Below are 144,179 nucleotides of genomic sequence, written 5' to 3'. Positions count from 1 at the left end.
CGACCTCATGAATCACAGCACGCCAGGCCTCCCTGTCCATCACCAACTCCCGGAGTTCATTCAAACTCATGTCCATTGAGCTGGTGATGCCATCCAGCTATCTCATTCTCTGCCATCCCCGTCTCCTCCCGCCCCCAATCCCTCCCAGCATCAGAGTCTTTTCCAGTGAGTCAACTCGTCGCATGAGGTGACCAAAGTATTGGAGTTTCAGCTTTAGCATCAGTCCTTTCAATGAACACCCAAGATTGATCTCCTCTAGAATGGACTGGTTGGATCTCCTTGCAGTCCAAGGGACTCTCAAGAGTCTTCTCTAGCACCACAGTTCAAAAGCATCAATTCTTTGGCGATCAGCTTTCTTCACAGTCCAACTCTCACATCCATACATGACCACAGGAAAAACCATAGCCTTGACTAGACGGACCTTTGTTGGCAAAGTAATGTCTCTGCTTTTTAATATACTATATAGGTTGGTCATAACTTTCCTTCCAAGGAGTAAGCGTCTTTTAATTTCATGGCTGCAATCAGCATCTGCAGTGATTTTGGAGCCCCAAAAAATAAAGTCTGACACTGCTTCCACTGTTTCCCCATCTATTTCCCATGAAGTGATGGGACCAGATGCCATGATCTTCGTTTTCTGAATGTTGAGCTTCAAGCCAACCTTTTCACTCTCCTCTTTCACTTTCATCAAGAGGCTTTTGAGTTCCTCTTCACTTTCTGCCATAAGGGTGGTGTCATCTGCATATCTGAGATTATTGATATTTCTCCCAGCAATCTTGATTCCAACTTGTGCTTCTTCCAGGCCAGTGTTCCTCATGATGTACTCTGCATAGAAGTTCACTAAGCAGGGTGACAATATACAACCTTGACTTTCATCTGTTTGCAAATCTTTTCTAAACATGCTCTCAGTAAAATTGCTCATGACTTGATTCCAGTGGACTTTTCATAATACTTGACTTCTATGGAACACTTGGCCTTTTCTTGAATTCACCTTCTTTACATTTAGATAAAACATGGTTTTTCTTTTTTCCTTTTCTACCTCATCTATTCCTTCTCATTGTTTTCTTATGGTGCTTTCTTCTCTGCTGATCACTGAAATACCAACATGAATGCCACTGGATGTCTTTGCTTAATCTCCTTTTCAAATCATATCCTCTGGAGATAATTTCACTGCTGCCTCTGTGCTGGTAATTGTAAAATCCATGTGTCCAACCCACATCTTTATTCTAAGCTTCAGATTCATGTATCCAGCTTCCTCTGAAATATCTTCAGTTAATATTCTTTGGCAATACATAATCAAATATACCGATTTCATTTATTACCTCCTCTCCAAATGCATTCATTTTGCCCAATTTTCTCAGTGAATAACATCACCATACATCTAAGCCAAAAAGCTAGGAACCATCTTGTTTCTCCTTGTCTGTTATCTTCATATGAAATGAATAACTGCATTAAAGATGCAAACTGGAAAGAAATGGAAAATTCTCATTTTTCTGATTGCTCATTGCCTTTTGATTTTCCATTTCAAATAGTCATGATACTGTAATTGTTGCTTTATGATAAAAATCAATCACAGATTTCAGTCTAAGGCACATGATAATACCTACTTCACACAGTTGTTGTAAACACTAAACTGAACAATACAAGTATGCATGAGAAGAATGTATGACACACATACATATCTAATAAATGTTGGCTATTATTAAAATTTATTATTCATATGCTGATGGTGTGATTTCCTTCACATTATTGCTAGAATCATCTCTCTGAAATAAAAAAGTAGGCCACCTTACTTCGTGCACTTTAAACAGCCTTCTACTTACAAAAGCACAGCAAAACAGTTAAGATATGGTACAAAATGTTCCTCATGGTTAGGCGTTTGTGTTTTATCCTGGCCTTATCCTTTGCAGCATTCTAGACATAAACACTTATTTTTATGCTAAGATTCAAACCTCTCAGCCTTTCTCACACCATCTATCTTTCTAGAATGATGCACCCTCTACATGCATGCACACACATATGCATGTTCACATGTGTGTGTGCCCCCCAGACACACACTCACCTATCACTGTTTGCCTAACAAACTTATTAAAACTTAGCTCACTCTAAGCCACTTTTTCAACACCACTCATATAAAATTGTGCCTTATATAAATTTCTGTTGTAACACTTGTAAAACATTCAACATTTTACAGCAATGGCCAATGACTCCCAGGAACAGTGCAATATAATGACTCTTGTGAGTTAATTCACACACTTATTTGTCTTCCTCTACTGGATGAGTGACATGCAATGGTAGGACACGTGCTTCATTCATTTCTGTGATATCCAAAAGTGAGCCCCATGAATAGCATATTTTTGGTCCTGAATAAATATTCATTGATTGAATGGATGGATGACAATTTCCTTCTTCCTGAAATTGTAGATCTCTGGTTAGAGCACTCATGTACCTCCTATGCCATGCACTTGAACAACAGGGAAAAAAAACAAGTATGGCTCAGAAAAGCCATTAACAACAACAGTCTTCATGTATGCCATATATGATCTTGGGTAATGAGTGATACTGCAGCAGTACTTTTTTGTATGAAAGTAAACATAGTGCAAATGTATCTTTAAATTCTTGTCTGTCTCATAAAAATACATTTTAAATTCACTGGAATATATTCATCTTTACTCTTTTAGCAAGTATTTTTATACATCTCCTGCATTCTCAAAGTGACTGTTTTGTGAAGGAGCTGTTAAACTACTGAGTAAATAACATGGCTTTTGAAATCATCATAATCACACATATGTATGTAACAGACCACAAGATCAAGGAATTGTTACCCTAATTATACAAAACTCATATATAGAGTTTCTATTTTCCCTATTCATGAATTATTTTTAATCTTCATGGTCTATATTCAGTAGAAAATAAACAACAATGTATTATCTCTCCTTGGAATTTTGATAAGAAGGAAATTGTGATCATGAGTAAAATAACACTTTAATCTTCCTACAACAAAATGTGCTTCTAAATAGCTCATCTATGGGATATTTAGTTTGTGACTTTTGTGGCCTTCAATTCTATATCCTGGCCTTATTTTTCTCTGGGTAACCAAATCAGTAACCAAACTGATCTTGTTATAACCATATGTGATTAGGATTGCATCTGCAGGTGTATGAAGAGATGGGGCCCCTTTCAAATGGTTAAACTGTGGGTGATGTATACTCAATCACCTTAACTATTTAAAAACCATGATTGAAAAACCTCTCTCTTTGCATGCTGTTCATTATGCTGCAATTCTGCAGGATCTCATCTGGCAACCATTGGGTTGCAAAGAGTCAGACATGACTGAGCTACTTTCACTTTCATCGGGCAATGATTTCTCTTTGTTTACATGCTGTGTGTATGTTCTCAGCCACTCAATCAAGTGCAACTCTTTGCCACCCCATGGACTGTAGCCCACCAACATGACTCTCCTCCTATTCTCAAGCTCAGACTATCCCAGTTGAGTTCAGTCACTCAGTTGTGTCCGACTCTTTGCGATCCCATGGACTGCAGCACGCCGGGGCTCCCTGTCCATCACCAATTCCTGGAGTTTACTCAATCTCATGTCCATTGAGTCAGTGATGCCATCCAACCATCTCATCCTCTGTCGTCCCCTTCTCCTCCCACCTTCAATCTTTCCCAGCATCAGAGTCTTTTCAAATGAGTCAGTTCTTTGCATCAGGTGGCCAAAGTATAGGAGTTTCAGCTTCAACATCAGTCCTTCCAATGAATATTCAGACTGTCCCAAGCAAGAGTCTATACCTTAGTGACTTTCAGATATATGACTGCTACCCTCTCATCCTAAACATTCAACACTCTTAAACATCCTAAACATTCAACACTTATGCACTTCAAATGCAGCATGCCTCAAACTAAACAGGACTAATTCCTCCCTAGATTTGTTTTCTCTTGTAATTGCTCCAATATTGTCTGTTATCTCCATCAGTCATCAAAGTGGCCACCTGAGCCCCTCAATACATCCTGGCTGGCTTAGCACTCTTCATTTCATCTCCACTCACTTGGTAGGCATTCTTATCATTTCTCACTAGACTATTACAAGAGCTTTCAAATTGGTCTTTTTCTCCATTCGTTTTTTTTTTTTTCCCCACCCAGCCAACTCTGCACACTTTCACTAGAATAACCTAATTGTGCAGCTGCTCAGAATCTTCCAATAGCTCTCCATAATCTTTTAGGATACAGTCCAAATTCCTGCATGTGGCCTTCAAGGCCATTAATGATCATCTCTATATTTACTGCTTTATTCACTTATCTCAACACTTCTTTTAGGAGCCAACATGGTTTAGAAAGCCTTTTTACACTCAGAACATGTTATATCTTTGCAAATTCTTTTCACATTGTTTGAGCTCTTCGTGCCCGTCTCTGCCCTGCCACCATGAGCTGAGGAATACTCATAGATTCCTTCAGGATCACCTTATCCATGAAGTCTTTCTAAATCTACAAATCAGATATAAGCGGTTTCTCTCCTTTTTTGCTTTTCATTTCCCTTTCAAACATTTAAACAATCTAATTTATCACAATGTAATTTAAATAAATATTTCTGACCTCTCCCATGAAAACATGCTTTAAGGGAAAGATAATGCTATGGATTTTACTATTTTCCATGACTTATAAAGTTTATGACCTACTATAGGTGAATAACAATATCTGTGAATGAATGAATGAAGTGAAAATCCATCAGAAAAACAATCCGAGTTAGAGCTCCAAATATAAAGGTGAAATTTCACAAGAGATAGAAAGAAAGTTTTCCGGGTAGAAAATTCTACCCAGTAATTAGAAATAAAGCAAATTTGCTTAAGCTATAAGAATATAGTACAGTGTACCTTAGAAGAAATACTGAATTTGTGACAGAAATCACGTGGCTTTATGTCTTGATGGTGGTCATAGTTGTTCAGAGTTAGACATACACTGAAATTCTCTTTTATCTTTCTGACCTTTCCTCCTGTGGTATCTTGGTAGATAACTTTCTGAATAAAGGGGAGTTGTATAGAAGAGTAAAAATATAAGAAAAACACTTATATACAATATACCGTATTAATGTCAAATATTAAAATGGAGTTAGAAAGAGCTGGAAACAATTAATAAGAAAGAAGATAAAGTATTTTCCTTTGAAAATTAGGAAAGGAAGAGTAACATTTTAAAATACTTCAGTATGATTTTAAATTAATCATTCTAACTGATTTAACCTCTTTGGTCTTATTAGGCACTTTTGAGAAGGAAATATTTCTTATATAAGCGAAAGCAATATGTTTTAATGGATGAAATTATTTAGTAACTGTATATTTAAGCATATATGCTAAAATATTGATATTTTAAATGTACAGTTTCAAGTACACTCTAGCGAGAATAGTTTTTAAAAAGATATTTGGAACCATGACCTTTTTATTATAGGTGCACCAAGAGAGAAAGGGCCCTGAAATAGACAGATCTCAAATTTTTCCTCTATGAATCCGTCCTGGGTATTGCCTAACTCAAGGATAAGTGCATTTATATTCTTCTTTTTAGCAATAGTAAGGCATATTTCAAAGATGACCTCTGTACCCAAATATTAAGATAACAGGCTCTCTTATACCGCTTTTCTATATAGAAATTGAACCAGAACATTTCAACCTTGAGAAAATATTACCCTTACAGTACTCTCAAGGCTGGTCTAAATTTGATGAGAAAATGGCAAACCTATGCCATCATTTCAACATTTGCTGAAGTGTTTTTTTTTTTTTCCTGGAATTTTCTTCAAAATCATCAGTTTAGTTTAGAGCCAAAGAACATCTCATTCCAAGGATGGACAATTAAGTATTCTTTCACAGGGAATGGATCATTGCTTTTTTTTTTTTTTTAACCAAAGTCATTTCTGAGTACAGTAGTTATCTTCTTCAATCAAACAGGTATATTTCTCTTGTTTTCTTCATTCTAGTTTATGAGGTATTTCTATTTAATAGTTCACAGAACTTCTGACATACAAAAAATGATTACTCATTACCTTCACTGTCTAAGAGTCCAAGTGTTTTCCATACTTAAATATGTCTGGATGTTACAGAGAAACCTAACTTTTATAAGTCCCTACTAACTCAAGTACACAAATTTCCCTAAGGGATCTTGCAGACTGACTATATAAGCATAAAACATAGCAACTAGAAAGAATCAAGACATCAGCCAAACCAATTCTCTCATATATAAATTGAAAGGCAGTGTTAAGTCTAAATCCTTAAAACTTTGTAAGAGAAGTGGAACATGGTTGTTAATTGAAATTAAAAGCCTTAATTATCTACAGAATCTACCAAACCTTGCCTGGGTTCAAATCTCTGATGAACCATCTATTCTAAACAATTCTAATTTTGTCAGATTCATGTCAGGTTGATTTAGTTTAAAAGTGAAAAATGAGAAACTGAGAGCCTCTCCTCAATGACGAAATATAAATATGAGGGAATAATCATGGTCACAGTTGAGAAGCAGCATGTTACAAATATTCTCAGTTAATAATGTAGATTAACATGTTCGGAAATGAGCTCAAGTAATACTGCATTAAGATTAACTGCAGACTTACTGGTATTTCTGAAAATTTTGCACAGTCTGTTTATATCACAGAGTAATTAAATTACAGTACTGGTGAATTCACAATTTTAAATTATAAGAATATTACATGTTTATTAACAAGAACATAAAAACACATCCAAAAACAGCACAAAAAAGCAATATTTTGATGATCCAAACCTATGTTTTTGTGTGTGTGTTTGTATATGCTTTTATTTTAAAGTTCCTACTCAATATTGTTTTAAAAAGTAACTATTTAAGGCTCAATACTGCCTATTAGAGACTGTGAAAATTGAAAAACTGAAAACATGATTCTTTGTTTGAGATGCTTACAATTGAGTTATGAGCAAAGATAAGTACAAAACCTACATAGTCACTTCAAGATATAATCTCCAGACTCAATTCTCTAGCAAACCTGTTGAACTAGTGCAGTTATACAGGGAGGCAGTTTCACTCATGTGGGTGTAAGGCTAAGAAACAGACAATGTATGGATGTCTTATTAGTAAGAGATACTATGATAAACAAAGGAGGCATGAGGAGGAAATAAATCTAGATATAAGTCCTAAGGAAATTATAAGAAGAAAAGGGTTTTAGGATTCAGCAGGGATAAGACCGAAAGAAAATATTGGGTATGAAAATATATAATTCTAGAGTAACTTAAAGGGAAAAAAATGGTATAATCAAAGCAGAGTGATCAGTAGAAAAGTCTGCCAACAGAACAGAAAATAGCTTGGAGTGGGAAGAGAAAAAGAGGCAAGAGACATGTTAAAAATTATTGCAATAAATCAAATGTAACAGAATGAAGCCTTAATGAGGGTGAATAAAAGATAAAGATGAAAGATACCACAAAGAAAAACAATAAAATTTTTATAATTTTTATTATTGAATGATAATGTAATACGATTAAGACTTTTGAAAACTAAGAATATACCTTTTTTTTTTTCTTTTTACTGGAGGCTTTTGGAAAGAGGACAGAAAAGAGATACAGGTAGGAAAGATGCATATCTGTACTTCCCCTTCCTTATGCTTTGGTCAAGAGGAAGAAGTATGTTCCATACATTGTGAGAAGCGGTAAGGACCTTTCTATCTCCATTTTGAACACTAAGAGAAAGTTGCTGTGCAAGGAAACTGTGGAAACACAAGAATCGATAACTCAGCTTATGAAGCAGGCTGACACGATTAGGCGCAGAGGTGACTCCGTTTGCCCTCCCACGCCTTCCTCAGTTTTTGTATGCCAGCCACTAAGCCCAAGGGTCTGGTAGTCTTACAGTGGAGAAATAGCCTGTACCTGGAGAAAGATGGAAGACAAGGTAGACAATTTTAGGGATGGGTTTACAGTAGCTAAATAAGCCAAGGATCTTAGTAAGACCTTAATCAATTGAGAGAATTTGGACTCTGAAGTTTACCAACTGTCAATTTCATTCATCCCATATGAGCAGAACACCCAGTACGTGGATTTGTGCCATTGATTCCCCCCAGAACCAGCTCAAAGAGAAGAGTTTAGTTTCCTGTCTTCGACACAGTGTTACAAGAGCCACTTCTCCATACTTCAGATGCTATTTTAGGGAGAAGTACAGGAGTCTCCAACAGAAAGCGATCTTCAAATTCGACTGAGTTAAAGCCAAAGAGACTGCTTGAATTACACAGATTAGAATGGGTTTAAATCAGATAATATCATAATTAGTTTACTTCAGACCCAGAAGGAATGGAAGTCAAAACAATTTCTGAGAATAAAGGACTCTATGTTACCCTACTCATTTATAAGCAAAGTGTCAATAATTTGAGACTCCATCACAAAACTGTAACTGTTTTCCTTTTATGGTTAAGGAATGCTGATATCCTGAATGAATGCTGGAAAGAGTCTACAGAAATTTTTTTTTTCTTTTATAAGGAGTCAGACAATTCATGTAAGTGGGGAAAGGTAGGCCCTTTGAGCCAAGTATAGTTCTACCTTTTTTTGTCAATAATACATTAGCTATCTATCCTGTAGCTGGTTACTGAATGGGAGCCATTCATTTAAAAAGAAGTTAGGTGGGAGCAGAGAAGAGGCTTTAACAAACAGATTTTCAAGTTGGCAAGACACAGTATTCATATCTTGTAAACCTACACTGAAGATAATGGAAAGAAAAGAGGAGCACAAACTAAGGATAAAAAGTACTTCAAGCAAACAAAACAACAAAACGACATGGTTTCCATTCTTCAGTGTTGAAGTGACCAAAGAATGTGCCTACAGTGTTAGGGTATCTATAGCATCTTTTCAGCTGTAACAATGAAAATATTACACTTATCCATGTCAGGGCTTCTGTGATAGCTCAGTTAGTAAAGAATCTGCCTGCAATGCAGGAGACCCCGCTTTGATTCCTGGGTCAGGAACATCCCCTGGAGAAAGGACAGGCTACCCACACTAGTATTCTTGGGCTTCCCTTGTGGCTCAGCTGGTAAAGAATCTGTCTGCAATGCAGGAGACCTGGGTTCGATCCCTGGGTTGGGAAGATCCCTTGGAGAAGGAAAAGGCTACCCACTCCAGTATTCTGGCCTGGAGAATGCCATGGACTGTATGGGGTCACACAGGTGGACATGACTGAGCAACTTTCACTTTCTTTCACTTTTCACTTTCCTTCCCTTTTGAGTATCTTTCCTATCTAAGTCTTCATCTCCACTCACCTAGAACACTATGAGAACTTAGTAACTGCGATACCAAGATAATGTCCACAAGGGATGACCATATTACACTTGTCATCTTAGCCCCTACAGTGTCTACAACAGAACAAGCAAGTGTGTGGCAGCTGCACCCATGATCCCCTTCATGAGGCACAACAGATGCTATTAATTGGTTCCAGTGTTCTTCTACTTCTTTCCTTTCTCACAAAGGAAAGAACAACACTGTAAGCCTCTACTGATTCAGGAGTTGGCACATAATGATAAAAAAAATCTACCATATTTGGACTGACACATGCTTGATGTTTTTGTTGCTCAGTCACGAAGTCATGTGCGACTCCTTTGTGACTCAATGTGCTCCTAAATCCATGGGATTTTCCAGGCAAGAATACTGGAGAGGGTTGCCATTTCCTTCTCCAGGGGATCTTTCTGACCAAGGGATCAAACCCACTTCTCCTGTATTGGCAGGCAGATTCTTTACCACTGAGCCACCAGATAAGCCTGTCCTAAATAAATGTTTCTTCAGTGAAGTACTGCACAGATCCAGAACTGGAATTTGGGGGTGTATGAAAAGGTACTCTTAAACATAGCTGGGAACCAGACTTAGAAATAGAACAAATATCTTATCATTTCCAACCTTGATGCCAACCCAAATATACCTCTAGCTAAATTATTTAGATTAACTTCATCTAAATAAAAGTAGATTCCTGGGATATAAACTAATGATTCCCGTGGGATTCACAAAGCAAACAAAGAGAGGAATTGAGATGACAAAGCATATTAGCATCATTTGCTTGTTTTTATGGATGATCTTTTGCTTCAGTGTAAAAATTCCTAAAAACGCAAAATGACAAAGTGTTGGTTTCAGCAGGGAAGAATTTTGTATCCTGCTCCATTTTAGGAATGGAGAAAAGGACTCGGGCAGGCATGTAGCTCAGCAGCAGGAAAAACAAATTAGCAAACAAAGACAGGCAGTGCCTTTTCTCAATGACTGGGATCCTGGCAGTCATGTCAGCCTCAGTGTCTGCTTCTGCACATCAGTCCACAGGTATGTGTAAGACCTAAGCTTAGCCAACCAGGCACTCCACTGGGAATTTAGAAGGAAAATAGAGCAGGTTTCTCTTGGTTAGAAGGTTCTACAGAGATTATTCATAAAACTCTGATATTGCACTGTCTAGAAATGCCCTTCTTCTGTCCATCCTTAGGACCTATGATGTACAACAAACAACTCTTGTGCCTGACACAATGTCCTTCTGTTATATTCGCTCACCTGTATTAAGATAGGAGGCCAAGCCAGGTTCTTTTTCTAGCAGTCCAAATACAAACACTACCAATGCAAAGGAGGACTTGCTTATGATGGAGACTTCACTAGGATTCCCTAATAGGAGTTCTCAAGCCCTGAAAAGTTTTAGTAGTTAAATTCTCAGTCTTCGTGTATCTCAAATCTTTACCACTTCATGATTTGACTTCTAACATTTTCAGTTGTTTAACAAAGTATATTTTATGAACTGACACTGATTTCTAATCATATCTGAGATAAATAATAATCTTCTTTATAAAATTCTAGGACTCTGAATTTTGGGGAAATATAATCAGAAAAGTAAAGGAAGACACAAGTAAAAGTCCTGATTAACATTAAGCTATTATTATCTTCAAGATTCAACATTTTTATTTTTTTCTCCATTAAAATCATTTATAGCTTGCTTTCCACTACCTTTAGAAATTATCAACTACTAATTTTCCAGAGTGTACCAAGTGTACAGCAAAAGTATTAGTAACCCTGAAGTGTTCGCATAATTTGTCATACTTCCTTGTGTCAATCTCATTCTCATCCCATATTAAATATGTTAAGAGGGCCAGACTTACGTGACCACTTGCTAGTTTTGGCTCATGATGTCTCAGGTTCGAGAAATAAACACGCAAAAACATGGCATGGGAAGACAGAAAGCAGGATCCAGGGGTATAATTACACACAAAAAAATCTGTAATTACCCAAGGTCAAGCAAGACAAGTGATATCCATCTGTGTCAGGTCCATTTTAGTGTCTCAGCCTCTGTTTCATTTGTAGTACAGCCAACTTCTCAAGTATCAGAAGAGGAGTGATAGAAGGTGTTAATTAGAGTGCTGATATCTGCTGCTTTGATGAAAATTATAAACATTCTAAGGCTCACAGAATAAAGATAAAATTATGGCTATTGAAGCAAAATATAATCCAGATAACAGTCTACTCAGTTTAGAAGGAAGCTACATCATTTCAGTGTTTTTAACAATTAAAAGTAGCATTTCAGGATGAAAAATATTTTTTTATTCTAACCATCTTGAGGAAACATGAGGATATAAAGACTATAAATGTATTTTATCTTACTAGGCATGAAAAGTACTTGTTCCAAAGATAACAGAAGAATTTGCAAATTTCAAGAGAACCCCATATATGGCAAAGCTTCTAGGCACAGGTCACATCGCATGTACTCCAAAAACACTTATTTCTGAATTATAAGAGAAATGAACTGACAAGGGACTGGATGGTCATGGGGTGATCTGTTCTTGAGCAAAGTTAAGAGCTATTATCACTAATAACATTCCATCCTTACTTGTAAATCTACACACTCCAAGTATTTACTTGATAGCAACACCAGTAATGGCTGCTGGGTCTCTTACTGTTAATGTTCAGGAAAAGAGAACAATTTTAACAGCTCCCCTTAGCATGGGAACAAAGGTTCAAAATAAAAATTAGTTACTGTAACAAAATATGTCTTGATATAATTATATGATAGAAGATTCAGTTCAGTTCAGTTCAGTTGCTCAGTTGTGTCCGACTCTCCGCGACCCCAAAGATACGTTTCTCTAAAAGAAATGTCAGGGAGATAGTTGTACAGGTGTGTGTCTGTGTGTATGCGGGGGCGGTTTCTGTAAGAAAGATGTGAAGAAAGCAAAGCATAGTGGGTGAATGTGTTTAGTGCCATTTATTGACTTTGTAACAATCTGAAGCTGAAGATAGCAAATGAATAAATTAGGACTGCTGCTGCTGCTGCGTCACTTCAGTCGTGTCCGACTCTGTGTGACCCCATAGACAGAAGCCCACCAGGGTCCCCCGTCCCCGGGATTCTCCAGGCAAGAACACTGGAGTGGGTTGCCATTTCCTTCTCCAATGTGTGAAAGTGAAAAGAGAAAGTGAAGTCGCTCAGTCGTGTCCGACCCCTAGCGACCCCACGGACTGCAGCCAACAAGGCTCCTCCATCCGTGGGATTTTCTAGGCAAGAGTACTGGAGTGGCTCGCCATTGCCTTCTCCCAAATTAGGACTAGCCACTGGAAATCATTTATAAAAGTATAAGTTGAGTTGGCCAAAAAGTCTGTTTGGGAAAACGAACTTTTTGGCCAACACAATATAAAGCTCAACTACGAAACAAGTGATTATCATATGTATACATCACTCTCTCATTTAATTTCTTTGTTTGGAAGAAATGAGCTCACTTTAAAACAACCTACACTTTAGATTGAGCTCCCAAATATTTAACATTTTTCTCTCATCATTAGGGCAGAAGAGACACAAAAGTTATTTTATTTCTGCTAAATGTACATTACATTATGTAGGTAGTAGATAATATCATCAGTAACAACATTTCAAAGCATTTCACTATGTACTTCAATTTCTTCATTACACTAAAATGCATAATTTCAAAGGCATCTGATATATATTTCCCAAATTAGAATATGCTTCCCTTACAACATGGACATCATTAAAGCAATTTCCTGAGCAGGCTAGGCAAAAAAAAAAAAAACCTGGGTGGTTGAATCTTAATACTTTTAACAGTGTCATAGAACGGGACTAAATGCATTTTCTGGGGAAGAAGGGGGATTAGGGAGGAAAAACTCTATTGCACAGAACAGAATAGCAGTCTTGAATCTACTTATTTTTATCCAGCTCTGACCTACCCTGACCTAGACCATTACAACAGAAACTTAAGCACTATATCCTTCAATCGTTCACAGTGCAGGCAGACTTACTGTTCTAAAGACCTAACTGACCATGCCACTCCTTCTGGTTAAAATCCTCTCTGGCTTCTCTCTGCCTATAGTATGCAGTCCAAACTCTTTTCAACAGCATAAAAATTCTTCACAACCTGGTTTCAACTTGCCCCTGCTTTCCCATCTTATTATCCTGCCCATTCACTGGATTCTCCAAATATCTGAACTTTTCATAATCTTTAAACAACATAAACACTTTAATTATTTCATGCTTTCATCTGTTATTCTCTGTGCCAGAAATGGCCTTCTTGCATCTCACCATACCAGGAAAAGTCTTTATTGGCATCTATAAACAACCTTAGATGAATGATCTTTCTTGTCCTCTTTGAAGAATCCCTAAGGAGTCTTTGTTTCCTGTGTTTCTACAACATGTTGGAGTATGACTCTACTTATCAAAATTTATCCTAATGGTTATGGCTATCTCTTTCTTTCAGCTGAAGAAATCAATTAGGCCTTCCAAATACCTAACAGAGCACCTGGTACAATAGAAGACTGGGTAAAGCCTACTGAATGAATAACATGTAGAAGAAAGTCTCACATAAAGATTCATTTTGGGTGCTACATGATGGGTGTACACAAAACAATTTGAGTTCTTAAAAAATTATATGACTGACTGGAGAGAAGGCTGTCACCACCAGTTTCATTATTTAATCTACATTGATAAAATAATTTTATGTGTATTAGGCTAATTTTAATAAAAATATTGTGTATTCTCATAGAGAAGCTATTAACAGAAATATATAATGTTTAAGAAAATCTCGTAACATGAAACTAGTGATTATAACAACGGTTAGAAAATTCTTCTCTATTACTACAATCTATACCTCATTAAATAAAAAGGCTTATAGACTTCAATTTTTATTGATTTTATGTCAAGTTGCTAAGAGGATTATATTTCACTAAATTGGACTTATGATTTCTTACTTCTACTACTATGTTAAACTTATACATCAGGCATTGTTAATACATATATGTATTATTATTATTATACATTAGGGATTGCTTACTACTTTACACAAATGATCAATGATCACTGCCTCATAACAACCCTAAAGGTTGCTCTATTATCACTTCAATTCTTTAAATGGGAAACTAAGTGTTAGTGTTAGCCGCTCAGTCGTGCCCGACTCTTTGCGACCCCGACTCTTTGCGACCCCATGGACTGCAGCCCACCAGGCTCCTCTGTCCATGAGATTTTCCAGGCAAGGATACTGGAGTGGGTTGCCATTTCCTTCTCCAGGGGATCTTCCCAACCCAGGGATCGAACCCGGGTCTCCTGCACTGCAGGCAGATTCTTTACCGACTGAGCTACAAGGGAAGCAAGTTTGGGGTAACTATTTCAAAGTCCTCAGTACATAGTGGTGAATCCAGGATTTAAAACTAAGTAGTCTGATTCCAACACCATGTGAGTGAAAGTGGATGAGGGAGAGAAAATTATATAAATTGTTGTTCCTAGTATCCCACAATCTTCATTATAAACATTGTTATTTGCATTCATCTTGATTCTAGCTAAGCCCTTCAGTTCAGTTCAGTCGCTCAGTCGTGTCCAACTCTCCGCGACCCCATGAATCACAACATGCCAGGCCTCCCTGTCCATCACCAATTCCCGGAGTTCACTCAAACTCATGTCCATCGAGTCGGTGATGCCATCCAGCCATCTCCTTCTCCGTCGTCCCCTTCTCCTCCCGCCCCCAACCTTTCCCAGCATCAGAGTCTTTTCCAGTGAGTCAACTCGTCGCATGAGGTGGCCAAAGTATTGCAGTTTCAGCTTTAGCATCAGTCCTTCCAATGAACACCCAGGATCGATCTCCCTTAGAATGGACTGGTTGGATCTCCTTGAAGTCCAAGGGACTCTCAAGAGTCTTCTTCAACACCACAGTTCAAAAGCATCAATTCTTCGGCGATCAGCTTTCTTCACAGTCCAACTCTCACATCCATACATGACCACGGGAAAAACCATAGCCTTGACTAGACGGACCTTGGTTGGCAAAGTAATGTCTCTGCTTTTTAATATTTTATCAAGGTTGGTCATAACTTTCCTTCCAAGGAGTAAGCATCTTTTAATTTCATGGCTGCAATCAGCATCCGCAGTGATTTTGGAGCCCCAAAAAATAAAGTCTGACACTGTTTCCACTGTTTCCCCATCTATTTCCCATGAAGTGATGGGACCAGATGCCATGATCTTTGTTTTCTGAATGTTGAGCTTCAAGCCAACCTTTTCACTCTCCTCTTTCACTTTCATCAAGAGGTTTTTGAGTTCCTCTTCACTTTCTGCCATAAGGGTAGTGTCATCTGCATATCTGAGGTTATTGATATTTCTCCCAGCAATCTTGATTCCAGCTTGTGCTTCTTCCAGGCCAGCGTTCCTCATGATGTACTCTGCATATAAGTTAAATAAGCAAGGTGACAATATACAGCCTTGACGCACTCCTTTTCCTATTTGGAACCAGTCTGTTGTTCCATGTACAGTTCTGACTGTTGCTTCCAGACCTGCATACAGGTTTCTCAAGAGGCAGGTCAGGTGGTCTGGTATTCCCAACTCTTTCAGAATTTTCCACAGTTTATTGTGATCCACACAGTCAAAGGCTTTGGCTAAGCCTTTAACTGATATGAAATAACCTGTTTGGTGGAACACTTCAATGATGAAAGTGTTCTAGCTTAACAATGAGAAATTGCCTATGTGTTTGCAATAGCAAATTGCTCTGATCCATTCACAAAACAAAAAGAAATATTTTTTCACTTAAACAACCAAGCCCACATCCAATTATGACCGAGAAGCTAACATTTGCCTCATTTCACCAAGACGTTAATACTTTGTTTCGAGTGTGTACTATGTCTTAATCTGAGTCAGGGATGTTTGGAAAATCTTACTTCATTTTTCCTACAAGTAGCATGAAACATATAAAGAAATATTTAACACTTCAGTGTTTTAAATATTTAAGCAAAAAGGAGCCTAGAAGAACTTGAAAATGAATTATGGAAGACTTCTACATCCAGAATGGCAATATGAGGAGTTGCATAGTCTCATTCCTCAGGAAACAACTAGAACTGATAAGAAATTATTCAAATACACACGCACACACAAAACAACTATGTAAATTGTCCTAAGGGCACAGAGCAAATTATCCTAAGAGAATATAGCAAATAAAAGAACATTTATGCAATAAACTCTACTAAACATCAGTAAGAGCAGGGACACTCTGTGATATTTGAATCATCATCTTTTCCCTCCTTCCCTCCACTTTTCACATCTCAGCAGGGTGACTAAAGTTCAAATATGGCCAAGTGTGGCCAAAAAAGTAGGGCTCCCTATCTCCCCAGTCCCGAGTCAAAGGCTATGGTATCTTCACAACAGGAGCAAGACATCAGCATTTCTCATCCGCTGAACCTCCGTGTTGCAGTGGCTAAATTCCTGATGAATGTAACTGAGAGAACAAGGGTTTCTCTTCCTGTTCTTGACTCCCACTCATAGGGCCAAGCTGAGAATACCAGAGCTGGGGCCAAACACCCTCACCACATCTCATTCATAGCGCAGAGGTAAGCTAAAATGACAGAGGCTACAGAACCTATCCAGCATGTTGCCTATAAAGCAGGTGTGCCAGTCAAAGACAATCAGCCTACTTCCCCTCTTCCCAGCTTGGAAGCAAAGATTTTGCCGAATGGAAGAGTCAATCAGTAAGAGAGACCCAGCACTCTCCATTAGAACAAACTTTATCTGAGAGTATGTGGGAGTTCAAGTCTAGGGGTACTCCTGAAATAAATGGAGAGTCTGGTGAGAGGCAATTAGGAAAAATTAGATAGACCATGTGATAGCTAGTTTACCAGACAGAATCAAGGAAAGAGACAGCTAAAAGCCCCTCTGAGATGAGGAATAATTAAAAGTGCATGCGTGCTCAGTCACTCAGTCGTGTCCAACTTTTTGTGACCCCACGGACTGTAACCAACCAGGTTCCTCTGTCCATGAAATTTTCCAGGAAAGAATGCTGGAGCAGGTTGCCATTTCCTACTCCAAGGCATCATCCCTACCCAGGGATCGAACCTGTGTCTCCTTCATTGGCAGGCAGATTCTTTACCACTGAGCAACCTGAGAAGCCCAATAATTCAAAGATATGCCTAAAAATTGTCTTGCACAGGAGCATGAGTATAATGGAATAAGACTGTGGAGTGATTTATACCCCCAGGTATCCTCCAAAACAATAGAGCAATCAGCAGACAATTAATGGAGTCTAAAAACTGGGTCTAACACCAACAAAGACAAACAGTGTAATAGATCAGGAGAAAAGAAAGGTGAACAGAGACTTCCTGAAACTTCTATGAATCCAGGGTGCCTATGTGCATGTCCGAAGCTGCACCCTTGAGAAGTGGTATCAAAAGCTTCATACTATGGGGGAAATATACTTCATTAAAACAGTTCAGCCAATCACAAAACAAATAAACAATAAAATAGCAACAAGGATCCCCAGAGTGTGTGTGTCTGTGTGTATATGTGAGAGTGTGGAGGCAATGTCACTATTCAGAGTTGCTACATTATCAAAAACGTCCAATTTTCAACAAGAAAATTACGAGACACGCAGAAAAGCAGAAAAATGTGTCCTATAAACAGAAAACAAAGCGGGCAACAGTAATTGCCTTTGGAAAGGAATAAATGTCAGATTTAACATAGTACTCAAAGCAGCCATTATAAATATGTTCAAAACAATAAAGGACAATATTGATATATTTTAGAACATAGAGGAAGCAATGATGACAATGTTGCATCAATTAAAGTTATCAATAAAGACAAATAATATAAACAGCCACATGAAAACTGTGGTTAAAAGCTTACAATAAATGAAATAAAAAATTTGCTAGAGTGAATCAATAGTAGATTTGAATGAGCAGAAGAAAGAATCAGTAAACTTTAAGTAGATCAACAGAGAGCATGCAATCAGAAGAACAGAGAGAAAACTGAATGAGAGGAAATTAATAACCTTAGAGGAAGTTGGGACACCAATAAGCACACAACATCTACATATAATGGAAGTATCAGAAGTAAAGAAAGGAGAAGAAAAAATATATTTGAATAAGCAGTAGCTGAAACTTCTCAAATTTGATTAAAAAAAAAAATCAATCCACACATCCAGGAAGCTCAACAAACTCCAAGTATGAAAAACACAGAGATCCACACCCAAACACATTACAACAAAAATGCTGAAAGACAAAGAGAAAATTGGAAACTAGCAAGAGGAAAATGACTCATCACTAACAAAGGAACTCCAATATATTAACAGTTCACATCTCAATAGAAACTATGAAGAGCAGAAGGCACTGGGAAAACATCCAAAGTGCTGGAAAAAGAAAGCATAAATAAAAAATCTTATATCCAGTAAAAATTATCTTTCAAAAATGATTAAATGTGCCTTTTTCCTTCTCTGTTGTTGAAGGTAGGGTAATGATTGTCCATGGAACTGGTTGAGTATATGCTTTCTCCATTCATTCATTTTTCTTTGGGTAGATTTCAATAATCAGTAGGGTAGGCTGTAGGAAGCCAGATTGTGGCAGGAGTTTCAACATTACAGGGAAATGAGCCTGTAAAGTAACCGGTGTTTACATAGTAAAAATTACCAATATCTGAAAACCTATCCCTAACTACCTACTTATATATACATTTTTAAAAAAATCACTAGATTTTAAAAACACAATTGGGACAAAATATCAAATTTGCAGGGAAATTACATTGTCTAAAATATGTACTGGGTTAAATTGACTGCATACAATTCTGGACTACGCATAGTTTGCCCTCTGGTCAGAAACTACCATTATATTGTCAAGAAGGTGCTCTATTACTGTGTCATACAGCATTACTTCTGATGGCTCAGATGGTAAAGAGTCTGCCTACAATGTGGGAAATCCAGGTTTGATCTCTGGGTCAGGAAGATCCCCTAGAGAAAGGAATGGCTACCAGTATTCTTACTTGGAGAATTCCATGGACAGAGGGGCCTGGCGGGCTACAGTCAATGGGGTTGAAAAGGGTCATACATGACTGAGTGACCAATACTTACTTAGGCATTTATAGTAGGAGGATAATTCCCAAGACCACTAGAGGATGCCTGAAACCAAGGAGAGTACTGAACCTTACAAATAATATTTTTTCCTTAAAAAAAGGCTAATTTAAGACACAGTAAGAGATTATCAACAATAATAATATAATTGAACAATTATAAGAATATACTCTAATGAAAGTTATGTGACTCTAGTCTCTCTTGCTTTCTCAAAATATCATACAAATTTAATGCCATTTCCATCTTAACTCACCAGTTATCATTTACTATGCAGTGATTGTAGTTTAAGGTAGTGACAGCAAAACTGGAATGGATTTTTTTTTCCTTCTTCACAATTTCACAGACAGAAGATTCATTCCATCTGTGTATCTTAGAAATCTCATCATGCGATTTGATTTTCTTTTCTGTATAAAGTCCAGAAGTTTCACTTCATGCCTTCTCTTTGGCATAACCAAACTGCCAGCATTACTACTCTCTCTTTGGGGGGTCATTATTAATTAAAAAAAGGGATACTTGAATGCAAGTGCTGCGATACCATGACAGTCCACCTGATAACCAAGGCAGTGCTGTTAAGTGACTAATGGGCAGGACACTCCAGACAAAAGCAAGATTGATGCCCTTGGCAGGATGGAGTGGTACAACATGAAATTTCATCACCCTACTCAGAACAGCACGATTTAAAAATTATGAATTATTTATTTGTGGAATTTTCCATTTAATATTTGTATGCCACAGTTGACCATGTATTACAGACACCACAAAAGGTGAAACCGCAGGTAAGAGAGGTACTGCCTGGTTCATTAGAACTACCAAAATCTGTCATTTTTTTTTTTCCTTTGGCCTTTCCACGTTAGCTTCTCTCTTCCTTCACAGATGCAGTATTCTAACTCATAGATCAAAATACAGTTGGGGGGGAAAAGTGGACAATTGATCATACAACATGCTCAGATTGGTACATATTTCCAGAAAAGCAGTGTATGTGGGTGTAGAGAGGAGAATCTAGAATAGCACATATTGGGGATCAATATTTACATGTAAAAAGCCTGTACAGAAAGTGCAAAATGTGGTAGAATGCTTGTAATTACCGGGATTTTCTTATGAGTATGAGCCTTCATTTGCTATTCTCTCTTTTATATATTTCAAAATTGCCATAAGAAAAGTTACGGTAGAATGTCTGGCGTGCTGCGGTTCATGGGGTTGCAGAGTCGGACACGACTGAGCGACTGAACTGAACTGAACTGAAAATGTCCCTAAATACAGAATGTTTCTTTCTAGTATGGTTAGAGGATATTGTAGTTTTATTTGGAGAAAACTCCACATGCATCCAAAAGCAGTACTGGGTAAAGACTGAATAGGCACCAGAAACTAGCTTAGACTGTGTACATCAATCCCCACTTATGAAGACAGAGAAGAGAAGAAAGTCAAATCATACAAGCTGCTACCAAACACTGGGCCTACATACTGGGTCTTCGTAGTTAAGGCTCAGGGAGCAGTACAAGAAATTGCCTATAGAAATTTTCCTAATTAATATTAACACACTCATCCTGAAGCTTAGAAAGTGAACAGGTGTTTCCACAGACACTAAAGAGAATTTTAGAAAACATCCTGATGCCATTCTTGAAATACATGGACATGACAAAAGAATCTGGAGTCAAAAAAATCATAATAAGAGGACAAAAATGAAGGAAAAAGTTAAGGGGAAGCTCACAGAAACAAAACAAAAAATGAACCTGATACAAGGGAAAATATAATAGGGTTGAAAAGAGAATTTATGCAACATACAATCGAATCAGCATGAATTTTTATTGTTTGAAATGTTATTGCTTTTACTATTTCTTCACATTAAGCACATCTCCAAGTACTGCTAATTATTACTTTAATAAAATGTCTCTACATATCTTGCTTTTGATTTACATTGCAATATTCATTTTCTCGAATCACACCATCTCATCACTGAATCATAGAAGCAGTCATTTACCTGGTCTGAGACAGTACTATTTAATGATATCTTATCTTGTAGCATTCTTTAAATGATTTATGTTTATCATTACACATAAATTTTCCAGAAGAAATTTCATTATAGCATTCTTCAGTGTTAAGAAAAATTATCCAACTTGGAAACAAGGCTTTTGCAGGAAACAGAATGCAAGCATGGCTATTCTGTGTTACTTTATAACACCACGCAGGAAATATTTATTTTCTAGGAGAATATACCTGTGTTTGACTTTGTACTTGTACTGTAGTAGTAAAAAATATTCAAATTACGTATAACCAATGAGATAAATTGAAGTTTCCTTGTACACTTGAAATTCAGTTCCATATCACTGCTTTCAGCCAACTCTAATGCAATACCATTCTCTTGTCTGAAAATATATTAATTGAAGAACTACATACAAGATATGTATGTATGTACATGTAAGAATTACATACAAAACATATACATTATAGACTATGGAATGGGAATAATTTTTTCCTTTTATCATATATCACTCATATTCAGAATTCCTATTATATCTCTAAACTTTTTTGAAACTGAAAAAGTTCTAGTACTTGGGTCCATAATGCTAAATTTTTGTGTACAGATTAATTTGATTAGGTTTATTTTTATTTTATGGTATAGAGTTTAGCTTTGAGTTTGAAATGACAACTGAAAAACAACCACAATACTACCAACAAAATACATTATGTGTCATATCCATTTTCTGAAGGCTAGCTTATAAATACAATTTAAAATACTTGAAATTATACAGTTTCTTCATTGGCAGAAGTATATACAGCTTAACAACCTTCACTATATGACTTGTAATTGCAAGGAAATCCATTCACTCATAACTTTAATGTGGTATATCATCACACCCTGCATCTGTTCAGTTTAAAACAAGCATGCTCATTAGACCAGGTGCTATGATTTCCAAATTGATTAGTAAAAGCACTTTATAGTTTGGCACAGTGTTTTATAGTTTGTAAAGCACTTTCAGAATTATTGCTCAATGGTTCAGTTGGTATTAAATAAACATTTATCTATTGTGTTTGTTAAATACTGTATTTTTATTGCTAGAATATAGTACTTAACACAATCAATAAAGTACTGCATTAATGAATAAAATTAAAAGCATGGATTACCTTTCTTCAGACACTAATTCAAACCTATATGTATTTAAAAGGAACCGGCCTAGTAAAACTTTTCATATATACAATATAAGGACTTGACATTCTTGAAAGTGTTTGTCACTCAGTCATGTCGGACTCTTTGTGACTCCATGCACTGTAGCCCGCCAGGCTCCTCTATCCATGGAATTCTCCAGGCAAGAATACTGGAGTGGGTTGCCATTTCCTTCTCCAGGGGATCTTCCCAAGCCAGAGATAGAACACAGTTCTCCTGCACTGCAGGCAGACTCTTTACCCACTGAGCCACCAGGGAAGCCCAAAGAGTGTGTTGGTTCTGCATCACGGAATTGAACCCCAGTCTCCTGCATGACAGGCGGGGATACTCACCACTATACTAACGAGGACAGCGGCTGACATACTTAACTCCCATTATAAAACTATGGAACACACTCTGAAATAAGCCAGTCTTTTAAATTTCATCTTAAGTGAAAATAACCTTATATAACAGCTGTCTATTAAAAATAGTTAATTTTATAAGTTGTTGCTGTTTAGTTGCTAAGTTGTGTCTGACTCTGTGAGCCCATGGACTGTAGCCTACCAGGCACCTCTGTCCATGGGATTTCCCAGGCAAGAATACTGGAATGGGTTGCCATTTCCTTCTCCAGGGGATCTTCTCGGCTGAGGGATAGAACTTGCATCTCTTGCATAGGCAGGTAGGTTCTTTACCACTGAGCCTGCAGGGAAGCCCTAATTTGATAAGTAAGCACTACCAAACATTATAACATTAATATACACTGCATATTTAATTGATGTATACTGATAAAATGAGGAGAATGCCAATAAAGCCTACAGTGGCTCACTGTATGGAAGACACAGATGAAGGTTGTGACTACAATATACATTGACGTTATGTTTCATGGCTGTATGGTTTTTCTGTGCCATTATTCAGCTTTGTGGGTATAGGCCTGGACAAGTAAATAAATCTCTTTGATTTGGGTTTACACAGATAGGTTCATGTGATGGGAATAAAGGGGCAACATTTTAGAAAATGTGTTCTGCAGTAGTTGTCCAAATGACAAATAAAATATAGTAAAAACAAAGCTTTAAGGAATGAAGGCTACCACTAGGAGGTTAGGAAACCACAGCAACTAGGAAGAGAAGAAATGTGAAGAAATTCAAAGTAGAATGGGCTACTTCACACTGGTGGGAAAGAAACCAAAAGGACAGTGAATAAACCACAGCTCCCAGGCCATTTGAGGACAAGAAAGAATAATACATGTGCCATTATAAAACCGTCTCAGAAGGCAAGTACCATAAACAACCACTGTTTCATCAGTTGAATACTGTTAAGTATTCCCTACTTATAAAAAATCGACTTCTCCTTTTCATACATCACCATCTTGTTACTCATGCTGTCGGGTCCAAAGAATTAATCATGTGTTACTTCTTTAAGCAAGTTTGGCAAAGTAATTTTAATTAATTTTATTAAGGGACAAAACTTCATACAGAATTTCCTAAGCTTAGACTTGATAAAAGTCTTTTATTTTTTCCTTAATATAAAATTATACATCTAATTCTATTTTAGCTTGTCTAAATTTATCCTATAGTATGTTTCCAAATTTTAACTATGTTGCTATATAACAATATCAGTTTGTAAATTTACTTTAAATTTGGAATATTACATTATATCTAGGAGTAGGTATTTTTAAAAAGATATCTCCACATGAAGGAAAAGGACAGTTTCTATAGAGACTAGTCAAGATATTTAAAAATATATTTATGTCACTTTCATCTTCCCTTGCCTAATTACTGTACAGTAATAATACAGATACTAGAATCCCCAGATTGACAAAAATAAAGTATTATTAAATAAAACTCTTACTTAAGTTTTTGTATTGTATTTTACTTTAAAAAACCAATTTTAATATAATTTTTTCATAATCTTAGATCCAAAACTTCAAATTTAGTACTTTCAAAATATGTTTAAACAGTTTTGTTGGTTGTCTTGGCATTATACATGACATTAAAAAATTCAGAATGGTTGTAACAACAGCCTTGCAGACATTTACCATTTATACTCAAAAATAGGCAATTTATCTATAATCACATTTATAAAGAAAATGTACACAGCAGGTAAAGCTGATCAAATTATTAAAGACATGATTTTATAATGTCGGTCCAACTACTTCCAACAAAATTATAAATATGAAAAGACAATTATTTTGGTCAAATACATTGATCATAACTTTGAATGCATCGTGCCAGTGATATGATTAGATTTCATACTGAAATTTGTGATAAATGTTTATAAGTGAGTCATTCATTCAATGCATACAGTTACTGATTCAAAACTACATGGTTTTTATTGACAGGCTAAAGTATAACTGCCTGTGAATTTACATAAACCCACCTCTGAAATAATAGTCCTTCAAAAGGAACCAATTTGACAAACACATATAATAACCTCCCCTTTGTCAAAGGAACTTTACTTAGTACTGGGGACAACACTGTCCAAATCTGCGCTTATTTCACTGTCTAGGAGAGAAAACAGAAAGACGTAAAGGCAAACAGTGTACCAAAAGACAGGCAAAAAAGCTGAAAATGCATAGAGAAGGGTACAGACAATTCTGACTTGAGGAGCTGGGGCATTTAAACTGAAAAGACACTGTATGTTTTAATAGAGAAGGAAAAGGGAAAAAAAGGAAAGAGAGACATTTTCTCAAGCATACAATGAACAAGTGTGATATAGGCTTGCAATGAGGACAAAAGTTATTTAAAAATGAGCATTGCAAACTTTCTCCCATTTCCCTGACTTTGACAGAGAAGAGCTTTGCTTATCGAATCATCTTATTAAGCTTTTCTTTTTATTGTAAAAAAACAAACCAACCAACCAAACAAACAAACAAAAAAAACTGAGTAATGAGTGAAGAAGATAAAATACAAAAGAAAACAAACAGGCTAAATTTATTTACAACTAAAATGCTGAGGCAGGTGGAATAGAAAAATAAAGCAATGACTGCTGAGTTTCGGAAAGTGGGAAGAATTGTTGTGGAAGAGAGAATAAGAGACTGGCCTTCCAATCATGATCGGACACTGGGGAGACACAAATGGTAGACAAGAATATTCAAGATGTTAACTGTGAACTAGAAATAGCTCCCCCCAACACTTTGGTGTTTCATTGTGAGATAGATGAAATAATATTGAAATTACTTACTCTTTGGATGTCAGACTGCTTCCTTGAACTAGAAACCATTCAAAGACTGGGCTTCCTAAAGTCTGGTGATTATATGGGTTACATAGATTGGAAAGGCTACGAAGAGGAGTGACAGAGAAAATGATGAACATGTATGTGTGGGACAGACTATACAATTTTGAATGCCTTTTTAAGAAGCTTATATTCTCTCAGTTCAGTTGCTCAGTCATATCCAACTCTGAGACCCTATGAACCTCAGCACGCCAGGCCTCCCTGTCCATCACCAACTCCCGGAGTCCACCCAAACCCTTGTCAATTGAGTCAGTGATGCCATCAAACCATCTCATCCTCTGTTGTCCCCTTCTCCTCCTGCCCTCAATCTTTCCCAGCATCAGGGTCTTTTCCAGTGAGTCAACTCTTCGCATGAGGTGGCCAAAGCATTGGAGTTTCAGCTTCAACATCAGTCCTACCAATGAACACTCAGGACTGATCTCCTTTAGGATGGACTGGTTGGATCTCCTTGCAGTCTAAGGGACTCTCAAGAGTCTTTTCCAACACCACAGTTCAAAAACATCAATTCTTCGGTGCTCAGTTTTCTTTATAGTCCAACTCTCACATCCACACATGACCACTGGAAAAACCATAGCCTTGACTAGACAGACCTTTGTTGACAAAGTAATGTCTCTGCTTTTTAATATGCTGTCTAGGTTGGTTATAACTTTCCTTAATGGGAAATCATGAAAATTTTTCAAGCATTAGTAATCATATGAACAGATATGTGTTTTAAGAAGAAAAATCAAGCAGCAGTGTATAAGGTACTATAGAAATAAGAAAGAGAATGGAGGGTAAGGGAGGGAAATATTAGAAATAAAAGTAATAGATATTCTAGATACATTTTTGAAATATAAGCAAGTGGTTAGAGCAATAGGTGAGATATAGTTGATGAGGGAGAGAGGGAAATAAGATACACATATTTCAGTCCCTCTAAGAGTGGAATCTTTCGTTTAATAATAATAATTAAATAGAAAATTTAATTTCCATTAATAATATCTCAGGTATAGAAAAGAAAATTATAGATCAAAACTTTAAATCTGAACATATATTTCAATATATTCATTTCACCATTTAAAGTAGAAATAATATCAGCATGTAAGTTATCTATATGCCCCAACTCATGTTCAGAATTTCTAATACTCAAGAGGTAAAGACCAAGTTTATATCAATCACAAAAGTTTCTTTGGTACTGCCAGCTAGAAATTTCCTTCCTTTACTCTATATTAATCAATATTTACTTTGCATTCTTCCAAGCATTGATTTGCTTATTAATTCTGTAGACACTTAACTGCTAATATCTGACACCACTGTGGAATGTTACTCATGAAGAAGTCATGGCAATAGAAAGACAAGTGAATAAATGAAATTAATTATGTGAACAAATTAACAGATGGAATCATAAGATTTGGTGCCCAACTGAGGAGGTCAATGGTCGGGAAAATAAGAGAGACTGAGGGTAAAGACAGTATTAAAATATTCCCAGGATTATTGAGGTTGAGTACTTTTTAAGTGTATGGGTCATGTTTTAATACATCCATGTTGTGATAGATGACATTATTTTGTTCTTTTTTATGTCTGAGTAATAAATGGCAACCCACTCCAGTGTTCTTGCCTGGAGAATCCCAGGGATGGGGAAGCCTGGTGGGCTTCCATCTATGGGGTCATGCAGAGTCAGACACGACTGAAGTGACTTAGCAGCAGCAGCAGCAATATTCCATTGTACGTATGTACCAATCTTTATCCCAGAATGACTTACTTGTGATGGTTATACTTATTGAAAATAGGTGTGTATATTCCTACCTGAATATGGCATCACAAACTCAAAGAATTATAGCTATAATAAAATGTACAGTGGCTCTTAACAACTCAAATGGCCAATTGCTTATTCATTTGCACCTCCTATCAAGTCTGTACCTACATTATTTCATCTGCCTCTTCCTTCTTCCCTTTCAACAACAGACATTAGCTTGAATGTATAGATCTGTATGGGAAATTGAAGTCATCTAATGTTTTTGCCTTTCAGATAAAATATCATCAAGTAATATTTAGACCACTTCTAGGTTTCCACAAACAAGGAAAGTTGCTACCAAAAGAGCCATTTGAAACTCAAGGGTATAACATACTAAAATCAAGAGTCAAACACTTTTGTTTTCCCTGTTACTTTTAAAGACTATACATGCTATTGGTGATAGGAAATGTTCATATAACCCTCCCAAATCCATGCACAGGTACACTGAGGTTTCATTTGGATCATGAATGGCATGGAAACTAGTGTCTTTTGATTTTGGTAGATATTCTGATTAAAGACAGAAGCTCAATACTAAAATTTTACCAAATTATGTAAAAATATCCCAACATCTTTCTTTCAACAAGATAATCAAGTTTCTAGATGTTTGAAATTTCAGTTGCAATCCTAAATGTTTGAGTTCAAAACTTTTATCATCATTCACCAAAAACGTTTGTTCAGCAAGCTTCAGGAGGTAATACTCTTACTATTTCTTCAAAGATGTTTTGCTTTATCTTTTTACATTAAGATCCACAAAAAACTGCATTTTTAGATATGAATGAATCAGGTTGCCATTTATAGAAATGAAAGTTTCTTGTATTCTGAATCTGTTTTCTCCCATTTTATTTATTCTACATGGTTTCATTACAGTGAAAATATTGCAGCTAACAGTTTGGCTATTGCAGAGATTCTAAAATGCACAGAAAAATTCTGTTGGCTCTAGAGTTAATGTAAAATTGTTGTTCTGCCTTTCCATCATATAATATAATAACACAAGTATGCTAACCTGAAAAGATATTTTCCAATATAAAATCTGCAGACTGTAAACTAACCATAGAAAAGAGAAAAGGCAACCCAACCCTCATTAACATAAACCACAAAAGATGGTAGCCTTTCATCACAATGAAAACTTCTCTGGAGCAATTTTTTCATAAGCAAAGTTTCTGCCCTATACTTGCTCTTCAAATAGCTCTTTAGCATCATTACTGATGTATAAATATTTCACCCATCAAAACATTCATGGACAGTGTCTTTCATTCTACAGTTATCAGATTCAGGATTTGCCACCAGTAATATCCCAAGCCCTAAGAGAATTGGCAAATCAAAATAATAAAGGAGCTATCAACTATCTTTTTGACAGGGACACAAACTACGAGTCAAAGGGAGTCACGTTCTGCCTAGAAAGTGGAACAGCTGCAGGAGACATATGGAGCTGCTGTGGAGAGAAGCTGCCTGGATCGTGGAGTGAGACCCTAATCAAAGTGATTGATACTGGATAAGATGCAGAAATTCAACAGATTCTCTTCTGAGGATAGTCGTTCTGCAAATAAGTACACAATGTTCTAATGAATGGGACAGGCTGTAGTACTTAGAATGCCCTAGGATAAATGTTAATTTTACTTGAATGTTAAATTAGGCACAAATCACTTTCTCCTAGTACTAAACATGAAACACAAAGGAAAAAAAAATTTTTTTCTAAGGTTGCCATATTTGGAAATGCATACACAGAATTGCAGTTCATAATGCTTTCATCCAGATAAACATTTCAATTACAGATGTGATATTTTACCTAGGAATGGTGTGAGTGTAAATTTCATATCTTTAGCATTGCTAGATCTGCCATTTTTCATGGACAGAACATGCTTACTAGCCAGTCACATTCAGGAAGACGATAATAAATATAACTCACAAGTCCTGGCCATATACACAGTCATCCTGATTAACTAACAGGCAATTGTATCAAAGTTAAATAGCAAATAGAGTTTTGATAATTATCAATTAACACCAAATGTTGATTCACAGTGTTTATTTTAAATATTTATTGGACTTTTACTCCTCTTCCTAGAAACTGTCTCTTTTGATACTCTCCAACTCTCTATTCGAATCTCAGCCACTCTGAACTACCCATCCAGCAAGAATCTGCTTAATAAATGTGAACCAGTCATAAAATTACACTAAACAAACTTGATCTGCTTCAAACTATCATAATCCATTCCCAAGACTCTGGGTTAACCATATCATTAGATTATAGTCCTACCCTTGCAGTACATTAGTATAGATTATCAAAGACTAAAAAACTACATAAGCCCAGGAGACTTGACTAAACTGCATTAGGTAAAAATAAGTTATAAATCAAAAGAGAAATGGATAAATGTGCTATGTGAATAACATGATGAGATCATTATTTTTATTTTAATCACTGGATCCTGAACAAACCTCAATAATGTGCCATCAATATCCTTAGACATAATAACAAAGAAATAAAATGAGACTCCTTTGGCACTTTAATTGTCCTAATATGCACACAGCTGCCAGGATAGAAATTACCCCCTGGGTATAATTTTTGGAACTTCAGTTAACATCTTCAGATAGGTAGGGTAACAATTCCTATACTAACATGAACATTTAGGTAAATGAATACTACTTGCCTGAAAGAGTTAATGTGATAATTTCATCTAATTTATTTTTCAAATGCAAAAATAAAACTTCCTACTCATGCGTTTGGAATTTTGAAAATACCTTTCCAGCTTAACAAGTAGTGAGTTATTTTTAAGCTTCAAAATGCTTAAACTGTCGTGACGATTAACGTTTCCCCATGTCTTATAATGGATAACAGGCCACAAATGAAGAAAAGAAGAATTATTTAGTGGAAACAATGTGCATTCTATTAACAGGTGATATAAAGTTACTCTTCTCTTAATATAGGTGCCCAGCATTACATAAAGGAACGTACTATGAACACCTATATTAGAAATTTAAACCTAATCAGCACTAGGATCTTACTGATCTAAAGGGTTGCAGTAACTGCAAGCTATAGAAAAATGCACATGACAATGCACAAATTTATCTTGTTAATATTCTAAACAACTATGGATAACTATATATATATATAGTGATATATAACACACGTATTACTGACAAGATGTCTCCCTCTCTGTCAGTCTGTGACTGAGTGTAAATTGGCCCAAATTTAGAATAATATTAATTATTCTCAGCTGTGAGCCTGAAAAATATATATGAAAGCAAGTATTCTAACTAGGGACTGACCAAAATTTCATTTCTAATGAACTCATGTCAATATTGAAGCATCAGTTTCTACAGACACTAATACAGTACTCAATATAATAAGGACAATACACTGAACATTAAAGAATGAAATATAGCTTATCAACAGATTTTCTTCTAGAATGAAAAAAAAAAAAGTTCTAGGTCAAATAGCAATACAGAACAGTAAAGGATTCCTTGAGACAAGGTTCTTATTTATGTGATCTAAATTAACTCCCTGAAACACCTAAATTAATTACTCAAGTGAGTTTATTCTAATTTGCCCAAGGTAAATCATTTTATGATTAAATCTATCCTAAAATAGACATGGGAGTCATACACATGCATCTAAATTAGAACACCAATTTCCAGTAAGTTAAAAATTCAATCTAATAGCACAATCATTTCTAAACTACATATTGGGTGCACACAAAAATGAGTCTTTAAGCTTAAAATATGTATCATTATCAGCTTTATTATTTTTCTAATTTTAGTCATGGATACAACTTTAAAAAATCATCCTCTTACAAATTTCAGTTGCTTTGAGAAAAGTGAAAAAACATGGAAAATATATTTTGCTACTCAAAATAGTCTAAGGCATATCTTCTTTTTTTTCATTCATCTAGGCCATGTTATTTTTTTTTCTCCTATTGAATGAAATTACTATTTTTAGCACAGCACAGTCAATACTACATTGTGAAAGAATGTTAGTATCAATCCAATACCATTAAATGTTTTTGCAAATTCTATTGATATGCATTTGACAATGATGATTGAAGCAAGTAATGAGAACACAGCTAACAGTTTCAGTTCTAAATCTGCATGACACCCATGATAATGAACCATAGTCTTTGACAAAGAAAAACACATTTTGGAAGATACTGAATTATATAGACAGTATTATAGGCCCTGATCTAGACTAGTTAGACTTTATAAATAAAAATACTTTCAAAATTGTAGTAAAATAAAACTGCACTGAAGAGAAAGTTCCAGAAGAAAAAAAAAAAGGGCCTGTTAGATCTGGAGAAAAAACAAAATTGACAAATAGTAAAATTTCCATGTAGTTTCTCAAATGCCATATAAGTTAAAATAATTGACATCATTCCTTCTCATAGCAGTAAATATTTATAGTTTTGGAATATGAAATACATTAGAACACCAGATTTGAATATGTGTAAGTATAAGCCATGCTCTATATACCACTGAAAGTTGATCTATACATGTACTTGGCCTAGTAAAATTTAATGACAGTGTGTCTTTATTTTTTTTTTCATTTTACACAACAATATTTATTATAGACTTCAAAATTTCTAAGAGACACGATCTTAATTGTTCTCATCACAAAAAAGAAAGAAGTAATTATATGACGTGAAATAGGTGTTAGCTGTGATTCATGGGGTCGCAAAGAGTCGGACACAACTGAGCGACTGAAATGAACTAAACTGAACTGAATGCTACAAGAATGATCATGGAGCAATACAGAAATGTATACATTTATACACTTATAAACCTTAAATCTATACAATGTTATATGTCAAATTATATCTCAATTAAAGAAATAAAGAAAGGAAGGAAGGAAGGAAAGAACGAAAGGCGGGTAGAAGGAAGGGAAGGATGGAAGGGAGGGAGGGAGAAAAGAAAGAAAGAAGAGAGGAGGAGGCTGAAATATTAGAAGAGTACTGTTCAATTGCTAAGTGGCTAAGATTCTTTGCAACCCCATGGACTGCAGCTTCCTAGGCACCTCTGTCCTCCACTATCTCCCGGAGTTTGCTCAAATCATGTCCATTGAGTCAGTGATAATTGCATCCTCTGCCACCCACTTCTCCTTTTGCCCTCAATCTTTCCCAGCATCTGAGTCTTTTCCAATGAGACAGCTCTTCACATCAGGTAGCCAAAGAATTAGAGCTTCAGTTTCAGCATCAGTCTTTCCAATGAATATTCAGGGTTAATTTCCTGTGTGTTTTTAAACTCTATTCATTCAATTAGTAATTACTGATCTCCTATATGTGCCATTCAACACTTCGGTGATAAGGCAAACAAACAGATGCCTTTCTGCTCTCATGGAGCTTATATTCTAATGGGGAGGGGCAGAATATAATATAATATGTTGCTGCTGCTGCTAAGTCACTTCAGTCGTGTCCGACTCTGTGTGACCCCATAGAGGGAAGCCCACCAGGCTCCCCCGTCCCTGGGATTCTCCAGGCAAGAACACTGGAGTGGGTTGCCATTTCCTTCTCCAATGTGTGAAAGTGAAAAGTGAAAGTAAAGTCGCTCAGTCGTGTCTGACCCTTAGCGACCCCACGGACTGCAGCCTACCAGGCTCCTCCATCCATGGGATTTTCTAGGCAAGAGTACTGGAGTGGGGTGCCATTGAGGAGTAAATGATACACAATCAAAGTATGTGAGGAGTGAGTTGGAAGCTGTGGCCTTGGTTTGAGGTAATCAAGAAGGGCCTCTCTGATGAGTGAATCAGCAACACAGGCCATGAAGAAAGTTAAGGGAGCAAACCTTGAGGATGGCTACCTTGGAGAGCAGCATTTTGGAAAAGGAAAACAGTGACTCCCAAAGCTCTGAGTGGGAGAGTTATGGTGTGCTCAAACACGGCAAAGTGGGTGGTGTGGATGGTGTGGAGAAAAGAAAGAGCAGAATTGATGTTGTCGGGTGGATAAAGGGAGATAGATTTTCTATGTATGGCATGGAATTTGAATTTTGATCTGAGGGAGATGTTGAGAGAGATGACTTAACATACATTTTAAAAAATTCACTGAGGCTACTTTCAGAGAACAACAGAACAGTTAGGCAAAGCTGGACTCAGGCTACGGAGAAAGTTCTTAAAATAATTCAAGAAAGAGAAGATGCTGGCTTGGACCGGAATGCTAGTAACAGAGATGTGAGAAGTGATAGGATTCTGGACATATTGATACTTTGAAGATAAAGCTAGCAGGATTTGCTGATTTGGACATGCTGTATGAGAGAGAGAGGAGTCAAGAATAACTCTGAGGTTTTTGCTCTGAGTAACTAAGGAAATGGAACAGCCTTCTGCGACACAGCCGACTGGAGGAGAAACAGGTTTCGCAGAGAGAAATAAGGAATTTCGGTTGATTTTACACAGTAGAAAAATAAACAGGCTTGATGTGATATAGCGCATCGAGAACACAGAATGAAAGCCTCGTGAAAGTTTAATAAAAGGACTAGAATCCCATTTAAATTTGGACATATATTTCCTTCCTTTTCATATGACGGGAACACAGGGCAGGTAGCTACAGAGTCTCACTCACTTACCGACATGGAATCTCAGTATAATTTTATACACATGCAATGAGAAAACTAGGCCAACAAATAATATTTTCCACTGTTTGGCACTACTGAGAGAAACCTAAAAATATGAGCTGCTGGACAAGTGTTAGCTAATCACAGCCATAGGCATTACAGCCCCAGATGCAACATCACATGACACCGAGAAGGTGGCACTTTTGAAAAATCTGAATCAAGCTACTTCCTGATCCTTCTTCCAAAGTATATATTTTTTAACACTTCTAGCAGGGAGTCTGACTTCCACATCTTTGAATGATGACAGAGGTTTGTGATTACAACCAGGTAACCTAACATTAGAAAAATCTCAAGATTTTAGAATTGGAAAGCACACACACACAAAAAAAAACCCTCACCAAATCCATATCCCACCCAATGAGGACATCTGCTGTGTGATCCTTGACCAACCTACTTTTGATTTCCAATGTGGGCATTTTCTTGTGGTTTATGAAGTTTGCCCTTCAATACTTTAGCTCAAGACCATCAATAGTCTCCTCAGAGAGGCTATTCCCTTTGCTACATCTGAAAAATACTTTTCCAACCATTATAGCCTTTTAGCAGAAAATTCGGTACTAACTGCAACATGTGATCTAGGGCATAGCACCAAGGAAACTGCCCTGCCCACAGCAGGGACTCAATCTCTGTGAGATTAGAAACAAACATAGCTAATTTAAATTGGTAACACCATTTTGGAGTAATTTCTCATATTTTCCTCAGTAAATGAACACATCTCATAGCTATTTTATTTTCCCTCAAGTCTTAAATTCAAAGAAAGGCATTTGCACTTTTATACACATGCTAACCTACAAGACCTTTTCCAGTTTGAGAGGAAGGGATTTCCATTTAATGTTACTGGCATAGAAATTCTGGTATTGCTAAATGCTAGAGGATGAGCTTCCAAAGAACATGCATAAGCATATGTACAGACACAGTCTGCTCAACTCACATTTTTGGAATTTTCTCCAATGTTACTTATTTTTTTTCCTACAGCCTAACTCTGAGAGCTCTCTAGAAATTTTAAAAGTTCATTTGGAAAGTGGCCTTATCTTTTTCATCAATTCCCAAACTTGTGGGGACTATTAGAGCAGCCCTGTTTTCCTCTTCTGCATAGGGATTGCTTTGCAGAATTCAGAGATTTTTCTCCCTAAAAATAAGGGACACAGAGTGCCAGTGCATTTCCTTCAAGAAGTGAGATAAAAAAAAACCTATGAGATAAAAAACCAAAACCTATGATTTCATATCCCCTCCAGGTTCACAGAATTGTGTTTATGCAACTAAAAAAACAGAGCCGACTTCATTAAAAAAAAATCATTGCTATGCTAACAGAGAACATGGTCTAGAAACTTAATAAACTCAAATACTGTGGTGAGCAGCACCATGTTAAGCACAATTATTATTACTGTTTCACAGATAATCCGTGATTAACAGTAATCTGAAGCCAACAAATATTAGAGAGACAATAAGAAGGACACAATGATTCTGCTTTATAAATCCTGACTCAATATAACCTAGTATTTATGAGTTCAGGGTTTATAAAAATACTTTCTGTGTTCAAACCCAGGGCCTCAAATTACTCAACTGTTCTCTGTCCCAGTTGCCTCATCTGTAAAATAGAATCATAAAAGCATCATCTTACAGGTTGAAAAAGTGAATGAGTTACCCATAATCCCAGTTTAATCACAGAAAGAACAACAGGCCAACCCAAATTGAGGGACATTCTATAAAATAGCCAATGACTACTCATTAAGAGAGTCACAGTCATGCCAACCAAGGAAAGACTGAGAAATTGTCACTGATCAGAGGAGCTTAAAGAGACATAATGACTAAATTCATCATGGTGTCATGGAATGGAATTTAGAACAGATAAATGACAAAAGTGAATAAACTTGTGAAAGCCAAATGCAGTCTAGAATTTAGTTAATAGTAATGTATCAACATTCATTTATCAATCTCAACAAATGTACCACAGTTGTGTAAGATGTTAACATCTGGAGGAAATGGATGAAGAGTATATGAGAATTCCCTGTACTACATTTCCAACTTTGCAGTAAAGCTAAATTTATATGAAAATATAAAGGCTATTTAAAGTAAATCAGTTGATTAATATATATTAACTATATTCAATATCTTATAATAACCTATAACAGAAAAGAATCTGAAAAGGAATATATATATTCATATATTTATGTGCATAACTGAATATATATATGTATAATTGAATCACTTTTCTGTATAGTAGGAGCATTGTAAATGAAGTATATTCTATATATCAGTAAATGCATGAATATATATCTTGTATATGTATATAATCAGAATATATATATATATATATATATACATAGTACTGCCAGGCACATAAAAATCGTTAAATATATATGATTTGGTCATAGTAGTAGTAGTGATGGCAGTGGTGGTAATGGTAGTATGTATTACCCACTGCATTCATAGCAGAAATGAAGATAAATATGGGGGACAAAGCTGAGAAGAAAGTAATGATGAAGGATCGCAGGAGTATGCTCAGTCAGTTTGCTCTCCTGCAGTTGAAGGACTGAAGGTCAATTATGTGTAGAATAGACAACAGCAAGCCCAAGTCCCCTCATCTTTACCATCCTATTCCAACACCCTTCTTACTTCACCTATTATTATAATTGTACGCTGAAATTTGTACTCATATTCTTTGACTACCATTACAACTTAGAAGGTATATAAGGAATATGTTTTGTTGGTAGCTAATTGAAAGTCATTATACTAATGCTGGTGAATGATTTTAATGTTTAAAAATATTTAACTTTCTGTGTAGAGAAAACTGTTTGAGTTAGCCTGCCATAGGACAGGCCAATGAATGGCATGAAAAGTGCCTGAAGAAAAGATTTGAAAGCTTAGTGGGATAGATGTTACTTTCTGGAGAGCTGCGGCAACACATGATTTAAGTTTGTATGTAAGAAAATGAAAGAGTGAACAGACCTGAACACATTCAGAAATTAGAGTTGCAGTGGCAGGTGTTGCAAAGTATAGTAGGCTTTAAACACTTTCCTAGAAGAGTATGTGTCATGAACAGTCAATGTATTTCCACCCTTCAAAAAAGGTTATCAATAATGAAAATATAGATCACTTGAATACACACTATATAACTAATTACTGACAAATACCACATTTCATCTAAGAACCAGACCTTTAATCCATTTTAATATCTCTAAAATCAAAATATAGCTTAAAATAACCCACATTGTTTAATTTAGCAACAGTTTTTTCTTCCTCCATGGTTCATAAAATAGTGATGTGTTTTGAAACTGATGGCATATTACATTTGAAAAAAACTGGTGACCAATTCTTTGTTTTTCATATGCAAGTTGGTACTATTATATTTAGCACTAATATTGAACCACACAGTAGAAAACAACTGATGCAAATTATACTCGTGAATGACTTCTACTTTGGTTTTACATGTGGGATTGGCATCCTTCCCTAATTTTCCTCTCTACCTGAATGTCAATAGAGCAGCCAAGTAGGAATTGTTAAGATAATACGTAGAATATTCAAGAAATGCTATAAACACTCTATTTCCTTAACCAATCAGCTAAGTGACTTGATAATAAATAAAAGGTCTGTGTGCTGAAATTGGAATCACATTGAGAAGCATATGTAAAATCCTGGGAAAAGCTCCCCAAGCACCAGGACACTAATATTCAACATCTGATAACTACACTTGGAGATTCTTGGTAATTATTTTTGAAATAAATCATTGATGAGTGGAAGTTTTGGCATGAGATGCTAACAAAACATTTGGCTAGAAATTCTACCACCTTTATGCAAAAAAAACCCACACATTTTAGCAGGATGTTGGTTTTGATTCAAACTGAAAAATTTAGGGTGGGATGGCCTACTTTATATCATTCATTTAATTCACTCCCCATTAATTCATTTCTTCATTGATATAATGAGACACTAATAGAGGACAGATCCATTAATATAACAGTAATAAGGGCTAGAGGCTGATGACACACACACACAATTTGCATGAGCCTTTCTCTCACAGAAAATGCAATTTTCTTGAGGAAGAGGGTAAAGAATGGACAGAGGAGTAAATAGGGAATTATGATACATAAATAGTTCCCATACAAGAGAAGAATATGACAAATCTGTACAAAGATGCAGGGCACACTCTGTAAGAGATAAGAGGAGGAAAAATAAAACGGGATGTTCAATTAAGTGAAGGGAGGAAATTTTAGAACAAAGGTTGGATTTATATTGAAAAAGGTTAAACGTAAAAGAGGGCATCTTCATTAAACATGATTCAGGCTCAATGGTCGCAAGTAATATCAGATGTTCCTTATTCAACACTCTCCCTAGTTCCACAAGTTAGGTTACCTAAAGTAAGGTTACCTAACTTTAACCTTAATCCCAAATTCCTCCTTCCCATCAGAGACTGTTAGCAACAAATATCCTTGCCGTTTGGAAAATGCCAGTGATAAATGCATCTGTAATTCTCAAGTGGTTCGTCCTAACAGGTCGAGAGCAAATGAGAGGTTTATAGCCATGGCAGCATTTGACAATGTGCTATCTGTGTTGCAACACTGCTCTAGATCGTTAGTGAGCGTTTTTAGTCATAAGTACAAGGCATGTCAGTGAATATCTAAGAACCTCCAAAGTCAATTAATTAGGAGTAGTGGCAGTTGTGTGATATCGTATTGTCATTCTTCAAACAGCTGGAGTTTGGCTTGAAAAACCTTCACTTAAAGGGTTTCGTTTTATTTTTCCCCGCCATTCTTTATTAACATATTATGTAGAGATGTGCTTTTATGTAGAATGTCTTGTTTGATGGATTAAGAATGTATCTGAAATGAAGGATATTCTGGAACATATCCAACCGGTTTTTACTTTCTATTCAAAGGTATTATCAGCTAGGCAACAACTACAAGAAGTTCAGGCCATGTAGAAGGGTGGGGATTACACTGCAGTGAGCATCAAGGCATGTGGATTCCATTTCAGACTCTGTCACACAAAAGTACTGTGTGCTTGAGTATAACCCGTGATATCCCTTAACTTCACTGGGTTTTATAAACTGTAAAGGAATAGGTACTTCCCACCCCCCTCCCTTATTTCTAAATGGCAACAATTCAGAGGACAGGATGATGCCTGTGACCATTTAACTCATTCAAGTCTGTGAATGAATATAAGTCTTCTGTCCACCACCAGCAGGCATCCTTCTATCTTATGACAATCAAAATCTAGGATGCGATAACTGCCTTGCTCCAAAGTGGTGGTGAGGTAGAGAATCTGGCAACACCAGCTTCCATATCTGACAGTACTGAGCAAAGCTGAGGCCAATCCCTAGTTCTGGAACTGGAGGTAGAGGACAGGGTCATGAGGTAATCTGACTCAATCATCAGAGCACACAAATTCACATCTCAGTTCTGTTGTTATGTGATCCTGGTAAGTTACTTAACTTCTTAAAGACTTGGTTTTGTCATCTGTATAAAGGCACAATTCACGGGATTCTTGTTGTGAGAATCAAAGTACTAAGAACTTGGTCTGACATATAAACAGCATTTAGCAAATATGTACACTCTGCTACTGCTTTTTACCCCTGTTCATGTCTCTTTCCATCAATATATTACTTCAAAGATAATATAGCAAATCAAGCAGCATGCCACTTGGGAACAAGTTTTTAAAACTACCAGAGAAGTAATTGGATTTTAGGAACATGATAGACCAATATGTAATAAGTAGCAAGTTGAAAGCTAGCTTTAAAAAAATAAAGGAAAAAAATTGTTTTTTCATATGTGCATGTAAAAAGAATGCAACAAAGAAAAATATTTTTACTTGGCTATCATACACTCTGCTAACAAAAGAACTCATATCAGTTGGCAATATTTTCATTTATCCATTCAGTTAGCATATTTTGAGAGCTTACAGTGAACTAAAAACTACAGTGAATTCTGAACTAGATGGCAGGCCTAGACACCCTGGCTGCTGAAGTATCCAAGTTAAAACAAAACCTGAGCTTCTGCTGTTATCATTAACCACTGTATGTGACTATAGCAAGGGCTTTGAGCTCTACCTGTCCCATTGTGATCTAGTCCACTGTGAGACCTGGAGTCTAATGAGGTGGTGCCTTTGAACCATTCAAATTGCCCTGCCAAAGATTGACCTACCATCTTTCGATCCTTAACACTGAATGATAGTTTCTGCCTCTTCCACTGAGCTGCCTCTAGAGGGCAAAATAGTCCCAATGTATCAAATACCTGCGTATTTTATTCATCACGTAGACACATCCATACACATAGTCTGAGGCAAACTGGAAAACCACCATGTGTCAAATACAGCATAGGCAATTTTGTCATTATGAAAAGTAAAAGAGTAAGAGCTCTTCTAGTAACATTAGTTAATTTCCACTGCTAAACTTCCACTTTCAGTGTTAATAAGTTGCTAGACTTATTTTGTTTCCTGTGCCCCATTTTTAAAAACGCTATTACATGTGGATAATGCCAAACACTGCATACCTAGCCCCTTAGCATTCATTATGAAGATTAATAAGACAATGCTAGGCAGCATTTTCTATTACTCTGAAGAAATAAGATCTGCAAATACAAAAGAATGGTATTAATTTGCATATACCATAGTTTGGCTGAAAGATTCTGTTATTGGCCACATATTAATGTTAAAAGATCTGAGTTTTTCTACTTGAAATAGGAAAAGTCACTATTAACATCTTTTAAATTACTTCTGTAACAAAACCTAACATCTAAATCTTCAGGAAAAATTAAAAAACAACAACACAAGAAAGTGCTTTTAAAGTTCCATCCAGTTATTATTTTAATAAAAAGCTTTGCCTAATTCAGCTTATGCAATTATCTGAACAGCGTTGCATTGCTAGGGGAGCTGTCTGTCAGCAGACACATCCCAAGCTCCAGAAAGATAACACTTAAAACATGATACCCTCTGAGCTCCCCCGAGATGAGCATCCAGTTTGACAGTTTACAAGACGTTTGGGTTTGCTTCCTCTGCAAACCCTGTCACAAAAACCAAGGGAAGCCTGGAATTAAATAAATAAAAGCCCTATTAAGACTAAAGCACATCACTTTGAAAGAGGAGGTTTTAAGATCCCATTGGGTATCTTTACATTCATTTTCAATTCGCTATTTTTACTTTAATGAATTTCAGGAGAATTCAGATTCATAGATTAGCCAGGCTGATGAAGGTTATTGGCGTTCTGGCACAGTCATGTTTTCATGAGGGAGAGAACACTAGGGGTGAGTTTGTGATTTATGCCCAAATGGAGAGATGCCATGTGGAGGGCATATTTAAAAATAGTGGTGAGCTTTGGCATCACTGGGATGAACTCTGGATAGGTAAGCTTTGGATGGATTATTAAGCAAGTGGAAAGTTCCAAAAGAACAGGTGGACTAGGAAAAAATAATAAGTGGCAACATGATATATTGTCCTTTCAAGACATTATTTGCTGGGTTTAAGGACCTGAAAGAAAAGAGTGTATCTGGCTACACACTTGATAACAGACATACATTACCCTGAACAGATAAAAGAATGGATGGAGTTTGAAGACAAAATCCAGGAAATAGATTTTCAGAAGCGGGCAAAGGAAATTGATTTTATAGAGAAAGAGGTTACAAGGGTAAAAAGATCCAAAGTCGATATGAAGTACCATGCCAGCCAATGAGAAGAGTAAGTACTTTATGCATCATCATCAACAGGGCTGTAGTTCCCTAAAACAAGGATTTTATATGTAGTTGGTAACCATCTCTACTTTCTTTTAATATCATGCCTCTGACTGACTTGCTTTAGGGACAAGGACAGGCATGTGACAGCCACTGAAATATTTGTATCAATTTGCCTACTTCTACCAGGTAAGAAGTGTATCCAAAGGCAATTTTTAGCTTCAAATTATTTCTAAGAGGTTTTTTTTTGTTTTCTTTTTTTTGTTTTGCTTTGCTTTTGCTTGGAACCAAAACACCGATTAAGGTATATTATTCTCTAAGTTTTCACAGAAAGCTCAAGTAGTTATGAATTTTCTAATTTATTAACTTTTATAGCTAACAGTAAGATAATCTGCAGAGAAATATCTATTTTTACGTGTCTCCTATAGTGAAGGATAAAGGTCTTATGTCTCTTCTGTTGTTCTCCATGTCAGTAAAATTTTCCCTATAATAAAACAATAATGCCATAATTACAAAGGGCTGAAAATGCACTGCTCTATTTACTAGGCACTATGTGTACACGACTGAGCGACTGAACTGAACTGAACTGATGTGTACATGAGCTCATTAAATCCCGAAGCAGTTCTATTCCTATGTTATAAATGAGAATCTGAGAAAACAGTTTAGGGATCTTGCCTAAAGTTACAAAATCACTGAACACATTTGTGTTGGCCACAGTCAATATGACAAGAGTCATTCTTACAATGGAAGTTCCAGTGGAAATTAGAGGACAGAGCCTAGTCATGGTTCAAAATATTATGCACATTAACTACTAGTTGTCTTCTGGTAGCATCCTGTGGAAGGAATGTTTCAGAGGCAGTGTTGTGACACCAAGTTGTATATGGCCTTAGACCCCAAGCCTGCTGGGTTTTTATGGAATAAGAACAAGCAGAAACATTTAAATAGCATAGTGTGTGTGTGTGTGTGTGTGTGTGTGTGTGTGTGTAATATATATATATATTGCTCATAGCGGAAATGGCCATGTGGGTCTGTGTTTCAGTTCCAGCTATTATTGGTTAACTGGTAAAAGGAAGACTGATATCTGTTGTGTATGTGTGTGAGCGGGGCGTGAATCTGATATTCTTTCAGAGAAACGGCAAGTTGGGTTTCACTTTTTTAAATCAATTTTTATTGGAGTATGGTTGATTGACAATTTTGTGTTAGTTGAGCTGGGTTTCACTTTTGAGACTGAGAAAGTCATTTTAAGCGCCATCTCATAGTTTTCCCCATCTCTGTCCTCCTTACTTCTCAGAGGTTATTTTATAGACAGAAAACCAGAAACCACTTTTCAGCTCACTGCCTTTGGACAGGGAGGAAAATATTATCTGTTCTTACAAATGAGGGAAGAGAATCTCAGTGTTTGCAGAAAACTCTTACTTACTGAGACAATATTTTGATACTGTATCTGGAACATACCATTGTCATAAAATTATGATCTTTTTGGTTAAACCTGGTATGTGTTCAGTAAACGGTGGTGGAAGAAAGGAAGCACGGATTCAGGGTGTGGGTTATTAGAATTCCCAGCACCTCTATTGCAGGACAGTTCATCTCCTCCTTCAGAACACTTTCTTACTTGCTAACCTATACTGCTTCTTTCTTCTCTTTTTCTCCCCCAAAATGTGCATGAAAACAGAAGTGACAATCAGTCTTGAAAGTATTTTAAAATCTAAACATATTGTCATCTTTTTACTTGATAATTTTCTGCTCAGCTTCTTGTGTAAATTGAGACCAAATGAATGGCAAGCCCCTTAGGGGCAGGGTTGAAAGCTTAGGACTTTAAGGCTATATCCATGGGCAGAGCACACTGCTTAGCATGGGTAGAGTCCCGGCAAATATTGATAAATGAAGGCTGGCATCTACATGCTAACGAAGAAGAGCAGATAGAAGCAATAAAGATGAGAGCAATTTCTCCCCAGTGAATATTTCCCATGGCATCTCAGGGAAAGTAGATTAGGATTTTAGAAAGGTTTACAATTTTCAATGCAATACAGGCCTTTTTATATGTGAAAAAAGAAAGACAGTTTTTCCTTAATACTCAAGGGTGCAGACATTCACTGGGCTGCATGAAGACAAACACAGTGACAACATTCACTAAAATATTTATGCTCTTTGAGGAAACATGGGAACACAGTTATCTCTAAGAAGGATTCATACACTCAGCATTAGAATTCAGTCCAAAAATTCACACTTCACTATAAAAGAAAAAAAAATTCCTATCATCCTAGAAATGCTGCCCCAATGATAATACATCGAAAGGAAGGCAAACCTCCCCATGATGTACGTCATTTTTGTACAGTCATTACTGATCAATCATCTACAACATCTACAATTAATAAACAACCCTGAAGAAAAACAAGGCATTTAGTGACTTGAGCCTGGAGGGCAGATGTATTGGAGGTGACTAGCTCTATTAGGAATGGAACTGATCTGATCTCCTTGATTACACAGAGTTGACTCAGTTCCTTGTATTCACAAGCAAAAAGCTGACATCATGAATGTTCTAGCATGAATATATCCCATACTTTGTCTCTCCATGTAAGGTGATTAAAGGTTTGTATTTCTTTTCTTCTCCTTTTATTTCTTATAGAAAGAATGCATGCTGTTGCTGCTGCTGCTAAGTCGCTTCAGTCGTGTCCGAATCTGTGCTACCCCATAGACGTTAGCCCAACAGGCTCCTCCGTCCCTGGGATTTTCCAGGCAAGAACACAGGAGTGGGTTGCCATTTCCTTTTCCAATGCATGAAAGTAAAAAGTGAAAGTGAAGTTGCTCAGTCATGTCTGACTCTTAGCGACCCCATGGACTGCATGGATGGTAGAAAATAATTTTTAGCAGGTGTAAATGGAAAACAAATACCAGAGAACACAGACCTATTTTTGAATGCCAAGAATATGCAGCTGTTGAAAACTGGTGGATTAATGTTGTTTAAACCCTGGCTTAAACTGGCTACGCAGTGTGATCCCTGGACCGGTAGCAGCACCACCAAGGATTTCATCAGAAATGCAAGATCCAGGCCCCATCTCAGACCTACTGAAACAGCACTTAGATTTAACAACTTCCTCCACCCACTCCAGGAGATCCTTAGGCACATTAGTATTTTGAGAAGTAGGTGATTTAAGCAAGAGCCTTCCTTTGGATTCACAGGGAATAGCAAAGAACCTTGGAGGACAGGCTGTCTGCCTGGTACCTATTTACTGAGCCAACCTCTTTTTTTTTTCCAGACAGATTTACATCAGAAGGTGTGTTTTTCAGTTTCTGCAATGACTTCATTTGTCGTCGTAGAAGCAATTCCAAACTAAAAGGCACATCCATATGTAAGAAGGAAAACATTTATCATTTAGAAACTCACTTTTCCAAAAATACAACTATGTTTCATCTATTTATTCCAGCGACTTTTCAAACTTGGCTGAAGATTATACTCCCCTGCAATGTTTTAAAAACTAATTCCTTCATCTGGGCCCCTGCTCTGGAATATTCCAATTTGGCGATTGTGAGAGATGACCCAGGTTTCTGTATTTTCAAACCTCAACAGTTCATCTTGATGCACAATTCAGATGAAGATTTATGGTTTTATTCTTTAGCTGTTCATATGTGGGGTGCTGCAAAGGGGTGCCTCCTGAGGGATGCCAAACCTGGCAACTTCAATCTCTTGATTAGGTCTTGGGGCAGTGTCTGTTGGACTGCACCCAATAATTTTTTTCTATAAGGTTCATGAATTTGGGAGTGCCCTCTAAAGTTGATGCTCACAATTCATCCTGCTTAAGTTGAGCAGCAGCTTCTGAAAACATTCTGTGATAGATGGAGCAAATTACAGTGTTGAAAAACTAGGGAGGAAAAGAGGTAAAAGCAGAGAAATAAGGTTGAATGGAGCCTCTTCCCTGCTCTTGCCTGGGCCATGCCAGGCTCATAAATTCATGGATAATCAAGAAGTGACCTTCCTCCTTAGTAAATAAGACACATCAGGGGACTAAAAATATCAACCGATTCCACTTTTATAGGAAGAGTTAATCAACTCATTCAGGAAAATGACAGTATACTTGACCACTGAACAATGCAGGAGTTAGAGGTACTGACCCTCTGGGCAGTTCAAAATCCGAGTATAACTTATAGCCCTCCCTACCCATGGTGCCCCTATACCCACAAATTCAGTCAAATTCAGATCCTGTTATACCGTAATTTTTGCTACTGAAAAATATCTGCATGTAAGTGGATCTACACAGTTCAAACCTGTGTTGTTCAAGAGTCAACTGTATTCAACAGATAGTATTGACTGATTTAAAAACTGTATTTAACAGATGGTATTGACCTCAATCAAGGAAGCAGGTGAATAGAAATGTAGAGCAAAGGCCCAGGAACTAGGAAGGATTTATAAACTATTGAAAGGAGGTTTTGAGATCAAAAAATATTTTTATAATCGACTTTTTGTATCACAGGGTGTTTCTGTTCCCTCAACACACTGTATGCTTCCTAGACCAGAGACTTGTCTACTTAAAAACAGTTTACTTTGTGTTTGTCCTAGAAATATGTGTGCTAGTTTGCTACATAATGTAATTATACAATTACAAATTATGCAAAGGGATGAAATGTGAGTGCAAACAAAAAAGACTGTTTCTATGAAAACCAACTTGAAACTTTTTGAAAGGCTAAATCGAAGAGAGTCTCTACATATAAGTGAAATCATACAGTATTTGTCATTTTTGTCATTCCGTGTCTGGCTTATTTCACTTAGCATAATGTACTGCATGTCCATCCATGCTGTTGTAAATAGCAGAATTTTCTTCTTTTTAAGGTGGTGTAACAATCCATGGCGGAGAAGGCAATGGCACCCCACTCCAGTACTCTTGCCTAGAAAATCCCATGGATGGAGCAGCCTGGTGGGCTGCAGTCCGTGGGGTCACTAAGGGTCGGACACGACTGAGCAACTTCACTTCACTTTTCACTTTCACACATTGGAGAAGGAAATGGCAACCCACTCCAGTGTTCTTGCCTGGAGAGTCCCAGGGACGGGGGAGCCTGGTGGGCTTCCGTCTAGGGGGTCACACAGAGTCGGACACGACTGAAGTGACGCAGCAGCAGCAACAATCCATGGACGGAGAAGGCAATGGCAAGCCACTCCAGTACTATTGCCTAGAAAATCCCATGGATGGAGGAGCCTGGTAAGCTGCAGTCCGTGGGGTCTCTAAGGGTCGGACACGACTGAGCGACTTCACTTTCACTTTTCACTTTCCACTTTCACACATTGGAGAAGGAAATGGCAACCCACTCCAGTGTTCTTGCCTGGAGAATCCCAGGGACGGGGGAGCCTGGTGGGCTTCCGTCTATGGGGTCACACAGAGTTGGACACGACTGAAGTGACTTAGCAGCAGCAGCAGCAGCAACAATCCATGGAATGTACGTACCACATTTTCTTTATCCATTCATCTGTCAATGGACATTTAGGTTTTTTCCATGTCTGGGCTATTGTGAATACTTTGGCAAGGAACATGAGAGTACAGGTTATCTGTTCAAGACTCTTATTAAAATTTTGGTTAAATACCCACAAGTAGGATTGCTGGATCACATTACTAAAAGGGTACATCTCATGTTAAGTGTTTTTACCACACACAGAACGATGATGAAGGCAGAAGGAAACTTCAAGAGGCTTGGCCTTGGATGGTAGTGATGGTCTCACCGGCGTGTATATAACTCCAAAATCAAATATATATATATATATATATATATATATATATATATATATGTTAATTATTTATATCTTTTAACATACCAGGCATGCCTCCATAAAAAAAGGCTTTAAATAATTAAAAGTGCCCCTCGTAATCTGACCACAAAAAACCAAAAGGTCACTAAAACCAACTCCTGTTAAATTAGGTGTGGATGAGTCAGCTCAAAGATGGGGGCAAATAAAGATACAGGATTTTCTAGTCATGTTGTTTCACAATTACATTTATGTTTTATTCCATTTTAAAGAATTGAAATTGGAAATTGTAGATGATACATTAAGAATAGAGTTTTTGCCAAAGACTCAAATTTCAATAAGGAAATTGATATTTAAGGGAGAGGTCTTGGCCCGACATGAAAAGATTATAAATGAATGTACTTGCATTTTTATATTAAAAATGTTTATTTCAAGTATATAATCTATTTGTATTTCTTGCTTTAGCCTAAATACCATCTGTCTTGATTATGCCAGATAAGTCAACTCCACTCAGAAAAAGCTTCAACATGTTCTCAACCTTCACAACTCCCCTAAACAAAAAGATTGGAGCGAATGGCCCTCATTCCAGAAGCCCAGTGTATAGAGAGAGTATCACGATGGGAAATGTACTGGGTCATGAGTACTGTGTTCAGGAATGAAACAATATTGAGAATCATTAAAAACAAATACATGCTTATTTCATGCATGCATTTTGTAATGTTCCATTACTATTTGTAGCAAATTTAAATAGCTTTATATGAAGTTTACCACTTAATTATGATGTGCATACAGAACATATTTTCTAATTACAGCTATTTAACTATAATTATGAGGACACACTCAGCAAGTTACAAAATCTATGAGGAGTATATATAAAAGCTGCTGCTGCTAAGTCACTTCAGTCGTGTCCAACTCTGTGTGACCCCATAGACGGCAGCGCACCAGGCTCCCCTGTCCCTGGGATTCTCCAGGCAAGAACACTGGAGTGGGTTGCCAGTTCCTTCTCCAATGCATGAAAGTGAAAAGTGAAAGTGAAGTCGCTCAGTCGTGTCCGGCTCTTAGCGACCTCATGGACTGCAGCCTACCAGGCTCCTCCGTCCATGGGATTTTCCAGGCAAGAGTACTGGAGTGGGGTGCCATTGCCTTCTCCGATATATAAAAGCAAACAGGTTTAAATCTATACTTGGTCCCATGCTCTCACAAATGCAGAGCTCTAGATTAAAACGTTACTTTCCATAAATTGTCAGAAAACCTCTCCTCTGTATTACTTTAAATTTGTCTACCGGACAGGCCATGAAGTCTCCAAGTATCTAAAATATTGCCCCTCTGAGGAAAAAAAAGGCACCATGTGAAAATCGTTTTTTGCAGAGCAGCTCTGCCTGGATCCCTGGTAGCTCAGATGATAAAGAATCTGTCTGCCATGTGGGAGACCTGGGTTCCATCCCTGGGTTGAGAAGATCCCCTGGGGAAGGAAATGGCAACTCACTCCAGTATTCTGCCTGGAGAATCCCATGGACAGAGGAGCCTGGCGGGTTACAGTCCATGGGGTCACAAAGAGTCAGACATGACAGAATGACTAAACACAAGCACAAGATATGCCTGGATCTTATGGAATGTGAAAGGAGAGAAGCTAAACTAGGGGTTGCTCCTCCACTGACTGAACCTGGTCTGAACTTGCACACAAGCCAAAGGGCAGTCAGGATACTAGGAGGCCAACTGCCTTTCTAAGACACCTTGACTTGAAACCCCATTTAACAGAAATATTCCATATTGGATCACAGAATAGCAATCCAAGCATGTCTTCTTAATGAGAAATGCAGGAAATAGATGAACAATGAGAGGAGTGGTCACTTGGGCTCATGTTATGTCCCAATAAGACAGAGCTGTAATTTCCAGTTCACCCTGATAACTGATGTACATTCTTGTCTTGGAAAGACTATGTCTTTCCACTCACAATTCTCAAAGTATAACATCTCAAAGTTAACATGTACACTCCTCTTCCTTACAGTCAATGTGCCAAAGTACTGTAACACAAATTTATCCTTCATTTTGAACACATGTAAGATTTAATTTAAAAAAACATAGTGACTTCTATGAAGTAATTACTCTCTGATTCAAAGGTAAACCGATTCCCAAAATACAGAAAGGGAATTATATTATATAAATTTTATATGATTATATTTTAGTGCAGGAAAACTCAGAAAAACAGTTTGTAAAAAATTAGAAACAAGTTAAGGAATAGAAAACTCCCGTGTTAATCCTTGTCTAGGGACTAGCCACTCCCATACCAAATTTTAAAAGTGGCAATAATCAAAATATATTAATATGAAAATATTGAAAGGCATTCATACTTGACTTATTGACCATATGTTCAATGGTTAAAAGGAGGAAAAACCAGTGAGCTGTCTTTTAATTTAAATAATCAAACTTGAAATAATCTCTCTTTTGTGTGTGTGAAATACTCTTTTGTATGAATGAAATTGCTTGATCTGGTCATATTTATTTGTGTATATACATTAAACACAATCTAAGCCACAGAATAGATGAAATAGAACAGATTTCTAGTTATAAAGCCATTCAGCATGGGTTCTTCAAGGGAATGTCCTCAATAAATATCATTTAGATGAATTAACATTCAAAAAACAAAGATCATGACATCTGGTCCCATCACTTCATGGGAAATAGATGGAAAAACAGTGGAAACAGTGTCAGACTTTATTTTTTTGGGCTCCAAAATCACTGCGGATGTGGATTGTAGCCATGAAATTAAAAGACGCTTACTCCTTGGAAGAAAAGTTATGACCAACCTAGATAGTATATTAAAAAGCAGAGACATTACTTTGCCAACCAAGGTCCATCTAGTCAAGGCTATGGTTTTTCCAGTGGTCATGTATGGATGTGAGAGTTGGACTGTGAAGAAAGCTGATCGCCGAAGAATTGATGCTTTTGAACTGTGGTGTTGGAGAAGACGCTTAAGAGTCCCTTGGACTGCAAGGAGATCCAACCAGTCCATCCTAAAGGAGATCAGTCCTGGGTGTTCATTGGAAGGACTGATTCTGAAGCTGAAACTCTAATACTTTGGCCACCTGATGGAAGAACTGACTCATTTGAAAAGACTCTGATGCTGGAAAAGATTGAAGGCAGGAGAAGGGGATGACAGAGAATGAGATGGCTGGATGGCATCACCGACTTGATGGACATGAATTTGAGTGAACTCCGGGAGTTGGTGATGGAGAGGGAGGCCTGGCGTGCTGTGATTCATGGGGTCGCAAAGAGTCGGTCACGACTGAGCGACTGAACTGAACTGAACTGAAATGAGATGAATTAATAGCAACAGCTATTGTAACATGATATACAGTTTTTCTTACTGGATATTCTATATGGCTCTGCAGTAGCAATTTCCAAATTATATACTATTTAGTGCAACTTTCTCAAAAGATATCAATATATACTGTGTGCAAAAAGAATTCTGTGTTCAAATATACTGGATTCTATGAAAGTTCCTTAGGGCGTCAAAATACATTTTAGCAAATTAAAAGTTCTGAGCAATCCTGCAGGCATTTATTAAATATTGCTACCAGTTTTTTCCCAAGTTGTTCAACCATAAAATTATTTATCAACGAATACTTATTAATATCTCATAGAAAATTGACACACTATGATACAATTGGCTCCACTGCTTTACATATGTCTTGAACCAAACTCTGGTGAAACAGGCAAGAGAATTCACATTTTTTTTTTTTTTTTGCAGGTAAGAAAACTAGGGGAATCATTGATTCCAAATACATACTCAGAGATTAAAAAATAAATGACTGTTATCTATATGGATACCAAAATTTAATATGCTAAGATATGATTAAAAGGACCTTGACAATATTTTCTAGCAATAATGAAGAGACTTAAGAAAATCTAGAAGAACAAATTGTTTTAAATAACTATCATCTTTAAACACAAGATAATTACAACATTTTGCATTCCATTTGTGTACTGATGACTGGAAATGGCTTCAACTGCTCTGTTTTGGGGAATTAAATATTATTGGCTACAGATTCATAAATATTTTGTTATTTTAGAAAAATCAGTGCTTTTTCTCTCTAAATTTCTACAGGATTTCTTCTTCAAATTACAAAGGGAAATAGTATCAGAAGTTAATAATCATTTTTATGTTTGTGAAAAACACTGTGAAACTATGTAGAAACAGGAAAGGGAAAGTGTACACATTCTTTAAACATGATTTTCTTCAAATATAACTGGACAAGATTATGTCTTTTGACTAAATTGTGATCATCTTTCACAGCCACTTAGATGCCAAAGATGAAGTGTTGACAGCTTCTGTCTCAAGTCTTCTTGAAGCTAATAAGAGAGTTGATGCCAACTTGGCAGCATCAATGCCCTGTTGGATAGGCGATGCGAGTCCCTGAGTCTGGGTGAGAAATTTGGCCTGGCAGTTGGGGGAATTTCTACAAAGAGCAATCAGAGGCAGATAAAAAAATGCTGCATTCTGAATCGTTAAAACAAACAAAAATCCTATCACCTAAATATGACAAGTATATTTCAATAGTGTTTAGAATTTTCACCATGGACTGTTGGCATTCTTGGATTTAATATTAGTAGTTCAAATATTTAATAACAACCCTTAAAGGTTATGATTTAGTTAAATCCATTTGCCTTTTTCTAGTATGGCTTTCCTCCTTTGCTGCTGCTGCTGCTGCTAAGTCACTTCAGTCGTGTCCGACTCTGTGTGACCCCATAGACGGAAGCCCACCAGGCTCCCCCGTCCCTGGGATTCTCCAGGCAAGAACACTGGAGTGGGTTGCCATTTCCTTCTCCAATGTGTGAAAGTGAAAAGTGAAAGTGAAGTCGCTCAGTCGTGTCCGACCCTTAGCGACCCCACAGACTGCAGCCTACCAGGCTCCTCCATCCATGGGATTTTCTAGGCAATAGTACTGGAGTGGCTTGCCATTGCCTTCTCCGTTTCCTCCTTTACGGTTATATTATTAAAAGCATTTTCCACCCCAGAGTCACATTAATAGTCATCTAAAATTTTCTCAGTAGTTTTAATGTTTCAATTTTATATTTATATTTTTAATACACCTAATGTTAATTTTAGTGTATACTCCACAGTAAGCATCCAATTTCTTTGTTTTAAAATGATGATACTTCACCAAATGTCATTTGAAAAACATTTCTGCCATTATTTCAAATAAATATTTTAAAGTGCTGTATTTGTATTTAAACTTTTTAATTTGTATATTCTGTTCCAAAGTTGTATCTAATGTATCTGTCTATCCCTACAATAATAGTACCTTTACAAAAATTATTGGAACTATAATATGCACTTTAATATTAGAATGTAAAATTGATCATTTTATTGAAAAATTTGAACATTTTGCATGGACTTATTCTAGGATATTTTTAAACTACATCATGGAGTTGGAAGCACTGGTAAAGAAGCTTCTCTAATAAAGTTCCAAGCTTCAATAATTTTACCAGTAAACACTGGGAAATTTTCCAAAATCAAAAGATTCCAAAGCCAATGAAATCAATCTTAGTGTTAGCCACTCAGTCGTGCCCGACTCTTTGCGACCCCATGGACTACAGCCCACCAGGCTCCTCTGTCCATGAGATTTTCCAGGCAAGGATACTGGAGTGGGTTGCCATTTCCTTCGCCAGGGGATCTTCCCAACCCAGGGATCGAACCCGGGTCTCCTGCACTGCAGGCAGATTCTTTACCGACTGAGCTACAAGGGAAGCCCCGTCATACAAAGCACTAAAACGATGAATTCTCAACTGGAGAAACTTATGGACAGTATGGAAAGGCAAAAAAATGTGATGCTGGAAGATGAGCCCCCCGCCCCCCGCAGGTGAGAAGGTGTCCAATATGCTACTGGGGAAGAGTGGAGGGCAATTACAAATAGTTACAGAAAGAATGGAGTAACTGGGCCAAAGCGGGGACAATGCTCAGTTGTGGGTGTGTCTGCTGGTGAAAGTGAAGTCCAGTAAAGAACCTGCATGGGAACCTGGAAATTTAGGTCCATGAATCAAGGTAAATTGAATGTTGTTAAGCAGGATTTGGCAAGGGTGAACATTGACATCTCAGTGAACTAAAATGGATGGAAATGGGTGAATTTAATTCAAATGACCATTATGTCTACAATTTTGAACTCATAGAAACAGAAACTAGAATGGTGGTTATCAGGGACTTAACAGTGGAAAGATGTTGGTCAAAGAGCACATACTTCCAAGTAAAAAATGAGTAATTTCTGGGATCTAATGTACAGCACAGTGACTATAGCTAATAATACTCCATTATATTCCAGAATGTTCCAAAGAGAGTACTCTTTGAACATACTTACTACCATAAAACAAAAAATAAATGGTAAGAAAAGTGTTAGCTAAAGCTATGATGGTAATCACTTTGCTGTATGAAATGAACACTTCGTACTACTTAAAATTACACAGTGTTATATGTCAATTATATCACAAAAAGTCCTGTTTAATAATAAAACAATAAGTTGAGAAAAAGTAGCCAGATATTATGGCTACTATTTAATATTACTTTAGAAGTTCTATCTAATGACAGGAGTCAAGAAAAATAAGAAACATAAATCTTGGAAAGAGGATGGCCTGAAAAAATAGGAAATACTATCTGAAAAGTAATAGGACTAATTAGAGAATTCAGTTACAAAATAAAAATATTAAAATAAATCAATAAATTTCCTTTCTATCAACAGAAGTAAACAAAATAGAAAAATCCACAAATACCTAAAAATCTATGCACAAATAAAACAAAATACTTTGAGACACAAAAGATGACATGCATCAATAGGAAAACCAGTAAAATTTTCTACTGAAAAGAGTCAATATTTTGATGTGTGTTCATTTTTGCCAAAACGTGTTCTAGAGAACAATATAAAGGGTTGCTGTACTTTCCAACATAGCCTTGCTTGATTTATTCAGAATAAATTTACATTCTTTTTGCAGATATTTTCATTTCTTTTTGTGTTATATAGCCATTAGTTAATTCAGTTATCTCTTGAGTATGTGTGTGTAGCCTCCCCCTACCTTTCTTTCCTTTTTTCCCTCTATTCTCACTGGCATTGCCCTAGTTCATCACATAAATTTTCCACGAGACTTTACCAGTAGGGACTTTGACACATCTATGTTCTGAGTTTGAAAGGACAGTTTTGCACCTCCATGCTCAACATCTATTGCACAATCTTGCTAATATTCTGAATAACTGCATAAAAACTCTTACACCATGAAAATATTCTACACACTGCTAATGTAACTTTTCTAAGATACAGATAAGCTGATGCAACAAAAATCTTTCAGTTCAGTTCAGTCACTCAGTCACATCTGACTCTGCGACCCCATGGACTGCAGCATGCCAGGCCTCCCTATCCATCACCAACTGCCGGAGTCTACCTAAACCCATGTCCATTGAGTCGGTGATGCCATCCAACCATCTTATCCCCTGCCGTCCCCTTCTCCTCCTGCCCTCAATCTTTCCCAAAATCAGGATCTTTTCAAACGAGTCAGCTCTTCGCATCAGGTGGCCAAAGTATTGGAGTTTCTTTCAACTTCAACATCAGTCCTTCCAATGAACACCCAGGACTGATCTCCTTTAGGATGGACTGGTTGGATCTCCTTGCAGACCAAGGGACTCTCAAGACTGTTCTCCAACACCACAGTTCAAAATCATCGATTCTTCAGCACTCAGCTTTCTTTATAGTCCAACTCTCAAATCCATACATGACCACTGGAAAAACCATAGCCTTGACTAGATTGAGCTTTGTTGGCAAAATTAATGTCTCTGCTTTTTAATATGCTGTCCATGTTGGTCATAACTTTCCTTCCAAGGAGCAAGAGTCTTTTAATTTCATGGCTGCAATCACCATCTACAGTGATGTCAGAGCCCCCAAAAATAAAGTCAGCCACTGTTTCCACTGTTTCCCCATCTATTTGCCATGAAGTGATGGGACTAGATGCCATGATCTTTGTTTTCTGAATGTTGAGCTTTAAGCAAACTTTTTCACTCTCCTCTTTCAATTTCATCAATAGGCTCTTTAGTTCTTCTTCATTTTCCACCATAAGTGTGGTGTCATCTGCATATCTGAGGCTATTGATATTTATCCCAGCAATCTTGATTCAAGCTTGTACTTCATCCAGCTCAGCGTTTCTCATGATGTACTCTACATATAAGTTAAATAAACAGGGTGACAATATACAGCCTTGACATACTCCTTTCCCAATTTGGAACCAGTCTGTTGTTCCATGTCCAGTTCTAACTGTTGCTTCCTGACCTGCAAACAGGTTTCTCAAGAGGCAGGTCAGGTGGTCTGGTATTCCCATCTCTTTCAGAATTTTCCAGTTTCTTGTGATCCACACATTCAAAGACTTTGGCATAGTCAATAAAGCAGAAATAGATGTTTTTCTGAAACTTTCTTGCTTTTTTGATGATCCAGCAGATGTTGGCAATTTGATATCTGGTTCCTCTGCCTTTTCTAAAACCAGCTTGAACATCTGGAAGTTCACGGTTCATATATTGCTGAAGCCTGGCTTGGAGAATTTTGAACATTACTTTACTAGTGTGTGAGATGAGTGCAATTGTGTGGTAGCTTGAGCATTCTTTGGCATTTCCTTTCTTTCAGATTGGAATGAAAACTGACCTTTTCCAGTCCTCTGGCCACTGCTGAGTTTTCCAAATTTGCTGACATACTGAGTGTAACACTTTCACAGCATAATCTTTTAGGATTTGAAATAGCTCAACTGGAATTCCATCACCTCCACTAGCTTTTCCATAGCGATGTTTCCTAAGGCCCACTTGACTTCACATTCTAGGATGTCTGGCTCTAGGTGACTGTGAGTGATCACGAAAATCTTTACTATTTCTCAACTGCCTAGAACATGTCATTTGAAGCCTTTAGATTGCCATTTGAGACCTCTAAGATCAAGATTCAGACCCCCTCTTAGCCATATCCCCTTAAGCTCTCTATTCTGTATCTTTTATCCAGTAAAACTAGGCTTCCCATTCCCCAGAATTATATTTTCACCATTTGAGAAGTCCCAGACTAAATACTACCAACCTCCTTTGTGAAATGTCACCACATCCCCATCTGAAATTAAAATTCTTTCCCCTTTCTGTCTGATAAAAATTTGTTTGCAAATCCACACTAGCATTTATTCTATCATTCTACTATAAAATATTTATTATTTGTGTACTGCATAAATGGTAAGGTCCTTCAGGGCAGAGTTCATGAAATATTTATACTTATGTTCCCTACCACACCACAGGCGCAGTATCTTGTATTTAGTAAGTAATCAATAAATGTTTGATTAATTTATTAAAATTAGTAAATTTATGGAATATAAGGGGGGTACATATTACTGTCTCCAATTTAATTATAGCTATCATTTTCAGATGTTCAGCATGTTCCACATAATATGCTAAGTAACTTTCATTTTATTCTCACACAGCTTGATGAAATGGGTATTATTAGCCTCATTTGTTGAGGCTTCCCTGGTGGCTCAGACGGTAAAGCGTCTGCCTGCAATGTGGGAGAGCTGGGTTTGATCCCCATGTCAGGAAGATCCCCTTGGAGAGGAAATTGGCAACCCACTTCAATACTCTTGCTTGGAAAATTCCATGGATGGAGGAGCCCAGGCATAGACCATGGGATCACAGAGAGTCGCACATGACTGAGTAACTTCAACATGATATACTAAGCACCTTACATTCCATTCACATTTATTCTCATACAACTCTATGAACTATGTATTTAGTAGCCTCATTTTTCAGGTAACCAAGAGAGTGCATCTTGACTAAAAGTGGCAGACCCAATTTAAAACCTAATCTGACTCTAAGTCTGTGGGTGTATGTGTGTGTGTGCCCATGTGCCCATGACAGCTAGTAGAAGTAAAGATAGATATCAAGCTCTAAGAATAAAGGAATGTGATGAAAATTCCAGAAGAAACATGTACAAGAAAATATGCACAAACATTTGCTACTTTGAAGCCAGGAAGATTCACAAAGAAAGAAAAGGTTGGGGACATTTTTTTCCCTCTAACAAAGGGCACTAAACCAGGGATTCAAGAGAGCAATGACTCAGGGGGATTAAGAAAGACTTGGGCAAAATAGATGAATTGTACAGTTTCTGCATTATATCACAATACAACTATTGAAATAATTATTTGAGGATCCATTTAAAATAAAGATCTACCTTCCCAGGTGGCTCTAGTGGTAAAAAACCTACCTGCCAATGCAGGAGATGTAAGAGATGTGGGTTTGATCCCTGAGTTGGAAAGATACTCTGGAGAAGAAAATGGCAACCCATTCTAGTATTCTTACCTAGAGAATTTCAAGGACAGAGGAGTCTAGCAGACTATATATAGTCCATTGGGCCGCAAAGAGTCGAAGACAACTGAGCAACTAATGCTATGTGTTCTGCATCTAGGAATTCTGCTTATGTAGATTTGGAGAGGGACACACCAATCTACATTTTTAGAAATCACTTCTGGCTAATTCTGATGCAAGAGTTTAACTTTTTACATTTTCAGAATCACTAGCATAGAGTAAAAAATGCAGAGTCATTATACTCAGTTTTTCAGGTTACACAGCTTCATTCATGATGCCATTCATATTATATGTTCAAAGACTGTCACTCTATGAAGTTGTACAGTACACAACCTGGACAGATGTTAATGACATTTCCTTAAAAGTACGTGGTATGATGGGAGAAGAGAGGACTAACATTTCCTTGGTAACTACAATCTGCCACTTGCAATGCTACAGAAGACAGACAGACAGATATAGCTTATAGAAGTTATATATCAATCTTAAAAACATTTTTAAAGTTAGGTATTATCATCTCTGTTATATCTATGAAGAAATTTACATTCGGGGAATTTAAATGGCATTCTTCAAGTTACACAATTAGAAATTATTCTTTCATCAGTTAAATATATAAACAGCAATTAACATTTGCTATAAGCCTGGCAGAAGATATTAAGAAGAGGTGTCAAGAATACACAGAAGAATTATACAAAATGATCATGAGTCAGATAACCATGATGGTGTGATTACTCATGTGAAATGCTGGGCTGTATCAAGCACAAGCTGGAATCAAGATTACTGCGAGAAATATCAATAACCTCACATATGCAGATGACACTACCCTTCTGGCAGAAAGCGAAGAAGAACTAAAGAGCCTCTTGATGAAAGTGAAAGAGGAGAGTGAAAAAGTTGGCTTAAAACTCAACATTCAGAAAACTAGGATCATGACATCTGGTCCCATCACTTCATGGTAAATAGATGGGGAAACAATGGAAACAGTGAGAGACTTCATTTTTGGGGGCTCCAACATCACTGCAGATGGTGACTGCAGCCATAAAATTAAAAGATGCTTGCTCCTTGGAAGAAAAGCTACGACCAACCTGGACAGTATATTAAAAAGTAGAGACATTACTTTGCCAACAAAGGTTCATCTAGTCAAAGCTATGGTTTTTCCAGTAGTCATCTATGGATGCGAGACTTGAACTATAAAGAATGCTGAGCGCTGAAGAATTGATGCTTTTGAACTGTGGTGTTGGAGAAGACTCTTGAGAGTCCCTTGGACTGCAAGAAGATCCAACCAGTCAATCCTAAAGGAATTCTACCCTGAATATTCATTGGAAGGACTGATGTTAAAGCTGAAACTCCAATACTTTGGCCACCTGATGTGAAGAACTGACTCCTTGGAAAAGACCCTGATGCTGGGAAAGATTGAAGACAGGAGGAGAAGGGGACAATAGAGGATGAACTGGTTGGATGGCATCACTGACACGATAGACATGAGTTTGAGTAGGCTCCAGGAGTTAGTGATGGACAGGGAAGCCTGGCGTGCTGCAGTCCATGGGGTAGCAAAGAGTTAGACACGGCTGAGCAACTGAACTGAACTGATAAGCCTGGCATCAAGAGAACTACAACCAAACAATTGAAGAAAAGTTTATTAAAAGAGCAGTACCACTAAAATAATTCCAATGTGGTACTGTATATGACAGTGGGAACTGTACAAGGAATACAGACTGAACTAGCCACCTGGGATCAGGAGGTATGCTGTATTGACATTGGAATCAGGAATATCATAAAATGATCCATATGTATGTATCCATAATATATTACAGTATGCTCTCACTGGATATATCATCCTCTTGCAGCAATGACCAAGAAAGTCATTAAATAAGCATTTCAATTTTTTAAACCCACAAATTTTCAGAGTACATTGCTCTGTCAAATCCTTGATAAGGATAACAAGAAAGTGCTCTGTACATTTGATGCAACCTCAGAGGACCCTACTTGAAAATCAGGACAGTGTTCAATTGGTTTCATTAAAAATCACAAGGCAGTTAAAATGTTCATTTCTCCTAATAATCTAAGTGATCCACAGTAGCCACTCTTCTTTTCTATCTTCCTGGGAGAAGATATTGCCTTCTCCTCCATTCATTCTTTATGTAACTAAGTGAAAATAATACCCGAAAAAGAAAATTATCTTCTAAAGACACACATTGCCAAGGGATTATTTTGGTATGTTTTAAGGATACTCAAAAGATTTCTTGATTTGGAATAAAATTGGCAATGATTGTGCTGAACCACTTCTCTAAAATGGTTAGTAAAATTGGCAAGGGAAAATGACTAATTGATTTCTTATATCCAGGAGCCAGTATCAAAAGAAAAAAAATTAGTTCTGCTTTAGCTTCACAAGCTTCATAGTGTTTTCTGATTTTCATAAGAATATGCTATTACCTTCCTTCAAAATTTGTTGTTTTTGCTTAGTCGCTAAGTCGTGTCTGACTCTTGTGGTCCCATGGGCTGTAGCCTTCCAGGCTTCTCTGTCCATGGGATTTCCCAGGCAAGAATATTAGAGTGGGTTGCTATTTCCTTCTCCAGGGGATCATCCCAACCTAGGGATCAAATCCATGTCTCCAACATTGGCAGGTGGATTCTTTACTGCTAAGCCACCAAGGAAGCCCTTCACTAAAAGTAAGCCATTAATAACCAGGATATTAAAAAGTACATGTAAATACTCTGTGAGCTCAAAGTAGAATACCAGGAAGTGTTATTCTTGCAAAACCAAAGTAAATTAATTACCAGCTTTATACATATCATTTAAAAAGCTAGCACTAAGCTAAAAAAGTTTTACAAGATGATGAAAAGTGGAGACAATATGATGGCACAACTGAGAAATAATTTAAGACAGTCTATCAGCCAGAAGGACCCAAGTATCAATTTCAATTTCATAGTTATTTTAAATAATATCAAAGTTATTTTTGGCTTTCGCACAAACTTTATTCTTCTTCTGAACACCCAATAGGACATTTTTATTCTTCAGATATGATTATTTCAAGATCTTAATGGCATTACCATTACACTCAATCTGCTATCTTTTACCACAGCTGTTTACTACCAAATTACCACATGCAGCTTTTACATTCAACGTTTTTTCTAGCCACTTCGGAATTGGAAATTCAAAATATCAGTGTTCTATTTGGCATTCTGCCCCATTTTTGCCAAAAAAAATCACAAAGGCAAAAATTACAAAATATTTTAACACATTACTATATAAAAAGTCAAACATATACAAAAGCAGAGAAAAAAGTATAATGAATAACCATGTATCTATCTATGTATCTATTACAGAGCTTAAAAAACTAGCCTACATAAAAGCTTGCTTTCTTTCCATTCTCATTCACTTTTCCATCATATTATTTTTATACATGCTCCATATAAACATCTTTAATCCACAAATTATTTCATTTTATATTTCTAAAAATTAAGGTCATTTTGTGCTGCTGCTGCTAAGTCGCTTCAGTCGTGTCCGACTCTGTGTGACCCCATAGACGGAAGCCCACCAGGCTCCCCTTTCCCTGGGATTCTCCAGGCAAGAACACTGGAGTGGGTTGCCATTTCCTTCTCCGATGTGTGAAAGTGAAAAGTGAAAGTGAAGTCGCTCAGTCGTGTCCAACCCTTAGCGACCCCATGGACTGCAGCCTACCAGGCTCCTCCTTCCATGGGATTTTCTAGGCAAGAGTACTGGAGTGGCTTGCCATTGCCTTCTCTGCATTTTGTGCTAGTACCATACTATTTTCATTTCTGTAGCTTTGTAGTATAGCCTGAAGTCAAGGAGGGTGACAACTACAGTTCTGATCTTCCTGCTCAAGAATAATTTGGCTATTTGAGGTCTTCTTTGTTTCCATACAAATTTTGAAATTATTTGTTCTGCTTGTGTGAAAAACACCATTGATGCTAATATTTTGATTGGGATTGGACTGAATCTATATAATGCCTTGGGTAGTACCACCACTTTAACAATATCAACTCTTCCAATCTAAGAACACAGTATATCTTTCCATCTGTTTGTTTTGTCTTCAATTTCTTTCATTAGTGTTTTAAAGTTTACTTGGGTCTTTTACCTCTTTGGTAGCTTTATCTCTAGGCATTTTATTCTTTTGGATGTGATCATGAGATGGTTTCCTTAGTTTCTCTTTCTGATAGGTTGTTGTTAGCATATAGAAATGCAACATATTTCTGTGTACTAATATTGTATCCTGAAATTTTACCAAATTCATTGATAAGCTCTAGTAGTTTTCTGGTGTCACTTTTATGATTTTTCTATGTATAGTATCATGTCATTTACAAACAGTAACAGTTTTACTTCTTCCCTTCCAATTTGGATTTTTTAAATTTATTTTTCTTTTACTGTTGTGTTGAAAAAAAAGTGATAACAGTGGACATCCCTGTCTTGTTCCTAATCTTAAGAGGAAATGCCTTCAACTTTTCACTATTGAGTATGATATTAGCTGTGGGTTTGTCAAGTACGGCCTTTATTATGGTAAGGTATATTCTCTCTATGCTCATTATCTGGAGAAAATGAGCAAAAATTCATTTTTTATCATTAATGGATGTGGAACTTTATCAAAAGATGATCTAATCTATTGAGATAATCATATGATTTTTAGTCTTCAATTCATTAATGTGGTATATCAAACAAACATAAAGATCATGGAACAGAATAGAAAGCAGAGAAATAAACCCACACATTTGAGGTCACCTTATGACAAAGGAGGCAAGGATATGCAATGGAGAAAAGACAACCTCTTCAATAAAGTGGTGCTGGGAAAACTGGACAGGTGGTCATGTATGGATGTGAGAGTTGGACTGTGAAGAAAGCTGATCGCCGAAGAATTGATGCTTTTGAACTGTGGTGCTGGAGAAGACTCTTGAGAGTCCCTTGGATTGCAGGAGATCCAACCAGTCCATTCTAGAGGAGATCAATCCTGGGTGTTCATTGGAAGGACTTATGCTAAAGCTGAAACTCCAATACTTTGGCCACCTCATGTGAAGAGTTGACTCACTGGAAAAAACTCTGATGCTGGGAAGGATTGGGGGCGGGAGGAGAAGGGGATGACCGAGAATGAGATGGCTGAATGGCATCACCGACTCTGTGGACATGAGTTTGAGTGAACTCCGGGAGTTGGTGATGGACAGGGAGGCCTGGCGTGCTGTGATTCATGGGGTCGCGGAGAGTCGGACACGACTGAGCGACTGAACTGAACTGAACTGAACACATAAAAGAATGAAATTAGAACATTCTCCAATACCATATATGAAAATAAAATGGAGTAAAGACCTAAATGTAAGGCCAGATACTATAAACCTCCTAGAGGAAAACATAGAACATTCTTTGAAATAAATCATAGCAATAAATTTTGGACCCATATCCTAGAGTAATGGAAATAAAAACAAAAGAAAACAAATGGGATCTAATTAAACTTAAAAGCTCTTGAACAGTAGAGATCGCTGATGAAATGTAAAGATGACCTACTCAATGAAAGAAGATATTTGCATTGAAAAGACTGATAGGGGGTTAGTAACCAATGAACTATAAAAACACTTCATGCAGCTCAACATCAAAAAAACCAAACAAGCCAATGAAAAAATGAGTAGAAGATTTGAATAGATATTTTTCCAAAGAGGAAATGCAGATGGCCAATAGGCACATGACTGGAGAAGACTCTTGAGAGTCCCTTGGACTGCAAGGAGATCCAACCAGTCCATTCTAAAGATGATCAGTCCTGGGTGTTCATTGGAAGGACTGATGCTAAAGCTGAAACTCCAATACTTTGGCTACCTCATGCGATGAGTTGACTCACTGGAAAAGACTCTGATGCTGGGAAGGATTGGGGGCGGGAGGAGAAGGGGACAACAGAGAATGAGATGGCTGGATGGCATCACCGACTCGATGGACATGAGTTTGAGTGAACTCCGGGAGTTGGTGATGGACAGGGAGGCCTGGCGTGCTGTGATTCATGGGGTTGCAAAGAGTCGGACACGATTGAACGACTGAACTGAACTGAATAGGCACATGAAAAGATGTTCAACGATGCTAATCATCATCATGGAAATGCAAATCAAGGCCACATGAGCAGCCTGATGCTTTGTGACTACCTAGAGGAGTGGGATGAGAGGGAGGGAAGTTCATAAGGGAGGAGATATATATATATATATAATTATGGCTGATTTGCATTATATGGCAGAAAGAAACACAACACTATAAAACAATTATCCTCCAAATAAAAAATAAATTAGAAAACACAATGAAATATGACCTCATGCCCTCATACACTGCTGGTGGGAATATAAATTGGTACAGCAGCTGTAGAAAACAGTATGGAGATTTCTCAAAAACTAAAAACAGAAATACCATATGACTCAACAATTCCACTCCTGGGTATGTATTTTAAAGAAATATGAAAACCTAATTTGGAAAGATGCATCAAAGCAGCATTATTGACAATTGCCAAGATATGGAGACAACCTAAGTATCTATCAGCAGAAGACCATATAAAGAAGATATGGTCCATATAAACATTGGACTACTACTCAGCCATAAAAAATAATGAAATTTTGCCATGTACAGCAATATTGTGGATTTGGAAGACATTATGCTAAGTAAAATAAGTCAAAGAAAGACAAACACTGTATTATATCACTTATATATGGAATGAAAAAATACAGCAAACTAATGAATAACACAAAAAAAGAAAGGGATTCATAGATACAGAAAACAAACTAGTGGTTACCAGTGGGAAGTGGGTGAGGGGAGGGGCAGTAGGATTACTATAAGATTATAAGAAATCATGTGTGTGAAACATCTGAATATTACAAAGTGTTATAAAATGCAAAAAACATTTCAATCAAGAAAAAAAACAAATTATAAAAAGGCCATTTTAAATATAACTGTTATCACACCTAAAAATACATCATGAATATAATCAGATATCCATATATGATCATATAACTCAGATAAAATAAAAGCTATATGATGAGATTTGTAAGCTCTAATTACATATACACAAATAAAAACACACTGCTGTACTCTAATTGTCAATAAGATTTGAAAAATAAGTCTTACTAAAGATTAATGACTTTTACAATTTGACAGAGAAAAAGTTTGTCATGTTTTCTGATAATCAAATGATTTCAATAATCACACTACCTATCATTTGATTCAGTTTATTTAAAGTACTAGAGGTATGAACTGAACTGAATAAGATGAGGGGATGAAAAAGTAATCAGGAATCTAAGGTGCAAATATGATCATAGAGCTTGCTAAGCCTTCATTTACCCACTTCATACATTTCTCTCCATTAATAAAGATAAAAATTAAAAATTAGTTTGCTAATATTCCAGTGGTTTTCAATTAAGTTTGGAGTTAAATTCAACAGACTTTTAGCAGTTTCACGAGTGTTGTACTTTTGGTTATCTATTGAGTCTCTACACTTAACTACATAGTATAGAAATGAGTAATTTGCCATGCCTTTCAAAAGGATGTGGAAACGTCATAGAAAACAAACATCTCTATATGAAATGATGCAAACATGATACATTATTATTATTCCATGAATCAAAATAACTTACCAACAATTTAACTTAGAAAGTCATGTAATGTCTTTTCATATTTATCTTTACTCCTAGGCACCATGGTGTAGTAAAAAATACATCATGGTGCCTAGAAGCAAAGATAGTAACATGTTCTTTTTATTATAAAAGCACCTATAGAATCTGAAGGCCATAAGGATTGGGAGAAGGGACCTATGTCTCAGAAGATTTATCATAGAAGATAATGTTTCAGTGGAATTTTGAAAAACATGCAGGTGTTAGCAAACTGAAGGTAAAAAAAAGGGCACAGGTATATGCTAGAATGAAGACAGTCAATGACAAAATAGTAAAATGTCCATGCAAAATTAGTATATAATTTAAAGATCCATCTAGTAGAATGTGCTCTACACTAAAGCAGAGATCTTTGTCTTAGTTGTTCATAGTTTATTTCCAAAACAACAGAAGAGCCACTGGAGGCAATAGATGTGAGATTATCGTGATCACATTTGAAATTCATAAAGATCATCTTGGCAATAGTGCAAAAACACTCACAAATGAACTAGGCCAGAAGGTGGAAGACCAAGTAGGTCACAATGGTTCTCACAAGATATAATCAGGCTGTTGATACGATTTCACTCATAGGTACATACCCAAGAAAAATGAAAATGTGTTCATGCTCATATGTGAATGTTCAAAGCAGCATTACCCATAATAGCCAAAAACTGGAAATAACCCAAATGAATGTAACTGATGAAGAGATAAATAAAATTTGGTATAGTCACACAATGCAATACTTTTCAGTAAGAAAAGGAATCAACTACAGACACATGCTACACATGAAAAAACTTTGAAACATTATGCTAGGTACAAGAATTCAGGCACAAAAGACTTCATGTCACACAATCCCATTTAATGGAAATGTCCAGGGAGTGGAGGGAGGGGAATGCAGTGTGACTCCTAGTGAGTACAGTATCTCATTTGTGTGTGTTCAGTAACTCAGCCATGTCCAACTCTTTGTGACCCCACGGACTGTAGCTCACCAGACTCCTCTGTCCATGGAATTTTCCAGGCAAAATGTTGGAGTGGGTTGCCACTTCCTACTCCAAGGGATATTCCCGACCCAGGGATCGAAACTGCATCTCTTATGTTTCCTGCATTGGCAGGTGGATTCATTACCACTGTGCCACCTGGGAAGCCCAAAGTGTCTCTTTTAGGAAGAATCAAACTGTTCTAAGATTAGATAGCGGTGGTGCACAACCTGTGAACATATTAAAACCACTGAGTTGTAGCCTGTAAATAGGTGAACTAGATGCTATTTGATTTATGTTGCAACCAAAGCTGTAGAGAGAGAGAGAGAGAAAAAGAGAATGAATGGGAATGAATCAAGGTAGGAATGGGTAGAAAATGTGTACAGTAAGTACTGATATTAAGGACACTTCAGAGTTAAGTGAAATACATATTCTCATTCATGTTAAGAAACACATGAGCTGGAGACACTGCTTCTTAAAATTGTAAGCCACAGCTGCTGTTCACTAAGCAGTTACTATTTTGCAGGCCTTGTTTCAATTGCTATACATCTATCATCACATTTAATATTCACAATAACCCAATATAACTATGCCTATTTTGCAAGTCATTAAGCTGATGCACAGAACACTTCAGTAACAATGCCTACAGTCACCCATCCTCAAAACATCACTGCCGTAATTTGAACCCAGGCATTTGGCGCTCAGAATCTGTGCTGTTAATCACTATGTGATTCAGCCTATCATATTCAGTATGAAAGAATAGCCTGCTGCTGCTGCTGCTGCTAAGTTGCTTCAGTCGTGTCTGACTCTGTGCGACCCCATAGACTGCAGTCAACCAGGCTCCCCTGTCCCTGGGATTCTTCAGGCAAAAACACTGGAGTGGGTTTCCATTTCCTTCTCCGAAGAATAGCCTATCATAATTCTAAGAAGTAAATATAGGATTTCATGAAAGCAGATAACTCATGTCTAAAGTGCTTTAATGACTTAGGCATAGCATATCTGACATCTTTCAAAGTAAAATCTAAGAATATTTTCCTTGAGCAAATGCTCTGAGAAGCAGTACAACCCACTCCATAACAGTTGAGATTTTCAAGCCAGGCATATTTGAGTTCAAATTCATAGTTTATGACTTACTAAGCTGAGTGGTCCTAAGGAGGGCATTTAATTTATCAGTATGATAATACATATCTTATAGTGTTCCTCAGCAGATTACATGAGATAACACACAGTATCTGACACAGATGAAAGTTAAAGTCGCTCAGTCATGTACAACTCTTTGCAACCCCATGGACTATACAGTCCATGGTAATTCTCCAGGCCAGAAAACTGGAGTGGGTAGCCTTTGCCTTCTCAAGGGTATCCTTGCAACCCAGGGATTGAACCCAGGTCTCCCACATTGCAGGTGGGTTGTATATAAACCCAATAAATAGCGTTTTATTATTCTTCATTATATTGGGGCAATCAGCCAATGTTATCTCCTGGAGTTTAACTATTTTCATGGTTATGCTTCTCATTTGCTAATTCTTTGAAGGTAACTTACTGATTTGCTATTGATAGATAAACAGGATACATTGCTAATATATTGGTTTTAACTAGAAATCCTACAAAGGAGAAATATCATGCCACTGGATTTTATAGGAAAATCTGATGGACAGAAAACATTATCATATACTACATTCATTTAATATTCACGTAATTAATTTAGATAACTGATAGATTCTCCATTGGAAGGTATCAAGACATAAGTGGCAATTTAAGTCAAATAATAGGAGCTTTAAATGCAATTCCATTTCATTTCCACTGTAAGTAATATCCCTCTTTTGCATAACACATCAGCAATAGCATCTAAAATTAAAATAACTATTTAAAGTGTCTAAAGAAAGCTTTTTGAGATCCAAGTTTTTATTTTTCTAGGAAAAAAACACAGTTGAATGTTCTGTTATTTTCTATTTGCAGATGCATAAAGCAATCACTTCAGAAAATGAACACTTTGTTAAATTTATAGCTGGTGAGTTCTCATTTAGACTAATCTATGCTGGCTCAGCTTAACTACTGCATTGTCAGTGTCTGTCTTACTAAGCACACCCAGCAAATTTCACAGTGGCCAACATCGTAATAATGCATTATATATATTTTCCAAACATTACAATGTAACTGCACATTTTATGGAAACTGAACAATAGGATAAAATTAAAAAGGAAGAAAGATGCAGTAAGATGAATTTCCATTAACAGCCAGGCATCCAAACACTGACATGGTTACTTATTTCCTCACTTGTAGATTAATGACAGTGTTTACCCCGTGATATTGACAAGGACATAATATATCTTGACAAACGATTAAGGAGGCCACAGTGGAGTTTATTTCTTGGTAGTGTCAACTGCCCTTCCTTTGGCATAATGTGAAAAGCTTACATCAGCTGTAATTTTTAGTAACACCCTTCTGTGGGGTTTTCTTACGACTTTGTAAAACAAGTGTGATAAATTGATTATGCTAACAAGTGTGGATTGCAGTGAATGGTTTATTGGAGATTCCATCTGCTTTTTAAATCAGAAGAATGATGACAATGTGACACATTAAAATCAACAGTAGTTTGCTATTCCTATAAAGCCTAAAGGTTTGTGATAAAGGGTTAAATATAATCTACTCTGTCTTATAATACTTGTTTAAACAAGATTGTGCCTTACATTACTGCTCAATCAGGAAACAAATAATCAAATGAGGTCCAGTTTTGGGTTTTAGGTGAGAAGAATAATGGCAGGTTTAAGCAAAAGCTTTTCGAGGAAGAAATTTGGATTTTTGTTTTTTAATTTCAATATGGGATTTCTAGACTAATCACCACTATTATGGCTCTGATCACTCAAAATGCACAATGATAAACACTTAATATCATTGTGGCTGATGTGCATGTCCAAACCATTTTGGGCAATGTTTGCAATGACATAAGAGAATTTCAAAAGAATTTTTATTTTCTCAGTGTTCATTTTTTTTAACAAAACCATTTTTTAAATTTATTGGGGTATATTTGCTTTACAATGTTGTGTTAGCTTCTGCTGTACAACAAAGTGAGTAAGTCATATGTACACATATATCCCCTCCATCTTGGATCTCCTTCCCACCCAACCCCAACCCACCCATCTAGGTCACCATAGAGCATCAAGCTGAGGCTTTTCTATATCCTGATCAATTAAATTCTGTATTTGAAATGATATTTTCTTGCTTCGTATTATGACATGTGTTGAGGCTACCTCTCTACTGAGCAAGAAATCTACTTATCTATCAAACACAGCTTGAAACATATCAAATTTAAAGTTACAGTAGGAAAGGTAAGTATTCAGGTCAAAGTCAGAGCAGACAGGGTCTAGAAGGAGGCAAAGATTAGAGAGTGATCTACATTGCAAAACTGGTGACACAGAGGGGGTGATAAGTGTCTTGAGCAAGGTGGGAGTGAACAGGGATGAAGACCAGCACAAAAAGCAGCTGTGTTGTTTACACAAACACTGGCAGTGAAGAATGAAAAGGATCACTGAAGGAGCCGGTGGATGTGACAATGGAATGCAAACAAAGAATCAGGACATCACGCAGGGAAGAAATTCCAGAAAGGAGGCCAAGAAGTGGAAAAAGGAGTGATTAACCATCTCTACTTCTGCCTGAATTTCAGGCACAATGATCTATCAAATGCCACTAGACATTATCAAATAAAAGGATTTTTGCATTTCAAAAGCACAGTTTAATGAACAGTTGTGGGCAATGGGTGAAGGAGTCAGTATACAGGTATTGGGAAAAAAATAGGAACAATAGATCCTCATTCTAGAATTCTCCATTCTTAAAGTAAAACGAAATGTTTAAATAAAACTTGTTGGTGTTGTTCTACAAAACAGAAAGACAACCCCCTGCTTTCAGTCACAAGCAAGGAGAAACACTGAATAAAACTGGTTTACAGTTTGAATGATAGAGAGAAAAAAAAAGGGATCCAGGGAAGAATCAAGGAAGAAGAAAGTACGAAATAGGAAAGGGAAAGGGCATAGCTCTCAATGACAGACATGCTGGTATTGATAGAAATATGTGCTTCAACAGTGCATAATGAAATGTTTTTAAATATTAATATGTGTAGCTTATATAACAAATACCTGTGGAATTTTTATCTCTATGATATAAAGCAGAGATTTACCAAGAAAATCGAATGGGGTGAATAAAACAGAGCATCACAGAATTACTAAGAATGGAAATGTCATCAACTTCTGACATGTCTCTTACAGATATGACACCACTAAAGTCCCGGGTTTTATCAGTCAATTCTACAAAAAAAAAAAAAAATAATAAATACTGATACGTGAATTTAACCTCCAAGTACATGGTTAAATAGAATACATAGATGGATGACATTTTGAATGGATGGCTCCTTAAAGACCTCTACATTACATTAATTAAGAAAAGAAATGATCAGAAACTTGGTGGCAGTCTAATTCTGGTATCACAGAAGAGTTAAAAATTGGTTAAATATGATTCCTGAATAGTATCACAGGAATTCTTATTTATGAGAATTACTTGATATTGAAAAAGTTGTATTAAAACTTCTTTCAGAACCCTCCTAAATTCTCAATTCCTCTCTCCTTTACCACCCACATTTCCTAGGAGTATAGTCAACACCCATTGTCTTCCCCTCCTCCCCGCTATGTTTTAGTCATCCCTGAAATTCAGCTTTACTAAGGTCACCTAATCCCTCCCTAATCATCAAATCCAATGGATATGCTTCAGTTTTATCCTACTGAACTTATCTCTTAATTACAAAATACTTGATCATTCTATCACTCCTAAAATTCTTTCATTAGTTTCCTGGAAATTGCACTCATTTCCTTATTTATTCATTTAGTAAATAAATAATAATTTTAAAACAAGATCTTCTAAGTGTTTTTCCTCCAGTTGGTTTTCATTCTCTATGTGAGCATTTTTGTACTACACTTCCTTTTCTGACCATTAAATGTTCTCCTCACTTGACATAAAACTCTAGGCACTGGTACCTAACCTCATGGTTTTGACCATCATTGACATCAATAACTTCCAATGAGGGACATGGGAAGCATAGCCAGAAATTCCCTATGGAACACATCTCTGACAGGCTGCTGCTAAGTCACTTCAGTCGTGTCCGACTCTGTGTGACCCCATAGACGGAAGCCCACCAGGCTCCCCCTTCCCTGGGATTCTCCAGGCAAGAACACTGGAGTGGGTTGCCATTTCCTTCTCCAATGTGTGAAAGTGAAAAGTGAAAGTTAAGTCGCTCAGTTGTGTCTGACCCTTAGCGACCCCACGGACTGCAGCCTACCAGGTTCCTCCATCCATGGGATTTTCTAGGCAAGAGAACTGGAGTGGCTTGCCATTGCCTTCTCCGCTCTGACAGGCAGACCTGTTTAAACTATAATTCTCCACATGGTAGATTCTAATATAGTCTATTTCTGAAATGGAAATCACTGTCATGCCAAGAGGGATGCATGAAATTCTGTTGCACTTCTGGAATATATGGAAGCAGAAAAATTGGGGGAGCCACTGAAACCCTAGGATAAGTGTTACCAAATTTATATCTATGGAGTAGACCAACCACCATTTTAGGTACAAGAGAATGCTAAACAGGCCTCAAACTCTCTACATCTGAAATCAATATCACCTACCCCCAATTTCATTACCACTCCCATCCAATAATGTCCCCTTGTCTGGAAGCCTGTATTATATTGGTATCACAAGCATCAACCTGGTCACCAAAACAAGAAACTTGTAAGTCTTCTTATGTATTTCCATCTCTCTCCATTTTTCAGTCACCATTAAGGGCTTTTTTAATGCCAGCTCTTTTGAGATATAAATCACACACCATAAAATTCACTCCTGTGAAGTGTACAATCACTGCTCTTTAGTATATTCACAATTTGTAATATATTCACAATTCATCAAATTCCAGAATATTTTCATTACCACACAAAGAAACCCTGCACCAATTAGCAGTCAACCCCCATTCCACACTCTCCCTAGCACCTGGCAATCTACTTTCTGAATCACGGATCTGGGGCAACATATGGTCTTTTGTAATTGATCTAGTTCTGTTTTCACATAATAATTCCTAGAGTCCAAATACTTATGGCCATCCCTGTTTCTCTGGACTAGTCCATGTATCCTTGTGACATAGAGCCAGTAGATTCAACTAAAATAGAAATCTGACCAGATCACTCTCCTGCTTAAAACTCCTCAGTGGTAAACAATCACCCGCAGGTGAAGTCCAAGTTCTTGAACATGATTTAAAAGTCATTCCATGATTTGACCCTTGCCTAACTCTAAGTCTCCCTTGACATCAAATGCCTCATACTTTAAAATGTGCCACCACTAAATTTTTAATAGTTCCCTGCAAGCACGATGCTGCTCTTCCCCCACTGTGTCTGCTCAAGGAACTTCATCTCAGAATGTTCTTCTTACTTGGCCAACACTCGCTTGTCTTTTAAGAGTCAGCTTTTGCTTACTCATGAAGCTTCTCCTAACACCCCAGGATAAGATACTCTTTCCCAATGTTTCCATAACATTCCATGAAGAAGCGTATTACTGCATCAATCACATTATAATTACCTGCTTAAGTATCTTTTCTCCTCTCTACACTTTGCAATCTTTGGGATGACAAGACCAAATATTCATTTCTATTTCTCAAGTTCTTTATAGAATTCTTTGAATATGGTAGGCTTTCCAAATGTATTTGTGAATGGATGAATAAACAGTGCATCACTAGATTAATATGTAAGTCCACTGAGTAGTGATTAATTGAATGAACTTAAACATTAGTAGACATCATATACAAAAGTGGTTTGATCCATAAAGCAACAAAACAGAAGACACAGATCAGCTGCTACAGAAAAGAGAGAGACAATCAGAGTTGAAATTTGGAAATTAGCACAGTGTGAATTTCCTTTAAGCAGAAAATTTCAATGCAAGGGTTAATAATCATGAATTGGAGATGGTGAAAGGGGAAAATTATACTGAGAACTGAGTCAAATTTAATGATTTCCATGATCATACAAATGAATATTTCATTATTTTATTACAAAACAATAATAAATAATATGTCCATATAGATATAGAAAATTTTGCATTGAGAAAATGGAATGCAATGATGTCAAGGAAAATTAGTGACTTGGATGATCAATAGGATCATAATTTGCAGAAAGGAGATTCAATATATTTTTAAAGCATATCAACTGTTTTGAAAATAAGCTACATACCTACCATCACTGATGATATGATAGGTGTAGATCTAAATAATATTATGTCACAGAAAACTGAAACCCTCTATAAATATTATATTCTGGAAACATCCAAAACTGTCCATTATATGCATGTGGTGATGGTCATCCTCAATGAACAGAGATTCTATTTAAAGTCTGGCTTATTTTTTTTCTCTTGCATGGACTTAAGGTTCCTTCACTTTCACATCCACCATGACTGTGCTGAAGCTCTAGAAAATCCAAACAAAGCCTTTAGGACTCCTTCTGTAAACCTCTGTTGCAATGGAAAATAGAGCAGAGGTATTAAAATCTTATAGACTAAAGTCCCTTGTTTCTATAGTAATGTCTAGTTCCTAAAGCATCAAAGAAATAACTCTTTGATTCACCCGGATCCTATTTTTGCATCGGTGATACTCATATGATTCAAGGTTTTTGAGAGAGAAACATTTACTGTAAGCAAGTAGAGACTTGACTGTCATTTTTAGTCTATAGAACGAGTCTGTGGACACACAAATCCACCTTCAATTAATTCATGGAGGAAATATGCAACGTGTGGGAGTGATTCACCACTCATTCAGAAAGTGTCTTCCATGTTTTCTTTTCTCTTAAAATGTCCTAGTACATTTAAGAGAAATTCTATACCTTTTTTCATTATTCAATTCGCTTCTAACATTTTCACAGTGAATTATATGTGGTCAAAGTTTATAGGAAAGAGTTATATCCATTCAATACAAATGTTCAAAGTGAAGAAATAAAGTGAAGCGTTGATTTACTATTAAATATAATCCAAAGCCTCAAGTTTTAAAAATAATAAAACATTTTTTCTTACTTGCAATTCACCGTCAGTTCTTGTGAAATAACATATGACTCTAGGATATATAACTTTCAGGCATCTATTGGAAATATATATATATAATATATGTATGTTCATATATGTTTATATATTATTCTGTATAAAAAGATTTTTCAAATATCGCAGTTAAGTCCATACAACTGGCTTCAAGCTTGAAATGCATTACAGCTACTATACTGATGTTATATAACACATATACATACAACGTTTGAATACTTGGTATGTAAAAACCTCAACAAAATGATACATTGGCACACTTAAAAGGGAGGAGGGAGGTGGGAGGGGGGTTCAGGAGGGGGAACTTATGTAAACCTGGGGCGAATTCATGTCAATGTATGGCAAAACCAACCAATATAATATTGTAAAATAATTTGCCTCCAATAAAAAATAAATTAATTACCAAAAAAAAAAACAAAAAAAAGACAATCACTGAAATGTACATTCTGCTTCTCTTCTGTATGGACATAAATATAAAGCCTCTTACTTGTATAGAAGTTCAACCTATGATGACATTTTCACTTGTAATTATTTTGAACAGTATCTAAACGCTGTTCTAGATTTCTAAATGTTTACAAACTTCAAGATGAAATATATTAAATTTATATATGGTGTTTTTACCCATTTGATCCTATTGGGCTAAATATCTCTACAGGTTTCTTTGAAAGAGCAACAATATTGGGAAAAGGTGGCACACTTTGAATTACTCCCTCTGTTGCACTCCATTTAGCAAACACACCCTATACAACAGCGAATGCCTCTAGAAAGAAGTTCCGTAAGAACACCTGTTCCCTAAGAGACCAGGATACTAATGCTGTATGCCTACATTCCCTGTGAACCATCTAGTATCGATTTTTCCTTCTATACTGGTGTGCTTATCTTCCACATTACACTGTGAGCTCTTTGAGACCAAGAATCACACCTTAGGCATTTTGATCTTCCCAGCAATGGAGCCGGACTATAAATAGTTAGTGAATTAATAAATGGTAATAAATGCATAGCACTTATTGTAATCTACTGTGTATGATTAGCAGTTATATACATGTCTAATGACCACTTCCTCTATCCAATGAAAAATAAAATGATCAAGAAATGCAGGTCTGTTCTATATCTATAAATATTTGGATACCTTTTCCTCTGGCACACTACTTAGATGTGTAATAAATATTAAAATTTAATTAGAGATGTGCAAAGTTTAGGAGTAATAAAAGAATACATCACAAAATTTAGTATCATTGTTTAAATGGATTTTTGGCAGTAACAGTTATTCCCTTTTCTGCATTTTCTTCTGAGTTACACTGGAAAAATTTTGCCCTCCATAGGCATAAGACTTCTGATATATAAGGCTCTAGTTTCCAAGATGAGCTTCTTTCTGAAGATAATATTTCTTGTCCTGTCTTTGGGTGATGGATTTGAGAGGCCTTACAGAAACAATGGATACTGCTCTATCCTGAAACCTCAGGAATATTCCCCAAAGAGACTACAAGTCCACTGGTATTAGTAGAGATTTAAATCTAATATAAGGTCTTTCTTAGTACTTATCTTTAATTATCCTGTTGAGAAATTTTCTTTTAATAATACACCTTATAACTGAACTATCTTGACATCTACCACCAGTAGAATACTTCTATAATATAGTTCAAATTTTAAACAATTTCTTACAGTTCACTGTGATATTTAGAAAATGCGTTAAAATAGAGTAATATGACTACTACGAAATTTCACAGGCAAAGCTGCAATGTCATACTGACCTTTGAAACTTAGGAAGTTTATTTATAAAAGAACATTATTACCATCATAAAGTTAAAATAGCAACCATTAAATTATTTGAGAATTCATACTTGATTACCAATATGTAATTCCTAAGAATAATAAAGACATTATATATTCAGACACCAATCTGATATTGTTAGCTATGGTTTAGAATCAAAGAAAGCATTTTATTTCTAGTTCAAAACTCACAAAGCCTTGTGAACAGGTCAAGCAGACTCTAATATACTACATCTGCTCCTGTGGTTGCTTCACATTTTTAGATAAAATGTCATTCAAATAGTGTTTTCCATATTCCCACATGAGTTCTCAGACTATTCAGAAAACTCATGGGGAGAAAGATTACTTATTCATGAAAGCAGGGTTTCTTTGGTCATCCTAGATTTGATTGGCATTAGCAGCAACTATGTCTGACTCCAAAGATTTAAATATTCATTACAGCATAATCATAGCATTTAAATATCTAAGCATTAGAAGTTTCAAAGTAATTCTCATTTCAGAATAAATGGAGTCTATTTTACATAGATGACCTAAAATAATGACAAAGTATTACATTCCTGATAATTTTAGAATTTGGCAGACTGAAATATGGAATATTCAGAATTCTGTTAAAATACCCTACCAAATTTTGCTTATTATTAACCTATTTTACCCAAAAACCGGCAAATAAAAAAATAAATGGCTCCTTATCATAACTGTATGCACATACCTCCCTTTGAATGAATAAAGTCTCCTTATAATATACACATAAATTAAAATTTTATGACTCAATCACTGTATGTAAAATTAATCATTCTAGGATAATATTTTCAATAACCTTCTCCCATCTCTAAAGAACTGCAGTGTAGATATGCATGTGGGATTGAAGCTGCACCGAAACAGATATTGCCATGAACCGAACTTGCTGAAATCCATACCTAACAGACAAACACACTCAACTGAAATACCGTAATATAAAATATCACTTTTGCTAGTTTATAATTTATTACTTTGCATAAATAATCTTGTGCATAATGCAGGACATCTTTTTACAATGACCCTAAACTGAAGTTTAAATTTTAGAGATAAAATTCTAATTGAGCCCACTATTAAAAACCAGCAAAAAAACAACTCAACAAAATGTTAAATTTTTATATCCATTTAGTTTATGGAAGAAATATATTTTTTAAAACAGATTTTTTAAGCTATAATTACCATACAAATATAAAGGCTGTTCATATTGAATGAGTAGAACTTGATATGCTTCCATCTAGTCAAGGCTACGGTTTTTCCAGTAGTCATGTATGGATTTGAGAATTTGACTATAAAGAAAGTTGAGCACCAAAGAATTGATACTTTTGAACTGTGGTGTTGGAGAAGACTCTTGAGAGCCCCTTGGACTGTAGGAGATCCAACCAGTCCATCCTAAAGGAAATCAGTCCTGAGTGTTCATTGGAAGGACTGATGCTGAAGCTGAAACTCCAATACTTTGGCCACCTGATGCAAAGAGCTGACTCATTTGAAAAGACCCTGATGCTGGGAAAGATTGAAGGTGGGAGGAGAAGGGGACGACAGAAGATGAGATGGTTGGATGGCATTACCAACTCAATGGACATGAGTTTGAGCAAACTCTGGGAGTTGGTGATGGACAGGAAGGCCTGGCGTGCTGCAGTCCATGGGGTCGCAAAGAGTCAGACACTACTGAGCAACTGAACTGAACTGAAGTCTATGTATACACCCAGGAAACCATCAGCACAATAAAAATAATGAACATATATATCACATCCAAAAGTTTCCTCAAGCTCCTTAGTAATATCTCCCTTTCCATCCTATTTCCACTGTCTTTAAATAACCATTTGTCTGCAGTTATTCACTATAAATTAGTTTGCATTTTAGAAAATGTCACAGAAATTGAATCACACCACCTGTACTCTTTTTCTGTATGGCTTCTTTCACTCAACAAGATCATTTTGAGGTTCACCCATGTATTTAAATGTATCTATAATTCATTTCTTTTTATTACTGACTTGGATTCCACATATGGAATAACCACCATTTGAAAAACTCTACTCACCTGTTCATTAACATCAGGTCTGTTTCCAGTTTTTTGCTACTACAAAATAAAGCTGCTTTGTTCATTCATGGACAATTCTGCATGGACATATGCTTTCATTTCTCACAAGTAAACACCCAGGAGTAGAAAGGCTAGGTTATATAAGAGATGTACTTTTTAACTTTTTCAGAAGTTAAACCTTTTTCTTTTTCTAACATGGCCATATTATTTAACATCCCTGTGGTCAGTTGGTTCCTATAGGCTCTGTGTTCATGTACTCGTTAACAGCACAAGGACTATACATACATTTACTGGACAGAAGCATCCCTTCTATATTTAATGGGTACTATATATGATGAAGTCCATTTATTGGCACTGACACGTAAGTTGACTATACTAAATAATTATAAAACTGGATTTTTCCTCCCTTCTCACAAGTAAGAGATTGTGGTGAAGTACATAAGTAAGAACAGCTAACATTTACTCAATGCTTATCATGTTCATGTCTCGAAGTGGTTAATATATATCGTATACATACCTATAATAACCCTATGAGGAAAGGTACTAAAATTGAATCCATCTTACAGATGAGAAAACTGAAGAGATAAATAAGTTGCCCATGATCACAGAACCAAGTGGCAGAGTCAGGCTTTGAGCCTGGCCTCCTGAGCCCAGAGATATAGCTCTTCATCACGATATGAAACTGCTTCCCCTCATCTATATGTTTCTAAACAATTTTAAATTATACTTCAAAGCTATGAACGACCCCTAAGATGACTACATGACTTTGGTCAATTTGCAAAGTGCTAAATTGATACTGTCCAGCCTTATTATTCATTTTGGGGGGAAAGAGTTCACGGATCTTCATATCTGACCAATAGCCAAAACTGTTGTCTCTAAAAATGCATTTCTGAACAGACACTTAGCTTTTATTAATAATTATATTTCTTCAGTTAGCACTTTCACAATTTACATGTTTGTCCTACTAGAAATGCTAATAGAAATGTCCTACTGGAAATGTTTGCCAGTGTTAAAGAGTGTACAACTCAAAAATGCTGATATTTACCTAAATGTATTCTACAAGTAGACTGTAATTCTTTAGTAAAGCTCATACCCATTCCCACACACAAATTCCAAACTTTGAAATAACCTACACATAACATTTTAAAAATCAGTAAAATGAATGATTTTCCTTTAAAACCACTCAACTACTTGATATGTATTTTATTATGATTAAAAATGAATGGATGTAGACATTTTATGAATACATTAATAATATAAATTTAAAATCTCAATGTATTTGGAATTAAGCCCCACTGTCACTGCAAGATTTTCAGTACCAATTAGAAGTAGATTCCAGACATTTTCCTGTTTCTAGGAAACAAACAGCATCACTGAACCAAGAAATCTAAGGAGATTTTAATTTTTAAAAACAGTATTGTCGTTATTGTCAAAACAAAGCAAAGGTAGGGAACAGACATCAGAACCACGTTATGGAGGATGAGTTGAGAAGAGAGGGCTTTCTGACAGGAGCTGTGACCATCGAACTGACCACCAGTTCACTTCAAAAACTACCTTGCAGAAAGAGAATCAGAAAAACAAATATACTGCACTCAACATTCTCCCTCTCAAGGAACTCTTTCTGGTGTTCTTCACTGACCACATCTACCTGAAAGAGACAGGACAGAGAAGCCCTGACACATTCCTTATTAGGTATTAATCCAAAGGTGCACATAATAGTGGGGATGACTAGAGATGGATTTTGGGGAAAATAAATAGAGATATTCAAGATATTACCTCTGACTTTATAGCTGAAACCCAACTTCCATCTCTTTCTTAACATAGAAATATTTATATGTGTGTATACATATATATATATATATATATTTGTTAAATCACAGTCCATTTACAAGATTTTATTTTAGTAAGCTAGATTTTCCCAAATGCTAACATCAAGACATATAATTCAGTGTTTATACGTTTCAACCTTGTTGTAAATATGTACATTTACAATGACAAGAGGAATTACGATGATGATGAAGCATACTAAAGCATTTGGTCATTTATTGGGGCTTTCACATATTTATCTTCGTTGTATATTTAAAACATTTCAATTAATATATGTCTTTGCTCACAAACATGGACAAATCCAAATAGAGGAAAATGCAGACCATCTTCCCCTGAGACTTTGGTTTCAAAAGTAATAATTGCTAAAATAATGTTCAAACATCTTTCTTGCTGCAACAAGAATGAACTGATTTTTACCACTCTGTATTCATAATGAAAACTCTGGAGCTATATAATTGCTTTCTGCAACTGCTTTCATGGAATTCTCAGTATGCAAAGTTTACTCTTTTTAAAAGAAAAGATAAAATATGACACAAAAATCTCATTTTATAAGACCTTAAAGGAACATATACTTAGTTTCACCAGTATTAGTGTGCTAAATTTTCAAATGGGAGAAAAAAACACCTAATTCCAATCTCATACGTTGTGTAGTAATATATACAGCACACATTTAGCATCACTTCAAAAAAAATTCTAGTTGATTTACAAGGTTGTGTTACTTGCAGGTATATGGCAAAGTGATTCAGTTGTATACATATCTTCTTTTCAGACTCTTTTCCACATAAGTCATTACACAATACTGAATAGAGTTCCTTGTGCTATACAGTAAGTCCCTATTGTTTGTCTGTTTTATATATAGCAGTGTGTATCTGTTAGTTCCCAGCTTCCAACTTTTCATTTCCCAACCCTTTCCCCTTTGGTAACCATAAGTTTGTTTTCTATATCTGTGAATCTGTTTCTATTTTGCAAATAAGCTAATTTTTCTAATTTTCCTAGATTACACAAATAGGTGATATCATATGATATTTGTTTATTTGTCTCTAACCTCCTTGATCAGGATTATTCTTAAATAGTTTTTTTCATGTGATTTTTTAAAGGTGATTTTTTTTCCTTTCTCTTTCTGATATTTCATTGTTAGGGTAAAGAAATTAAAGAGATTTCTTTTTGTTAATCTTGTATTCTGCTACCTCGCAGAATCTGTTAATCAGTTCTAATAGTTCTAATAGTTTTTGTGTAGCATTTTGGGGGTTTTCTATACATAGTATCATGTTTTATGCATAAAATAATAACTTTCAATTCAGTTCAGTCACTCAGTTATGTCCAGCTGTTTGCAATCCCATGGACTGCAACACGCCAGGCCTCCCTGTCCATCACCAACCCCCGGAGCTCGTTCAAACTCATGTCCATCGAGTCGGTGATGCCATCCAATCATCTCATCCTCTGTCATCCCCTTCTCCTCCTACTGGTAAAATAATAGCTTTACTTCTTAATATTTACCTTTTATTTCTTTTTCTTGTCTTACTTCTATGGCTAAGACTTCCAAATCTGAGTTCAACAGAAGGATGAGGGTGGAATTAAAATAAGCATTATTTTGTCCCAGAAGTCAGTGGGAAGGCTTTAAACTTTTCACTGTGGAATATTATGTTGGTTGTAGGTTTGTTATAAATATCTTTTATTGTGTTGAGACATGTTCTTTCTTCTATACAAAATTTGGAGAGAGTATATGTGATGAATGAATATTGAATTTTATCAAATGCTTTTCTTCATCTATTGAGATGATCATGTTGTTTTTGTCTTTTTTTGATATGGTGTAGCACATTGATTGATTGATATGGTGTAGCACTCCAGTACTCTTGCCTAGAAAATCCCATGGATGGAGGAGCCTGGTAGGCTGCAGTCTGTGGGGTCGCTAGGGGTCGGACACGACTGAGCGACTTCACTTTCACTTTTCACTTTCACACATTGGATAAGGAGATGGCGGCCCACTCCAGTGTTCTTGCCTGGAGAATCCCAGGGACGGGGGAGCCTGGTGGGCTTCCGTCTATGGGGTCACACAGAGTCGGACACGACTGAAGTGACTTAGCAGCAGCAGCAGCAGCACATTGATTTACATATTGTGAACCATGCTTTTGATCCTAGGATGAATCCAACTTAATCATGGCTTATGATCCTTTTTATGTGCTGTTGGATTCGGTTCATTAATATTTTCTTGAGACTTTTTGCATCTATGTTCATCAAAGATATTATTGTTGTTGTTCAGTATCCAAGTCATACCCAACTTTTTGCAACCCCATGGACTGCAGCACGTCAGGTTTCCCTGTCCTTCACCATCTCCCTGAGTTTGCTCAAATTCATACCTATTGAATCGATGATGCCATTCAACCATCTCAGCCTCTGTCATCCTCTTCTCCTTCTGCCTTCAATCTTTCCCAGAATCAGGATCTTTTTCAATGAGTCAGTTGTTTGCATCAGATGGCCAAAATATTGGAGCTTCAGCTTCAGTATCAGTCCTTCCAAAGAGTATACAGGGTTGATTTCCTTTAGGATTGACTGGTTTGATCTCCTCGCCATTCAAGGGACTCAAGAGTCCTCTCCAGCATTACAGTTCAAAAGCATCAATTCTTCAGCACTCTACTTCTTTATCATCAAAGATATTGGCCTAGAAATTTTTTTGGTAGTCTCTTTGGTTTTGGTAACAGGGTGAAGGTGGCTTCACAGAATGATTTTGGAGACTCTTCAACCTTTGGAAGAGTTTGAGAAGAATGGGTATAAGTTCTTCTTTGCATGTTTGGTAGAATTCCCCAGCAAAGACATAGAGCCATCGACTTTTTTTTTTTTTTTTAAACAGATTCTATTTCACTTCTAGTGACTGGTCTGTTCAGATATCTATTTCTTGTGAATTTCTTGGTCCAGGAAAGATGATCTACTAAGAGTATCATAATGTGTCAGTAGGAACTTCCCTGGTCATCCGGTGGTTAGGACTCCACACTTTCACTGCAAGGGGAAAGGGTATGACTCCTATGTCAGATCTGTGCTCTGTTCTGTACAAACCAATACCTGCAGTCCAGACCACACACCAGGCCCTTCAGGCTGTCTCCATGCAGTCAAACCAAGTTCTTTTCCAGAGTCTGTCCACTAAAGGCAGAGTTTCAGCACCCAGGCACCACACACACCAGCAGGCAGGTATCTGGGGCTGGTAAGTGCAGCAAGTGGCAAGGACCATCTGTCCTGCCCGCTCCAAGTCAGCTGGTGCACCCTTCTCCAAGCTTCTGAAGCTCCCTCTCTGTCCCAGATGAGATCCTAGCTGGTGAAGGAATTTCCCAGGGTGAGGGAACCTTTCCTCTTTTACAGGTCCCTCCCAGGGGCACAAGTTCCATCCCAATTAACTTTTTTTTTTTCTTTTATCCTACCCTGTTACATGGTGATACAGCTTTGTTTGTATTAGATCTTCAGACAGGGTTCAGTGGGTATTCTGTGAGAATTGTTCTAGACATAGATGTATTTTTGATATATTTGTGGGAGGGGGTGAGCTCCATGCCCTTTTATTCCACCATCTTGATTTCCATACCCTAGCTGTACTTTAAGAAACACAGTGTGTCTGTGTATATATATATATAAAATACTCATGTGTATATGCAGATACACACACAACACATTATAACTTTAGTGCAATGTGAGGGAATTTTTTACTACAGTGCTTTAAGAAAAAAAGCCTTATAAAACAGCAACAGTAAGCACTGCTAAATAGATCCTTTGAGTAAATGCTTCATTTTTGCATAATTAGTTCTAAGGTAGTTTAGTCCTCCAAATTTCTTAAGTCTATGCTATTCAAAATCTTTAAGTTGCTTTTCTCCATTCTAATAGATAAAGTTCAAAAACTCAATTGACTTCAGATGGATCATATTAATTCACAGTTCAACACACTATTAATAGCTTTATTTGCTATATCTCTAAACAAGTTCAAAGTGTCAGATGGAACCCATTAAACAACATGATTTGGCTCACTTAAATGTTTTAAAAGGTCAGCAAAACTCTGTACTTATTGCAACCACAAGGAGTAGCCACAGTTGGAGCTGACTAGAATTTTTTCTCTTTATGTTGGGTATAGACCTTATGAGATTTGCAACAATTTTTCCAAAGATTATCACTAAAATTGAATCTGTGTTTGTTAGTAATGCTTCATGGATTATTTTATCCCTTTATGAAGATAATTTATTTTCTATTAATCTTCTCTTTGGTAAGATAGATCTCATTCCTTATGTGTTCACTGCCTAAGAAAAGTAGTTTTCTCCAGATAAATTTATTGTAAGATATTGGGTATATTTTATACATCAAGTCCTTTACCTACTCTGGATAATTATCAGCATTTGCAAAATAGCCCAAATCAGTTTTTTCTGTTTTATTAGGGCTTCCCTTGTAGCTCAGGTGGTAAAGAATCTGCCTGCAGTGCAGGAGACCCGGGTTTGATCCCTGGATTGGGAAGATCCCCTGGAGAAGGAAATGGCAACCCAATCCAATATCCTTGCCTGGAAAATCTCATGGACAGAGGAGCCTGGCGGGCTGCAGTCCATGGGGTTGCAAAGAGTCAGGCACGACTGAGCAACTAACACTTACTTACTTACTAGAGTACATACATAAAACTAATATATTTTCTATAAAGACTTTGATTTCAAACATCTGCTATCATATAAAAAATCTGTTAAAATATGTAATGAACATATCCATCTTTGTTTTCAAAGATGATAATATACATTAATCATATGCATTTATTAAACCAATTATACCTTACATATATAACAGGGATTTCTTTCACAATACACAGTTTTGATTTTCCTCATTTCCCCATTTAACAGGTATTATAAGATTTCTGATCTACCATGCTATAAAATTAGCATATGTCTCATCAGCTTACTGTCAAATATATTTTCATTTTCAAGTAACTGAACTAAATAACATGTACTGAGATTGTAGAAAGAACTGAATAAAATTGCTTCAGTCACAATGCATATTGGACCTCATTCAAACTTACTGAGTAAAATTTTAGAAGAACCTAAATCCCTTTAAAAGCATTTCCCCATTATGTCTGTGACATACTGTGTAGCAGTTCCTGGAAAATAAAACTTCAGAATTCACCCACAGTGGCTTCCCAATATTCATACTTCCTATCAAAATACGAGTTCCACCAAGTTTATGGTAGAAATGTTTTTCAGATGTACCCTGATCACTGTAACCATATAAACCTTCCTTTGCTAACATTCTTTTTAAAAAGTCTTTCAAAACCAATACAATAATGTAAAGTAATTAGCCTCCAATTAAAATAAATAAATTATTTTTTAAAAAAAGTCTTTCTGCTTTCAGGTACTTATCACTTTGAAAAACCTCCCCTGATTCAAATCTCTGAGGATCTACAAGTTCCTGATTAAATACACACTGAACTCATCAATATATCAGGCTTCATGACACAATCCCCACCTCTCTATAAATTCACCCTCACATCTCCACTTGGTACTTTGTGGAAGTCTCTGCTTTCACCTCCAAAGTTTGTTACACAGAGTACTTTATGCTGGGAGTGCATTTCCTCATTGCTTTATTTGCCTGAAAGTTTTAGGCACCCAAAATCTTATATAAGCAGTCTCAAAGGAGGGGCCTTCACTTCTCCCCCAAGGTCCCATAACAGCATTTAATTTAATATTTTCTCTTAGGAAGGGTCCATTTTTCCCCTTTGGCCTCCTCTGCCTAAAACATTTCTTTTGACATTATATACACAAAACCATCATTACAGTTAATGCTACACTTTATGAAACTGTAAATTTCTTAAGCTTCAATTAATTATTTTATGTTGTGCAAGGGCATGTTAAATTGGCAATTTTTTTTAATGGTGCTGTCATCAGAAAAAAAAAAAAAACTATCATCTAGTTTTGAACAATTTTCCAACCTCAAAAGTCGTTTTTTACCAAGACAATTTTCAACTGAAGAAAGAAATAGGACTCTTTTTAAAACTCTTAAATTAAAATTATAATACATAAAAAGCCAATGGTATTAATAATCTTCCTGATTTTTTAAAATTTGTATTAAATAAAAACATAGATACAAAAAAGTACATACATCACAAGTTTAATGAATTATCACAGCATGAACATGCCTGTGTAACTACCAACCAGGTCAGGAAACAGAATATTACCAGAACTCAAAAGCCCCTGCTGAACACCTTCCAATCACTATGACTTCCCTCTTTTCAGTAATAACTACTATCTTAATTTCTAAGCTGATAGATTGAAATTTATATCTTCATATAAATAGAATCACATAGTAAGTACTCCTCTGAGTCTCATTTCTTTTGATTATGTTTGTAAGCATCCTCCATGCTATAGCACATAGTTGAAGGCCTATAATTTCCAAATCCTTCTCCATTGTATAAATTTACCACAATGTCTTAACCATTCTACTGTTCAAGTACATTCCAATTGAAATTGTTTCAATTTTATAATATGAAAAATAATGGTGATAAATGTATTATCTTAATATTTGATGATCTCAGAAAAAAATTGCATTTAATGTTAATTTGAATAAGTTTGCTCATTTTCCATAAATTCATTTAAGTTTTTTTGCCTTTTAGATTAACTTTTAAAGGTTTTTAAAACATGTGTATTTAAATATATTTCCCTTATCATTTGTGAAATGAATCGCCAGTCCAGGTTCAATGCATGATACAGGATGCTTGCTTGTGGCTGGGGCACTGGGATGAACCAGAGGGATGGTGGGGAGGGAGGTGGGAGGGGGGTTCAAGATGCGGAACACATGATTCATATCAATGTATGGCAAAACCAATACGATATTGTAAAGTTAAAAAAATTAAAATTTCAAATCTACTAGGATCACATTTAAATGTACGTACCACCAAGTATTCATTCATTTAACCTGTAAAGATGCCACCATCTTTGTTTTTGTGGAATCCACACAATTAAAGATAAGATCAATGTGAATAAAGCCATGAGTCACCATCATTGATATGTGGCCTTATAATTATGCCAGAAGACTTGGGCTATATAGTCACTCGGACACTGATGACTTGTGTGAACATAGAGCAACTTCTTACCTTCTCTGTACCTTAATTATATACCAAGCAGTCTCCCTAAGGCTCTTTCCAGATGTTATAGTCAAATAACCTATTTATTTCCTTATTATTAATAAGTGAGGGCATCTTGGGTAGCAGGGAGAAATGAAAACTTACTATTTTAATAGGATTTTCAAAAAAATACTTTTGGTTTACAGTGAAATTTATGGAACTGTTCCCATATGTGTTATGCCTTATTTTCCAGATCAGGTAATACCTACTATGTCATATGTGACATTGTCCTTAAGGAGAAGGCTTTCTAGGATAAATAAATGTCTCACCTGAGAAATGTATCAATAGAAAGATGGAGGTGGTGAAAGGGTGCAGGAGGCTAAGAGACTATGACACAAATCCAGTGACAAACTAAACACAATCTGAAGAGAGGACGGAAAAAGCATGAAAAGACCACATGGAGATCAACCTGTACAAAAATGAATCAATCAACAACTATCAAACACATTGCGAAGTCCTAAGAATACTGAGAAATTGTCTCCTTTTTGGAAAAAAACAAACAATCACAGTCCACTGGAAGACATATTTGTAAGAAGGGATGCAGCACAAAATGGGATAATTACTTTCCATAAGAAAGATAATCAATGTCTTTAAAATTAGTTCAAAAGAAAAAATTAGGAATACCTGAGCAGCTATGTTCATCTACATTTTCTGGTCTGATGGAAGAGCATGCTGAATTGTGAATGGTATGATACTGGTTAAGGGAAATCAGGATAGAAAATCTTTTTGTAGAATAAATGGAAATCATCCAAGTCAAATATATAGACTAGTTTTTCAAAAATGACAATTCTGTTCAGCAAACAGTTATTGAACACCTGTTGTGTATAAAGCTCAGAGATAACTGTAGGCACAGAAAGGTGAATGAGACATAGGGTCTGTATTCAAGGGCCTTGGAATTGAGTAGAAGAGAATTAGCAATCAATAAAAAAGCAAGATGGTGTCATATTATTGCCATCCACCTGTTGGGCTTCTGGGGTGGGAATGAGAGAGAAAGAATTGTCATGTTCTGGCTGAAAACATGGGATGCAAGTGAAAATCCCTATTAACTTCATCACACTGTTCCTTTCTCTCATGGTGATGCCTAATCCTTCTTCTAGTCAAAAGAACACTACAAACTGGGACAGACACTAAGCAGCATCTGAAACAAGCACTGGTTCAGTTCAGTTCAGTTCAGTTCAGTCGCTCAGTCATGTCCGACTCTTTGCGACCCCATGAATCACAGCACGCCAGGCCTCCCTCTCCATCACCAACTCCCGGAGTTCACTCAAACTCATTTCCATTGAGTCGGTGATGCCATCCAACCATCTCATTCTCTGTCGTCCCCGTCTCCTCCCACCCCTAATCCCTCCCAGCATCAGACTCTTTTCCAGTGAGTCAACTCGTTGCATGAGGTGGCCAAAGTATTGGAGTTTCAGCTTTAGCATCAGTCCTTCCAATGAACACCCAGGATTGATCTCCTTTAGAATGGACTGGTTGGATCTCCTTGCAGTCCAAGGGACTCTCAAGAGTCTTCTCCAGCACCACAGTTCAAAAGCATCAATTCTTCGGCGATCAGCTATCTTCACAGTCCAACTCTCACATCCATACATGACCACGGGAAAAACCATAGCCTTGACTAGACGGACCTTGGTTGGCAAAGTAATGTCTCTGCTTTTTAATATGCTATCTAGGTTGGTCATAACTTTCCTTCCAAGGAGTAAGCGTCTTTTAATTTCCTGGCTACAATCAGCATCTGCAGTGATTTTGGAGCCTCCAAAAAACAAAGTCTGACACTGTTTCCACTGTTTCCCCATCTATTTCCCATGAAGTGATGGGACCAGATGCCATGATCTTTGTTTTCTGAATGTTGAGCTTCAAGCCAACCTTTTCACTCTCCTCTTTCACTTTCATCAAGAGGCCTTTGAGTTCCTCTTCACTTTCTGCCATAAGGGTGGTGTCATCTACATATCTGAGGTTATTGATATTTCTACAAGGACTGGTAGGGGATGGAAATTAATATTCCCCCACTTCTTGATCATATCATAGGGAAAATTGGGAAATGTTCTCTTTCTTTGGTCAACACAAGGTTTATAGCACCAGGATAAACCAGAAGACTAATCTCTGAAATCTTCTTCTACCAAGTGATACATTTAAATTTTTCAATGGGTTATAAGGAATATAGTTTCCAAGGGTTCTCTGGAGGAACTGGGTAATCAGTGGAATTGCTGGAAATTTACAGTCAGTGCTTCTTCATGTTGCAAAGTGACCCGGTTTGAATCATATTTGATAAGCCATCATCACTACCAACTCTATAGACAGCAGAGTAATTACCACTAGAAAGAATTAAAATGAGCTAGAAGTTGTCTTTTCTTTAAAGAGTCTAAGACGAGTTGACTCACTGGAAAAGAGTCTGATGCTAGGAGGGATTGGGGGTGGGAGGAGACGGGGACGACAGAGAATGAGATGGCTGGATGGCATCACCGACTCGATGCACATGAGTTTGAGTGAACTCCGGGAGTTGGTGATGCACAGGGAGGCCTGGCGTGCTGTGATTCATGGAGTCGCAAAGAGTCGGGCATGACTGAGCAACTGAACTGAACTGAACTTAAGACATGATTGATGTTACAGAGTAAAACCCTTGCATGCAGTTAAGCAGAATGGATTTTCACCTCCACAAAAAATGTAAAGAATATGATTACTATATGAGGCTGGCCTGAGGAAGATGATGAAAGAGCATGCATTGTAAATTGCATATTGATGGAAGTGGTAAATGTGAGAAAGACATAACCCTACTAGAGAGGACAAGGAGAGAGGAAATATACAAATCCTGACATGGAGTCAGAAGAGTGTCAAGAAAAGAAACAACTGGGGTTAAAACAAAGGACACAGGAGAAGAGGCTACAGGACCCCAGATAGGGAGAGTGTTTGGAGCATAAAATAATTAAGGGGTTAGAATAACTCCAACATGAGGGGCAGGTAGGATATAACAGAGGAAAAATAATCTGAAAGATATTTTTGTCAAATCAGTAGGTTTGACTGACTGACTTCACATGAAGGCAAACAAGAGGCAAGATTAAGATGACTTAAGCTTTGATGGGAATAATCAAAAAGCAGAGAAGCATTTATGTGTGTGTGTATGTATTGTGGGGGGCAGAAAGGTGGGAGAAGAAACAAGAGAGGGTGTCAAAAATGTTTTAAGGCATATTTATGTAATGAGCAGGGATGATATTTCTTCTTTTGTCCTCTTTCAAAGAACAAAGAGCTCATAATCACGAACGTGTCATGGTGTGCACCTCTAACAGCCTGTTTTCTTCTACGTGGCTGAAGAGTCAAGTTCATTATGTCTGTAGGGACTTGGAAAGCTCACAAATAGCAGTGGTCATTAATCATGCTGGCTAAATTCCTGAGCTAGAGACTGGAAGGTGTAGAAAAGTGTGAAATTCAAGGATTTCCCTCACGTTCTTTTAACTTACTTTTTGACCAGATAAGTTCCAGCCCAAGTTTACACTCTGTTGTGAAAGAAGGCTTGGAATAACACCTGCTTTGTTTTCCATACCATAAATCTCAACAGCATAGAACACTACATTTTCACACACAACAGAAAAGAAACATCATACTCATTAACCTTCGTTTTAGTTGCTGATAAAGTCAAATAGATCCATTCTTTACAGGAACACTTATTATTCTATTCTGATAAATATTCCTTTAGCTGCAATAAAATCTGTTATTTTACATATATCGATTCACTCCAAAATCATTTTTTGCAAACATATTGAACGTCAATTTAAAATCCATAGGCTGTGGATGCAATAATAACATTTTTAAAGGCAAAAGAACAACAGCTATTTACATTTAAACTTATCACATAAACAGAGTAAAAGTTCTCTTTCTCTCCTCCCCTCACCCCCTCCCTCCCTCTCTCCCTCTTTCTCTCTCATCACAAACATGAAAGAACTAAATGCAGGATTCTCATTAGTATGTTGAAGAAGATTTAAGATGACATCTTTGAGAAGGAGAATTGTAGCTGTCAAATGACCAAAGCTAGCAGAAATAATTCTCCTTTGCAATCCTTTTGAATCTAGGAATTGTGTTGAAGTTCACTTTCTCTTTTGGAAGAATGCCATTTTTTTTTTTTCCTGAATAGTCTCAGTTGTTATTTCTGATGCCAGACAGAAAAAGACTGCGAAGAGGCAAAACTTGAGGGGAAAAGGCAATTAAGCCATACTGAGCTGGAGAAGGAAATGGCAACCCACTCCAGTGTTCTTGCCTGGAGAATCCCAGGGACAGGGGATCCTGGTGGGCTTCCGTCTATGGGGTCACACAGAGTCGGACACGACTGAAGTGACTTAGCAGCAGCAGAGCTGAAAAAAAAAAAATTAACACTAGCTCATTTGTGTTTTTCTGTGAACTTGGTTCAACAAAACTGGTTTACCTTCTCGACGTACAACAGACTTGCAAACGCCACACATAGACGGAACACTAGCCTGGGAAAGGCTTTCCTTGGACAAGCCCAGCTGCACTGAAGGAAAAGGGGATTTTTCTGCCATGAAAACTTTTTCACTGCAGAGACCAGCTGCTTTAACCAAAGTAATCGTAAACTTTATAGAATGGTCTGCACACCATCTGGCGCCTTTCAATATCTTGGAGACTCCTTCAAAACTGGCTTAAAAGTGAATATTTTCCCTTGCATACCAGGTGTATTTACTATTGCCTGGAAGAAATCTGATTGGGGCGGGAGGATAGGGGATGGGAAGAGCCTTAGGATCTTGGAAGGCAATCAACTTTTTCAGAAGCAGACTAAGAAACTGTAAATAGGATAACCAAGATCTTGGCTTTGTCATCAATTCCTTTTCAGTTTAATAACTGTACATGTCTGTAGTTACCTTGTGGTGGTTCATTCACTAAGTTGTGTCCAACTCTTGTGACCCCATGGACTGTAGCTGCCAGGCCCCTCTGTCCATGAGATTTTCCAGGCAAGAATACTAGAGTGGGTTACCATTTCCTTCTCCAGGGGATCTTCCCAACCCAAGAATCGAACCCAGGTCTCCTGCATTGCCGGCAGATTCTTTACCGACTGAGCTATGAGGGAAGCCCTTTGCAAATAAAATGAACTCTGACACTCTCTCACTTGACTCAGTCCTGCATTATCACATAATGCGTACACTGTATAAATTATATAAGACAATATGCTAATAAGATGATTTCCTCCTTCTGAAATCATACCAAAATAAATGATGAACCTAAAAGGGGGCAAAATGTCCATCAGCTATCCTAAGTCTCATTTTGAACCACATTCCATCCCAATGGTGGAAACACAAAGTTCCATTCAGGTCTCGAAAATATAGGCCAAATGTCATCAGCACATCAACTGTTAGAGACATCTTGCTAATGAGTACACTTATGTGAAGAAATCTGGAATAATGTCTTTTTATCTAATACTTTCCTCAAGAATTTATTTCAAGAAAAATCCTCTTCAAAGCACTTTCTTGTTGTTTATAACAAAACAAATTCATATCGTGTAATCTGCTCTTACATCACAAATGCTCATGTCTTTCAACATATTTCTTCACATGTTTTTTCAGAGATGGACGTTCTCAGAGATAAGGCTGTGAAAAGTTTGCCTTATGGACAATTTCTTCCACACTATCTCAGACATAGAGTCACCCAACCTAAATGTTCTGAGGTCATAAAGATGTCATACATCCATACTAGGTAAGCCCAGGGTCACTGGCAAATACATTTAAAGTAACAGCATTGGGTGATTACTTTTTCTCATTTAACACATTCATAGTTAAACTAATAGTGAGTCTTTTCACTTTTACAACTCAACAAATGAAAAGATAAATAACTCGATTTTAAAATTTACAACAGGTTTTAATACACATTTCTCCAAGTAAGAAGAAAAATGGCCGATGAAAGAATGTTCAAAATCATTCCCAAAGAAATAAAAATCAAAAGCACAATGAGATAACACCTAATATCCCCTATGACATCGGTGATTAAATAATGAAACAATTCAGAAGCTACCCTGGTGGTCCAGTGTTTAAGAATCCACCTTGCAATACAGGGGACACCAGTTCAATCCCCGGTGCAGGAAGATCCCACATGTCACAGGGCAATTAACCCCACAAGCCACAACTAGAGAGTAGCCCCCACTGAGAAAGCACGCACAAAGCAACAAATACAAAGCACGGCCCAAAAAAGTATATAAAATAAATAAATTAAAATCATGTTAAAAGAGCTCAGGAGCCAACTTGAAAAGATGACATAATTTGAAGATCAAATGCAATAGACTGATCAGATAAAAAATGTTTAAATCCATAAACTCATAACAATATTGAATAAAAATTATTGTTCATCTTTGATTTTTTTATATTATTATTATTTTAATTTATTTAATGGGAGGCTAATTACTTTACAATATTGTATTGGTTTTGCCATACATTGACATGAATCTTCCTTGGGTGTACATGTGTTCCCCATCTTGAAACCCCCTCCCCTCTCCCTCCCGATCCCATCCCTCTGGGTCACCTCAGTACAGCAGCCCCGAGCATCCTGTATCATGCATCAAACCTGGACTGGCGATTCATTTCACATATGATAATATACATGTTTCAATGCCATTCTCCCAAATCATCCCACCCTCGCCCTCTCCCACAGAGTCCAAAAGACTGTTCTATACTTTGTAAGATTCTAAGAAACCAGCTCATAATTTTTAAAACTGGTAAATAAGGGGAAAGAATCAAGCATTTTCTCCCATACAAACTGCCTTTGAAGGTTACCAGTTGATGAGACATTTTACAGACAGTACTCCACCTACTCTATGAAAAAGGAATAATAGAATTTAAATATCATTTTGCAACCTCTAATGAATTAATGAATCTAGACAATAATCCTCACTGGTGGGTAACGTTAGACCTAACTAACAATTTCCAGGTACATTAAGAGGACAGATAGTTGCAGAATAATTTGCTTGGCCTTGAGATGTTCTATAAGGACAGCCTCAAATCCATCAATTGTCAAAGACTGGGAGTGGTGGAACAGTTTATTTAGAAGTTTGCCTCTCTTTCTGAATCCCTCTACTAATAACTAGGAACTCAAAAAACATTGGCAATGATAATACAAATATTAGTTCAAGGATTATAAGTGAAAACCTCAGAGAAGAAGCCTTCATCATTTGTTCAGTGTCAGTCCCTACTTCAGAGAAGTAATTCCTCTGAATTTCCCTCCTTTTTGCCTACCTTTTCTTTCCACTTCTCTGGAGGTCCAGTGGTTAAGAGTTCACCTCCCAGTGAGACAATTTTTGGTTGGTAGATGTTCCTAAGTGTGTGGGAACACACACTATATCAACACAAAGGAAGCTTTGGGGGGATGCATCTGCTGTATTGATATTTCCCAAATTAGCTTTCTGTCTCTCTCCTCTGCCACTACACACTTTCCCTACTATTGACCTGAGAAAAGAAGATATTTTAATTGTTTTAATTCTCAAACTATTTAATATAAATACCAAACAGCTGGTGTGATTGCCTCCATGCATTTGACAGGGAAACAGAGGGCACCCAATGGCTTCACAGCTATGTCAGGTCATACTCACATGCAGAATTTAGTTCTTATATTCCATTTACAGTATTTAGTAAACAATCCCAATCAAAGGCTTCAAAGATAACCCAAGTTAGCATGGCATGGCTCCATGTACTTCCTTTCTCTATCCCATAATAACATGAAGTAGATAGAAGTGATCTTATTATGTTTAGTCTTCCATATTCTGTAAAAATAAGTGCTGCTGAAAACACACAATTTACTTTAAGAAAGAAGAAGAGCTCCCTACTATGATCTTTCTCCTATAAGAGAATATTCTCTTATAGGAGAAAGATCATAGTTTAAATTTACCACATGCTTAAGACCCATTCTTTTAATAATAGTCATGTAATTAAGCTGTGATAGATCTTCCAAATTCTTTATTGAAATAAAATCATTCTGAACCAAATTCTCATAAGAATTGAGGAAATCAGTCCTCAATGCATTTAAACCTAAGAAGACCTTCTTCTTATACATTACATTCTTGGCAAAACATCATAAACAAAACTACTTAAAATATAAGTGCAGTGATATTTGCTACCCAGAGATCCTGTCTCTTCACTTATCTCTGATTTCTTACATCTTATTGTCCACTGAGATCTCCACTTGGAAGTCTAATGGGCGTATCAAACTTATCAGCTCCAAAGTAACTTTCTAACCACACCCACAATTCAGACCAACCCTTCCTGTCATCTTCTGCATACCAAAAGGTGGCAATGCCATCTGTTCAGTTGTTCAGGTCAATCATTTAAGGTCATCTTTGAAATTTCTCTTCCATCTACAGCCTATGTCCAACCCATCAGCAAATACTAGTAGCTCTACTTTCAAAATATATCTAGAATCCAGCAAATTCTCACTATCCTCCAGGAATAGCATCCAAGTTTAGGTAATCTTTTCTCTTACTTAAATTACTAAAATAGTCTCGCAACTAATTGTTCTCTGCATCAGTCTATGGCCCACTCTGATCTAGAATGTTACTTTTAAGGCACCAAATCATATCACCTTGTGCTCAAAGCTTTCCACCTCATGCAGAATAAAAAGCAAAGTCCTCACAGTGATGCATAAAATGCCCTCTATACCTGCCTGTTCCCACATTTATCTAACCTCTTAACGACTGCACATAGCTCACACTGCCCACCACAGATGGGACTTTGCATTTAACCTTTCTTCTGTCTGGAAAGCTCTTTCAACAGTTAACCTCAGAATGTGCGAGCTTGCTCAGCCGCTCAGTCATGTCTGACTCTTTGCGATCCTATGGACTGTAGCCCATCAGGCTTCTCTGTCCACGGGATTCTCTAGACAAGAATACTGGAGTGAGTTGTTACTTCCTCTTCCAAGGGATCTTCCCAACCCAGGGATCAAACTCACATCTCCTGTGTCTCCTGCATTGGCAGGAGGATACTTTACCACGAAGCCACCGGGTAATCCACCTCAGAGCCCCCTCCCTCAATCTACAAGATTTCATATCAATCTTATTTTAAAATAAAATCCATTCCAGACTCCAATCTCTTCTTCTCCTCACTTGACCAATTCTTCTCTGCTTTCTGTCTCTATACCATATGACTTAAGAATCATTCTGCTTAAGTCCAGAGTATTTATTTTACCCATAGACCATACGTTTAAGTTATTTCTCTTAAATTGTTTGGGTCACCTCTACTAGAATATATTAGAATGCAAAGTCCATCAGGGCAGAAATTTTGGTCTGTTTTGTTCACTGGTGTATCCCCAGTGATCAGAGCAGCACCTGGTACAAGCAGTCACTTCACGAATTTTTGTTGAATTAATTGATAAATTACACACAAATATAAAAATTCAGAAGAGCTATTTAAGAATATAAATTAGTATCATTAATTATTCTCTTTAATATAATTAAGTTTCATGTTTCAAAAATGCACTCAGTTAAAAATCTCAGGATAACTATGAGACTACCCAAGTGAGTTAATTTATTTATGGTCAATATGGCATCCATCAAGCTAAATTTGTCACTAAAGCTACCAATCACAAATACTCATAAAAGCATTGTGAATTGTCTGTTTAGAATTAATAATTTACTTATAAAATTAACCATGTCAACCTCCTACTTCAGTCTTTGCATTCTCAGTAACTACTATTGGCATAAATCCAATGACTCAGGCCTGAAACTTAAGTCATACTTGATCTATTACTGTCACTATCTCACACAACCAATCCATCTGCAAGCCTTGTCAGTTTGAACTTCAAGGTTTTCTGTTATGAATTTGCTCACAGTTCTTACCACAACCACCATCATGCCTGACCTTGACACCACCATTTCTCTTCTGGACAATGCTAAAAGTCCCTCTGTTGGTCATTCCAGGAACATTACTTCTCTCTTCCAAACCATTTTCCACACCATAGCATGAATATTTTTCCTAAAACACAGACTAGATCCCAGCACTCCATTGCTTCCACTGTTTAAAATCCTTCACTTTGCCTTTACAGTTCCTCTAGTTACAATTTTAGACTTTCATTTGCAAATATTTTCAGACTTACAGATAAGTTTCAAATATAGGACAAAGAGTAAGGTCCCCCAAATTTAAGGTCTTACTTAATCAAAGTATAATTTTCAAGTCAAGGACATTAACAAGAATATGATATTCAACTAATCAGATGCACAGGCTGCTAGTCCAGTAATGACCCTTTGATAGCTACTGTTCTAGTCATATTTGACTTTTCTCAGGTCCTTGAAACGTCAAACTCATTCCAATCTCTGGTTTCTGCATTAGTTTTTCTCTTCTTTTTTTTTCCCCCTCTGTCTCAAACATTTTTGCCCACATATTGGCATTTTAGTCATTTGGGTCCATTTGGGAAAACTTCCTGATGATCTAGTCTAAAATAGTTTACCTGATTTATTTTCACCATAGTACTTCTCACAACTTGATATTTTGCCATGTATATCTTTATATTGTCTACATTTCCACACTAGAATTTGAGCAAAGTGGGATCTGTTTTTATATTTCTGACAATATCCCCAAGATTTCAAGCTATGCTTGCCAAATGGTATTTAATAAATATTTGATTATACAAATGAAGTTCCAAGAAATATTAAACCAAATTGAATAACAATTATGTTATTTCTATAAAACTTTGCAATTTTCATTCACTCCTATACACTTATTATCTAATCTAGAAAAATGGAAAATTTATTAACTTAAGGATGAGATAAGCTTGATCTCGTTTCCCAGCTCCATTACTGACCACCAAGTTTTAAACTCTATTTAAAACTTAATCTTCTTTAAAAGTATTCAAATTCAAAATCCTCCAGTCAGTAAACATTAAAGACATAATTCAACCTATGTTTTCTGAAAGAGCAAGAATAAGATACAAATCTACTGTCATGGGATTTTTATATTTTATTTATCACGAAATCAAAGGTTAAGTTTTAATAAAGTATGAGGTCAGAAGAACAAAAACCCTGTCACACTATGTATTTTTCTTTGATACAATTTTAAACTATCTTAATAGGATACAAAAACATTTTTATAATACCATTTCATATTTTATCTGATATGCAGAGAGTTCTCAAAACTTTTGAAGCTCTTGATAGTAATGTTGCAGTGTTTATAGTTTTAACATTTTCTGAGGAAGCTGGGTAAAAAGTAAGAGTATTTCGTGCATGCTGTCACAGATAAATACATGCACACACACACAACAGAATCTATCTAGTTTTTATTTTGGCTGTATTTCATCTCTTTAAAAGACTCCCATAATGATAAGGGATTAAGAAATACAAAATACTATGTATAAAACAGATAAGCAACAAAGATATATAGAGTATAATCTATCAAAATACTGAATCGCTATATTGTACTTTTGAAACTAATGTAATATTGAAAATCAACTATACTTCAATAAAAATAGTAAAAAAATAAGACTCCCATAACAAATTAAAAAGGAGACCTAAGAGTTACATTTAGAATGGAATTAGAGTCAAATGTAGGTTGATATAACACCAAACAAACTATGTATTTCTGATTTCTAAGAGGGAGCATTCATTAACAAAACATTTGTATGTGAGGGTGTATATGTCCATACATGCTTGTTTAGCCATTTATTTTTCAAATTAGAGTTCGTAAGAGAAGTTAGAATTATGAGTTTCATACCTGATTGACATTTAGGTGTTTGGAATCACAGAAGAAAAATCCCTATTTCAAAAGCCCCCACAGATTTGATAGGAAAATAGTCCAAAATAAAATCATCATACATATACACATCATTATTATTGGGTGACTCACACAATAGTGCTCAAATCTGATATTTCAATTCTTTACTTGGAGACGTCCAAAGGTCTGTCTCAGTCTTCTATATCTTTGTAGTTGATGGACTTTGCATATGGAATGCTCTGCTATGTGTGTGCATGTGTTTATCTGTGAAAGCATGCACAAAAGACTCTTACTTTTTAACTAGCTTCCTCAGAAAATGTTAAAACTACAAACTCTAAAATGTGAGCTTTATCAAGAGCTTCAAAAGTTTGAGAACTCTGTTCACTGGCAGGGCAGCTGGCCTCCGATCCCACGTATATCTTGTTTCTCCTCTAGCAACTTCATGGCATATATCTTTAGCCTCACTCTTACACAGAAGTCAAAAGTGAGCAAGAGAGTGGGGGAAAACTAGGAAACTTAAGCTTGAGATAAGGGTCAGAAAAGAAAGAGCGAATACGTGTCTATTTCCCAGATACAGAGAACTATTTAGTATATCAAAGGATTTTAGATTAATTCACGTTTGATGCAGATATCTCCTCTCCAGACCTATGAAACTTTACTGACCAATGATATGATCTTTGATTTAGCTTTAAGAAACTTTTGTGATCTAATACAATGTAAGCTTATTCCAGATATGATCTCAAAGGGAAGCTGGAGGATTTGGCTCAGAAAAGGGACAGACTGAAACAAAGACTAATGAAGTTTCAATATGTTGCCCAAAGCAGATTAAGGATATGTCCATTCAAGAATGAAACAGATCAAGTGGAGAATAGCAGGACCAACTTGGTGGCTGCTGATCCATTCAAGTTTTTATTTGTGTTTGACTTTGTAAAACAACTCTCTGAGATTTTTACCTTTGTTTGGTTCCTCTAATGCAGGTTTCAGTCAGTCAGTCAGTTCAGACGCTCAGTCGTGTCGCTCTTTGCGACCCCAACAACACATTATAATTCAGAACATAAGGAACATTATCAGAGAAGACATGCTTGCTAAAGTACAAAAATTTACCAAATCAGTCTTAAATATTTTGCATACTTGACTTATTTTGCCTGACAGTCATTGCTTTGTGTCATGATTGTTTAACATAACTACCTAGAAATAATTTTTCTGCCATAAACAATATTAAAGTTCAGCAATATGCTCATGATATTTTATGAAAATTCCAGTTTTTACAAGCATATATTTTTTCCCAAAATATTGACTACACAAAGAAATGATGGAAATTTCAAGAATGAATAAACAGTCACTATTCTATATTTTCTGTTCACATGGAGATTATGATTAAATTACCTAAGAACAGAAATGATATTAGTTGTGTTTGCAACTTTGTCTTATAGACATTTAGAATCTTATAATTGTTTGATACAAAATTGAAATGTCATAGTAAATATCCTACAGCAGAAATCTCATTGACTCTTGTACATGTATTAGTATATCACTACGGGCATAAGTCTTTTACAAAGACTATTAACTTATCTTAATGTGGCATCTTCAATGCAAATTAACACCTGAGCTGGCTTCTTGAATTTGCAATTATTGCTTTTCAAAGTGTTAAGGTAGTTGTTCTTACATTAATAATCAAATTACATTTTCAAATTTACTTTTTTCCATTTGTGGTCTTAACAGAACAACAAAAGAATGAAACCTTTAGGTAATTTAAGAGAGCAATGAATATGAAATGGACAGAAGAGAAAGTGAAAAGCAAATGGCTTTCATTATAGCTGATAAGAGATGTAGTGAGACGGAGCCATAGAAACAGTTCACAAAAGCCTGGCCTTGAGACCAGCAATTGCACTGGCCAGAATCCTATGAACAGTTGTGATGGCTCTATCCCAGCACATCTCTCTTTCAGCTGTAGAAGTCAGTGATAAAGCTAAGACAATGGTGAAACATATTTTTATAAGAATTATCTCACTGCTTGAATAAAACCCAGAAGTTAAACATCAAACCTAAAGCCGACAAAGAGAAGAGACAGTGCTTCAGTGGGGTGAAAACAATAACAAAATACTCTCAGACTTCCTGAACAATCATTTCCCTGTGTATACATTTTTAATAGCTTGTGAAATTTTCTTTATCTTATATCTGTTATATTGTGAAGTGATATTTACATATGTTGCCCAAATGAAAGATAGCACTCACTGATAAATTTCAAACCCTATAATAACTTTTGCTGTAAGAGTAATAATAATCTCTCTTTGAATTTTTAAAAGCATTTGTCATAGAATTTTTACACACTAATGCTCCAAGATGAACCTGTGAAGAAGAGAGATCTGGCTTTCTCAACCTCCATTCTTCAAATGCAGATTAGTTAAATACACAGCTAACCACAGGTATTCTGGGTCTTCCTCCCAGGTCTCCAGATCCCAGTACACAAGCAGCTCTTTCTACTCAACATATAGCAATGACAGATATATAGGTTGTAGGTGAGAAATCCATCCTGAAGTGGCTGCAACTTTATGTATACTCCTATGTCCCCAAGCTGTGAAATTCTCCAGTCTGCTTGCAGGAGGTCCTGAAGGAGCTATATGTGGGGGACAGTGACAATGCCAGATGGCAGTTTGTGTGAAAATCTGGGACCGGGGCAGTCAGCCAAAAACAGTGGACTGAATAAAAAAGGATGATCACCAAGAATATAACCCCCCACCAATGATCACGAATGAATAGAAGCATGAATTAGGGCTCTCTTCCTCATGCAGGTAAAATCCCTTCATGCAGTTTTTCATCCACATGTAGAACAAATGAAATAAAGAGTTGTAAAATTTTAAAAAGGACTTACACTGTGCTGATTTATCTTACTATCATTTTCTTTTGCTTCATTAGTAGCCAAAAATGGGTGGGGGTGGGGGGGAAGCAGCCCATTGACAAGCAGAGTGCAGGCAAACTTAGAAATAAAGTGTTTCAAAAATTTTAATTTTATCGCCAAAAGCAGATGAGATTGCTTCAAGGAACTTGATTTATAAGAAACAGGGGTATTTGCATTGTATCGATTGTTACTGTGTGCCTTTATCACTTTTATTGTCTGCTGCAGTATAGCCCTTTGAAGGTCTGCCAAACCACTGCGGCTTGCTCAAAAGCAGGGCTGAATTTTAATTAAGCCGAGCCAAATAGACACAGAACAGTTGAACTTGATTACACCACTTGTCCTGATGGACACACAGAGGGCATTCAACACACATATTCCAATAAATGACAAAGTCAATTCATACATTGGGTAAAATTTTCAAGACAAAGCCACCATTTGTCAACATATCCCTTCTATGTAAGACTTGTGCTTCTTTATATTAATGCAATCAAGCACCAAGGAGAACTGAGATGTAAGGTAGCCAGTGAGGATATGTATGGCATAATATCTTGATAGCAATAATATTCTATATTCCCTGGGAAGAAGCAGCATATGAGTTTAGTAATTAGAATTCCACAACATTGTTCAAATAAAGAAATTAATATATGTGTGTGTGTGTGTGTCTGCATATGTATAGGTACTGATTTTCTTTTCAAATATTTCAACTTCAAGAAAAGTTTGCCACAGCATTCAGCCCAGATAGGGGAGCAGGTGGGATGTCAGATTTCATGAATTTTTATTTTGGGGACTTCAGGAAGAACAAAGCATCCAGCTTTCTGGCTTGAGCAGCCAAACTATGCTAAATAAAATGTGTTCCCACGGTAACTTCTCCTGAAATCAGCCAGTATAATTTTCCCACACAACACTGGAGCACCAAGTCTCTGACAGGTCCATGTTGCTGCAAAGAAGACTACTATATAAACTGACTTTGCTGCTACATTAAACCGAGTAATCTGCAGAATATTATCTAAAACAACATTCCTGTGTAGACTTTCAGATTTCTAGCAAAACCTGCACTTTCCCTAATGGTGGGGTATTGACCATAGGCATTATTTCAAAATTAAACACAAAAAGGAGACATTCTTTCAATACATGTGGATCTCAGATGATTAAAAGATAAATCCTAAAATATAAATAAGTTAATGTTTCTTACAGTATTGGTGAAAATTCAAAAATTATGTCTAGAAGTTGAAACAGAACTTTGCATATACATCAAAGTACAAATACATTAAAAGAATGGGAATGGCTCTTCATTTGATACATTTCAAATCACTAAGTCTTTAATAGAATTTTCCACTTTACTTCCCATCTTCCTAATACCAATTGACTACACTTAATCAATCCTAAGAAATAATCCTCCCTGTTGGATTAGCCCCCAAAAAATTCACTAAATTTCTAAAAATAAATTGATGCCTTTTCTGTGCAGGAAAGTAAATTAGGTTTTAAAAAGAAATCAAAATCCAAAGTTCTCATCCTTGACAACAGCAGAAAAAAAGAGCATATTTCAAGTACACCTTTATCTGCTGCAATTTCATTCTTTATTCCTGCCTACATGAGGGAAGGAAGAAAACAGTTTTGTGATGATACAACTAAAACCCACGATAAACATACTTTTTAAACTAAGTCATTCACCACAAAAATATCATAAGCTTTGAAGCCAGATCATACTGAATTTGAATCCTATGTATGCAATTTCCTAGCTACATTATGTTGCTCAAGTTACTTAACACCCATTTTATCAGATATAAATAGAAAGAAATAACACCTTGGGAATAAATATAATATATAAGAAATACTCCAATTAATGTATACATAATGAATTTTAATGAAGTTTAAAATGTGCATGAGTGAACATATATGACAGGAAACAGGTTCCTATTGCATGTGTGTGTGTGTTAATTGCTTAGTCGTGTCCGACTCTTCGTGACCCCATGGACTGTAGCCTGCCAGGCTCCTCTGTCATTGGAAATTTTCAGGCAAGGATACTGGAGTGTGTTGCTATTTCCTTCTCAAGGGGATCTTCCCAGCCCAGGGATCGAACCTGGGACTCCCTCACTATAGACAGATTCTTTACTGTCCGAGCCACCACTGGAAGCCCAAAGTGAAAGTGAAAGTCGCTCAGTCATGTCCAGCTTTTTGCTACACCATGGACTACAGCCGGCCAGGCTTCTCTGTCCATGAAATTCTGCAGCCAAGAATACTGGAGTGGGTAGCCTAACCATTCTCCAGGGGATCTTCCAAACCCAGTGACTGAAGCAAGGTTTCCCACATTGCAGGTGGATTCCTTACCATCTGAGTTACCAGGATATAGCATACATTTAAAAAATACTCAATTAGATCTTAACTTTTGGGCATAACTCTGAGGATGTTTCAGGGCTAGCATGTTGTATGTACTCTTTGATTTTGTTATTTTTCTTTCCAGTGGAGCCCACTATCTATTAGTTTATGTCTAATGTTAGATCCACCTAAGGCTAATACAACATGTATAATTTTCATGGGACTATCCCTATCAAGGTCAGCATTTCATTTATTGGTTTTTATTCATTTTCATAAAATAAATCGACAAGTTACAAAAATGCTAACAACTGCATTCCTAGTGCTCATTAGGCAAAAAGGGAAATGTCACTCAAACTCAAATTTTGCCTGCCATTTAGCAGTTTCATGGAAGGACCTGAAGTCATCACATATGGTATTCAAAAGGTCAGACTATGGTTTACCAAAGGTCATTTACAGATATCAGTGTTTAATATATAAAACGATAGATACCAAAGTCAAATCTACAAACCATGAAAGAATACCTGTGCCTTACTCTATATTTTATGCAGGTCTTAGTTTCTAAGCCATGCATTAGTATAGCATCCCTATCCTGCTATATTTTACCATTTCATCCCATTCATTCCTCTACGGTAATTTTATATTTATGATATGAGTTTAGTTGTTTTCTGACTGCCTCCCTTATAGCTTATATGTTCTATATGTGCAAGGACTACATTCTATTTTTTATTAGAAATACATATAAATTATCTTAAAGACAGTTCCTAACACAGTCACATCTCAACAAATATTTGTTGAATGAATTCCAAATGATTAAACCCTAAAGTCTAAAGGGTAAGCTCACAATTCAGGGAAAATGGAGGGTATCTGTTTTTTGTTTTTCCCTCTGAAAATTACTTTCACTTACAAACTCATTTGTTCATTGGTTTACATCATATCTAGTGTGCATATTTATTATTCAATTTTTCATCAGATCAAAGAGGCAGAAGAGACCTTGAGATGTTTTTCTTGCCTTGGGGTATTGCTACTACTCAAAGCATTCAGTAAACATTAGTTTTTTCTAAAACTCTGGAGGCTTCATGAAATTCAGATGAGAAATAATCTTGCCTAGAGGGTAGAAAAAGGGTGACATCTATAAATGATTCTACTATATAACCCAAAGTTAGACCTTGCAAATATTTATTCTTACAGCACAATTACAGTCTGCCCCATCCTCTCTCTGGGGATGAGGGTTTTGTGTTTCCTGTTCTTAGTCAGGGGCCTGCTGATGTGTTGGATATGATAATGGGTACATAGGCAGAACTGAAAAGGTCTGGAGAAGAAGTGAGATATGGGGAGCGAAGGAGTGGAGGGACATAAGATATGAACAGATCAGTTGCGGACAGTGTTTGGAAGGGAAGTAAGAAGAGGGAGTCCTGAAGCATGGTGAGAGGTCTTCAAGAAGAGCAAAGAGTTAAGAGAACCCTTAAATATTTTTTATCACTTTTCCAAAAATAATTAGTAGATATAAAAATTGCTTTTTAAATTTTGTTTTGTTTTTTATTTTGGTTGATGAGTTGTTTTGTTTTGTTGGTTGTTGTTAGATATAGGACTTGTGTTACTTTGTAGGATGGCACTGGCCTGAGAATGACCATACAGTGACCTAGAAACTTTGCATGGGTGATAATCTTAAGGGTAATTTGGAAGTCTCTTAAATCTCTTAAGACAGTACAAATACAGGAAATTTCTATCAGAACAGAAATTTTGATTGGACAGCACTGTTCTAGAACTTTGGGCTATTCAAATGTCCTTGGTCCTATTAGTGGAATGAAATATTCGAAGACAAATAGTTTGTCATTATTCTATTTCAAGAAGTTAATATAAAATATTGACGGTGATGATGCATTTTTGTGTCTTCCATGTACTAATTTCCAGATATCTCCAACTTGTTTCTATTTCCGTTGTTGAAATTTTTACACACAGGTTTTTGCAACATATTCTCATTCCCTCCTTGTATTATTTGGATTATATTTGTATTTTTATTAAAATTTTTATTATCAAAACTACTCAGTGGATAAAATAAATATCAAAAAACCTATATTTTTTATCACAATTTTTTGCTTACACAGAATACTATGATATGGAGATAATATGCACTGCCAGTTAACACAAAAACAAACAAAAATGCCCTCAAAAAATGAACCTCAAGGTCAGTGTGAATTGTAAACATCTAGATATGGCCGGGACAGGATTGGAAGTACTCTATTTCTAGGCCTAATGTTCAGTTCAGTTCAGTCGCTCAGTTGTGTCCGACTCTTTGCAACCCCATGGACTGCAGCACACCAGGCCTCTCTGTCCATCACCAACTCCCGGAGTCTACCCAAACTCATGTCCATCGAGTCAGTGATGCCATCCAACCATCTCATCCTCTGTCATCTCCTTCTCCTCCCACCTTCAATCTTTCCCAGCATCAGGGTCTTTTCAAATGAGTCAGCTCTTTGCATCAGGTGGCCAAAGTGAGTTTCAGCTTCAGCAACAGTCCTTCCAGTGAATACTCAGGAATGATCTCCTTTAGGATGGACTGATTGGATCTCCTTGCAGTCCAATGGACTCTCAAGAGTCTTCTCCGACACCACAGTTCAAAAACATCAATTTTTCGGCGCTCAGCTTTCTTTATAGTCCAACTCTCACATCCATACATGACCACTGGAAAAACCATAGCCTTGATTACACAGACCTTTGTTGACAAAGTAATGTCTCTGCTTTTTAATATGCTGTCTAGGTTTGTCATAACTTTCCTTCCAAGGAGTAAGTGTCTTTTAATTTCATGGCTGCCGTCACCATCTGCAGTGATTTTGGAACCCCAAAAAATAAAGTCAGCCACTGTTTCTACTGTTTCCCCATCTATCTGCCATGAAGTGATGGGACTGGATGTCATGATCTTAGTTTTTTGAATGTTGAGCTTTAAGCCAAATTTTTCACTCTCCTCTTTCACTTTCATCAAGAGGCTCTTTTCAAGAAGAGGTTCTTCTTCTTCACTTTCTGCCATACGGGTGGTGTCATCTGTGTATCTGAGGTTATTGATATTTCTCCCGGCAATCTTGATTCCAGCTTGTGCTTCATCGAGCCCAGCATTTCTCATGATGTACTCTGCATATGTTTAGCTCTAGTAAACCATAAGCTACCAGGAACGAGAACCCAAGGAAGACATGCTTTAGAGTTAAGCCACTGCTAAAGGAATATAGAAGGTAGAAAGAGGCAGTGAGGAACATTTGGATAATTTTAGTATTGTTTAACAAATGATAGGGAGTTTCCAAGAGGGCTGGGAAAGGATAAAGACTGAAAATCTCATGGTCTCCTTGGAGTAGAACACTCTGCTGCCCATGTTCGAAAGAAAAGACAATTTCCACATGAGCACGTAGCAGTGGAGGGACAACTAGAGATATGTTAGTCTGAGATTCACTTGGCTGTCTTCGTAATTTAAATAATTCTAAGGTAGGCAGGCAGATGGAAGCTTCAGCAAAGTCAGTAATAGTCAAGGATTAATGTAAGCAAAATAGTATGCATGTTTATTTCATACATGGAAAACTTACTTAAAATACTGAAACATATTTATATGTAATAACAATTGAATTCAGGATTCTTTATAATTAAACTGCACAGGCACACCTTGGAGATATTCCAGGATTGGTTCCAGACCAGCACAATAAAGCAAATATGACAATAAAGTGAATCACATGAATTTTATTTCCTAGTTCATATAAAGTTATGTTTTCACTATATTACAGTCTATTAAGTGCACAATATTATGTCTAAAAACAATGTACATAACTTAACTAAGGAGTACTTTGCTGCTAAAAATGCTAACCATTTTCTGAGCCTTTATCAATATTCTTTTTGCTAGTGGAGGGTCTTGCCTTAATGCTGATGGCTGCTGACTGATCAGGGTGGAGGTTGCTGAAAGCTGAGACAGTGGTGGCAATTTCTTAAAATAAGACAACAATGAAGGTTGCTACATCGACTGACTCTTCCTTTCACAAACAACTTTTTTGTCACATGCAATGCTGTTTGATAGTATATTATCCACAGAAGAAACTCTTTCAAAATGAGTTAATACTCTCAATCCCTGTTGCTGCTTTATTAACTACATTTATGTAACACTCTAAATCCTCCGCTGTTGTTTCAACAATCATTACATCATCTTCACCAGTAGATTCCACTCAAGAAACCATGGATTCATAAGAAGCAACTTCTCATCTGTTAAAAATCTAGATTGCAGCAATTCAGTCACATCTTCTGGCTCAACTTTTAATTCAAGTTCTTGTTACATTTAAGATTACTTCTTCCACTAAAATCTTGAACCACTCAAAGTTATCAGGATGGTTGGAATCAACTTCTTCCAAACTTCTGTTAATGTTGATATCTTGACCTCTTTCCATGAGTCACAAGTGTTCGTAGTGGTATCTAGAATGGTGAATCCTTTCCTGAGATTTTCAATTCACTCTGCCCAGATCCATTAAAGGAACCACTATCTATGATAGGACTGTAGCCTACCAGGCTTCTCCGTCCATGGGATTCTCCAGGCAAGAATACCGGAGTGGGTTACCGTTTCCTTCTCCAGGGGATCTTCCCGACCCAGGGATCGAACCCGGGTCTCCCGCATTGGAGCCAGACGCGTTAACCTCTGAGCCACCAGGGAAGCCCATGATAGCTATAGCCATAAGAAATGTATTTCTTAAAAAAATAAGACTTGAAATTAAAAACTACTTGACCGTTGGGCTGCAGAATGAATACTGTGTTAGTTAGCAGGCATGAAAACAGTCATCTCACTGCGCATCTTCATCAGAGCTCTTGAGTGATCAAGTGTATTGTGAATGAGCAGTAGAATTTCAAAAGCAATCTTCCTGCTGTTTCCATTTATAGAGCACAGGCAGAGTAGATTTAGCACAATTCTTAAGTACCCTAGGATTTTTGAAATGATAATGAGCATTGGCATCAACTTAAAATCACCAGCTGCATTAGCCCCTACCAAGACAGACAGCGTACCATTTGAGGCTTTGAAGCCAGGTATTGACTTCTCCTCTCTAGCTATGAAAAGACTCAGCTGGCATTTTCTTCCAATACAGGGCAGTTTTGTTTACACTGAGAATTCACTGTTTAGTGTAATCACCTTCATTAATTATATTAGCTAGACCTTCTGGATAACTTGCTGCAGCTTCTACATCATCACTGGCTGCTTCATCTTGCACTTTTATGTTATGAGATGACTTCTTTTCTTAAACCTCATGAACCAACATCTGCTAGCTCCAAATTTTCCTTCTGAAGCTTCCTCACCTCTCTCAGCTTTCACAGAGTTGAAGAGAGTTAGGGTCTTGCTCAGGCCTTGCTCTTCAGCTCTGGCTTAAGGGAATATTCAGGCTGGTTTGATCTTCTATCAAGGCCACTCAAACTTTCTCCACATCAGCAATAAGGCTTTGTTGCTTTCTTATCATCTGTTGTCCACTGGAGTAGCACTGCTCATTTTCTTCAAGAACTTCTCCTTTGCATTCACAAGTTGGCTAACTGGAATAAGAGGCCTAGCTTTCAGGCTATCTCAGTTTTCAATATGCCTTTCTCCCTAAAATTAAGTTTCTGACTTTGTATTTTTTGTTGTTGTTTTGTTTATTTTTAAATAAAATAAATAAAATTTTAAAATAAATAAATAATGCTGCTTCTTCCTTTAAAACGATTTTGGCTGCACCACACAGCATGTGGGATCTTAGACCTTGACCAGGGACTGAACCTATATTCCCTGCATTAGAAGAAAGGACTCTTAACCACTGGACCACCAGGGAAGTCCCAGTTTCTGGCTTTTGATTTAGAGTGAAAGATGTGTGACTTTTTCTTTCACTTGAACACTTAGAGGCCACTCTAGGGTTAATAACTGGCCTAATTTCAACACTGCTACATCTCAGGGAATAGGGAGGAAGGAGAAGAGGGGGAGAGCCATAGGACTGGCTTGTTGGCGGAGCAGTCAGAAAATACATAACATTTAAGCAATTAAGTTCATCGTCTTATATGAATATGGGTCAGGGCACCCCATAACAATTACAATCGGAACATCAAAAATCACTGATCACAGATTACCATAACAAATAAAATTACAATTTTAAAAGTTTGAAATAATGTGAGAATCACCAAAACGTGATGCAGAGACACAAAGTGAGCAAATGCCATTGGAAAAAAATAGTGCCAATATGTGGACTCACTTAATGTAGGACTGCCAGAAACCTTCCATTTGTAAAAAACACAAATTTGCAAAGTGCAATTAAAGTGAAACACAACTAAATGAGGTAACCTGTATTGCTCTCTAAATAAGAATGATGCTGATGTGTTTAAAACCTTAGAAAAAGAGTAACCAAGTCAAGAAAAAGGAAAGTCAATGACATCTAGGTTTAGTGGCAAAAACTCTGACCCTGTGGTCAAATCTTTGTACTTCACTACTGACTTTATGAGTCAAGGCACACAATTTAATGTACCGGTACCCTTATTTGTCTTAACTCTGAAATATAGTTCAAGCTCCATTAAAAGCAAAATGTTAAAAATAAGAGGAATGCACACTCTGATCAGCAACTTTCATAAAAGTAAGGTACTGAATGCAAACTGTGGTGGTGTATTTTGGTTACTGAAGAATGTCATATGAATAAGAATATTTACTGTTTCCTGTATGTTAAGTGCTTAACATGTAATGACTCTGTTAATACTCACAACAACTCCATAAGGGAGGTACTATAATTATCCCATTATAGAGGAAATTTTAAGATAGAAGCAAAGTTTTTATTCTAGTGCTCATGAGTTTGTTCCCACAGAGCTTTCTAACCTAACAAATTATTATAGTAGGCTGTGCCCAGGGAACCTAAGTATATATACTGACAAAGAGCACTGCTGGAAAACAACTGCCAATCAAACAGGCAAATGGATACACAGCCCCATAAGGAGAACCTGTTGTTGTATTTAGAATGATGACACTGAAAAAGAAACCAGATACCCCATAGCACCTACATCAGATTTAATCAGTTGTCAAGAAAAAAATGGAGAAGAAACGGCCCTCAAATTAGAGGGATATCTGCTTTGTCCTTCAGTTCTTATCACACACCTGAATGTATTAAATGCTTTCAATAAATGTTTAATACATACACATAAGTCAGGGACGGGAACTTGGTGGAAACCCAAGAGCAGTCAAGGGAGAAGGGCTGGGGAAGTGAGGCAGCCAAGAGTGGAAAGAAGGGCGAGATGGAGGAGACAACACTACTGCCAGGGCTGAAACCACGAGAGAGGTGTCACGATGCGGAGAAAACTAGGGACTGAGTTAGGATACTCCAGGATTAGTTACGAGCACGCACAAAAGGGAAATGGTTCAGGCTTTCCTGCAGTCCTTCCCCTAACTGCTGTGAAAATCACCTGTGGGTCAGGCCCCTTCTACCACAAAGAAGGGCTGCTCTACGTTTTCCTCATATTTAAGAAGTAAAGAGGAAGACAAGCTGGAAGGAGAAAGAAGGGAACCTCAATGTGAACTATCATGTAATATGGACATCCTGTTCAAAAGTGTGAGAACATCAAAAGGAGTTATTAATTTGCCAACTAGATGTTAAGTGTCTTGAGGGAAAAAAGTATACCTTTAAACGTTTTAAATGCCTTAATACACTTTCTTGCATATAGCTACTAATCAGCAACTAATTTTGAGAGGCATTATGGCATAGCAGAAAAAGTATTGGTTTGGAGTCTTTAAATAGAACTGCTTCAATTTTCTCGTCTATAAAACAAAAACAAAACAAAGATGCAGACTGTTAGATCATTTTAGGATTCTTTTCATACATTTTAATTGAAAATCCATCATTATGATTATCAATTACTTAGCATCACTCTTAATAAGGAGTTCTCCTTTGAGTGACAATGCATGATGTTTGAGAAAGTGCACTAGGCCTCTTTCTAACTGTAACACTGGGCTAAGTATGGAATTTGATCAGATTTAAATAACTGTATGGGGTGAGCTGAAAATAAGGAGTATGTGTCTTGCAGGGGAAAAAAAAAAGAAAGAAAGAGAGAGGGAGAAGAAGGGGGAGGTAGGGAATCAAAGAAACAAACTACCCAGGTGACTCAGATATGCATGTACTCTCAACCTAATTGGAAACTCCCTTTTAACAGAAAGCTCTTACTCTGGAGTATTTTATTTAGTCAAATCTCCAAACCAATTACAATCATATACATGAGCAATGTGGCAGGTTTCATCTATTTCATGAAGCTCTGCTGTGGGAAAGTCATATCAGAAATGAGATTGTTAATATAAATAGGATTATTTCAATAGAGAATATATTAATAGCACCTAATGAATAAAGGGCTTCCCTGGTAGCTCAGCGGTAAAGAATCCACGTGCCAATATAGGAGATGTGGGAGATGCAGATTTGATCCCTAGGTGGGGAAGATCCCCTGGAGTAGGAAATGGCAGCCTACTCCAGTATTCTTGCCTAGAGAATCCCATGGACAGAGGAGTCTGGCAGGCTACAGTCCATGGAGTCGCAAAGAATTGGACATGACTGAGTGACTGAATACACACACAATGAATAAAGCAAACTTCACACATGCTGGCAAACTTTTAACTTAATACATACTGGTGGTTCAGATGGTAAAGAAACTGCCTGTAAATCAGGAGACCCAGGTTCAATCCCTGGGACAGGAAGATGCCCTGAAGAAAGGAATGTCAACCCACTCCAGTATTCTTGCCTGGAGAATTCCATGGACAGAGAAGTCTGGCGGGCTGCCGTCCATGTGGTCGCAAGGAGTCAGACAGGACTGAGTGACTAGTATGAGTGCCTAGGACTGGTCAAACATGTAGTGGAGTGGGAGTCTGCTCTAAATTAATCTGTAAAGATGAGCTGGAAGAGACAACAGTAATTTAAAGAGCTGAGAAAAACTAGGTAACAGAGAAATTTGTTTGCTCACATGAAATAGCCTGTGTAAAGAATTGGAGGTGGGAGACGAGAACTCCCTTCAAGTGACAGAGAGCCATTTGGTCTCAATGAATCTGTCATGGCTCACATTGGAATCAAGACAATTTGCATGTTTAGTGATTGATACGGAGCGAGGCAGTAAATCACACTGGGTCTCAGCTCAAAGCCTCTGCTATCTCAGACATAGAAAGATGAACACTTGTACCCCACACCTCAAGTAGTCACATTGTTCAAACACACTAGCAGGGATGGTCTGAAAATATCCATCAGTCAGGTCTGAACTGGAAAGACAGAGAACTCTATCACTGGAAATCATTTACCATATGATGCAGTGTAGATTAAGGGTTTCGGGTATTTTCAGCTTTTGAAATATTTAATAGGATTTTTATCAACATGCTGCATTTTGCCTATAACATATTGCCATACCCAAGGGGAAAACAAATAAACAAACCACAACCACAACCAACTTGTTACCCAGGAGATTGAAATACATATTCAGCATGCTGGTAATTTCTCTGACTCTCTGTTTTCAGAAACAAAATTATTTTCTTTTGCTTTAGGATTGCTGATTTTGCTTTCAGATTAAATCTAATGTTAAAAGTGAGAGCAGGAGAAAAGCAAAATGTATTCTCCATGGAGAGTAATTCTATTACCATCACTGGACCGATCTTGTAGCTAAGAGGTATATTCTTTCAAGAAGAAAAATGGCCTCTCCCCAAACAATGACTGGATATTCTGTCTTTAAGTGTAGAAAAAGCAATGATGACACAATTAGCCTTAGAAACTAGTGAAACTAATAGCCAGCATAAAATAGGGCAAAAAGGAAACCACTAATATCTGGTTACACATTAAGGTATCCTGAATTAAGTCCAAGAAAATTCACATTGTTGCCTTGTTAAGTGTCTAAAGAGGAAATGGTCTCTGTGAAAGGAGAATAAAGGGCTACCAAGTAAGAGTGGTGCTCCCTCAAGCCCTAAAGATTTTAGCTCTTGCCTTACTGTCACTCTTTCCAATATGACCCTTGTCATCATTTATGGTACTTCAAGTATCCATTGAAAAATAATTCTCTCACCACTTGGACCTACTCATTCACTGAACCCTTTGACTCCAGAGATCATGTCTTCCGCCCTGCCTTGACCAATTGGTCCCATGGTCTTACCCTAGATTTTGACATGAGCTCAGATTTAAGCATTTCACTTTCAAATCTTCACTTTCTAAGCTTCCATCTAGTATCCCCTATTCCAAGAATTATTTGCTATCACCAGACCCAGCAATCCATTCATCCCACTAGCTTTTCACCATCCTTCACACCCTGCCTGCTCTTCTCTTCTTATCAAGCATAAACTCCACGGTTACCATTATAACCACTTTTTTGCATAAACCCTCAAATCTCTTTGCCCCTCTCACTTCTGGTGCTCACTTGAGAAATCTCAAACTCCAGTTACAGCCAACTCTCCAATCATTCCTTGCTCACTCTCATGTTATTCATTCCTCTGGGGAAAAAATATCCATTCATTGTGACTAGTGGTATCCTAAATTCAAGACCACTAACTTCAAGCTGGTGCTTAGCATGACCCAGAAATCTTACCCTATCTCTTAGTTGACACCTTCTCCTGTACTCCTGGATTGATGCATCTTAAATTTACCTTCATATAGGGGGATTCTAAAAACTTGCTAAAGTCAAGCGTCATCCCAAGATTCTGAGTTAACTGGTCATGGTTGCAACCTAGGCACTGGAATTTTTAGATGTTCAGGTGAAGCGATGCTCAAGAACTCTATTTGATGACTATTTTATTTTGTTCTTCCTCAAACATGCAAGATCTCCTTCCTCATTCTCAGTTGATGAAACTGCTTCTCATTTATCTGAGAAAACCGAAACAATCAGTAGATAACTTCTCCCCAGCTTCCTGTCACCACATCTGCCCACAAGCCTGCACTGGTGCCCAATACTGTGGATTACTGATGTGTGTCCCTATTACAGGACGTGGATCCTGTGCTCCAGATTCAGTCCCCTCCCACCTACTCAGGAGCGTGGATCCAGCTATTAGCCTCCCTCTCTCCTGCATCACCAACTTCTCTCACTTTTTAGCATCATTCCCATGGGTATTCCATGCTATTATTTTCCCATCTTAAAAACAGCTTCTTTGTCCCCACTCCCCACTCACAGATAAGGCCCAATTTCATTGTTCCCCTTAAAAGTGAAACTTGTTTACAAAAACTTTAGCAGTTCTCTAATTCTACTCAATTCTCCCTTGAGTCAAACATTTCTTTCAATGATGCTCTTACTCTTATGCTCCTTGACAAGTACAGTTGTCAAGGTCATTAAAGGCTACCAAGTTGATAATCTAGTGGTCAACTCTTAGGTCTCATCTTCTTTGACAAATCATTAGCTTTTAATACAGTCAATAGACTCTTTTTTTCTTTGAAATAATTGATTTATTTAGCTTTTTGAATATGGATCTGAAAACTACAGTCTGTGGGCTAAATCAAGCCCAGGGCTGCTTCTTGTAAACAGTTTTATTGGAACACAGCCATATTCATTTTATCTGTTACCTATGGTTGCTTTTTGCTAAATGAACAGAGTTGTGTAGGTGCAAAAGAGATCTTTTGGCTGGTGAAACCTAAAATATTTACTATCTGGTCCTTTGCAGAAGAATGTTACCAATGACCTCTCCGCCAACACCCGTTCCTCTGAGCTTTTCTCATCTCAGTAAATAGCAACTCTATCGGCCCAAAAACTCAAGCCAAGAATTCTGGATTCTTCCTTGACTCTTTCTCTTCTTTCACACTATACATAAAATCTCCCAGCAAATTCTGACCTCTTTATCTTCAAAATATGCTCATAATCCAATCACTTCTTATGACCACTACTGCTGCAGCCCTGGACCAAGCCATTATCATTTCTTACTTAAACTATTTAATGGATTCATAATCGGTCTCCCTATTCTTTGTGCTGTCTCTCTCCTCAGCCTTTCCTTACACACCACTCACTCTCAGTTCATTTTCAACATAGAAGCCAGGGTTACCATTTTAAAATATTAAGTCAGATGACATTATGCTATTTTCAGAGCCTTCCATTCACTTCCTACCTTACTTATATTAATTAAAACCTTTTTAACCTAAAAAAAATTTACATGATTTTTCTAACCTTATAGCCATTGCTGCTCCATCCCTCACTGTGCCCCAGCCTCTCTGATCTAGCTCTTTCTTGAACACAACAGGCATGTTCATTCCTCAGAGCCTTACCATTGCTGTTACTTGTGCCTGGGATGCTCTTCCCTGAGATTTCACTATGCTTGGAACTCTTCTCTTCTTCCACCCTTTCTCAATACCACCTACTCAGTGAAGTCTTCCATGTCCATCCTACTTAAAACTGCAAGCCCCTTACCATATTCCACATCCTGCCTTCCTGTTGTATCTTTCACCAAAGCATTCATCACTAAGCAAGACATACCATATTTTACATATTTATTTTATTTATTGCCTCTCTAAATTCAATTGTAAATTGCTGAATCCCTGGTGACAAGAAGGCACTTAATAGGTGTTTTTGAATATGTGCTGACTGAATGAACACATGGAGTTGAAAGAAAACAATCAATTGAAAGTTTCTCAATTTTCCTTCTGGCTTTTCAACTTTCCTTCAGTACTAAAGATGCATGTATCTAAGTTCTTTTAAGTTCAATTCAAATATTTATTGATCTCACAAGTGTTCCAGGTTTTGTACTGTGACTTAGGAATGCCAAAATGACTTAGATCAGTATCATTTAATGTAGAAGGACAACTAAAGTATTACAAGGTCTAGGGAAAGTTCAACATAGAGAACTCAAAAAGGGCTCCAAAACAGAGGGCAACTCCCTGGTTGTCTTGAACAATAACCCAGTATTTACCAGGAAAATTCTGGGTTGACAGAAGTGGAGGGAGAGTGCTGACCAAGCAAGTATCACAGGAAAGGAAGTGGAGACATAAAACAAGGACTAAGCACAGTATTTTCACACCACTGAGTCACACCGTGAGTTTGCAAAGCAGAGAAAATGGCAGCACGTGAAAATGAACAGATGAGTACTAGCCAGATGACAAAAGACCTTATCTTAAAATTTTAACAGGTGGGGACATAATTTTCTTGAATGCAAAATTAGCCTGACATTTATGGTTTAATTTTAAAAAATACTGAGTCAGTATAAAAAAATGTGTTCCATTCTACATGCATTTCAAATGTATAGGCAGAATACATGTGTCTATTTACCTACCTTTACATCTATACAAACACTTAGACCAGTAACTCCATCTATATTTCCCTTTATTCCTCTCCAAATAAATATGCTATATCAATATTATCTTAATTACATAAAGGAGCTGATCATTCTCCAGTTTTGAACTGGCCCACATTTAAGGAGCAGAGGCAGAAAGCACAGAAGTTAAGTACCCCTGAGTTTCAGGACTCGGCTTGTCATTTACAAGCCAAATGGCATAGTTCAAGTCTCTTAGTCCTTTGTGTGTTAAGTCTTGTTATAGCTCCTGGTTATAACAGAAGGAAAATAATACTAGCCCTCACAGGAACTTATTTAAGGATGAAATGAGATAATGGACAAATTTTATTAAAATATAATACTATAGAATGGTAATAGTAGTAGCAGTAATAAAGGAAATATTAATTCAGGATTTCCATAGCCCAGTTTTTGACAGAGTTTTCGTTAACTAAAACTCAAAGGAGAGCTCAGTCTTCATGTGTATGTGTGTGTGCTCACTCAGTCATGCCTGACTTTTTGTGATGCTGTGGGCTGTAGCCCACTAGGCTCCTCTGTCCATGGGATTTTCCAGACAAGAATACTGGATTAGGTTGCCATTTCCTACTCCTGGGGATCTTCCCAACCCAAAGATTGAACCTGAGTCTCCTTGCATTGGCATGCTCAATCTTTACCACTGAGCCACCAGGGAAGCCCTCAGTCTTCATAATGGTGTCAAAAATTCTAGAAAATAGATATACACAAAAAGCATCACAGTAATGTGCTTATTTTTTTCATTAATTAATTGACAAATAATCATTGAAAACTACCCTTTATAAGTCAACAGCAAAAATGTAATGCTCATCAAATGCCATATACTAGTCTATGCTTACATTCATTGACTCACTGAGTAATCAAACAGTCCCCTTGTGATAGATGCTATTAATATTTAATCTTAATTATGTAGAAAAGGAAGCTCAGAGTGTTTGAGTAACTCCAAGTGTCACACAGCAAATTTTGGTAAAAGCCAGAAGTCACAGCCAGGACTTATTCTAGTACCAACATCTGTATCCACTACACTTATTCTAAACATGTACCCTGTTCTTTAAGTCCTCACTAGGCCTCAAGAGTTTTGTGTTTAAGTGGGACTATAAGCTTAACACCCTGATCACAGCATAAGTGAAGTGAAAGTTGCTCAGTCATGTCCAACTCTTTGCAACCCCATGGACCGTACAGTCATGGAATTCTCCAGGTCAGAATACTGGGGTGGGTAGCCGTCCCTTTCTCCAGGGGATCTTCCCAACCCAGGGATCAAACCCAGATCTCCCACATTTGAGGTGGATTCTTTACCAGCTGAGCAACCAGAATGACCCACAGTATGACCATAAAAGAAATACCAATTTTTTCCACAGATATCTTTAAAATTCACATCTTCTTTGTACCCTGCTGCTGCTGCTGCTGCTGCGTCACTTCAGTCGTGTCCGACTCTGTGTGACCCCATAGACAGAAGCCCACCAGGGTCCCCTGTCCCTGGGATTCTCCAGGCAAGAACACTGGAGTGGGTTGCCATTTCCTTCTCCAATGTGTGAAAGTGAAAGTGAAGTCGCTCAGTCATGTCCGACCCTTAGCGACCCCACGGACTGCAGCCTACCAGGCTCCTCCATCCATGGGCTTTTCTAGGCAAGAGTACTGGAGTGGCTTGCCATTGCCTTCTCCGCTTTGTACCCTGGGTCAGACCATAAACAAAAAATGGACTGTGGGTTTCTCAAAACCAGGAAAAGTATTTGATTTATCTTACCTAAGCAATTTGCATATAATAGACAAAATATTTCCTGGATGAATAAAGCAGAGGCCAGCTATAATCCAGATTCATGAGTTACAAAAACACTGATAATTATGACAGCCAACATGTGGAAAGAAATCAGGGCTGATGGGCTCAGCAAAATTATAGAGAATCATTCAATTTTCAAGTTGGATATTATTTTTTAAGACACTGAACCAAAGACAGAATTAGTACCGACAGAGCAGAATAAAAGAGAACTAATGAAGAACTGTAAATTCAGCCCTAAGACTGTTTACCTAATCAATCACAGAAAGTCTAATCAAGCATAGCTGGTCTATCCAAGGCCAGAATTAAGGTGTGCTTTGCAACCAAAGCTGACAAGTTATATCAGAAAAATTTTAAATAAGGAGCTGTGGTGTTTAGGCAGGAAAGAAATCTTAGGAATAACCAATTCTCAACTACTTCAGTATAAGCAAATTTATTCTATTAAAATAGTAACATGATAATTCTCTTGATTTACTTTTCTAAAGTGATTTCCAAACCAGAGTGGTGTGTGTATTTTAATGCTATTGTCAAAATGCACTGAGTTGAGGTGGGTAGAGAATTCACTCATTCATCAAGTATGTATGAGCTGGTACAGTGGGACATCCATTGTGCTGTGAAAGAGAAAGTATGAGAAAGGTGCTCTGTTCTCAGGAAGTCATGGTAACTGATAAACAGGTAAATGAATAATTATAATACAACGAGACAGGGTCAGCAATAGGAGTATGAACCCTGTGCTCTAGAACCTTTGCAGCATTGGAGGACAAACTCAATAGGATTAAAGAAAGTTCGGAGAGAAAAAGACGTATGAACAGAAACTTCATGGATGAGTACATGGAATCTAAGTGAGACATGAATACACACAAAGGCAACACCAACAGGGGAAGGGCATACCAATGGGAAAAGTGTGACAGATTTAAATTACGGTGGGTAGTAGGTCTGAATATATATAATAAGATGTACAAGAAGGTGAAAGCGGCAGGTGATGAAACTATAAAAGTGAGAAGACATTTGAATCAGTTCTAATGAGGTGGATGAAACTGGAGCCTATTATACAGAGTGAAGTAAGCCAGAAAGAAAAACATCAATACAGCATACTAACGCATATATATGGAATTTAGAAAGATGCAAATGATAACCCTGTATACGAGACAGCAAAAGAGACACAGATGTATAGATCAGTCTTTGGGACTCTATGGGAGAGGGTGAGGGTGGGATGATTTGGGAGAATGGCATTGAAACACGTATGTTGTCATATGTGAAATGAATCACTAGTTCAGGGTCAATGCATGTTATAGGATGCTCGGGGCTGGCGTGCGGGGATGACCCAGAGGGAGGATAAAGGGAGGAGGGAGGTGGGAGGGGGGTTCAGGAGGGGGAACTTATGTAAACCCGGGGCGAATTCATGTCAATGTATGGCAAAACCAACCAATATAATATTGTAAAATAATTTGCCTCCAATAAAAAACTAATTAATTACAAAAAAAAAGTGAGAAGAATCAAATTTAAATAGAACTATATTGTAATAGAAAATGTCTCTACTCTATAGTTTCAGGACATATTTTGTATTCTAGTTCTGTTCCTTACACCTGATCACGGAACTTTGAAAGATGTACTGCCTCTATGTAACAAATTACTTTTCTATAAAACAGGAGATAACAACACCCTATCTCCCACGGTCGGTTGGGAAGGTAGAGATAATTGTCATGTACATAGAAATATAAGGTTCTTAACAAACGATAATAGTAATTATTATGTGTTTCATATCTAGGCTAAAAATGTTGGATGTCATTGGGTCGACAATGGAGAGTTCTGAACTACTTTTTAAGCAAGGAATAACAGCTTTAGGAAGATCTCCCTGACATAGTATAAATGACGGACTGAGGAAAACGAAAGAGAAGCCAATCAGCAGATTATCAGAACAATTCAGGTTAAAATACAGGTGGCTGTGAAACAAGATGGCAGCGCTAAGTGTGGAAAGAACAGAGTAGACAAGATACGGGGCTTCCCTGGTGGCTCACACAGTAAACAATCTGCCTGCAATGTGTGAGACCTGGGTACCATTCCTGTGTTGGGGAGATTCTAATTTGATGGCAGAATTAAAAGGTGCCCAGTTACATGTGAGGTGGAAAAGTTGGTTATATTGATTACGGTTTCCTGAAAAAAAATGGAAACTTTCAACTGCTACAGAACACAGATATATTATATGTATATGATATGTAAGTTCTTTATCTTCTTATTATGCATATGTTTGTAGCCAAAATTTAATTCACCCCATTCCATTCTCAAATACAGTTAGGTGCAATTAATTTCTATGCTAAAACTTACAATTTTCCTCATCTCCTGCTTCAAATATACCTACACCCTTCTATTTATGTCTCTTTGATCATTCTGCCATATCCTAGGTAACATTTTTTTCGAAGTTTAAATGACTAAAGAATTCTCCCAAGACTAATGAGCTCAGTATAAGAGAGAGCTGGTATTGCTCAATAATTTGGTACTCTACTCGTGTCTTAGTGAGAAAACACATCCGTGCATTGACTACGGCTAATGATATCATGTTGCCAGAGCACCTGCAGCCCTTGTCTGGGACTTGTAGGTCATTGGGATTTATAGATTACCTGCTAGAGATTACAAAGGAGAATGTTGAGTGGCAATGGCAGCACATTCCCTTTGACTCCAGTGGATTGCTTCATTAAGAAGTCTGAAATTGTTTCACCAAAAACATTTATCCTTTCTTGTTCATGCATTCTAACACTATAGAAAAATCACTCAGAATTTTCCAATCTCTAGGTGCATTATGAAAACTTTATAAGTTACAGGTAAAGATAGCGCAGGAGGACAGCATCCTGGCCTCCAATGATGGCTTTGGCTTGGGAGAAAACTACAGTTCTGCATTAGGCATTTGCTAGTTACTGAGATGGTTGTGAAACAGGCAATCCATCACTTCAACCAAGAAAATAAGTTAAATCCATGTCTCGAGGAATTTTTGCAATCAGGGAAAGCATTGTGGCTTAACTCTATTGAAAATTCTGTACTTCTCTTTCCTTTTTGATTTGTTTTTCGTGGGATGGATATGCAAAGAAGTTGAGTATGTATGTCATGTATAAATAATTTACATGTACTTTTTTAGACTGGTTAAGTTATGTGGCTGAAAAATAAATAGGGGGGCTGGAACAGATGAAAATTATATATATATATACACACACAGAGATATATAAAAGTAGTTCTGATAAAATATAGCAGAATAAGTATGTTATTTTCAAAAGGAATAACTTTGAGAATATTAAGGGCTTATATTTCAATGTACCATTGCTTTTTATGTCACATCCATAAACTTATACAAACAAAATGATAATTATTATTATTATCAAATTTATTTAAAGATTCATTGAGGGGTTATAAACTTGTGAAACATAGAAAGTAAGATTAGTTAGAATACCAGTAGACAAAAATAGAACTTTTTATAATTGGCATGGCAACTGATAAATGGTACAAAATCACTATTGTTGAGTGATTAGATGTTTGCTGAATAAACTACCTACCTGAGCCTGATGCACCAATATGGCTAATTTCTCAGTTCTTATAAAGCAGTAAAGTGTGCATACATAGTTTAGAATTTTATGTTAGGAGGAAAACACACGTTTTTAAAAATTAATGCAAATAAGCAAAATCTATGTCTATTCAAAGTCCCAAATACACATTACTATATGGAAATGTGAAAATAAATTAAAAAAAGAGAAAATGTGTAACTCCTGAACACCTGAGAATAAAATTTCTCTGTTCTAAAAAGAACTTAACACTAGAGAGAAAAACAACTGATGCTACCGCTGTAACAGTCTAATAGCTATAATATTTTCATCTTCCTTAGCAAGGTCAGTCAAGACTATAAACCTAACAAACATCATCATAGAAACTGAAGTACATGAATGAATAGCTGGGATTAAGAAATCAGTATGTGGCTACTGGAGTATTATGTTGTAAATCTTCTAAAAACTGGACGAAAATGCCTACACCAAATAAAGGAGTTTCTATATAAGGGCAAGCTGGCTTGTAACAATGCCTTGAAATTGAATATTTTGCCTGAATAACTCAATTTATTCCTCTAAGTCTCTTGAGATTAAGACCTCAAACCATGTAACTTTAAGAAAATTCAGGAAGCTCGGTTAAGAAAAAGCAAAATTTAATGGCATAGGAAAAGTACTATAATACCAAAATTAATTTTTTAAACACACATTTTTCCGTGGGTTTTGGTAAGTAACAGGAGCATAGGCTTGAAAATCTTTTTAAATGGATAAATAAATCTAAAAATACACCAGCTTCAAATCCAGCATGATCTAGGCAGATTTGACTTGTTTTAAACTTTCTCCTTACTGCATCTTTTATTCTTAAAAAGTTGGCTGGTCATATGGTACATACGGCCTTGATACAAAAGCCAAAGTATGTTGGATGGATGGATAAATGGTGAGATAGACAGCTTTTACTACAAGAAAAAATACAATTGCTCTACTGTTTAAAAATAACTTATTTTTTCCAATAAATTGGTCAATAAAAGTATACATATATATATATATATATGATACCTAATCAGTTTAACAACTAATCCCTCTAAAGATACACATAAAGAAGAAAACAAAACCATGTATTTCCACCATTGTTACTTTTTGGTTCAGCAATATGTGAACCGTGAACTTCCAGATGTTCAAGCTGGTTTTAGAAAAGGCAGAAAAACCAGAGATCAAATTGTAACATCCGCTGGATTATCAAAAAAGCAAGAGTTCCAGAAAAGCATCTATTTCTGCTATATTGACTATGCCAAAGCTTTTGACTGTGTGGATCACAATAAACTGTGGAACATTCTGAAAGAGATGGGAATACCAGACCACCTGACCTGCCTTTTGAGAAACCTATATGCAGGTCAGGAAGCAACAGTTAGAACTGGACATGGAACAACAGACTGGTTCCAAATAGGAAAAGGAGTACGTCAAGGCTGAATATTGTCACCCTGCTTATTTAATTTATATGCAGAGTACATCATGAGGAACGCTGGGCTGGAAGAAGCACAAGCTGGAATCAAGATTGCTGGGAGAAATATCAATAATCTCAGATATGCAGATGACACTACCCTTATGGCAGAAAGTGAAGAGGAACTCAAAAGCCTCTTGATGAAAGTAAAAGAGGAGAGTGAAAGGGTTGGCTTGAAGCTCAACATTCAGAAAACAAAGATCATGGCATCTGGTCCCATCACTTCATGGGAAATAGATGGGGAAACAGTGGAAACAGTGTCAGACTTTATTTTTTTCTGCTCCAAAATCACTGCAGATGCTGATTGCAGCCAGGAAATTAAAAGACGCTTACTCCTTGGAAGGAAAGTTATGACCAACCTAGATAGCATATTAAAAAGCAGAGACATTACTTTGCCACCAAAGGTCCGTCTAGTCAAGGCTATGGTTTTTCCCGTGGTCATGTATGGATGTGAAAGTTGGACTGTGAAGAAAGCTGATCGCCGAAGAATTGATGCTTTTGAACTGTGGTTTCGGAGAAGACTCTTGAGAGTCCCTTGGACTGCAAGGAGATCCAACCAGTCCATTCTAAAGGAGATCAGTCCTGGGTGTTCATTGGAAGGACTGATGCTGAAGCTGAAACTCCAATACTTTGGCCACCTGATGCGAAGAGCTGACTCATTGGAAAGACCCTAATGCTGGGAAAGATTGAGGGCGGGAGGAGAAGGTGACGACAGAGGATGAGATGGTTGGATGGCATCATCGACTCGATGGGCATGGGTTGGGTGGACTCCGGGAGTTGGTTATGGACAAGGAGGCCTGGCGTGCTGTGGTTCATGTGTCGCAAAGAGTTAGACACGACTGAGCGACTGAACTGACTGACTGATTGCCTCTGCAAACATTTCTCTTTCCCTCATACATAATGCTTAACTACTATTATGTTGTATTATGGAAGTTCTGTGATTTAATAATTATTTCCCTTGATTATAAATAGAATCTTCTTACAAACTTATTTTGTAATCTTATCCCCATGGTGTTCCTGTGAGGCAGAACTTATTATCCCTACCATGCATGTAGGGAAAAAGAGGCTATGGGACATATGTGTCTGCCTAAGGTCACAGAGTCAGAAAATGGCAGGATGAGAACATCCTTAGGATGACTAATAGATATGAAGTAACAGGATTTGCATTTTTGAACTTACATAAACTTGCTTTATCTGATATCATTTTATATTTGAACTCCCCATATTAATAATAGACTACACATCATTACCTAATATTTCTATATAGTAACAGTTCACTAATGACTTATGGGACTAATGATTCTTGACTAATAGTTGTTGGTATTCTAAGTATATCCAAAATAATCTAAGGGTTCAAAAAAGGCTAATAGTTAATAATTGCATATTAGATTTTATACATGAAATCTTTGCCTAAAAGACATTCAAAATTTCATTTTAGATAATTCGTGTATAGAAATTCTCTTTCATATCTCCACAAGCAGAGACCATGCCATATGGTCCTAGTGCCTTTAGCAAAAGCTGAGAAAAGAATGTGGGAAGCCACTTACAGTAACTAAGGGCAGACACACCACAGGAACCAAAAGTGCCTGACATTCTCCCTCGGGCACCCGATTTCTATCTGCTTCATCAATATTTATTTATTTTTTCCTCTTTAAAAATTAAGATGTAAGTAAAGATGGTTTTTTCCCCTTAGGGTTTTATTGAAATAATGTTTTAAGTGGAAGACATTTTCTTCACTTTGATACAGCTTTATTGTATATCTCTTGCTTATTAGATTTAGGCTGTCCATGCCTACACAGTAGCACTCTCAATTATACATGTCAGTATGTAGCCAGACAACTGGTAATGTTCACCAGTGAATTAGAAATTGGCCTGTGGAACTCAGGAATGGTTTGAGCTAGGTGTTCTGAAAGTCATCGTGGAAAACATGAAAATAGATCAATTGCCCAGGTAGAAAAACAAGAATAGAAAGACAAGAATTTAAAAAGAGAGGCTTGGGAGAATGTCTTTTTTTAGTGATAAGAAGAAAATTTATCTTTAAGGCATAAGAAAGAAAGGATTTGTCTACTTGAAGTAGAAGGTTTTCAAAAATAGCTTATCTTTCTCATAGGCCATTGGGATAAGGTTAAAGAGTAAACTAGAGCCTATTATACAGAGTGAAGTAAGCCAGAAAGAAAAACACCAATACAATATACTAACGCATATATATGGAATTTAGAAAGATGCAAATGATAACCCTGTATACGAGACTGCAAAAGAGACACAGATGTAAAAAACAGTCTTTGGAACTCTGTGGGAGAGGGTGAGGGTGGGATGTTTTGGGAGAATGGCATTGAAACATTTATATTATCATATGCGAAACGAATCGCCAGTTCAGGGTCGATGCATGTTACAGGATGCTCGGGGCTGGTATGCGGGGATGACCCAGAGGGAGGATAAGCGGGGGAGGGAGGTGGGAGGGGGGTTCGGGAGGGGGAACTCATGTACACCCGGGGCGGATTCATGTCAATGTATGGCAAAACCAACCAATATAATATTGTAAAATAATTAGCCTCCAAAAAAAAAAAAAGAGTAGTGGCTTCGTAGGTAGATACAGGGGCAAAGAAGAAAAGGAAACTAGTTATAAATCTAAATGCCAGATGTGATACTGACCATTTGTGATACTGAAATAGGAATATAAGACTTAAGAAATTAATTCTAGCCACTAATGCTATCAAGCTGCAGAGCGTGTTTTATATGTCTTCAATGATGTATGGGTAGAGCAACTCGAGTGGGAAGAAGCTACAAAGTGATGTGTGTGCCATAGGAGCTTCATTTTTGGTAGGGACTCTCCACATACTTAGGAGAAGGCAATGGCAACCCACTCCAGTATTCTTGCCTGGAAAATCCCATGGACAGAGGAGCCTGGTGGGCTGTAGGCCATGGGGTCACTAGGAGTCGGACACAACTGAGCTACTTCACTTACAATTTTCACTTTCACACATTGGAGAAGGAAATGGCAACCCACTCCAGTGTTCTTGCTTGGAGAATCCCAGGGATAGGGGAGCCTGGTGGGCTGCCATCTATGGGGTCACACAAGTCGGACACGACTGAAGTGACTTAGCAGCACCAGCAGCAGCTCCACATACTTTGAGTGGTAGAACTCAGACACTACACAAGTGTTCATGAAACTGGCCAAAAGAGATCGTCGATCACTGCTTTGGCCTAGTTTATTGCCCACTGCTGGTTGTGCTGTATCATAGCAACAATAAATATATAGGCCAAGATGTGAAATTTGCAACTGAAATAAAGCTGACAAAAATTGGACAGTTCTGAGTTGGCCAGCTCCTGCAAAAACAGAAAAGTATATACCTCAGAAAAGTATAACTATAATTATAAAACTTCTGGTTGTGATGCCTAAAGGGATTATAGGTAGGGCAAAAAGAAATCATACTTAACAGAAAATACCACTAAGCTCATGGAAAAAAATCACTGTTGTGAAAGGCCACCAAACTAAGCCTAAGCACCGGCTATTAGAATGAATATGAATTGTTCAAGGAGGAACAGTGCTCGGCCTCCCAGCACCAAAGTTTGGCACTCTCTCAGGCACTCTTTTGCCCAGCTGTACATGGCATCTGAACCCTTCAAGGTATTCTCTCCTCTTTATAACTCTGTTTCTGTCAGCTAACTGGAAAAGAAGAAATGAGAGCTAGAGTAGCAACTTCTATTTATAAATGACTAAGACATTCATTTACACTTCAAAAAACAAAGTATAATCATTTCTTTTTCCAGAAAAGTGGAGAAACACAACTTGCCAATTGAAATGTTAAGGCTATGGTTGTTATAACAAATAATATAAGTTTCCTTGGAATTCTAATTATAAAATAGCTGGTTTTGCAGTGAATTGGGATCTTTGTGCATATATGTAAAAGCAAGATAACTCATCTTAATTACTTTGATATTTGCTTTAATAATATTTAATATCTGTGCCATTATATGGCCCCAACACCTACTCTATTCCAAAGAATTGCATGGTTATGAAGGTCTTTCTAGTACATGCCTACTGCAGTGGCCCAAGAATAAAAAGCACAAAATAAATGTTTATCAAATGAACAAACTATTATGAAAACAGGTTATTTTTCATCATTCATCATGAGGAAACTGTATTTCTAACAGTACTCTTTATGATAGATGGATTTACTAAATAACTTCATGGTATAAAAGCAAATGAAATCTCCCAAGGACACAAATGCTAAGAGCACACAGATTGCTTCATTATTTTTATGGTGTGAGCACTCATATTCCTGATAGACAGATATTGCTACCGAGGCCCATATGAAAGTTACACTTAAATCAATGTGAATCCTATAGGCAAAGAACTAGAGGATTTAAAATGAAATCAAGTGCAAGCCTCTCTGGTGTTATGCCAGTTCAATGACTTGTGAAGTTTTGAAGCTGTCCTTAGAGACTGTAAATTAATTCCTAAGGATTATCTGCCCTGCTAGGTAAAAGGCCGAACTGAAATTGAGGGGAGAAAAAGTTTGTTCAATTAAGTAAATTGCTTTATCCAGAGGAACTTTTTTTCAGACCTTCATGTTCTTGTCTCGGAGAAGGCAATGGCAAGCCACTCCAGTACTCTTGCCTAGAAAATCCCATGGACAGAGGAGCCTGGTGGGCTACACTCCATGGGGTCGCTACTGAGTGACTTCACTTTCACTTTTCACTTTCAGGCATTGGAGAAGGAAATGGCAACCCACTCCAGTGTTCTTGCCTGGAGAATCCCAGGGATGGTGGAGCCTGGTGGGCTGCTGTCTATGGGGTCGCACAGAGTCGGACATGACTGAAGCGACTTAGCAGCAGCGGCAGCATGTTCTTGTCTGGCTTCTGAGAGAGAAAAAGGTTCACTCTCCTTCCACAAGAACATTCACCTGGAACCTGCCTGAAATTCTCTATGGTGAGTGAAATACAGGTGTTGATGTCAGGTGTTGATGTATTAAATACATAAAAAAGATATACTGATATATACATTAACAATTGTCTCACTAAGTCAATTTAAACTCAATTAAATGAGTTGTTTAAAAAATAACTTTGAAGTTCTTTCTCAACTTGAATTATGATGAAGCAATCAAAGCCTTCTAAACATGAATGGAAAACAAAGTGTTGCTTACTACATCTTTGCGTAATTATTTGTTACATACTGCTTTTGCTGTTTTGGTTTTTGGCGGTGAGGCATGTGGATCTTAGTTCCATGGCCAGGGAGTGAACCTCTGGCATTGGTAAGTGAAGTCTTAACCACTGAACTGCCAGAGAAGTTCTTCTATTTCTTAATAGACTTTGAATTCTGAGAAAATGTGTGAGAATACTTGTCTGAGTTTTTATGACTTATCTTTTTTATTAACATTCTCTTACAATTCTACACAAGTGAACGGTGCACAGCATGAGACAAACAAGCTGCCATGTGACAAGCGCCAAGCCAAGATGTACAATGTAGGAATAGTAAAAACGAAAACACACACACTATAAACAAACTACTACAAAATTGTAGAATGGGACTCTCAACCTAAACCTTAGGAAAAAACCAGGGTTTAATTCAAAACTTCTTGGCTACCTTAATAGAAGATGAGGGAAAATCTAGGCCCTGTGAGAGAGGAACTTTCTGATACGCTAAAATGAGAAAGAAAATCAGAAAGAAAAGTAAGATGGAAAAATTAAAATAAAAAAGGACTAAACAAGTGAGTCAGTACCACATAAACCAGCACAATCTTTTAGAAAACTAATTTGGTAATATCTAGAAATACAATAGGTATATACCCTTTACCCAAGGCAGCTGGCTACTAGAAATTTATCCCACAGTTATATTTGCATAAATATGAGAAAGTGTGTGCAAATGTATGTACACCATGGCATGCTTTATAATAACAAAATTTATATACAATCTAACCCTGCATGACTGTGTGGATCACAATAAACTGTGGAACATTCTGAAAGAGAGGGGAATACCAGACCACCTGACCTGCCTCTTGAGAAACCTGTATGCAGGTCAGGAAGCAACAGTTAGAACTGGACATGGAACAACAGACTGGTTCCAAATAGGAAAAGGAGTACGTCAAGGCTGTATATTGTCACCTTGCTTATTTAACTTATATGCAGAGGACATCATGAGGAACGCTGGGCTGGAAGAAGCACAAGCTGGAATCAAGATTGCCGGGAAAATATCAATAACCTCAGATATGCAGATGACACCACCTTTATGGCAGAAAGTGAAGAGGAACTCAAAAGCCTCTTGATGAAATTGAAAGAGGAGAGTGAAAAGGTTGGCTTGAAGCTCAACATTCAGAAAATGAAGATCATGGCATCTGGTCCCATCACTTCATGGGAAATAGATGGAAAAACAGTGGAAACAGTGTCAGACTTTATTATTTTGTGCTCCAAAATCACTGCGGATGCTGATTGCAGCCATGAAATTAAAAGACACTTACTCCTTGGAAGGAAAGTTATGACCAACCTAGATAGCATATTAAAAAGCAGAGACATTACTTTGCCAACCAAGGTCCGTCTAGTCAAGGCTATGGTTTTTCCCGTGGTCATGTATGGATGTGAGAGTTGGACTGTGAAGAGAGCTGATCGCCGAAGAATGGATGCTTTTGAAGTGTGGTGCTGGAGAAGACTCTTGAGAGTCCCTTGGACTGCAAGGAGATCCAACCAGTCCATCCTAAAGGAGATCGATCCTGGGTGTTCATTGGAAGGACTTATGCTAAAGCTGAAACTCCAATACTTTGGCCATCTCATGCGACGAGTTGACTCACTGGAAAAGAGTCTGATGCTAGGAAGGATTGGGGGCGGGAGAAGACGGGGACGACAGAGAAGGAGATGGTTGGATGGCATCACCGACTCAATGGACATGAGTTTGAGTGAACTCTGGGAGTTGGTGGTGGACTGGGAGGCCTGGCGTGTTGTGATTCATGAGGTCGCAAAGAGTCAGACACGACTGAGCGACTGAACTGAACTGAACCCTGCATGAGAAAATGAATGGATAACACAGGCATTAAATGGAAAATACATCCATTGTATAGAACACTACACATCACATAGAGAAAAATAAGGAAATCTATATGTGCAGAGATTAAATCTATATATTTATGTGAAAATGAAGTAAGTTGTTGAACAGAATGTTGTACAAATAGATAAGGACATATATGTGCATATGCCTAGATAATTTATGGAAGACTAGACAGGCAAGTCTGATCTGTTTATTCCTGGGAAGAAAAATGGTGGCAGGAGATGTGGGCAGAAGCTTCAGATGGCTTTTTCTTACTTTACACCATTCTGTATGGATGAATCTTTTAATAATGAGCATTTATTTTAAACATTGAAAACAGTATAAAAAATATCAGAGTAGCTTGTTGGGCTACAGTCCATAGGGTCACAAAGAGTCAGACACGACTGATGTGACTTAACACATGAAAAATATAGTCAAAGTTTTCTTTAAATGATGTTATATCTAAACACTCATAAAAAGTTTTTCTATATTTCCTTTTCCTGTGCTGTGCTTAGTCGCTAAGTGGTGTCCGACTCTGCTAGCCCATAGACTGTAGCCCATCAAGGTCCTCTGTGTATGGGAATTCTCCAGGCAAGAATATTGGAGTGGGTTGCCTCTCCTTTCTCCAGGGGATCTTCCCAACCCAGAGATCAAACCCAAGTCTCCCTCTTTGCAGGTGGATTCTTAATCATCTGAGCCACCAGGGGAGATCAGATTTCTTTCTAAGTCACAGTAAAAAAATAAAAATAAAAAAATGTACGTAGAGTAGAATTGCATAAAATACATGTGTACACAAATATATGCAAAATATATATATAGAAAACTTTCCAGAACTCTACATTTCAAAATTTATGGAAGGAGTAAGATTGTGCTATAATGTTGTGTAGGGTGGGTGGATCAAGGTAAAGTAAGGTGTGATTCTTGTGTTTATTCTGCTATATCTCCTTATTTTGAAAATTGTATTTATATGGGACATGAATTCCCACATTATTTGTGAAATTTTGTAAAATAAAGTTAAAGACAGCAGTAATATGTAGGAATGATCTAAGCTTCTAAAGCAGAGAGCAAACAATGTAAAGAAATAAGAGATTCAACAATGTGAATATACCTAACACCACTGAACTGTATGCTTAAAAATGGTTAAGAGGATAAATATTATATTAAGTATATTTTGCCACCATTAAAATTTGAAAATGAAAGAAAGGATAAATAAGGCAACAGAAGGGGTGCACAGAAAAACAAACCAACGTTAAGAATTACAGATGTTTATGAACGATGTATCATCACACTACTGAAAATTTCCAGAAAAGAAACAGATCCAAAGATACATATTTAAGGTTTCCCCATTACCCAGATCAGTGGTCTCCCAAGTTGGACAAGTACATTCCTAGAGGTGTTACTGATTGATCCCTTGCAGCATAGGAAAATATATTAGAGGTTCTATTTCCATTCATTTCAGTCTCATCTTCCTGAATATCCATTTATTAATTTCTATGTATTTATTATTGATATCATTTATAGATATATGAACATAACAGAACATAGAAATAATTCATAAATCTATACACCTCTACTCGGGACATATAATGTAAGGTATTTGAAGATGATCTTTTTTATATAATATTTCTGAGGGGCAACCATGAACTGACAGATTCTTGCCAGATATTTAAAAAACAAACAAACAAACAAAAAACACATCTAGGCAGGGGGAAAAAAAAGCTACATGCAAAAGAATAAAAATCCAAACTGTCTTCATTTTCTTCTGCAACACTGAAAGTCAAATAATGTTGAGCAGTGCCTGCAGAGTTTTTCAGAGAGAAATGTGATTCAATAACAGTATTTCCAGGCAAGAAATTACAGAAGAGGAATACATGTTCTGACTCACAGCATCTTAGAAAATATATTACCCATGTATTTTCTTGAACAAAATGCTAGAAAAAGTAATCCAAACAACTGAGGGAGTTATCATAACTATGGATCAAGAAATGCCACATTATGAAAAACTGATGGCAGCTAATGAAGCCACAAAACAGTATGTATAAAGCTAAAATCAAATGTAGCCTTTGGGAGAAAAAGAAAAATATTAATACCAGGAATCTGGCTCTTGAGTGACAAATTTTGCTACCTAAAACTTTGAAATGAGGGATTGAAAAGAAAGGAAAATTATCTAAAAATGCAAAGGTTCTGCCAGGAAGACAAGATAAAAATAAGAAAAACTAGAGATTTTGTGTTAAAGCCAAAAAACCTTCATCAACAGTAAGAACTCTGTTTGTAATGTGCAAGTGTATTAGACAACAAAACATCACTAGATAAGCTAATATGAAGCAAAATTATTTCAATGCTTACATTTTCTAATACAGAACTAGCTTATCAACACCAAAACTGATTTTTTTTCCTATACAACACAGTCATCACAATAAAATACCTGATGCTCCTAATTTAAAAAAAAAAACCCAATATATCTTTAGTATGCCATTTCAAAACTCTCTTCCTTTTCCCCGAAGGAAGAGAGGACTAAATGTTAGCATGTACATTTGGACAGTTTATGTTTCTGAGGGCCAAAAAGTATTGTATTGAGGGCTAAAATGTTAGCATGTAGATTTAGACAATTTATGCTTTCTTAAAATAAGAGTAACACCTTATATTATAAATATAAGGTAAAAAAAATCTAGTTCATGCTTTGAATGAAACAAATGCCTAAAAGAATAGAAATGTTCCAAACATTTTCTCAGAAAAATTGAAATTACACCTGTCCAGATTAATGGTTCTCAGAAGGTGGTAATTTTACATCCCAGGGGAAATTTGGCAATATATGGAGACATTTTTGGCTGTCACAAATGGGGAGGAAGGTGTTGCTGGCAACTGGTTGGTGGATGCCAGGGAGTTTGATAATCATTCTACAATGCAGATTGCTCACCACAACAAACAACTACAAGCTCAAAATATACATAGTGCTGAAGTTATATGACTGTGATCTAAGATAGATGTATATAATTTCAGTGTTGTCTATATCACTATTACAAACTACATACTATACATACTATTATGTATGTGTCTGTGCATACACAGGAATTAATGCAAGGTTAATATAATTTGGGAAGAGAAAACTCACTTTTCATTATTTTATTTATAGCACTAAGGTAAAATAATTATACTTACTAAATAAAATAAAAATATTATTTAATCTCTATCACCATTATCTATTAGGCTATTCTCAAATATATGAAGGGAGTAAAAGGTTTGATAACTTTGAGTAGATTTTAAATAGCCTCAAAAAATTTAAGTTAGAATGAAGGATGGGCTCAAAGCGGAAGTCAAAACACTACCCTGTTAAACTATTTTTCCTAACTGCACCCCTGGTGGCTCAGATGGTAAAGAATCTGCTTGCAGTGCAGGAGACCCAGGTTCAGTCCCTGGGTTGGAAAGATTCCCTGGAGAAGGGAAGGAAAACTCACTCTAGAATTATTGCCTGGAGAAACCCATGTACAGAGAAGCAAGGAGGGCTTCAGTCCATGGGGTCCCAGAAGTTGGACACGACTGAGCAATTAACACTACTAAAATTCAAACTATCTATCCTAAATTCCAGATGTTCAAGCTGAATTTAGAAAAGGCAGAGGAACTAGAGATCAAATTGCCAACATCCGTTGGATCACTGAAAAAGCAAGAGAGTTCCAGAAAGCCATTTACTTCTGCTTTACTGACTACACCAAAGCCATTGACTGTGTGGATCACAGCAAACTGTGGAAAATTCTTCAAGAAATGGGAATACCAGACCACCTCCTGAGAAAACTGTATGCAGGTCAAGAAGCAAAAGTTAGAACTGGACATGGAACAACAGACTGGTTCCAAATAGGGAAAGCAGTGCGTCAAGGATGTATATTGTCTCCCTGCTTATTTAACTTGTATAGAGAGTATATCATGAAAAATGCTGGGCTGGAGGAAACACAAGCTGGAATCAAGATTGCCGTGAGAAATATCAATGACCTCAAATAGATATGCAGATGACACCACCCTTATGGCAGAAAGTGAAGAAGAAATAAAGAGCCTCTTGATGAAAGTGAAAGAGGAGAGTGAAAAAGTTGGCTTAAAGCTCAACATTCAGAAAACTAAGATCATGATATCCAGTCCCATCACTTCATGGCAGTTAGATGGGGAAACAGTGGAAACAGTGGCAGATTTTATTTTTCTGGGCTCCAAAATCACTGGAGATGGTGATTGCAGCCATGAAATCAAAAGACGCTTACTCCTTGGAAGGAAAGTTATGACCAACCTGGACAGCATATTAAAAAGCAGAGACATTACTTTGTCAACAAAGGTCCGTCTAGTCAAGGCTATGGTTTTTCCAGTGGTCTTGTATGGATGTGAGAGTTGGACTGTGAAGAAAACCGATTGCCGAAGAATTGATGCTTTTGAACTGTGGTGTTGGAGAAGACTCATGAGAGTCCCTTGGACTGCAAGGAAGGAGATCAGTCCTGGGTGTTCATTGGAAGGACTTATGTTGAAGCTGAAACTCCAATATTTTGGCCACCTGATGCAAAGAGCTGACTTATTGGAAAAAGTCCCTGATGCTGGGAAAAATTGAGGGCAAGAGGAGAAGGGGATGACAGAGGATGAGATGGTTGGATGGCATCACCGAGTCGATGGACATGGGTTTGTATGGACTCCGGGAATTGGTGAGGGACAGGGAGGCCTGGCGTGCTGCTATTCATGGGGTCACAAAGAGTCGGACACGACTGAGTGACTGAACTGAACTGAACTGATGATAACAATACCAGAAATGCAGGCAAAGTTTTGAAATCTTATGTGTAAGGGAAAGTCTCAAGAGAGATATATAAACACACTAAAAAACATTGTTCAAAATGTACATGGTGTATTATTTCTGAAAAGTTTGATAAGAGTTAAACTCCACAATATAAAAATGGCTGTGTTGCATGTGGAAGAAGGTTATATGTAATCTTTCATTGTTATTGTTCAGTTGCTAAGTCATGTCCAACTCTTTGCAACCTCATGGACTGCAGCACGCCAGGCTTCACTGTCTTTCACCTCACCTTGCTCAAACTCATGTCCATTGATTGGTGATGCCATGCAACCATTTTGTCTTCTGTTGTTCCCTTCTCCTACTGTTTTCAATCTTTCCCAGCATTAGGGTCTTTTCTAATGAGTTTGCGTTTTATATCCGGGGGCCAAAGTATTGGATCCTCAGCTTCAGCATCAGTCCTTCCAATGAATACTCAGGGTTGATTTCCTTTAGGATTGGCTGCTTTGATATCCTTCCAGTACAAGGGACTTCCAAGAGTCTTCTCCAACACTACGGTGCAAAGGCATCAATTCTTTGGTGCTGAGCCTTCTTTATAGTTCAAGTCTCACACCCGTATGTGACTACTGGAAAAACCATAGCTTTGACTAGATGGACCTTTGTGGGCAAAGTAATGTCTCTGTCTTTTAATATACTGTCTAGGTTGGTCATAACTTTCCTTCCAAGGAGTAAGCGTCTTTTAATTTCATGGCTGCAGTCACCATCTGCAGTGATTTTGGAGCTCCCCAATAAAGTCTGTCACTGTTTCCATTGTTTTCCCATCTATTTGCCATGAAGTGATGGGACCAGATGCCATGATCTTAGTTTTCTGAATGTTGAGTTTTAAGCCAACTTTTTCACTCTCCTCTTTCACTTTCATCATGACTACCCTACATGACTAATCTTTCATAGTTTCCTCAAAATTCTATACATAACTGAAACTATGAAAGGGTAAATAAATTGCCCACAATCAGACAATATATAAATACTGTAATTGGGACTCAGTCTCAAAAATTTCCCTGACACCAATTTTATCCTTCTTAACACTTATCACATATACTGCCTCCCAGCCACTGATATAATGTCATTATCAGCCAACACCAGAAAAAGCTTTATTTTACTGTAGCAGTTGGGATATTTTCTATTCCCTCATAACAAGAAAAAAATTTTCACTGCATTTCTTCTTTACCATCTAAACCTGCCAGATCTCAGAGCTTTAGTGAACGATATTGTCTGCCTCCGTTGTACTTTGATATTTTTCAGTTGCCCTAGAAACTGAGGCACAGTAACTTAACTGAGACTGTGGGGCAAGTGATAAAAATAGAATCCCAACTTTTGAAAGTTACCACAATATTCCCTTTAATGAAGCTAAGTAGATACCAACTCAGTCCCTCAGAAATGCAAATGGATTCTATTTGAACAACTTTTACTTAGACACTACCATAATATTAATAGTCACAATTTTCAACAGTTGTCAGAAAATATTGATATTTATAAGACAATAAACTTCATCTATTGATTCCCTATAACAGACTAACTCTAAAGTTTGTTAGTAGTTGGTAAACTTTTATTTGCAAAGAGACAGAGAATAAGCACTTACTGCTTTGCAGGTCCTGTGGTCTCTGTCAACTCCACTGTAGCCTGAAGGCAGTCACAAACAGTATATTAACCCATAAGCATGGCTATGTTCCAATAAAACTTTATTTAGAAAAATAAGCAGTGTGCCACATTGAACAGCAGGCCCTGGTTTGCCAGTGTCCAGTATAATCCACTAATGCTCTGTTGACAGTCTACTTTCAAGTAGACACTGCAAATGAAAACACACAGGCTTATTCATGTTAAGCAAGGAAAAATATTTTTCCAATTATTATTTTCAGCAGTTCTCTCTGAAGAAGATTCATGCAGGATGGGTATACAAAATATGGCCCAAGTAGGCCTGATGGTTTTTTAAAGGCCATTTTGTAGACCATCTGTCAGTGTTGTTTAATTTTGTTCATTCCTAACCCAAAGCACTCTGGTACTCAATAAAGTTTCATTTAGCAAAGCCTATTAGACACTAATTATTTCATTCAAATATGTATTAGTAGCAATGATAACAACAGCAACTTCCCTTTAGTTGTGTGTTGAGTGTCACCAAATTATTGTCAGGGGTGCTAAATGTTATGGCTGCTTTACGTGTACTACCTCAAGTCCTGATAATAGTTCAGGTAGATTGACTATTACTCCATCCTTTTATAAATAAGGAAATTAAACTTCAGTACCATGACCAAAGCCACTCAGCGAGTAAGCACCAGAGTTCAATTCCGTATCCCGATTACAACTTAGTGCTGTCTATCGGCATGGCATTCAATCCTCTCTGTTTCCTGAGGATTGGGGTAGTGGATTCTGAGTCAAGTTCAGGCCAGGGACAGTGAATTTTTCTCAGAGACTGGGGCAGACATAACAAACAGGCCAAAAGAGACATTTATATCAATATAAAGAAGTATATTCAAGATTGCATGGTAAAATGAAACACGAAATGACTTAATCATCTTAGTTCTGATTCATGCTTACTTGGCCTGTAGTTTCAGACACAACTTTGTTAAAAACTCTGAGTGCTAATTAGCATTCATTATTTTTCCCTGTTTCTTAGTGTTCAAAACTGTTAAGTGGATAATAGAATTGGCACTGATAAATACTCATTGAACTCTTAGGGAGGAAAAAGACATTGTGATAAATAGAAGCAAGAAAGCACTGTGCTTTTTATTAAGTGTTAACCATATCCATGCTCTTTTCTAACATCAAATGCTTAGCTCATCAAAATATATGGGCATTGCCTTCAAAAAGTACACTAAATTGTAAGAAATTGACAGTAGAAACCCTGTTTTACTCATTTTTATGTCCCTAATCTAGCACAGTGCTTTAAACATAATGGGGACTCAATAAATATTGCTTGGGTTGAAATGGGAAAATCAAATATGTGGTGCTCCAAAATTAGCATATTCTGAAAGATAAGTGTACTCTTTTTCAAAATAATGGCTAACCCAAATGCTTCCAAGGTATCAGGAAGTCTGCAAAGTGGTTTATATAAATTATGACAATATTTTCTAATATTTTAATTTTTACAATAACAAATGAAAAAAAATGATGCAGAATAATGAAAAAAATGAGAAGATAAATAATTTTCAAAAACTGCATAGAAATGATTGGGTCAGGATGTCAAATAAGACAGTTTCAGAAATCATGCTTTAAATCACTGCACAGTTTTGCCCTACTTTAAAGTTTTCACAAAAACAAATTTAATTATGCTTGCACTCATCTCACACGCTAGTAAAGTAATGCTCAAAATTCTCCAAGCCAGGTTTCAACAATACATGAACCGTGAACTTCCAAATGTTCAAGCTGGTTTCAGAGGAATCAGAGATCAAATTGCAAACATCAGATGGATCATCAAAAAAGCAAGAGAGTTCCAGAAAAACAACTAATTCTGCTTTATTGACTATGCCAAAGCCTTTGACTGTGTGGATCACAACAAACTGTGGAAAATTCTGAAAGAGATGGGAATACCAGACCACCTGACCTGCCTCTTGAGAACCTGTATGCAGGTCAGGAAGCAACAGTTAGAACTGGACATGAAACAACAGACTGGTTCCAAATAGGAAAAGGAGTACATCAAGGCTGTATATTGTCACCCTGCTTATTTAACGTATATGCTGAGTACATCATGACAAACACTGGGCTGGAAGAAGCACAAGCTGGAATCAAGATTGCCAGGAGAAATATCAATAACCTCAAATATGCAAATGGCACCACCCTTATGGCAGAAAGTGAAGAGGAACTAAGAAACCTCTTGATGAGGGTGAAAGAGGAGAGTGAAAATGTTGGCTTAAAGCTCAACATTCAGAAAACTAAGATCATGGCATCTGGTCCCGTCACTTCATGGGAAATAGATAGGGAAACAGTGGAAACAGCGTCAGACTTTATTTTTGGGGGCTCCAAAATCACTGCAGATGGTGATTGTAGCCAGGAAATTAAAAGACAGTTACTCCTTGGAAGAAAAGTGACCAACCTAGACAGCAAATTAAAAAGCAGAAACATTATTTTGCCAACAAAGGTCCATCTAGTCAAGGCTATGGTATTTCCAGTGGTCATGTATGGATGTGAGTTGGACTGTGAAGAAAGCTGAGGGCCGAAGAATTGATGCTTTTGGAATCTGGTGTTGGAGAAGACTCTTGAGAGTCCCTTGGACTGCAAGGAGATCCAACCAGACCATCCTAAAGGAAATCAGTCCTGGGTGTTCACTGGAAGGACTCATGCTAAAGCTGAAACTCCAATACTTTGGCCACCTCATGCGAAGAGTTGACTCTTTGGAAAAGACTCTGATGCTGGGAGGGATTGGGGGCAGGAGGAGAAGGGGACGACAGAGCATGAGATGGCTGGATAGCATCACCAACTCAATGCATACGAGTTTGCAAAGTTGCAACTTCTGGAAGTTTCACAAACTCTGGGAGTTGGTGATGGACAGGGAGGCTTGGCTTGCTTCCCTCCATGGGGTCGCAAAGAGTCGGACACGACTTAGCGACTGAACTGATCTGAAATAAGGTATACTATGAAATAGTGTACACATAGGGGAAGGATAGTTTCAAATGATTGTTACAATTTCATTAGTCAAATCAATCTTTAGAAATTTGACTAATCTTTTTACAACAGATATGAATTAATGATTTGATCTTAACTCTAATTTACTATTTTGTACTTATACAAACCATTTGTAGATTAACTTAACCATATATCTCATATTTTATCAAATCTTAATTGGTAAGCTGTCTGTTTGTATCATACTGCATCAGTTATTCATAAGCACTCAACATTTAGAAGTATTTTAGACAATATAATTTTTCTTAATTCAATATGTTTACTAGACAAATATATGCATTAAAATATATGGAAACTGTTTTTATGTGTATATATATACACCATTATATAATACTTAAAAATAGTGGAATGATTGGAGAGAATGGAATTGTAGCATGTATATTATCATAAGTGACCAGACCAGGTTCGACGCATAAATTTTCCTCTGTTCATTTCTTTGCAAAAAAAAAAAAAAAAGCAAAAAAAAAATAGTATATATATGTACATTTATGTGTATACACACACACATTCCAATATGCTATAATTAGTTATCCAGTATTTCCAGAAACTCATCTATAACTCTGGTGGGAATACAGTTTATATGAACAGCTAACTAACTATATTCAGTCCAAAGCCACTGATAATCAAGGGAGCCTTATACACACAAATGTGTGCCTTTGTGTGTTAACATCAATGTGAGGTACAGACCTGCCGAAAATGCCAATCACAGACTCTGAATATGATTGGATAATTAATAATAATGAAATGACCTGTTGTACATTTACTGATTAAACAAGATTAAAAATGTAGTCAGATAAAAAAATAATCTGCTTTGTCTCATCTTAAAAAACTAAATTCTAAATTCTTCTATCCCAACATTAAAAGACTTTTTTCCATTTGAAGATTTTAAATAAAAATCCCATGCAGTTTGTTTTTACTTTATATTCTTCAAGTAAAATTCCATACATACTAAATGTTCGATACAGACATTTTTCATGTTGGAAAATCGACTCTTTCAGTTATAATTATTTTTGACACAACTGGAAACAAAACAAAATCCAAGAAATTCCAGAAGCTTCAACTTTATCACTGACATCATAAAACATTTTAATTACATTCAAATGGATTTCTTTTTGTCATCTGAACACATAATGTACTGACTAAAAGCTAGAAAGCAAAGTATGTTGTTAAGTCATTTTAAACTTCAATTGCATTACCAGTGGCCATGAGGCATATTCATAAAAAAGGATGTGGAGTGGGAAAGCAAAAGGAGATTTTCTTAGAAACTTTGAAATAGATTCCAAAGATCTCAAAAGAGAAATTCCACAATCACTCCAATGTTCATTGTGCCACTATTTACAATAGCCAGGACATAGAAGCAAACTAAATGTTCATGAACAGACAGTGGATAAAAAAAAGATGTAGTACATATATACAATGGAATATTACCCAACCATCCAAAAAAGAACAAAACAATGCCATTTACAGCAACATGAATGGACTTAGAGAATATCATACTATGTGAAGTAAGCCAGAGAAATAAAGACAAATATCATATGATAAGACTTATAGTGGAATCTTAAAAATGGGTACAAATGAACTTATTTACAAAACAGAAGTAGAAACACAAATGTAGGAAAAAAAACTTGTCACGAGGGGATTGGAATGGGGGAGGAATAAATCAGGAGGTTGGGACTGACATATACACACTGCTATACATAAAATATACAACTAAGAACCTGTTATCTAGCACAGGGAATGCTACTCAGAACTCTGTAATGGCCTGTATGGGAAATGAATCTTCAGAAAAAAAAAAAAGAGAGAGGATATGTGATTATGTATAACTGATTCACTTTGCTGTGACCTTAAACTATCACTGGGCTTCCCTCTTAGCTCAGTTGGTAAATCATCTGCTTGCAATGCAGGAGACCTGGGTTTGATTCCTGGGTTGGGAAGATCCCCTGGAGAAGGAAATGGCAACCCATTCCAGTATTCTTGCCTGGAGAATCCCATGGACAGGGGAACCTGGTGGGCACAGTCCATGGGATTGCAAGAGTCGGACATGACTTAGTGACTAAACCACTACCACCATCACCAAAACTAACACAACACTGTAAATCAACTTATACTCCAATAAAAATCTTTTTAAAACAGAATTTTCAAATCATTACCCTAATGTCCCATTACTTGTTACACCAAATACTAGGTTTAAGAAAAGTATCATAAATTACAGAGAACTTACCAAAACTTACCTGAAGAATCTTTGATTTATTTTTGCTTTATCCTTGATTATTTTTAAATATTATCATCTTCTGCTCACAATAACTAACGTTAAACTAATTTATCCATGATAATTAAAAATAATAAAATTCTGAGCTTAAGCCATTGTATTTAAAAATTAAAACAACTAAACTGACTTGTATTTACAAAATACGTTCACATAAGTTAGCTTTGTTTTATCTTCACAGCTAAGGAGGATTCAAGCTGACTTTTCCAAATGTAGCAGTTGTAGAACTTGCATTCAAGTGCTGTGATTAACAATCTATTTTTAGTGAATGGTGAATCAAACTCTGGAAACACATAAAGGAAATAATCATAAAGGCCAATGAGTTCCAAGGGAACAGGGAAGATGAATCAATCTTTCAGCAGTTCTATGGAATTCAAACTAAGGTACTAGACGCATTTCACTGGTCCCTTGGAATAGATACTTTCTAGGATGGTACATAGGAGAAGGCAATGGCACCCCACTCCAGTACTCTTGCCTGGAAAATCCCATGGGCGGAGGAGCCTGGTGGGCTGCAGTCCATGGGGTCGCTATGAGTCGGAGACGACTGAGCGACTTCACTTTCACTTTTCACTTTCATGCATTGGAGAAGGAACTGGTAACCCACTCCAGTGTTCTTGCCTTGAGAATCCCAGGGACGGGGGATCCTGGTGGGCTGCCATCTATGGGGTCGCACAGAGTCAGACATAACTGAAGCGACTTAGCAGCAGCAGCAGCAGGCTGGTACATTGATATAGCCAGTGAATTCATTCTTGTTTTCCATTATAACCTAATAAAAATAATTGCTGTGCCTACTAACACGCATGACACTTCTACAGAATCAAGTATATATATAAATGAGAAGTTTTAACTTAATAGGACATCCTATTGAGGGGCTGGGCAAGTTTTAATAAGAGACAAAACTCTCTCTCATCCTCTAGGTTCCCAACCTTCCTCCTCCTTTTAGCGTAGTAAATCATGACATTAAATCAGTTCTTCCTCCATGATGTCTCTAGTTTGGGCAACATCACTGGTTTCTTAGAGCTGAAAATTACTTCCATGATTATCTCTGTCCTCTTAATGGATCCTGTATATTACTGATAGATTAAATCTTACTTTTTAACTTAAGTCCTGATCAATAGCTCGCAATATTGCTCACTACCAAATTCAAATTCTTCAAATTGACAGTCATTCTATTCTTTAACTGGCTTAACCTTAGTATTATTAATACTTTTGTCTCCCTATTCCCCTTCCAAGGCCTCAGTTCCAATCAACTGAACTTTTAACACAGATTCAATTTGCT

Source organism: Moschus berezovskii, chromosome X (assembly GCF_049115385.1).
Source record: "Moschus berezovskii isolate FMDL1 chromosome X, NW_MosBer_1.0, whole genome shotgun sequence".
NCBI classification, from domain to species: domain Eukaryota; kingdom Metazoa; phylum Chordata; class Mammalia; order Artiodactyla; family Moschidae; genus Moschus; species Moschus berezovskii.
Note: the sequence above shows the minus strand (reverse complement) of the source record.